The following is a 144,179-nucleotide window of genomic DNA, read 5'->3' as shown; positions in this document are numbered from 1 at the left end:
ACCATTGGGGTGCCAGAGCAGCGAACAGTTTTGACTGGGCTGAGCGGGAACTGTGCTTCCTCAGAGGTAGGGAGGCGAGCAGGCCAGAGGTGGATGAACGCAGTGCCCTTGTTTGGGTGTAGGGCCTGATCAGAGCCTGAAGGTACGGAGGTGCTGTTCCCCTCACAGCTCCGTAGGCAAGCACCATGGACTTGTAGCGGATGCGAGCTTCAACTGGAAGCCAGTGGAGAGAGCGGAGGAGCGGGGTGACGTGAGAGAACTTGGGAAGGTTGAACACCAGACGGGCTGCGGCGTTCTGGATGAGTTGTAGGGGTTTAATGGCACAGGCAGGGAGCCCAGCCAACAGCGAGTTGCAGTAATCCAGACGGGAGATGACAAGTGCCTGGACTAGGACCTGCGCCGCTTCCTGTGTGAGGCAGGGTCGTACTCTGCGAATGTTGTAGAGCATGAACCTACAGGATCGGGTCACCGCCTTGATGTTAGTGGAGAACGACAGGGTGTTGTCCAGGGTCACGCCAAGGTTCTTAGCACTCTGGGAGGAGGACACAAGGGAGTTGTCAACCGTGATGGTGAGATCATGGAACGGGCAGTCCTTCCCCGGGAGGAAGAGCAGCTCCGTCTTGCCGAGGTTCAGCTTGAGGTGGTGATCCGTCATCCACACTGATATGTCTGCCAGACATGCAGAGATGCGATTCGCCACCTGGTTATCAGAAGGGGGAAAGGAGAAGATTAATTGTGTGTCGTCTGCGTAGCAATGATAGGAGAGACCATGTGAGGATATGACCGAGCCAAGTGACTTGGTGTATAGTGAGAATTGGAGAGGGCCTAGAACAGAGCCCTGGGGGACACCAGTGGTGAGAGCACGTGGTGCGGAGACAGATTCTCGCCACGCCACCTGGTAGGAGCGACCTGTCAGGTAGGACGCAATCCAAGCGTGGGCCGCGCCGGAGATGCCCAGCTCGGAGAGGGTGGAGAGGAGGATCTGATGGTTCACAGTATCAAAGGCAGCTGATAGGTCTAGCAGGATGAGAGCAGAGGAGAGAGAGTTAGCTTTAGCACTGCGGAGAGCCTCCGTGACACAGAGAAGAGCAGTCTCAGTTGAATGCCCAGTCTTGACACCTGACTGATTAGGATCAAGAAGGTCATTCTGAGAGCGATAGCAGGAGAGCTGGCCAAGGACGGCACGTTCAAGAGTTTTGGAGAGAAAAGAAAGAAGGGATACTGGTCTGTAGTTGTTGACATCGGAGGGATCGAGTGTAGGTTTTTTCAGAAGGGGTGCAACTCTCGCTCTCTTGAAGACGGAAGGGACGTGGCCAGCGTTCAAGGATGAGTTGATGAGTGAGGTGAGGTAGGGGAGAAGGTCTCCGGAAATGGTCTGGAGAAGAGAGGAGGGGATAGGGTCAAGTGGGCAGGTTGTTGGGCGGCCGGCCGTCACGAGACGTGAGATTTCATCTGGAGAGAGAGGGGAGAAAGAGGTCAAAGCACAGGGTAGGGCAGTGTGAGCAGGACCAGCGGTGTCGTTTGGCTTAGCAAACGAGGATCGGATGTCATCAACCTTCTTTTCAAAATGGTTGACGAAGTCATCCGCAGAGAGGGAGGAGGGGGGAGGGGGAGGAGGATTCAGGAGGGAGGAGAGGTAGCAAAGAGCTAGGTCATGGGAAGGTCATGGGAGCATATCAAATTGGGTGTCAAATGAAAAGCTAAGAGTCAATATTTTTCAACCATTTTCCATCCCAAAAAATGTGAATAAGCAAAGGCTTTGATTTCTGGTCAAACAGATAGAAAAGGGGTTTTAGACAACATCTACCAGAAAAAGTCTTAAAATGTATTAGAAATACATCAAAACACTTACTGTATATATAGTTTTGGAGAAATTATTTGCAGTGGTGGAAAAAGTACTCAATTGTCATTCTTGAGTAAAATAAAGATACCTTAATATGATGCAAGGTGATGCAAGATGGCGCCGACAAACACGGCAGCTCTGCATCTAGCTCTTAAGCAACTTCGTAGTATTTCGTTTTTTTTTGTGTGTTATTTCTTACATTATTAGCCCAGAACATTTGTGTTACTACAAACTTTTGAATATCAGAGTGACGGTAACTCACCAGCTTTACGACCAGGAATACGACTTTCCTGAATTGGATCCTTTGTTCATACCCATCAGGGCAATTGAACTTATTCCAGGGGCTGCTCCAAGACATCACCGGTGGAGAAGAGGTATTCCGAATATACTTCTAGTCCGACTCAGGAGGCATGCACACCATCCACCGCTTCCGAGTATATTACTATCTAATGTTCAGTCTCTGGAGTAGACGAGCTCAGGGTGAGAATCTCCTTCCAGAGAGACATCAGGGACTATAACATACATGTTTCACAGAATCATGGCTCTCTCGGGATATACTGTCCCCGTCCATACAGCCAGCTGGGTTCTCAGTGTATCCCACAGACAGGAATAAAGAACTCTCCCGGAAGAAGGGCAGGGGTGTATGCTTCATGATTAACTACTCATGTTGTGATTGTGATAACATACAGTAACTCAAGTCCTTTTGTTCATCCGACCAAGAATACCTCACAATCAAATGCCGACCGTATTACCTCCCAAGAGAATTCTCTTCGGTTATAGTCACAGCCGTGTATATTATCCCTCAAGCCGATCCCACGACGACTACACTGGACATTATGCAAACTGGAAACCACATATCCTGAGGCCGCATTTATTTTGTTCAGGCTGTATCCAAGCTGTACAACAACTGGCCATGATTGGGAGTCACTGTCCCGAATCCACTCCTGCGTTGTCTTGGCTGTGTGCTTAGGGTCGTTTTCCTGTTGGAAGGTGAACCATCGCCCCAGTCTGAGTTCCTGAGCGCTCTGGATCAGGTTTCATCAAGGATCTCTCTGTACTTCACTCCATTCATCTTTGTCTTTATCCCAACTAGTCTCCCAGTCCCTGCCGCTGAAAAACATCCCACAGCATGATGCTGCCACCACCATGCTGCCACCACCATTCAGGCCAAAGAGTTCTATCTTGGTTTCATCACACCAGAGAATCTTGTTTCTCATGGTCTGAGAGTCTTTAGGTGGCTTTGTGCAAACTCCAAGCAGGCTGTAGTGTGCTGTTTACTGAAGAGTGGCTTCCGTCTGGTCACTCTACCATAAAGGCCTGATTAGTGGAGTGCTGCAGAGATGGCTGTCCTTCTGGAAGGTTCCCTCATCACCACAGAGGAACTCTAGAGCTTTGACAGAGTGACCATCGGATTCTTGGTCACCTCCCTGACCAAGGCCCTTCTCCCCCGAATGCTCAGTTTGGTCAGGTGGCCAGCTCTAGGAAGAGTTTTAGTGGTTCCAAACGTCTTCCATTTAAGAATGATGCAGGCCACTATAAGGGCACAAGGCGAGACCCAGATGCAGACATGGGAGGCAGATGGTTTGAGTCTTTGATATTTATTAATAATCCAAAAGGTGTAGGCAAGAGAATGGTCGTGGACAGGCAAAAGGTCAAAACCAGTTCAGAGTCCAGGAGGTACAGGGTGGCAGGCAGGCTCGAGGTCAGGGCAGGCAGAATGGTCAGGCAGGCAGGTACATAGTCCATAAAACAGGCACGGGTCAAAACCGGGAGGACTAGCAAAAGAGAATAGAAAAGGCAGGAGCACGGGAAAAACACACTGGTTGACTTGGAACATACACGACGAACTGACACAGACAGACAGAAAACACAGGTTTAAATACCCAGGGGATAATGGGGAAGATGGGTGACACCTAGAGTGGTTGGAGACAAGCACAAGGACGGGTGAAACAGATCAGGGTGTGACAGACCTCTGTGTTCTTGGGGACCTTCAATACAGAAATGCAGAAATGTTTTGGTACCCTTCCCCAGTTCGGTGCCTTGACACAATCCTGTCTCGGCGCTCTACGGACAATTCCTTCAACCTCATGGCTTGGTTTGTGCTCTGACATGCACTGTCAACTGTGGGACCTTATATAGACAGGTGTGTGCCTTTCCAAATCATGTCCAATCAATATAATTTACCACAGGTGGACTCCAATGAAGTTGTGGAAACATCAAGGATGATCAATGGAAACAGGATGCACCTGAGCTCATTTTCGAGTCTCATAGCAAAGGGTCTGAAAACGTATGTAAATTAGCTATCTGTTTTTTATTTTTAATAAATTTGCAAAGAATTAAAAAAATCTGTTTTCGCTGTGTCATTATGGAGTATTGTGTGTAGATTGCTGAGTATATATTTTTTTCATCCATTTTAGAATAAGACTAACATAACAAAATGTGGAAAAATTCAAGGGGTCTGAATGCTTTTCGAAGCACTGTACATAGACATGTAATCACGAGCCACTTTAATAATGGAACACTAGTCACTTTAATAATGTTTACATACTGCTTTACTCATCTCATATGTATATACTGTATTCTGTACTGTATTTTAGTCAATGCGGCTTCCGACATTGCTCGTCTTAGTATTTATATATTTCTTAATTCCATTTTTTTACTTTTATATTTGTATGTATTGCTGTGAATTGTTAGATATTACTGCACTGTTGGGGCTATGTACACAAGCATTTCACTACACCCGCAATAACATCTGCTAAATATGTCTGTGACAAATAAAATTTGATTTGAATAGAAAAGGACTCAAGTAAAAGTGAACGTAACCCAGTAAAATACTACTTGAGAAAACGTTTTTAAAAGTATCTAGTTTTAAATGTACTTAAGTATAGTGGTGGAGAAAGTACTCAATTGTCATACTTGAGTAAAAGTAAATGTTAGAAATAAAATTCCTTATTTTATCAGACAGCACGATTCTTTTTATTATGTTTTATTATTTTTGGGGACAACCAGGGGTGCACTCAAACACTCAGACATCATTTACAAATGGGGTATTTGTGTTTATTGAGTCCGCCAGATCAACAGTAGGGATGACAACACGTTATATTGATGGGTGTGTGAATTGGACCATATTGTTGTCCTGTCTGAGCATTTGAAATGTAAAGAGTACTTTTGGGTGTCAGGGAAAATGTATGGAGTAAAAAGTACATATTTTCTTTAGGAATGTAGTGAATTAAAAGTAAAAGTTGTAAAAAATATAAATAGTGAAGTAAAGTACAGATACACAAAACACTACTACACTCGGAGGCGTCCGCATGGTCCTAAAGCACACCGTTGCCTCATTTTTTAAAATCACATTCCAATGATTAAACTGGGGGGGACAAAAAAATGCTATTTCAGAATGTGGAGGGGACATGTCCCCCCCATCCCCAGTGACAGTTGCACCCCTGCTTTCTGTCATCTGGTGGTCAAGGCAAGACTGTGAAAACAGTCTGGACAGCCCCTCACTCTCCTTCTCTCTCTCTGCCACTCTCTCTCGCTCTCTCTCCAATTAATGTCACCTCTCCTGGCTCTTACTGACACCAACCATGACACCTACCACCTGCCTTCTTTCCATTTACTGTAACAAGCATCGTCATCCACTGAGCACCGACCAACAAAAGACATCCATAGATGTTGATAAGTACTTGAAATTTGGTCACTCCAAGCACAATAGAGTAGCGCACAGAACAGCAAGGTACAATACACTACAGTACAGTAGAATTCAGTAAAGTACATTAGAGCACACTAGAGTACAGTATAATGCACTGTATTGTACTTTACTGTACTGCATGTACTGTACTGAACTCTACTGTACTGTGTGCTACTGTGCTGTACTGTGATGTCCAAACTGGTGAAATATAGATGTCTATGATTGTTTCAGATTTGGTCTGGTACCGAACAACCAAATGTGGTCTTGTTTTAGGGCGGAGGTCATTACAATAAGAGCTAGTGTGTAGAATAATACCCAAATATGCAAAAGAGGGATATTACATATTTCTACCTTTGTGTACCTATTCAGGATACACCACTATGAAGAGAATGATATTCATATCCATTACTCTACATTTCTGTATAGTACAGATCAGGGACCCGCGATTATATTCCGTTACCATAATTCCATTACCGTATGTAAATCCACTTAATTTACTGTAGTTCAATAATCAAAATAAATGTTTTCAAACTCAATGTGTCATGTCTTAGCTGACACCCCGTTCTTTCACCCCATACTGTATATTTGAATCTTAATTTGTAGCAGATAGTTAACAGTATTTGGAAAACATGGTCGCATAAAAACCAGAGGCAGATTTAACCATTATTCTGTTACCACATTTTGCATTTGCACAGTTCTTCCAGTAAATGTGTTTGTGAACATGCCTGTATAAATTAATCAAAGAAGTCCTTGTGCATTGAGTTGTATGTTGCTAAACTTTGAAATTAATGTTTTTTGTTTGGCATACATTTTAAAGTGAGAAATCTGAGTCAAATTGTGATCCCTTACTGTGGAATTGGCCAGAGGCAAAGCACACACGCTTCACTTCATAACACAGGCATCTTCTAATGGAGGACTGTTTTACTCCATAACTAATGGAGAACTGCTTCACTTCATAACTAATGGAGGACTGCTTCACTTCATAACACAGGCTCCACTTCATAACACAGGCTTCTTCTAATGGTGGACTGCTTCACTTCATAACTAATGGAGAACTGCTTCACTTCATAACTAATGGAGTACTGCTTCACTTCATAACTAATGGAGAACTGCTTCAATTCATAACTAATGGAGGACCGCTTTACTTCATAACACATTCTTCTTCTAATGGAGGACTGCTTTACTCCATAACTAATGAACTGCTTCATTTCATAAAACAGGCTTCTTCTAATGGAGAACTGCTTCACTTCATAATACATGCTTCTTCTAATGGATAACTACTTCACTTCATAAAACAGGCTTCTTCTAATGGATAACTGCTTCACTTCATAACACAGGCTTCTTCTAATGGTGGACTGCTTCACTTCATATCTAAATGGAGGACTGCTTGACTTCATAACTATAGGAGAACTGCTTCACTTCATAACACAGGCTTCTTCTAATGGAGGACTGCATATGCCATTCAGTCGTGAGAGCATCTGCTCAGCATAACCTAGCATGAACTATTATAATGCTGTCATAATGCTGTAATGCTGCAGCTTGAAGGGAGAATGCTGCCCTAACAATCCCATAATCTGAACACCTGATAATACAGCAGACTTTATTCATTCATGGAATACCAAATAGACACCCACTCTATAGAGCGACAGACATGCTTTTTGCTTATACAATTATTTAAAAAATAATTGTATTTGTGCCTTTTCCTTAGTGAAGGATCAGAAGTGCACCAGCACATCCACCCATTGGTTTCCAGCTGTTCACCATTGATCCCTCTTTGCTTTCTGACGCACTGGCCCGGAATGTGATGTTACTTTATTATTGAGGCAGAAGAGACAAGCTGGGTCCCTGCCCTGAGGGCACCTCTCTCTCTCCCTGACTGGGACAGGACCACAGTATGTGAAAACAGCTGGTTCAGGCAGGCAGGTTAGCTCAGTCAGTCGCTTATGGTAAATCCTGCTAGAGCGTGGAACTGACAGACTCTGGAGAGAGAAGTGAAGGAGCAGAGCAGGTGAAAAGGATCGGTATGGAGAGACGGAAGGAGAGGAGAGGAAAACGAGGGCTGTGTCAAGGCCTGTCATTAGCTATGGACCCAGATATGGACCCAGATGACAATGAACTTGGAGTCTTCACGGTCATTCAGTGAGTTGAGATTTCCAGTCCTAATAAATGTGCAGTTCTGTATTGTACTTTGATGCATCCTCAATGACCAACTCTATGACGATTTCACTGTGTTATCTCCATATTCTCTGACTAGATTAATGATGTTTGATTACACAAAAAAAAACTGCAACATTTTCAACTTTTAACATCTGTGTTAGTGATGAATTAATGCACAATTGTTTAGGATTAGATTAATGATTGTGGATTCATTTAATTATATTGTAAGTCTACAAATGACAACATTTCTCAAACCAACTGAGAACAAGATTTATATTGTGTACCATGTGATTCCCCTCTTTATTTGATTGGATTAGTCTCTAAGGCAGGGGTTCCCAAACTCGGTCCTGTGAGGTTCCCCCTGAGATTTTTTGCCATAGCATTACACAGCTCAAATCCTCAAAGCTTGATGATGAGTTGGTTATTTCAATCAGCTGTGCACCCAGGGTGGGCCCCAGGACCGAGTTTGGGAACCCCTGCTCTAGAGGATGTTGAGTATGTATGCTGGGTGGGTGTCGGTGACGTCAAAGTAATTGGCCATGTGATGATTGTACTTTCCATTGATGTTATGTAAATGGTTGCATTGACAGATGGAACCTCCTAAGTCCAAACATGCTTTACACAACGGGTGATTCTAATCCTGAATGCTGATTTGTTAAAACCGCATTACCACTGGCTAAATCTATGACGTTAAAATGCCTGTTTACTCTGTTCCATCTGACTGCTCAATCCACTGTCTCATCAGCCCAGCCAGGCAATTTAGGAACTTGATCTCCGCTATAGAAAGCATCTAGACATTATCTTACATTTCTTTTAGACTAACATTTAGTTTTCAACAGTGAAGATTTGTATAAACCTTGCTGACTGTCTCTCCGACATTTGCAACATTGTTTCAATATTCAGCTGTCCCATAGTAATGGACGTGTCAGGACGAGACAGAGGCAGGTAGCGTTTCTCAGCCAGTCGACATCATGAATCACTTGGCATCCTTTTTATGGATTTAAACAAAGAAATGTCAATTGTGTTCTGAGCAAGGCACTTAAATGTTAGCTTTCTTACATGGCACATATTGCACTTTTACTTTCTTCTCCAACACTTTGTTTTTGCATTATTTAAACCAAATGGAACATGTTTCATTATTTATTTGAGGCTAAATAGATTTTATTGCTGTATCATATTAAGTTAAAATAAGTGTTCATTCAGTATTGTTGTAATTGTCATTGTCGACTGGCTGAGACTTTTTTAGGTCAGATTTTTTAGGACTTTTTTAGGTCAGATTTCACCTGACCTCAGGTGAAATCGCACTCATTAGCTCATTGTTATGGATGTGTCTAAATAAAACAGTTTAAGCAAAAGCAAATGCAGCTACTGTTGTTATTCTGGCTGCACTGTTTGGCGGGACTGTAAGTTAACCATAGTTGACTAGCTAGCAAGCAACGGATAAGAATGTTGCCAGCCAGTATAGCAATGGAACATTTAGAACGAACGACTGGGTCGAGTCCATAGATACAGAACAAAAAGACTGAACGACTGGGTCGCATCTCTGGCAACCGGACCGATAGAACGAACGACCAGCCGGCTTGGGTAGCAACCCTAGAATTGTGTCGGGACTATATCTTATCGAAGGATGAAATGGTGTGAATACATTCCTCAAAATAATATTTTTAATGACAACATGTCAATCATTATTTGAATGTTGGTAACCTGTTGTACAGTCGTGGCCAAAAGCTTTGAGAATGACACAAAGATACATTTTGACAAAGTCTGCTGCCACAGTTTGTATGATGGCAATTTGCATATACTCCAGAATGTTATGAAGTGTAACGGTCATCGTACGTAGTGGACCAAGGCGCAGCGGGTTGAGTGCTCATCTTAACTTTATTTGAACACGTAACAAACAAAACAAGAAAACGATCGAACGCACAGTATTGCAAGCTACACACACAGCAGTGCAAAAACAACTTCCCACAAAAGACAGGTGAAAACAGGGCTACCTAAGTATGACTCCCAATCAGCAACAACGATGTACAGCTGTTCCTGATTGAGAGCCATACCAGGCCAACAAAGAAATACACAACATAGAAAAACCATAGAAATACAAAACATAGAATAATCCCCAAAAACCCCGGAACACATAAAAAAAACACCCCTCTTACATAAAGACATAACCCAACAAACCCCGAACCACATAAAACAAACACCCCCTACCACGTCCTGACCAAACTTCAATAACAAATAACCCCTTTACTGGTCAGGACGTGACATGAAGAGTGATCAGATGAATTGCAATTAATTGCAAAGTCCCTCTTTGCCATGCAAATGAACTGAATCCCCCAAAAACATTTCCACTGCATTTCAGCCCTGCCCCAAAAGGACCAGCTGTGAATCATCAGTGATTCTCTCATTAACACAGGTGTGGGTGTTGACAAGGACAAGGCTGGAGATTACTCTGTCATGCTGATTGAGTTCGAATAACAGACTGGAAGCTTCAAAAGGAGGATGGTGCTTGGAATCATTGTTCTTCCTCTGTCAACCATGGTTACCTGCAAGGAAACACGTGCCGTCATCATTGCTTTGCACAAAAAGGGCTTCACAGGCAAGGATATTGCTGCCAGTAAGATTGCACCTAAATCAACCATTTATCGGATCATCAAGAACTTCCAGGAGAGGGGTTCAATTGTTGTGAAGAAGGCTTCAGGGCGCCCAAGAAAATCCAGCAAGCGCCAGGACCGTCTCCTAAAGTTGATTCAGCTGCGGGATCGGGGCACCACCAGTACAGAGCTTGCTCAGGAATGGCAGCAGGCAGGTGTGAGTGCATCTGCACGCACAGTGAGGCGAAGACTTTTGGAGGATGGCCTGGTGTCAAGAAGGGCAACAAAGAAGCCACTTCTCTCCAGGAAAAACATCAGTGACAGACTGATATTCTGCAAAAGGTACAGGGATTGGACTGCTGAGGACTGGGGTAAAGTCATTTTCTCTGATGAATCCCCTTTCCGATTGTTTGGGGCATCCGGAAAAAAGCTTGTCCGGAGAAGACAAGGTGAGCGTTACCATCAGCCCTGTGTCATGCCAACAGTAAAGCATCTTGAGACCATTCATGTGTGGGGTTGCTTCTCAGCCAAGGGAGTGGGCTCACTCACAATTTTGCCTAAGAACACAGATATGAATAAAGAATGGTACCAACACATCCTCCGAGAGCAACTTCTCCCAACCATCCAGGAACAGTTTGGTGATGAACAATGCTTTTTCCAGCATGGATATTTTGAGCAACTTGCCATAAGGCAAAGGTGATAACTAAGGGGCGCGGGGAACAAAACATGGATATTTTGGGTCCATGGCCAGGAAACTCCCCAGACCTTAATCCCATTGAGAGCTTGTGGTCAATCCTCAAGAGGCAGGTGGACAAACAAAAACCCACAAATTCTGACAAACTCCAAGCATTGATTATGCAGGAATGGGCTGCCATCAGTCAGGATGTGGCCCAGAAGTTAATTGACAGCATGCCAGGGCGGATTGCAGAGGTCTTGAAAAAGAAGGGTCAACACTGCAAATATTGACTCTGTATCAACTTCATGTAATTGTCAATAAAAGCCTTTGACACTTATGAAATTGAGATAATGAGTGGACTGGACATGCCGAGAGATGAGTTTGGATTGGTCTGCCAGATAGCACGCTTCTGTCTATTTGAGCTAGTCAGTTTGTGTAGGTAATCCTGTCTAACGCGGCTTTTTCTTTAAATGTATTGAGTAGTAAAACTTAACAGAAGACTATTAGTTCCTAATTTTTTATATCACTGTGCTCTTGTATGACTCTTCATGAGGCAAAATAACTAGCTTGCAAAATTATTAAACATTGTGACAATGATTTGACAGTTTGCAATTGTGAGAAAAAAACGAACCAAAAAAACAGTTGGCTATGTCCTGCACAAATTCTGTGAAAGGACGTTGGTTACCAGTGCAGTGACTTGATCAGCTGTGTAGCCAACTGTTGTAGCTAGCTAGCTTACTTACATACAGTGCACTCAGAAAGTCTTCAGACCCCTTTACTTTTTCCACATATTGTTACGTTACAGCCTTATTCTAAAATGGATGAAATTATTGGCAACCCATCGCTTATACATCCAGAGCTTTGACAGGAGCACCCAGAGCCTTGCTAGGAGCATCTAGAGCATCCAGAGCCTTGACAGGAGCTTCTAGAGCATCCAGAGCCTTGCCAGGAGCATCTAGAGCATCCAGAGCCTTGACAGGAACAGCCAGAGCCTAGACAGGTGCTTCTAGAGCATCCAGAGCCTTGACAGGAGCATCCAGAGCCTCGACAGGAACAGCCAGAGCCTTGACAGGCGCTTCTAGAGCATCCAGAGCCTTGACAGGAGCATCCAGAGCCTTGCCAGGAGCATCCAGACCATCCAGAGCCTTGCCAGGAGCATCTAGAGCATCCAGAGCCTTGACAGGAGCATCTAGAGCATCCAGAGCCTTGACAGGAACATCCAGAGCCTTGACAGGAACATCCAGAGCCTTGACAGGAGCACCCAGAGCCTTGACAGGAGCACACAGAGCCTTGACAGGAGCACACAGAGCATCCAGAGCCTTGACAGGAGCATCCAGAGTCTTGACAGGAGCACCCAGAGCCTTGACAGGAGCACACAGAGCCTTGACAGGAGCACACAGAGCCTTGACAGGAGCACACAGAGCATCCAGAGCCTTGACAGGAGCACCCAGAGCCTTGCCAGGAGCATCTAGAGAATCCAGAGCCTTGACAGGAGCATCCAGACCATCCAGAGCCTTGACAGGAGCATCCAGAGCTTCCAGAGCCTTGACAGGAGCATCCAGACCATCCAGAGCCTTGACAGGAGCATCCAGAGCTTCCAGAGCCTTGACAGGAGCATCCAGAGCTTCCAGAGCCTTGACAGGAACATCCAGAGCCTTGACAGGAGCACCCAGAGCCTTGACAGGAGCACACAGAGCCTTGACAGGAGCACACAGAGCCTTGACAGGAGCACACAGAGCCTTGACAGGAGCACACAGAGCATCCAGAGCCTTGACAGGAGCACCCAGAGCCTTGACAGGAGCACACAGAGCCTTGACAGGAGCACACAGAGCATCCAGAGCCTTGCCAGGAGCATCTAGAGAATCCAGAGCCTTGACAGGAGCACCCAGAGCCTTGACAGGAGCATCCAGACCATCCAGAGCCTTGACAGGAGCATCAATTATTAATTTGTTTAGCAAATGCATAAACAATAAATTATCTTATTTAAATTCATAAATTCATTATTCAAATTGCAACCCTTTGCAATGAGACTCAAAATTGAGCTCAGGTAGAGCTTGTTTCCATTGATCACCCTTGAGATGTTTCTACAACTTGATTGGAGTCCACCTGTGGTAAATTCAATTGAATAGACATGATTTGGAAAGGCACAAACCTGTCTATATGATGTCCCACAGTTGACAGTGCATCTCATAGCAAAAACCAAGCCATGAGGTTGAAGGAATTGACAGGATTGTATCGAGGCACAGATCTGGGGAAGGGTACCAAAACATTTCTGCAGCATTGAAGGTCCCCAAGAACACAGTGGCCTCCATCATTCTTAAGTTTGAAATCAACAAGACTCTTCCGAGAGCTGGCCACCCGGCTAAACTGAGCAATCGGAGGCCTTGGTCAGGGAGGTGACCAAGAACATGATGGTCACTCTGAAAGAGGTCCAGAGTTCCTCTGTGGAGATTGGAGAACCTTCCAGAGGGACAACCATCTCTGCAGCACTCCACCTTTATGGTGGAGTGCTCAGTTGGTAGAGTATGGTGTGTGCAACGCCAGGGTTGTGGGTTCGATTCCCACGGGGGGGCAGTACAAAAAAATGCATGAAATGAAATGTATGCATTCATTACTGTAAGTCGCTCTGGATAAGAGCGTCTGCTAAATGACTAAAATGTAATGTAGATTGGCCAGACGGACGCTACTCCTCAGTAAAAGGCACTTGACATTCCGCTTGGAGTTTGCCAAAAGGCACCTAAAAACTCTCAGACCATCAGAAACAAGATTCTCTGGTTTGATGAAACCAAGATTGAACTCTTGCCCTGAATGCCAAGCGTCACGTCTGGAGGAAACCGAGCACCATCCCCACGGTGAAGCATGGTGGTGGCAGCATCATGCTATGGGGATGTTTTTCAGCGGCAGGGACTGGGAGTCTAGTCAGGAGAGGTAAAGATGAACGGAGCAAAGTACAGAGAGATCCTTGATGAAAACCTGATCCAGAGTGCTCAGGACCTCAGACTGTGTTCACCTTCCAACAGGACAACTACCCCAAACACACAGCCAAGGGTGCTTTAACAAAGTACTGAGTGAAGGTTCTGAATACTTATGTAATATTTAAGTTTTAGATTTTTTATAAATTTGCTAAAATTTCTAAAAAACAGTGTTAGCTTTGTCTTTATGAGATATTGTGTGTAGATTTATGATGGGGGAAAAACGATTTAGGATAAGGCTGTAACATAACAGAGTGTGGAAATAGTCATGGGGTCTGAATACTTTCCGAATGCACTGTAGATGACATAACATTTTTGCATTAGCCTGTTTAAATTACGCTGAAGTTGTAGACATGCAGCTCCGCAATTAAGAGGAACCGACTGTTATGAGAAATCACTGCGTAGATTTTTATTTTTTATTTAACCTTTATTTAACTAGGCAAGTTAGTTAAAAACAAATTCTTATTTACAATGATGACCTACCCTGGCCAAACCTAGACGACTCTGGGCAAATTGGGAGTCCCATAGGGCGGCGCACAATCACGGCCGGATGTGATACAGCCTGGATTCAAACCAGGGACTGTAGTGACGTCACATGCACTGAGATGCAGTGCCTAGGACCGCTGCGCTGTAGACCACTGTAGATCAGCATGTTTCTCCACGATCGTATCGTCGGGAGGCTACTGCAATTACTCATGGCAGAACAACAGCTGCATCATTAAAACTCATAATTAGCATAAATTAGCAGTGTTGTTTGAGTCAAAGATGATTTCAGTGACTGGCACAGCTAATGTTAGCAAACCAACGTTGATGTTGGACAAATTAATTGTAGCTTTTGTGCCCATAGTCAAACTTCAGAAAAACTGCTAATTTAAGCACAATAATTCTTAGCTAGATGTAAAACGGGGCGACTAAGACTTCCTCACCCAAAAAACATGAACATTACTGACATACAGTACCAGTAAAATGTTTGGACAGGCCTACTCATTCAAGGGTTTTTAAAATATATATATTTCCTACATTGTAGAATAATAGTGAAGACATCAAAACTATGAAATAACACATATGGAATCATGTAGTAACCAAAATGTTTTTGAACAAATCAAAATATATTTTATATTAGAGATTCTTCAGAGTATCCACCATTTGCCTTGATGACAGCTTTGCACACTCTTGGCATTCTCTCAACCAGCTTCATGAGGTAGTCACCTGCAACGCATTTTCAATTAACAGGTGTGCCTTGTTAAAAGTTAATTTGTGTAATTTCTCTTCCTTCTTAATGTGTTTGAGTCAATCAGTTGTGATGTGACAAGGTAGGATGGTATACAGAAGACAGTCCTATTTGGTAAAAGACCAAGTCCATATTATGGCAAGAACAGCTCAAATAAGCAAAGAGAAACGACAGTCCATCATTACTTTAAGACATGGAGGTCAGTCAATCTGGAAAATGTCAAGAACTTCATCAAGTGCAGTTGCAAAAACCATTAAGCGCTATGATGAAACTGGCTCTCATGAGGACCGCTACAAGAAAGGAAGACCCAGAGTTACCTCTGCTGCAGAGGATAAATTCATTAGAGTTACCAGCCTCAGAAATTGCAGCCCAAATAAATGCTTCAGAGTTCAAGTAACAGACACATCTCAACATCAACTGTTCAGAGGCTGCAAAGAAACCACTACTAAAAGACACCAATAAGAAGAAGAGACTTGAGTTGGCCAAGAAACACGAGCAATGGACATTAGACTGGTGGAAATCTGTCCTTTGGTCTGATGAGTCCAAATTTGAGATTTTTGTTTCCAACTGCTGTGTCTTTGTGAGACGCAGAGCAGGTGAATGGATGATCTCTGCAGTGTGGTTCACACGTGAAGCAAGGAGGAAGAGATGTGATGGTGTGGGGGTGCTTTGCTGCTGACACTGTCAGTGATTTATTTAGAATTCATGGCACACTTAACAAGCATGGCTACCACAGCATTCTGCAGCGAAACGCCATTCCATCTGGTTTGCACTTAGTGGGACCTTCATTTGTTTTCAACGGGATGATGACCCAACACACCGCCAGGCTGTGCAAGGGCTATTTTACCAATAATTAAAGTGATGGAGTGCTGCATCAGATGACCTGGCCTCCACAATCACCTGACCTCAACCCAATTGAAATAGTTTGGGATGTGTTGGACCGCAGACTGAAGGAAAAGCAGCCAACAAGTGCTCAACATGTGGGAACTCCTTCAAGACTGTAGGAAAAGCCTTCCAGGGTGAAGCTGTTTGACAGAATGCCAAGAGTGTGCAAAGCTGTCATCAAGGCAAAGGGTGGTTACTTTGAAGAATCTCAAATATAAAATATTTTTTTATTTGTTTTTTGGTTACTACATGATTCAATATGTGTTATTTAATAGTTTTGATGTCTTCACTATTATTCTACAATGTAAAAAATAAAGAAAAACCCCTGAATGAGTAGGAGTGTCCAAACTTTTGACTGGTACTGTATGTATTGTTTTAGCTTAGATTAATCCAGACAGTTTTGAGGCAGAAATTGGGTTCAACCTACGACATCACCTAGGTAATATTTTCAAATGTTTATGGCAGCCCGTTACTTTTGATCTATCCCATGACCCTTTGCGAGATATGATGTAAGACAATGTTACACAGCTACACAGTCATATTGCTAGCTGAAGTATCTGTTTATAAAAAAAATCATAAAAACGCAACATGTAAAATGTTTGGTCCAAGCACTAATAAAAGATCCCAGAAATGTTCCTTACGAACAAAAAAGCATTTTTGGGTGTGCGGGAATTAACAGCCGAATACTGAATGACGATGTTCCCCCTTCCCAGACCCCTGAGCCTGCGTAGGGATTTGATACTATACTGTACAAAAATGTAAACATAACATGTAAAGTGTTGGTCCCATGTTGCATGAGCTGAAATAAAAGATCCCATACGTACAAAAAGCTTATGTCTCTCAAATTTTGTAAACAAATGTGTGCACATCCCTGTTAATGAGCATTTCTCCTATGCCAAGATAGTCCATCTACCTGACAGGTGTGGTATATCAAATGGCTGATTAAACAGCATGATCATTACACAGGTGCACCTTGTGCTGGGAACAATAAAAGGCCACTTAAATGTTCAGTTTTGACACAACACAATGCAACTGATGTCTCAAGTTTTGAGGGAGTGTGCAATTGGCATGCTGGTTGCAGGAACGTCCACCAGAGCTGTTGCCAGATCATTTCACATTCATTTCTCTACCATAAACTACCTCCAACTTCGTTTTAGAGAATTTGTCATCACGTCCAACTGGTCTCACAACCGCAGACCACGTGTAATCATGCCAGCCCAGGACCTCCACATCTTGCTTTTTCACCTGCGGGATCGTTTGAGACCAGCCAACCGGACAGCTGATGAAACTGTAGGTGTGCACAAACAAAACATTTCGGCACAAACTGTCAGAAAAGGTCTCAAAGAATATCATCTGCGTGCTCGTCATCCTCACCAGGGTCTTAACCTGACTGCAGTTCGGCGTTGTAACCGACTTCAGTGGGCAAATGCTCACCTTTGATGGCCACTTACACACTGGAGAAGTGTGCTCTTCACGGATAAATCCCAGTTTCAAGTATACCAGTTAGATGTGTGTACGGCATCCTGTGGGCAAGCGGTTTGCTGATGTCAACGTTGTGAACAGAGTGCCCAATGTTGGCGGTAGGGTTATGGTATGGGCATGTATAAGATACAGACAACGAACAGAATTGCATTTTATCAATGGCAATTTGAATGCACAGAGATACCGTGACGAGATCCTGAGGCCTATTGTCGTTCCATTGATCCACCTCCATCACCTCATGTTTCAGCACGACAATGCACAGGCCCATGTCGCAAGGATCTGTACACAATTCCTGGAAGTTGAAAATGACCCAGTTATTCTATGGCCTGCATACTCACCAGACATGTCACCCATTGAGCATGTTTGGGATGCTCTGGACCCACGTTTACGACAGCATGTTCTAGTTCGCGACATTATCCAGCAACTTCATACAGCCATTGAAGAGGAATGGGACAACATTCCACAGGCCACAATCAACAGCCGGATCAACTCTATGCGAAGGAGATGTCGAACTGAATGAGGCAAATGGTGGTCACACCAGATACCGACTGGTTTTCTGATCCATGGAAACGTTTCAAGCAGAGATTCAATATCTACCTAGTTGCCAGTGGAGTAGGAGATGATGACAAATGTAAAGATTAAATTGTGTTGCATGTTATTGGAGAAGATGCATTGGATATTTACAATAGCTTCCAGGCAGACAAGGCAAACTTGTCATTGACTGAGCTCATGTCCAAATTTTAGGAGTACTTTGTATCAAGCCAGAACATCACGTTTGAGAGACACAAGGTTTTCACTCATGATCTGAAACAGGGAGTCAGTTTGACCAGTACTTGGCTGAGTTGAACACATTGAGCAAAACATGTGAATTTGAAAATCTGAAATACTCACTAGTGAAAACCAGGATAGTCTATGGCATACTTGATAATGGACTCAAGGAGAGATTGCTATGTGAGCAAGATTTAACTTTGTATAAAGCAGTGAATATATGTAGAGCAGCTAAAACAACCAGAGCACACTCTAAAGAGCTGTGGAGGGATGAGACAGCAGTAAAAAGACAGAGGAGCAGCGCACAAAATGTTTTATGAAACAGAAACAAGCAACATTTTAAAAATCGAACCACTACAAAGTTTCGCTGCACATGATAAATCGTGTAACAACTGTTGGAAAAAATTATTATTTCTCAAAATGCGGCAAAACTGAGACTACAAAGAAAAAGGTTCACACACTCGAAAAGGACAATTAATTATTTGTTCATTCTGTGGATATTTGCAATGCAGTAAAAGCTATATTCTGCCATTGACTGTGAATGAAACTACAATACCATTCAAGCTCATTGTTGGAGCTCAGGTAAACCTGTTGTCGCTAGATGACTACAAAACACTGAAAGTGAAGAGCAAAACACACCCTGTGAATAACATGGTTACTAGTTATACTGGGGAGAACGTACCAGGCACAGGAAACGGCATAGTAACTGTACAGCACAAGGGAAAACAGTTCAAAACACTGCCTCTGATCGTGGAAAAGACTGTACAGCCTATCCTAGGAATCAGTGCATGTGAAAAGCTCAATCTGGTGGAAAGAGTGTTTGTAGTGACATGACAGAACAAAAAAATAACCACTACTGACCGACTACAAGGATTTGTTCGAGAACACAAAATATGTACTGATGACAAAGTTACTTCATTTGGAGGAACTCAGACGCCTGGAAAAAGTTGGACGTCATCACAAAAATGGATGAACCCACAGATTGGATAAACTCACTGGTAATTGTGGTGAAAAAGAGCGGCATTCTCAGAATATGTCTAGACCTTAGAGATTTCAACAAAGCTAGAGCATTTCAAGTTGCCAACCAGAGAAGTTGGCAACCAGCAAAGTGGTCCATTAAGCTTGACGCCTCATCAAGATTCTGGCAAATGAAGATAGATGACACAAGCTCAAGGCTATGCACCTTCAATACACCTGAGGGCAGGTACAGATTTCTTCATCTACCATAAGGGATTCTCTCAGCGCCAGAGGTCTGCAACAAAACAATCCACATGATCTTCGGGCACATTCCAGTAGAGCCCATGATGGACGACATCATCGTCCGGGGTTCCACAAAAGAAGGACACGACGCAAGAGTGAGACAAGTGCTGGAGCTGACACGGAAAGTTAACCTGAAACTAAAAAAAGGCAAATGCGAGTTTGCCGTGGTATAGTTTAATGGCACAATCATTATTTTAATAAACAATTTTTTGGGGGGCTTGGGCTCATATTTTGGCCTATGTGTATGCACAAGCTCCAGTAGTATGGGTGTTCTGAATGAATAATCACCTTTGAAACAGCTTTCCATTTAGTTAAGTTAGGCTTTGAAACAACATCCACAACAACCATGTTTTCCACTCACTCACAGTGAGGTGAGTTTTAAAAGCAAGATACTGTTTTGATGATCAGTGTGTGATGTGATTTTCGATTAGATGTGCATTGATGTCAGAGTGGTTAGAGGGACAATAGAGTGCTGAGTTCCAGGCCATTAGCGACCTGATGGTCGTTAGCGAGTTAGGCACTGCCAACGCATGTCCAGAGTGCATAAGAGGAGATTACCGTGACTCAACAGTTATGTGGAATTTTACTGCGGCCCTGACATATGACTTCCGGTGTGGCGGCAATACGGCAACAGCCTTAACCAGAAAGATCTGAGGAAAACATCAGCCATCAACAACAAGGAGCGCCTGCAAAACAAGGACAACGTGAGACGCATGATCACCTACCATGCAAAGTTCATAACTCAACTGTCACCACTCATATGTCTTCTGGAACAGAAAAGCAAATGGGAATGGTACCATGAGCAAACAAACTGCTTCACAAACCTGAAAAAGACAATCACAGAAGAGCTATTGCTCAGGTTCTATAATCCAGATTAAAGCACTACTGCTCCTGTCAAGGCTCTAGATGCTCCTGTCAAGGCTCTGGATTCCCTGGATGATCCTGTCAAGGTTCTGGATGCTCTAGATGCTCCTGTCAAGGCTCTGGATGCTCCTGTCAAGGCTCTGGATGCTCTAGGTGCTCCTGTCAAGGCTCTGGATGCTCCTGCCAAGGCTCTGGATGTATAAGCGATGGGTTGCCAGGTATCAACATGCTGTTGCAGAAGAACTGCTTCCAGGCCAAACTGTGACGCGTCTGCGGAAATCCTTGACAGGAGCATCTAGAGCATCCAGAACCTTGACAGGAGCATCCAGAGCATCCAGAACCTTGACAGGAGCAGAAACAAGGTACGCAGAAACAGAGAAAGAACTCCTAGCAAGCACCTACCTGTGTGAAAGGTTTTATCAATACGTCTACGGACAAGCCTTCGAAGTATAAACCGACCACAAATAAAGCGTAAATAAATGTGAAATAAAAAACTTTAAAAAATTGGTGTCAATCATGTCCAAGGGACTGAATGATTGTCCAATAAAAATCCAGAGAATGTTGATCAGACCGCAAAAGTATGATGTGAAGATGATCTACACCCCGGGAAAGTTCCTGTTCACCACCGACACTCTTTCTCAAGCAGTCGACAAGAAAGAGAGCGCTGGCACACAGAAAACCGCTGACATCCAGGCCTAAGTCAACATGATCGTAGCGTCACTTCCTGTGTCTGCCGAGAGAATGGAGCATATCAGAAGAGAGACAGCAGCCGACAAAACAATGACATAGTTGAAAGAAACAATACTGAATGGATAGCCTGCACAGAAAAACAACTGTCCAAGGAGAAAACAGGATTATTGGATGTGTCATGATTCCGCTTGTCCTTCCTGTAGCAGGTGAGCTTGCGTAAGAGGTCCTTTTTAGCGAGAAAAAAAGTAAAGAAAAAGTCAACCTTGACAGGAGCATCCAGAGCCTTGAGTGGGGTGGGAATAGTGGGAAATACCATCGTATATATCACAATGTTTTGTGGGTATTTAATCACGATTGGACAAACGTTGACATCGCCCAACCCTACATTTTTGTTACCGACTACTAATCAACCTACCCCTGAAGTAGCAACACTGCCAACTACCTCCAAGCTGTATTCACCTACCTGAAAACTGTTTCGCAAGACATGGGGTTGCACTCCAACAATTGACAGCAGTTCTCTATTTCTGAATTCCAATTTTTCACCAACGACTGGGGATTCACAACACCTCTAGCCCCAATTACCCAAGGTCCAATGGCTTAGAATAAGAGAGTTCAGTTATAACAGTCAAAAGCACACGATGGAAAGAAGGATTTCCTAAAAAGTCTGATGATCTGTCCATAGCACAACGCTGCAGAGCGGATTTTCACCTGCACAAATGTTGATGGGATGTAGAACCAACCTACCCATTCATGACGACTTGCTAACACCCAGAGGTGATTGCAAAGTCAAACACGCAAAGGAAAAACAGGAAGAGAAACAAAAAGAGCGACAAGACAAAAGCGCAAGACACTTGCCTGAACTGAATCCTGGAGATTAGGGCCTGGACGATACCAGTGTCGCAATATTTTTTCCATTGCAAAAAATGAAAACACGAAGCAGACCAAACTCTTTGGTCCTTTAAACACCTGCTGTATATAAAATAGGCAATGAAACAAAACACGAAGCGGATTTAACTTCTTTAGGACAACAGCCCTAACTTTGTAAACAAATATTATTATGTTTGTCATACAGAGTCGCATGTATTTATTTTCTAAACTATAGAGTAACGAGTATCGTGATACTGGAATCTTCCCGGCCCTACAGCAAGGACACATGCAGAGACAAGTTGCCCCTCGATCCTACGAGATTCAATGGGAGCATGGGTCACAACATCTCAGATGAAACCCAGTAGATCTAAAGCTTCAGCCATTCACTCAAATGACTGAGAAGCGTCCAGATTACAACCCTGAAGTGGGAAATGCTTCCAGTAATGAACAAAACACTTAGAACACTGTCCAACTGCTTCAGTAAGCACTCTAGCATGAGAATTGATACGTGACATGTTTAGTTACAGAGAAAAGTGGTTTTCTTTTAAACGAAGGAAGATACTGTATGTTGTCATGTGTTAATAACATTAAGATTACATTACCCTTGAGGCAATGCGCCACCCACACTGGGTTGTTGGGGGTATTCCTTGCATGACTACACACAATGATATTGCTAGCTGAAGTATCTGTTTATTAAAATGTGTTAGACCTATGCCCCGGTTTGTCATTAAACATGAAACATACATAGTACCATGTACGAATACTATTTTCCTTCACAGTCTGATGCAATATCGGTTTCAAATGAAACATTTTGATATCTTGAATGGAATTATATAAGTGTGAGTATGTGCTGTTCTTAAATCACTGTTATACGCTAAATTCCCAATGTGATTATTCCATAGCCTCCTGCTTATAGGTCTTATTTTAGCTTTCTTAGCGAGCAACTTGAGCCAAACTCTGGACTTGCAGAATTTAGCTTATCACGGGTGGAGTTTTAATATCCCAGTGTCGTCAAAGACTGAAATCAGCTCTTTTTAAAACGAGCTCAGGGAGAGAGGAAGCTAGGTTAGGGATCAAAGTGGAAGCTTTGATTGGTTCAAGGCCTGGGTCACACTCTCCCTAGAAGTCCTCCTGTCTGACCTTAATATCCTCTGCCACTCTGCTGGCCTCTGGGCCAGGCAGTGACCCAAATGGACAAACAGCCCAGAATACGCTGAGTCTCTCCTTCTCCCCCACAGCCATGGGACACAGTGTGTGCAGATCAAGCAGGCTGTCAGACATGGTCGACTCACTGATCTGATCTGGGTGTACTAGATGCACTGGCTGTTTGGGCCTTACGAAAAAAGATTGTAGTTAGAGTACAGTAAAACTGCAGTATGCTGCAAATACTGCGTCCAAAATATCACATTTTTCTTTACTGCAGTAATTGTGCAGTGTAACTGCAGTTAGAGAGCAGTATAACTGCACAATTTTGTAAGGGGGACCTGAATATGATCTGCTCCATATATTCCTAAAATGGTTATGCCTCTATATTTCACACTGTTGTGTCTGTGATCCTGTTAAAATGCTGTGCTTTCCTTGTTTTATTGACCAACCGTCTGCAGAATGAGATATTTCCTTACTGGTTACTGATGAGCTTGAGGGTCAAGGTCTCAAATCAAATCATCATTTTATTTGTCACATGAGCCGAATACAACTGGTGTAGACTTTACTGGGAAATGCTTGCTTAAGAGTTTTTCCCAACAATGCAGAATTTAAAAATAATAATACAATAAAATAGTAACACAAGGGGGGATTTTTTGTCGTTGATATTATACAGCTTTAATTTGAGGCTATGTTCACCCATACCAGGTGTACTGTTTAGAAATGACAGCATACCAGGTGAACTGTTTAGAAATGACAGCATACCAGGTGAACTGTTTAGAAATGACAGCATACCAGGTGTACTGTTTAGAAATGGCAGCATACCAGGTGTACTGTTTAGAAATGACAGCATACCAGGTGTACTGTTTAGAAATGACAGCATACCAGGTGAACTGTTTAGAAATGACAGCATACCAGGTGTACTGTTTAGAAATGACAGCATACCAGGTGAACTGTTTAGAAATGACAGCATACCAGGTGAACTGTTTAGAAATGACAGCAATTTTGTACATAGCCCCCTCATTTTAGAAGACCAAAATTATTAGGGCAAATTAATTTATGTGTATTAAAGTAGTCAAAAGTTTAGTATTTGGTCCCATGCTTATAACATGCTGAATGGATTTGCTGTTTGTTCGAGAGCCGATGCTCCGGTACTGTTTACTGGATAGTAGCAGAGTGAACAGTCTTTAACTTCGGTGGCTGGAGGCAAGTGCATTCGGAAAGTATTCAGACTTCTTCCCCTTTTCCACATTTTGTTAAGTTACAGTCTTATTCTAAAATGGATTAAATAAAGAAAAAATCTCATCAATATACACACAATATGCCATAATGACAAAGCGAACACAGGTTATGTAATCGCTGCCAAAGGGTCTGAATACTCATGTAAACGTGATATTTAAGTTGTAACTTTTTTTTTACATTTGCTAAAATGTAATGTTTTGTCATTATGGGGTATTGTGTGTAGATTGATGAGGGAAAACAACGATAGGGGGTCTGAAAACTTTCTGAATGCACTGTAGATGACCTTAATGGTAGGCAACTTGGTCCTAGTGATGTACTGGGCTGTCCGCACCACCCTTTGTTGTGCTTTGCGGTCAAGGGCGGTGCATTTGCCATACCAAGCAGTGATGCAGCCAGTCAAGATGCTCTCGATGGTGCAGCTGTAGAACTTTTTGAGGATCCGAGGGCCCATGCTAAATCTTTCCAGCCTCCCGAGGGGGAACAGGCACTGCCATGCCCTCTTCACAGCTGTGTGTGTGTGTGTGTGTGTGTGTGTGTGTGTGTGTGTGTGTGTGTGTGTGTGTGTGTGTGTGTGTGTGTGTGTGTGTGTGTGTGTGTGTGTGTGTGTGTGTGTGTGGTCCATGTTAAGTCCTTAGTGATGTAGGTAATGGTGTTTTCTGATCAAGTACATTTCTGCCGTACATTAACGACAGCAGCCAAGTCATGAGTTGGACCAAACATTATTTATTGCACGCCTCACCACTAGCAAAGGCACTCTGAGTCACTCTCCAGACACTAACAATCTGTGGCATTTTAATATGGAATGGTTGCTATGTGTCTGCAGGGGAACTGTTGCAAATCATTGTTTTAAATGCCTTGGCCCAAGCATCCAATATTATATTTAACATTGCAGTATGGGATAATATTATTGAAGAGATTAATATTCTGTCAGGCCTACATATAGTCGTAATTATTCCTCCAACCCAACTGGGTTGGCTATAGGAGAAACTCATGGGCATTATTAGGGGTATTGTGGCCTCTTGGTCTGCTTTAATGTCAATAGCTATAATTGACATACACTGAGTGTACAACACATTAGGAACACTTTCCTAATATTGACTTTTTAACCACCCCCTTCTGCCCTCAGAACAGCCTCAATTCGTCGGGCATGGACTCTACAAGGTGTCGAAAGTGTTCCACAGTTGTGTCCTTTGGGTGGTGGACCATTCTTGATATACACAGGAAACTGTAGAACATGAAAAACCCAGCAGTTTTGCAGTTCTTGACACACTCAAACCGGTGCACCTTACACCTACTACCATACCCCATTTAAAGGCACTTCAATATTTTGTCTTGACCATTCACCTTCTGAATGGCACACATACATAATCCATTTGTCTCAAGGCTTTAAAATCCATATTTATCTATCCTGTCTCCTTCCCTTGGATTTAACAAGTGACATCAATAAGGGATCATAGCTTTCACCCGGTCCGTCTATGTTGTGGAAAGAGCAGGTGTTCCTAATGTTTTGTATACTCAGTGGTATAGCCAATCTCCCCTGTGTCAGATGAGAATGTAATTATTTGGTAAAGGTTAAGGAAAGACCGTAGTAGTGGCTGGTGCCTTCATCTACATAGCTGGTTTAATACAAGACATTATAAATAGACTAGGATTTATTTGAGCTACTTCTTAGAAATGTAAAATGCATTGTGTGTATGATGGCACATTTGAGAGACAGAGACAGAGTCTGAATAGATAGCCTTCATTAACAAGTAGAAGAGGCCATTTTATCAGGATGACAGAGGCAACATGAAGTAGTATTAAACCCCATGGATCAAATGATATAAAGGGATTCTAGGTGCTATTTGACACAAGGGCCAGGTCTGTAGTGTAGACTGTAATTAATGAGGGGTGATTCTTCCTCAATTGGAAAATAGACATTCGGTGATCCATCATTTGCATGTGAGACTGCACAGTGGGCTGACTCTGGGTACTTTGAGTCTGTTCCAAGGTTGCATAGGCTACATTCCAATATGTTTCCTTTGCTAATATCCTCACATCCATCAACATGATCAATTCCATAGACCATATTGAAAATGTTTTTTGTTTTTTTAAGCAATAGCTTTACATAGAATATAGGAACCTTTACATGGAGTATAGGAACCTTTACATGGAAAATAGGAATCTTTACATGGAATATAGGAACCTTTACATGGAGTATAGGAACCTTTACATGGAAAATAGGAATCTTTACATGGAAAATAGGAACCTTTACATGGAATATAGGAACCTTTACTTGGAATATAGAGTACCAGTCAAAAGTTTGGACACACATATTCATTCAAGGGTTTTTCTTTATTTTTACTATTTTCTACATTGTAGAATAATAGTGAAGACATCAAAACTATGAAATAACACATATGGATAACACGTCACTGATTTATTTAGAATTCAAGGCACACTTAACCAGCATGGCTACCACAGCATTCTGCAGCAAAACGCCAACCCATAATTTGTTTTTCAACAGAACAATGACCCAAAACACACCTCCAAGCTGTCTAAGGGCCATGACTCTCCTGATGGAGTGCAGCATCAGATTACCTGGCCTCCACAATCACCCGACCTCAACCCAATTGAGATGGTTTGGGATGAGTTGGACCGCAGAGTTGGAAAAGCATTCCAGGTGAAGCTGGTTGAGAAAATTCCAAGAGTGTGCAAAGCTGTCATCAAGGCAAATGGTGGCTACTTTGAAGAATCTCAAACATAAAATATATTTTGATTTGTTTAACACTTCTTTGGTTTCTACATGATGTGTTATTTCATAGTTTTGATATCTTCACTATTATTCTACAATGTAGAAAATAGTAAAAATAAATAAAAACCTTTGAATGAGTAGGTGTGTCATAACTTTTGACTGGTATTGTAGGGAACATGGAAAAGATTCAAACACAAAATGTGAAAAACGACTCCATTGCTTGAAGCATGCAGTTGACACGCTGCTGACTCGTTTAATGGCTAGGAAATACAGGAGCACCATTGATTAATCACACGTCCTCATTTTATTATCCTCTACCTAATAGGTTAGCTGCCCTGAACAGCACCAGGTAATGCTATGTAACAGGACTGAGGTCTGTACAAAACAAAATACTATTTCAGTGGGTTTACAATGTAGGAATCATGACCCGAGTGGTTAGACTGAAATCAAATCAAACTTTATTTTTCACATGCGTCGAATACAACAAGTGTAGACTTTACCGTGAAATGCTTACTTACAAGCCAACAGTACAGTTAAAGAAGAAGAAAATATTTACCAAGTAAGCTAAAATAAAATGTAATAATAAAACACATAGGGATAACACAATAGTGATCTGTTTAGAATTCAAGGCACAGTTAACCTGCATGGTTGGTTAAATACGGCAGTCAGTGTGTGTCCTCTCATATGGCCATGTCAATGTGTTTGGAGATTGTGGTTTTGTGAGCGGCTGTGGAGGGTGGAGGCCTTGGCTCTCCAGCCACTGAGGAAGGACAGGCTATCTTTCCCTTCTAGTCCCTCTGCTCCTCTATGGCCTCGGTGCTCATTTATTGTTTAGTTCATCACTCTCTCTCTCTTTCACCTCCTCTCTCCCTGCTGAGCAACACCCACACTGCTGCTGTGGATTCTCCTTCATTATCTCCTTTCATTCTGAAAACACGACACATGATGTCAGGAATTGATGAGCATGTCCTTTCTAGAGGACAGGAGGAATTGATGAGACTGTCCTTTCTAGAGGACAGGAGGAATTGATGAGACTGTCCTTTCTAGAGGAGAGGAATTGATGAGACTGTCCTTTCTAGAGAAGAGGAATTGATGAGACTGTCCTTTCTAGAGAAGAGGAATTGATGAGACTGTCCTTTCTAGAGGAGAGGAATTGATGAGACTGTCCTTTCTAGAGAAGAGGAATTGATGAGACTGTCCTTTCTAGAGAAGAGGAGCAATGCATGGGAGCCGGTTGCATCCATCAGCAGTGATTTGTGTCCCTACAACCCCAGCTTCCACCCTACAACCCCAGCTTCCACCCTGCAACCCCAGCTTCCACCCTGCAACCCCAGCTTCCACCCTGCAACCCCAGCTTCCACCCTACAACCCCAGCTTCCACCCTACAACCCCAGCTTCCACCCTACAACCCCAGCTTCCACCCTACAACCCCAGCTTCCACCCTACAACCCCAGCTTCCACCCTACAACCCCAGCTTCCACCCTACAACCCCAGCTTCCACCCTACAACCCCAGCTTCCACCCTACAACCCCAGCTTCCACCCTGCAACCCCAGCTTCCACCCTACAACCCCAGCTTCCACCTACACCCCAGCTTCCACCCTGCAACCCCAGCTTCCACCCTGCAACCCCAGCTTCCACCCTACAACCCCAGCTTCCACCCTACAACCCCAGCTTCCACCCTACAACCCCAGCTTCCACCCTACAACCCCAGCTTCCACCCTGCAACCCCAGCTTCCACCCTACAACCCCAGCTTCCACCCTACAACCCCAGCTTCCACCCTACAACCCCAGCTTCCACCCTACAACCCCAGCTTCCACCCTGCAACCCCAGCTTCCACCCTACAACCCCAGCTTCCACCCTACAACCCCAGCTTCCACCCTACAACCCCAGCTTCCACCCTGCAACCCCAGCTTCCACCCTGCAACCCCAGCTTCCACCCTACAACCCCAGCTTCCACCCTGCAACCCCAGCTTCCACCCTGCAACCCCAGCTTCCACCCTACAACCCCAGCTTCCACCCTGCAACCCCAGCTTCCACCCTGCATCCCATCTCTCTCTCTCTTCCTCTCTCTCTCCCTGCCCGCCCCTCACTCTATCTCTCTGCCTCTCTCTCTTTCTGTGTGTGTGCCTCTCCCTCGCTCTCCCTCTCGCCGTGTCTCTTCAAAGCGGTTGTTACTGCGCGGCCCCTGCACATCATTCCACTGCGATGGAAATTAAATGAAGGTGGCTTAACGAACGGATCCAGGCATGCTTTGAAGGATGTAGCCGAGGGAAGCGCCACTGCCAGATCCTTTTCCACAGGCTGTGGATTTGTGCCGCTGATGCGAGGACACAGCAATCACTCAGCCATGCAGAAGCCCTGACAAGAGGACTAATCTCTCCACCTGACTTGTGGAAGCTCCAGATTTTTTTCTCCCTGTATTATTTATCCCCACTGCTAAAGACAGTGGCACAATGGAGCCAGCTACCTGAAGTAGATGATCAATTTGTAGCCTTGGACGGACAGACCACAGTCTGCTGCACACATGGATGTGTTTAGCTTTGTGAAGATGCCAAAGCTGTCAGGGTGAGTCTAATGGATGCTGTTTAATTCGCCTGTCTGCTTCCATGCCACTTGTGTAATAAGCGGTGGTGGATCCTTTACCCACAGGCATGATTCACATAGAAAACAGGGGATTTAAAAAGCACAATTTAGAATGGAATCTGGTGTAATGTTTGTAGAAACTGCACATACTGTTAAAATTATTATTATAATGACTTAGTCTGAGTGCTGTCACATGCGATTCATGTGAGATGTAGAGAGAGAGAGGAAAAAGAGGGATGGAAAGGGGGGGGGAGGGGGAGAAAGCAACAGAGACTGAAGTGAAGTGTTCCATGTGTCTGAACTTAATGAGGTGCTTTGATCAGATTGTGAATATATGGTCAATTTTCAATCTGCCACTACACATTCATACTCAGTTGCAATATGTAATGGAGTATTTTATGGTGGGGTTTAAAGCATATGCACATACCCATGAATTATTGGTTGGCAGTGACATTTACTGTAACCCTAAAATCACATTTTGATGAATTATATAGTTGCATTTTTCAACGTAATATTAGATATTTATACAGTAGTGTTTAAGGTTTTATTTCTGAGTAAATCAACCATGTAAAATCATGACAAAGATATTGTAATTTGTTATGAGTACACTTTGAGTGTATATTTGTAACTTATTGTGTCTACAGATTGAACTGGGTAAAACGTTTGCAAATGATGCGACATGAGGCAGACATTTTGCCGTGTTATGTTAATCTTAAGCAAATAGTGAGCATCTAGAAGACAACTCCATATGAAGTGTGTTGAGCCTCCATGAATCAGGGTGAGTTGCCAAAACATAATGTATCTGATTACTCTAAGGTTGTCAACACATTACCTGCACATACAAGTCATTTTACGAGCCTCTGAGGTTCGACTACAGTGCACTACTATGCACTTATAAATAGGCTACAGCATAAAACGAGAGGTAACTGGAATATGTGTCTGTCAGTCTGTATGTATGTGTCATAACAATTTTGAGTAAGATTCATACATTTTACAGACCGACAGTCACATTTTGCGCCTGTTGGGATTTCTGCATTTTCTTGATCTGAATCTAGGTAATCTTCCTGAGGGATTTGCTTCCATCAGCAACACTGCATGTCTATGGCTGGGATATAATCAGTTTATCATCTAACTTCATATCACATTTCACATTCAAGCCATTCCCTGTTAAAACAAAGACATGCTCCTCAATGAAACACAAGTAGGTAAATTCACTGAAAAATTGACTATTGAATGACAAATGAAAGCAAATTAGAAACATTTATGGCATTGATTTTCTGTATATTCCCTATCTTTGTACTAGGGATGATTAATTGATGAGTTAATCCAAAACGCTATATTCACAAATTTTTCACATTTGTGTTGTTTTGTCAGAAATGATTGGTTATGAGAACCTTTATGTGTGTATAAAATATTACTTTTCTCAGATTTTTTTATTCATACATTTTAGATGTGTATGAAAAATGTATTTTATATTTTTTACATTTATATATCCATTGTTTAACTGGAATGGAATTTTTGTATCCTGTGTAATTCAAATCAAATTTTATTAGTCACATGCACCGAATACAACAAGTGTAGACCTTACAGTGAAACGCTTACTTACGAGCCCCTAACCGACAATGCAGTTTCAAAAAATACGGATAAGAACAATAGATAAAAGTAACAAGTAATTAAAGAGGAGCAGTAAAAAAATAACAATTATATACAAGGGGGGTGCCGGTACAGAGTCAATGTGCGGGGGCACCGGTTAGTTGAGGTAGTATGTACATGTAGGTAGATTTAATTAAAGTGACTATGCATAGATGACAACAGAGAGTGGCAGTGTTGTGGAGAGGGGGGGGGAGGGGGCAATGTGAATAGTCTGGGTAGCCATTTTACTAGATTTTCAGGAGTCTTATGGCTTGGGGGTAGAAGCTGTTTAGATGCCTCCTGAACCTAGACTTGGCACTCCGGTACCACTTGCCTTGTGGTAGCAGAGAGAACAGTCTATGACTAGGGTGGCTGGAGACTGACAATTTTCAGGGCCTTCCTCTGACACCGCCTGGTATAGAGGTCCTGGATGGCAGGAAGCTTGGCCCCAATGATGTACTGGGCCGTCCACACTACCCTCTGTAGTGCCTTGAGTACGGAGGCCGAGCAGTTGCCATACCAGGCAGTATTTGACTATGATATGTGGTTGTCTCACCTAGCTATCTTAAGATCAATGCACTTTTGACACTTACTGTAAGTGGCACTGCATAAGAACGTCTGCTAAATGATGAAAATGTCAAATGTACTGTAAATGTTTTACATACAGATCTCATTTTACTGTATTAAATTATTTTGTATACATACATTTAAATATCTAAATATTGATGTCACAGATGTATCATTTGTACATTACACACTTATTGACTGTGTAAAACCGAAAAGTGATAGATTTTAAACAAATACATGTCTGTCATTGAACAACCCCATGCACACCAATCTTTTTCATAATTTATTTAAACAATAAAAGCTAAATTGCATCTCACCTGTCAGCTGGTGTAACTGAGTCAGGTTTGTAGGCCTCCTTGCTCTCACACGCTTTTTCAGTTCTGCTCACAAATTTTCTATGGGATTGAGGTCAGGGCTTTGTGATGGCCACTCCAATATCTTGACTTTGTTGTTCTTAAGCCATTTTGCCATAACTTTGGAAGTCTGCTTTGGGTCATTGTCCATTTGGAAGACCAATTTGCGACCAAGCTTTACTTCCTGATCGATGTCTTGAGATGTTCCTTCAATATATCCACATAATTTTCCTGCCTCATGATGCCATCTATGTTGTGAAGTGCACCAGTCCCTCCTGCAGCAAAGCACCCCCACAACATGATGCTGCCACCCCCGTGCTTCACGGTTGGGATGGTGTTCTTCGGCTTGCAAGCATCCCCGTTTTCCCCCAAACATAATGATGGTCATTATGGGGAAACAGTTCTATTTTTGTTTCATCAGACCAGAGGACATTTCTCCAAAAAGTACGATCTTTGTCCCCATGTGCAGTTGCAAACCGTAGTCTGGCTTTTTTATGGCGGTTTTGGAGCTGTGGCTTCTTGCTGAGCGGCCTTTTAGGTTATGTCGATATAGGACTCGTTTTACTGTGGATATAGATACTTTTCTACCTGTTTCCTCCAGCATCTTCACAAGTTCCTTTGCTGTTGTTCTGGGATTGATTTGCACTTTCGCACCAAAGTCCGTTCATCTCTAGGAGACAGAATGTGTCTCCTTCCTGAGCGGTATGATGGCTGCGTGGTCCCATGGTGTTTATACTTACGTACTAATGCTTGTACAGATGAACGTGGTACCTTCAGGCATTTGGAAATTGCTCCCAAGGATGAACCAGACTTGTGGAGGTCTACCATTTTTTTCTGAGGTCTTGGCTGATTTCTTCTGATTTCCCACGATGTCAAGCAAAGAGGCACTGAGTTTGAAGGCAGGCCTTGAAATACATCCACAGGTACACCTCCAATTGACTCAAATTATGTCAAATAGCCCATCAGAAGCTTCTAAAGCTATGACATCATTTTCTGGAATTTTCCAAGCTCTCTAAAGGCACAGTCAACTTAGTGTATGTAAACGTCTGACTCACTGGAATTGGGATACAGTGAATTATAAGTGAAATAATCTGTCTGTAAACAATTGTTGGAAAAATTACCTGTGTCATACACACAGTAGATGTCCTAACCGACTTGCCAAAACTATAGTTTGTTAACAAAAAATTTGTGGAGTGGTTGAAAAACGAGTTGTAATCACTCCAACCTAAGTGTATGTAAACTTCCGACTTCAACTGTTTTGGAATGAAACTCTTCAATTATTATCTCAAGTATTACATGTATTTTTTTAAGTGGAACTGACAGCGTTTTAACTACTTTGCAGATATGAAACAGACAGACACTCATAATATCAGTAGAAAATGCTTCAAATCCAACTTTATAAGAGGTTTTAAAAATATGGTCGAAAGGCCATGATGTAGAGTTAAGGCATTGTTTGCAGAATGGATGTATGCAGACTACCAATACATTTCTTGGTAGTCCAAAAACAACGCTATCATGTTGTAAATCACAGTTGCCTGGTACATTGTTCGCTGCCTCCACCTATTTGGGATGCACTGTTTCAGTTTCAATCACTCAATATTTTGAACAAAGAAAATGGACAACTGTAACTAAGGTTGGAAATGTCAATAAAATCAAATTAGCAAGAGGCAATGATCACACGTCAGTCATAACGTGGCTAATAGGCTAGCGCACGTGTCAAGGCCCACGGGCCAAATAGGACACATAAGCGAGTATAAATGAGTCAACAGTTGAGTCATCTAGTAATTACAGCCTGATGTGCTCGCGTTGGTGGATGAACCTTTTACTGTAGTGGGCTAAATCAGGGTCACACAGAGTGTACACCTCACACACACGGTTTTTAACAAGAAGACACCTGTACCATGTCAGATATAGAGTAGAAATGTATTACATGTTGAGTTTGCATCCCAATATTACACTTTCATATACATCACAGAAGACTGAAGTATAACAAAACCGTTTGAAAAACCGTTTGACCTAGAAACATTCCACCCATGAGGCCACTAGGTCATTTGACTGCAAGAAAGGGCTAAATTTCAATTGCACTGCTTTCGTGTGTCCGGTTCAATAACGAGCAGTGGTGGGAATGTGTACTTTTTGATTAGGGTCACAGCATATTAGGTACATCTGCAAGCATTGCAGCTAAAGCTGGATTTATCTCTTTTAATACGTTAAAACGCAATATAAAGCACCATATGTACATACAGTGCATTTGGAAAGTATTCAGACCCCTTAACTTTTTCCACATTTTGTTTCAAAACAGCCTTATTCTCAATTTGAATTTATTGTTTTTTGCCCTCATCAATCTACACACAATAACCCGTAACGACAAAGCAAAAACAGGTTTTTAGTCATTTTTGCAAATGTATTAAAAATGAAAACATAACATTTACATAAGTATTCAGACCCTTTCATCAGTACTTTGTTGGATCACCTTAGGCAGTGATTATAGCCTCGAGTCCGTTTAGGTATAACACTACAAGCTTGGCACACCTGTATTTGGGGAGTTTTTCCTATTCCTCTATGTAGATCATCTCAAGCTCTGTCAGGTTGGATGGGGAGCGTCACTGCACTGCTATTTTCAGGTCTCTTCAGAGATGTTCGATTGGGTTCAAGTCCAGGCTCCGGCTGGGCCACTCAAGGACATTCAGAGACTTGTCCCGAAGCCACTCCTGCGTTGTCTTGGCTGTGTGCTTAGGGTAGTTGTCCTGTTGGAAGGTGAACCTTCGCCCAAGGCTGAGGTCCTGAGCACTCTGGAGCAGGTTTTCATCAAGGATCTCTCTGTACTTTGCTCCGTTCATCTTTCCCTCGATCCTGGCTAGTCTTTTGGTCCATGCCGCTGAAAAACATCCCCACAGCATGATGCTGACAATGCCATGCTTCACCGTAGGGCTGGTGCAAGGTTTCCTCCAGACGTGACACTTGGCATTCAGGCCAAAGAGTTCAATCTTGGTTTCATCACACCAGAAAATCTTGTTTCTCATGGTCTGAGAGTCTTTAGGTGCCTTTTGGCAAACTACACAGTGGGCTGTCATGTGCCTTTTACTGAGGAGTGGCTTCCGTCTGACCACTCTGCCATAAAGGCCTGATTGGTGGAGTGCTGCAGAGATGGTTGTCCCATCTGGAAGGTTCTCCCATCTTCACAGAACTCTAGAGCTCTGTCAGAGTGACCATCGGGTTCTTGGTCACCTCCCTGAACAAGGCCCTTCTCCCCCGATTCGTCAGTTTGGTCGGGCGGCCAGCTCTTGGAAGAGTCTTGGTGGTTCCAAACTTCTTCCAATTAAGAACGATGGAGGCAACTGTGTTCTAGGGGACCTTCAATGCTGCAGAATGTTTTTGGTACCCTTTCCCAGATCTGTGGCTCGACACGTCTGTCTTGGAGCTCTACGGACAATGGCTGGGTTTTTGCTTTGACATGCACTGTCAACTGTGGGACCTTATATAGACAGGTGTGTGCCTTTTCAAATCATGTTCAATCAATTGAATTTACCACAGGGGGACTCCAATCAAGAAACATCTCAAGGATGATCAATGGAAACAGGATGGACCTGAGCTAAATTGAGTCTCATAGCAAAGGATCTGAATACTTATGTAAATAAGGAGTTTCCATTTTTTTATTTATAATATATTTGCAAAAATGTCTAAAAGCCTGTTTTTCCCTTTGTCATTATGGTTTATTGTGTGTAGATTGCTGAGTAAAAAAAAACAAATCAATTTTAAAATAAGGCTGTAATGTAACAAAATGTGGAAAAAGTCAAGGGGTCTGAATACTTTCCGAAGGCACTGTAAGTGGACATTATAAAGAGACATATTTTTTCTAATAAATCAATGACCTGCGAATTCGTTATGTTTTTAAAATATAGCCCATGCGCTGATTGAGTTACAACTTAAGTATGCCGAGAGCACTAGCCTCTGCCATATGGACACATTGATACACTGTGATCCATTGGTGGCTAAAGAAATGACAGCAGAGAACTCAGACATAGCCTATAGGCTATGTCTGAGTTATAAGCAGTAGGCTTATAACTTCCATCATCAACTAAGTAAAATACATAGCCCTCAAGCTGACAAATAAAAACAGTCGAAAATATCCTGCTCGCTCGAGGCAAGCAACACTGTAGTATGCATGAGAGCACCAGCTGTTCCAGACGACTGTGGGATCACGCTCTCCGTAGCCGATGTGAGCGAGACCATTAAAACAGGTCATTCACAAGGCCAGACGGATTACCAGGGCGTGTACTCAGAGCACTTGCCGACTGGCAAGTGTCTTCACTGGCATTTTCAACCTATCCCTGACCGAGTCTGTAATACCCACATTTCAAGCAGACTCCCATAGTCCCTGTGCCTAAGAACACTAAGGTAAACTGCCTAAATGACTACCGCCCCATAGCACTCACGTCAGTAGCCATTAAGTGCTTTGAAAGGCTGGTCATGGCTCACATCAACCCCATCATCCCGAAAACCCACTCCAATTTGCATACCGCCCCAACAGAGCCACAGATGACGCAATCTCAATCGCACTCCATACTGCCATTTCCCACCTGGACAAAAGGAACACCTATGTGAGAATGCTGTTCATTGACTACAGCTCAGCGTTCAACATCATAGTGCCCACAAAGCTCATCACTAAGCTAAGGACCATGGAACTAATCACCTCTCTCTGCAACAGGATCCTGGATTTACTAACACCCCCAGGTGGTAAGGGTAGGCAACAACACATCTGTCACACTGATCCTCAGGCTGTCTCACCGTCAACGATGAGACAGCCTATAGGGAGGAGGTCAAAGACCTATCAGTGTGGTGCCAGGCCAACAACCTCTCCCTCAATGTGAGCAAGACTAAGGAGCTGATCGTGGACTTCAGGAAAAGGAGGGACGAACATACCCCCATTTACATCGACGTGGCTGAAGTAGAACGGGTCGAGACTTTCAAGTTCCTTAGTGTCCACATCACCAACAAACTATCATGGTCCAAACACATCAAGACAGTCGTGAAGAGGGCACGGGTCCCCAGATCCTCAAAAATTTCAACAGCTGCACCCTCGAGAGCATTCTGACCGGTTGCATCACCGCATGGTATGGCAACTGCTCGGTATTTGACCGTAAAGCGCTACTAAGGGCAGTGCATACGGCCCAGTGCATCACTGGGACCAAGCTTCCTGCCATCCAGGACCTATATACCAGGCGGTGTCAGAGGAAGTCCCAAAAATGGGGCCCATGATAAATCAAAGGCTTCAGTCACCCAAGTGCTAGACTGTTCTCCCTGCTACCCTGCACGGCAAGCAGTACCGGAGCCCCAAGTCATGGTCCAAAAGGCTCCTTAACAGCTTCTACCTCAAGCTATAAGACCGCTGAACAATTAATCAAATGGCCACCCAGACTATTTACACAACTGCTACTCGCTGTTTATCTATGCGTAGTCACTTTACCCCTACCTACAAATTACCACGACTAACCTGTACTCCGCACATTTACTCGGTACAGGGGCCCCTGTATATAGCCTCGTTATTGGCATGTAGTTCTACTGTTACTTTTTATTTTATTTAGTATTTTCTTAACTCTATTTCTTGAACTGCACTGTTGATTAGGGGCTTGTAAGTAAGCATTTCACAGTATGGTCTACATATGTTGTATTCGGCGTATGTGACAAATACAATTTGATTTGATGAAAATTCTGGTTCTTTTGATCACATTGATCTGTCTTCTCTGCCTGTCTGCCTCCCTTTCTAAATGTCTTGACTTGAGCTATTGCTAGTGAAGTTCAACATTGTATCAAATCATCACAGGGTCCCGCCCAAAGCTGTCACCGTTAGCAACATTGTATCAACTAGCCTATTCTGAGCCCTAAATTTTTCCTGCACCAGCAATCTCGGGACAGAAAGCTGTTTTTTAAAGACATTTCCACTGAACATATGGGATCATCAGATCATTATATTTTGCTCTTTCACACCGAGGCTTGGTGATTATCGAGGCCGGGAGTGTTGGAAAGATTTTTCAAATAATGAGGAACTATCATTTGCAATGGATGTTAAAAAAAACAACACTTTGTTGACTTGTGTGAAGCGAAGAAATAATGAGGTCTGTATGTGGGACACACCACATCTTCGCCTCATCCCCCTCCCCTTCATCTTGATGCAACATTTTAAATGATACTCAAGACACATGATCTTCACACACAGCTTTATTTAGACATGTTTTACTAACAGACGCAACTCAATCAGCTAATGTCACACGCACTATCCAAACCGCAGTCTTTTCTTTGTCTTTTTCGTCTTCATCTTCTATGATATCAAGGCGGTCCGCAAATAACTGTTTAAGTGCATGGCGCCACCTACTGTGCTGGAATGTACGATCAATCATGATTTTCCTAAATTCTGTACTAACTTGAAAATATAAAAAAACAAATGAATCCCTACCAACTTCTACCACACCCTCCCCAACACAATTAAGCTTTATCTACATCATGCAGAAACAGTCCACCCTTAGGATTGTTCAGCATGTCAACAACCATTTCAACAGTAACATATGTTACCCCCAATATCTCTTTTGCCATCACCACATTAACCTTCAACCTGGCATTTCTGCTTTCCACAACTCGAGTCGTATGATAACCTTACCAATAAAAGCTATGAAGTCAACTTTATTCATTATCAAAGTGTCCTTTGACACCACACATTTATGAGCACAATATTTCTGAAAATGCCTTGAAACCATGCCAGGACCAGCAGAAACACCAGCCCCGATATTATGTCCATTTAGTACAAGAGCAGCCATGGAAGCTCCATCAGTCTGACATTAGGTCTAGTTAGTACAGGAGCAGCCATGGAAGCTACATCAGTCTGACATTAGGTCAAGTGAGTACAGGAGCAGCCATGGAAGCTCCATCAGTCTGACATTATGTCTAGTTAGTAAAGGAGCAGCCATGGAAGCTCCATCAGTCTGACATTATGTCTAGTTAGTACAGGAGCAGCCATGGAAGCTCCATCAGTCTGACATTATGTCTAGTTAGTACAGGAGCAGCCATGGAAGCTCCATCAGTCTGACATTATGTCTAGTTAGTACAGGATCAGCCATGGAAGCTCCATCAGTCTGACATTAGGTCTAGTTAGAACAGGAGCAGCCATGGAAGCTCCATCAGTCTGACATTATGTCTAGTTAGTAAAGGAGCAGCCATGGAAGCTCCATCAGTCTGACATTATTTTCATTTAGTACAGGAGCAGCCATGGAAGCTCCATCAGTCTGACATTATGTCCATTTAGTACAGGAGCAGCCATGGAAGCTCCATCAGTCTGACATTAGGTCTAGTTAGTACAGGAGCAGCTATGGAAGCTCCATCAGTCTGACATTATGTCTAGTTAGTACAGGAGCAGCCATGAAAGCTCCATCAGTCTGACATTATGTCTAGTTAGTACAGGAGCAGCTATGGAAGCTCCATCAGTCTGACATTATGTCTAGTTAGTACAGGAGCATCCATGGAAGCTCCATCAGTCTGACATTATGTCTAGTTAGTACAGGAGCAGCCATGGAAGCTCCATCAGTCTGACTTAGGTCTAGTTAGTACAGGAGCATCCATGGAAGCTCCATCAGTCTGACATTAGGTCTAGTTAGTACAGGAGCAGCCATGGAAGCTCCATCAGTCTGACATTAGGTCTAGTTAGTACAGGAGCAGCCATGGAAGCTCCATCAGTCTGACATTAGGTCTAGTTAGTACAGGAGCAGCCATGGAAGCTCCATCAGTCTGACATTATGTCCATTTAGTAGAGTAGCAGCCATGGAAACTCCATCAGTCTAACATTACGTCCATTTAGTACAGGAGCAGCCATGGAAGCTCCATCAGTCTGACATTAGGTCTAGTTAGTACAGGAGCAGCTATGGAAGCTCCATCAGTCTGACATTAGGTCTAGTTAGTACAGGAGCAGCCATGGAAGCTCCATCAGTCTGACATTAGGTCTAGTTAGTACAGGAGCAGCCATGGAAGCTCCATCAGTCTGACATTAGGTATAGTTAGTACAGGAGCAGCCATGGAAGCTCCATCAGTCTGACATTAGGTCTAGTTAGTACAGGAGCAGCCATGGAAGCTACATCAGTCTGACATTATGTCTAGTTAGTAAAGGAGCAGCCATGGAAGCTCCATCAGTCTGACATTATGTCTGGTTAGTACAGGAGCAGCCATGGAAGCTCCATCAGTCTGACATTATGTCAAGTTAGTACAGGATCAGCCATGGAAGCTGATTCAGTCTGACATTAGGTCTAGTTAGAACAGGAGCAGCCATGGAAGCTCCATCAGTCTGACAATAGGTCTAGTTAGTACAGGAGCAGCCATGGAAGCTCCATCAGTCTGACATTATGTCCATTTAGTACAGGAGCAGCCATGGAAGCTCCATCAGTCTGACATTAGGTCTAGTTAGTACAGGAGCAGCTATGGAAGCTCCATCAGTCTGACATTATGTCTAGTTAGTACAGGAGCAGCCATGGAAGCTCCATCAGTCTGACATTATGTCTAGTTAGTACAGGAGCAGCTATGGAAGCTCCATCAGTCTGACATTATGTCTAGTTAGTACAGGAGCAGCCATGGAAGCTCCATCAGTCTGACATTATGTCTAGTTAGTACAGGAGCAGCCATGGAAGCTCCATCAGTCTGACATTATGTCTAGTTAGTACAGGAGTAGCTATGGAAGCTCCATCAGTCTGACATTATGTCTAGTTAGTACAGGAGCAGCCATGGAAGCTCCATCAGTCTGACATTATGTCTAGTTAGTACAGGAGCAGCCATGGAAGCTCCATCAGTCTGACATTAGGTCTAGTTAGTACAGGAGCATCCATGGAAGCTCCATCAGTCTGACATTAGGTCTAGTTAGTACAGGAGCAGCCATGGAAGCTCCATCAGTCTGACATTAGGTGTAGTTAGTACAGGAGCAGCCATGGAAGCTCCATCAGTCTGACATTAGGTCTAGTTAGTACAGGAGCAGCCATGGAAGCTCCATCAGTCTGACATTATGTCCATTTAGTACAGGAGCAGCCATGGAAACTCCATCAGTCTAACATTATGTCAATTTAGTACAGGAGCAGCCATGGAAGCTCCATCAGTCTGACATTAGGTCTAGTTAGTACAAGAGCAGCTATGGAAGCTCCATCAGTCTGACATTAGGTCTAGTTAGTACAGGAGCAGCCATGGAAGCTCCATCAGTCTGACATTAGGTCTAGTTAGTAAAGGAGCAGCCATGGAAGCTCCATCAGTCTGACATTAGGTCTAGTTAGTACAGGAGCAGCCATGGAAGCTCCATCAGTCTGACATTAGGTCTAGTTAGTGCAGGAGCAGCCATGGAAGCTCCATCAGTCTGACATTATGTCTAGTTAGTACAGGAGCAGCCATGGAAGCTACATCAGTCTGACATTAGGTCAAGTGAGTACAGGAGCAGCCATGGAAGCTCCATCAGTCTGACATTATGTCTAGTTAGTAAAGGAGCAGCCATGGAAGCTCCATCAGTCTGACATTATGTCTAGTTAGTACAGGAGCAGCCATGAAAGCTCCATCAGTCTGACATTATGTCTAGTTAGTACAGGAGCAGCCATGGAAGCTCCATCAGTCTGACATTATGTCTAGTTAGTACAGGAGCAGCTATGGAAGCTCCATCAGTCTGACATTATGTCTAGTTAGTACAGGAGCAGCCATGGAAGCTCCATCAGTCTGACATTAGGTCTAGTTAGTACAGGAGCAGCCATGGAAGCTCCATCAGTCTGACATTAGGTCTAGTTAGTACAGGAGCAGCCATGGAAGCTCCATCAGTCTGACATTAGGTCTAGTTAGTACAGGAGCAGCCATGGAAGCTCCATCAGTCTGACATTAGGTCTAGTTAGTACAGGAGCAGCCATGGAAGCTCCATCAGTCTGACATTATGTCCATTTAGTACAGGAGCAGCCATGGAAACTCCATCAGTCTAACATTATGTCCATTTAGTACAGGAGCAGCCATGGAAGCTCCATCAGTCTGACATTAGGTCTAGTTAGTACAGGAGCAGCCATGGAAGCTCCATCAGTCTGACATTAGGTCTAGTAAGTACAGGAGCAGCCATGGAAGCTCCATCAGTCTGACATTAGGTCTAGTTAGTACAGGAGCAGCCATGGAAGCTCCATCAGTCTGACATTAGGTCTAGTTAGTACAGGAGCAGCCATGGAAGCTCCATCAGTCTGACATTAGGTCTAGTTAGTACAGGAGCAGCCATGGAAGCTCCATCAGTCTGACATTAGGTCTAGTTAGTACAGGAGCAGCCATGGAAGCTCCATCAGTCTGACATTAGGTCTAGTTAGTACAGGAGCAGCCATGGAAGCTCCATCAGTCTGACATTAGGTCTAGTTAGTACAGGAGCAGCCATGGAAGCTCCATCAGTCTGACATTATGTCTAGTTAGTACAGGAGCAGCCATGGAAGCTCCATCAGTCTGACATTATGTCTAGTTAGTACAGGAGCAGCCATGGAAGCTCCATCAGTCTGACATTATGTCTAGTTAGTACAGGAGCAGCCATGGAAGCTCCATCAGTCTGACATTATGTCTAGTTAGTACAGGAGCAGCCATGGAAGCTCCATCAGTCTGACATTAGGTCTAGTTAGTACAGGAGCAGCCATGGAAGCTCCATCAGTCTGACATTAGGTCTAGTTAGTACAGGAGCAGCCATGGAAGCTCCATCAGTTTGACATTATGTCTAGTTAGTACAGGAGCAGCCATGGAAGATCCATCAGTCTGACATTATGTCCATTTAGTACAGGAGCAGCCATGGAAGCTCCATCAGTCTGACATTAGGTCTAGTTAGTACAGGAGCAGCCATGGAAGCTCCATCAGTCTGACATTAGGTCTAGTTAGTACAAGAGCAGCCATGGAAGCTCCATCAGTCTGACATTAGGTCTAGTTAGTACAGGAGCAGCCATGGAAGCTCCATCAGTCTGACATTATGTCTAGTTAGTACAGGAGCAGCCATGGAAGCTCCATCAGTCTGTCATTATGTCTAGTTAGTACAGGAGTAGCCATGGAAGCTCCATCAGTCTGACATTATGTCCATTTAGTACAGGAGCAGCCTTGGAAGCTCCATCAGTCTGACATTAGGTCTAGTTAGTACAGAAGCAGCCATGGAAGCTCCATCAGTCTGACATTAGGTCTAGTTAGTACAAGAGCAGCCATGGAAGCTCCATCAGTCTGACATTAGGTCTAGTTAGTACAGGAGCAGCCATGGAAGCTCCATCAGTCTGACATTATGTCTAGTTAGTACAGGAGCAGCCATGGAAGCTCCATCAGTCTGTCATTATGTCTAGTTAGTACAGGAGTAGCCATGGAAGCTCCATCAGTCTGACATTATGTCCATTTAGTACAGGAGCAGCCTTGGAAGCTCCATCAGTCTGACATTAGGTCTAGTTAGTACAGAAGCAGCCATGGAAGCTCCATCAGTCTGACATTAGGTCTAGTTAGTACAGAAGCAGCCATGGAAGCTCCATCAGTCTGACATTAGGTCTAGTTAGTACAGAAGCAGCCATGGAAGCTTGGCCCCAGTGATGTACTGGGCCGTTCGCACTACCCTTTGTAGCGCCTTGCGGTCAGAGGCCGAGCAGTTGCCATACCAGGCGGTGATGCAACCAGTCAGGATGCTCTCAATGGTACATGCCAAATCTTTTCAGTCTCCTGAATAGGTTTTGTCGTGCCCTCTTCACGACTGTCTTGGTGTGCTTGGACCATGTTAGTTTGTTGGTGATGTGGACAACAAGGAACTTGAAGCTCTCAACTTGCTCCACTGCAGCCCCGTCGATGAGAATGGGGCCGTGCTCAGTCCTCTTTTTCCTGTAGTTGTCACGGGTGTCATTGTGTGTAGACCAAAACGCAGCGGGAAAATGTATCATTTTCTTTTAATTTGGTGAAGAAGGAAACACAAACAACGTACAAAAAATCTACGAACTGGACAGTCTCGTCAGGCACACAGCTAAACAAGAAACAATCCCCCACAAAATCCCATGACAAACACATTCCTATTTATAGGACCTTCAATCAGAGGCAACGATAGACAGCTGCCTCCAACTGAAGGCCCCAACACCAATTAGCTAAACATAGAAATACAAATGACTAGACTGAACATAGAAATAAACTAACATAGAACAATAACCAAAACCCTGGACTAATAAATCAAATACCCCTCTACATACACAACCACCCCGAACCATATAAACCAAATACCCCCTCTACATGAACACATACACAAACACACCCTGAACCACATAAAACAAATACCCCCTGCCACGTCCTGACCAAACTATAAGAACAAATAACCCCTTTACTGGTCAGGACGTGACAGTAGTCCACAATCATCTCCTTTGTCTTGAGCACGTTGAGGGAGAGGTTGTTGTCCTGGCACCACACGGCCAGGTCTCTGACCTCCTCCCTATAGGCTGTCTCGTTGTTGTTGGTGATCAGGCCTACCACTGTTGTGTCATCGGCAAACTTAATGATGGTGTTGGAGTCGTGCCTGGCCGGGCAGTCATAATTGAACAGGGAGTACAGGGGAAGACTGAGCACGAACCCCTGAGGGGCCCCTGTGTTGAGGATCAGCGTGGCGAATGTGTTGTTACCTACCCTTACCACCTGGGGGCGGCCCGTCAGGAAGTTCAGGATCCAGTTGCAGAGGCAAGTGTTTAGTCCCAGGGTCCTTAGCTTATTGATGAGATTTAAGGGCACTATGGTCTTGAACGCTGAGCTGTAGTCAATGAATAGCATTCTCACATAGGCTAAGGTTAAATCTAGACTTGGTTTCCTCTATCATAATCGCTCCTCTTTCACCCCAGCTGCCAAACTAACCCTGATTCAGATGACCATCCTACCCATGCTAGATTACGGAGACATAATTTATAGATCGGCAGGTAAGGGTGCTCTCAAGCGGCTAAATGTTCTTTACCATTCGGCCATCAGATTTGCCACCAATGCTCCTTATAGGACACATCACTGCACTCTATACTCCTCTGTAAACTGGTCATCTCTGTATACCAGTCGCAAGACCCATTGGTTGATGCTTATTTATAAAATTCTCTTAGGCCTCACTCCCCCCTATCTGAGATATCTAATGCAGACCTCATTCTCCACATACAACACCCGTTCTGCCAGTGATATTCTGTTAAAGGTCCCCAAAGCGAACACATCCCTCGGTCGCAAAGGGTGGCAACTTTGAAGAATCCTGAATATAAAATATATTTTGATTTGTTTAACACTTTTTTTGTTACTACATGATTCCATATGTGTTATTTCATAGTTTTGATGTCTTCATTATTATTCTACAAGGTAGAAAATAGTAAAAATAAAGAAAAACTGAGTAGGTGTCCAAACTTTTGACTGGTACTGTACAGTCGTGGCCAAAAGTTTTGAGAATGACACAAATATTAATTTCCACAAAGATTGCTGCTTCAGTGCCTTCAGATATTTTTGTCAGATGTTACTATGGAATACTGAAGTATAACTACAAGCAGTTCATAAGTGTCAAAGGCTTTTATTCACAATTACATGAAGTTGATGCAGAGTCAATATTTGCAGTGTTGAGCCTTCTTTTTCAAGACCTCTGCAATCTGCCCTGGCATGCTGTCAATTAACTTCTGGGCCACATCCTGACTGATGGCAGCCCATTCTTGCATAATCAATGCTTGGAGTTTGTCAGAATTTGTGGGTTTTTGTTTGTCCACCTGCCTCTTGAGGATTGACCACAAGTTCTCAATGGGATTAAGGTCTGGGGAGTGTCCTGGCCATGGACCCAAAATAACGATGTTTTGTTCCCCGAGCCACTTAGTTATCACTTTTGCCTTATGGCAAGGTGCTCCATCATGCTGGAAAGGGCATTTTTCGTCACCAAACTGTTCCTGGATGGTTGGGAGAAGTTGCTCTCGGAGGATGTGTTGGTACCATTTTTTATTGATGTCTGTGTTCTTAGGCAAAATTGTGAGTGAGCCCACTCCCTTGGCTGAGAAGCAACCCCACCACATGAATGGTCTCAGGATGCTTTACTGTTGGCATTACACAGGACTGATGGTAGCGCTCACCTTGTCTTCTCCGGACAAGCTTTTTTCCGGATGCCCCAAATAATCGGAAAGGGTATACGTCAGAGAAAATGACTTTACCCCAGTCCTCAGCAGTCCAATCCCTGTACCTTTTGCAGAATATCAGTCTGTCCCTGATGTTTTTCCTGGAGAGAAGTGGCTCTTTGCTGCCCTTCATGACACCAGGCCATCCTCCAAAAGTATTCGCCTTACTGTGCGTCCAGATGCACTCACACCTGCCTGCTGCCATTCCTGAGCAAGCTCTGTACTGGTGGTGCCCCGATCCCGCAGTTGAATCAACGTTAGGAGATGGTCCTGGCGCTGGCTGGATTTTCTTGGGCGCCCTGAAGCCTTCTTCACAACAATTGAACCGCTCTCCTTGAAGGTCTTGATGATCTGATAAATGGTTGATTAATGTGCAATCTTACTGGCAGCAATATCCTTGCCTGTGAAGCCCTTTTTGTGCAAAGCAATGATGACGGCACGTGTTTCCTTGCAGGTAACCATGATTGACAGAGGAAGAACAATGATTCCAAGCAACACCCTCCTTTTGAAGCTTCCAGTCTGTTATTCAAACTCAATCAGCATGACAGAGTGATCTCCAGCCTTGTCCGTTAACGAGAGAATCACTGACATGATGTCAGATGGTCCTTTTGTGGCAGGGCTGAAATGCAGTGGAATTTTGGGGGGGGGATTCAGTTCATTTGCATGGCAAAGAGGGACTTTGCTATTAATTGCAATTCATCTGATCACTCTTCATAACATTCTGGAGTATATGCAAATTGTCATCATACAAACTGAGGCAGCAGACTTTGTGAAAATGTATATTTGTGTCATTCTCAAAACTATTTGGCCATGACTGTAGATAAAAGAAAATGGATAATTTGTGTGAAACATGCTGTATACTTTGATAAAGGTCATAAGCCCATTGGTGACATGGGTGGTTTGGGTGGCATGTGCATGCTAAGGGTTATTAGGTCTCGTCTTGGAGGGGTAATCTATGTCCCTCGTCAATAAAACAGTGGGGGAGATGTGTGTTTGTGGTGTCTTTTATGCATTACCATCTAGAAACTCTGTCTGTCTGCCTGCCTGGCTGCCTGCCTGCCTGCCTGCCTGCCTGCCTGTCTGCCTGTGTTTAACTGATGTCCAATTATATAGTAGCATCTTCCCACTACCAGTTGCAACGGCATAGTGGATTTTATTAGTTGTATAGTACAGTGACTGGTGCAATGAGAGTTATTGATTGGTTTGATGGGGGATGTTCTAATATAATTGGTGCAGAGCCCAGTGGGTTCCTGGAACTAGTGCATGAAAGAAAACAAGGTAGGCAGTCAGTACGACACTTTAGGAACTGGTGCCTGCAGGAGGAAGAACATCTCTATTCGATGATGTTCTGGCTAGGCCTGAATAACAGGCAGACAGCAGTGGAGGCTGCTGATTAGAGGACGGCTCATAATAATGGCTAGAACAGAGTGAACGGAATGGCATCAAAAACCTGAAAACCAATGCGTTTGATGTTGTTGATACCTTTACACCTATTCCGTTCCAGCCATTACCAGGTGCCAGTCCTCCCCAATTAAGGTGCCACCAACCTCCTGTAGGTAGACAGTGTTCAGACTCAGAGCCAGAAGGATTTCAACCACACACACACAACAATAATACTAAGTAAGATATTGGCGGATGGGTTCATTAGTCTTGAGACCACGTAAACAATGTAGGCTCAAGGCAATTTGTACTATTCTGAGAGTAAATCTACGACACTCTGTTTAGTATGATTTGTTACATTATGAACTGAACTGCGTTTGTACCAGGTCATACGGATTAGAAGACGTATATTATCATAAGTCTTACCCAGTCGTACAATAGCATAAAGATTGGATGATGCAACTTATCATACCTGCTGGAGGACGTATAGTATTGCACGTCTTTATCTGAGACCAGGTTACGCAATAACACCAAAGGAGAATAATAGGGAGGATTTACGTTGGCGATTAGGGGAACTAAAACGACCAAGGTTAGGTGAATTTACGTAGCAGGTTAGGTGAACTGGGTTAAGTTTAGAATAAGGGTTATCTAAAATGCTACAGTTGTCCCTGACAAGACTCAAACATGCAACCTTTGGATTGCCAGACTGTCGCGTATTATGCCTACCCATCCTCCCCAACCGATATCCCTACTTTTAGTTTCTGTCTAAAGTAACTAGACCATTAGTAGGTATTATAAGTCTGGGAGGTGCTCAGAAATACATAAAGTATGTTTCATATGGCTGTAAGTAAATTGTTCTATAAAGAAATGGTAGAGAGAGAGAGAGAGCTGCCTGCCATAGTGTAGTAACTGCCCATGGCAACAATATCAGCACTTACAAAGACAAATAAGGGCATTTAATATTCAGCTCTTTTGAAATAATGTTAAAATATGTAATAGATGGTGTTGCCCAGGGGCAGAATCCAAACGCAAAGCGCTAGATACCAACACCGACCTTCCTTACTGTGTGAAAGACAACTGTGAAATATACATACCACTCTTGTGTCTAGATTTGGCTTCATTTGCTGTGTTAATTATTCTCTCCCCCTGCTGATCACGTGTGATGTAGGTAGTTTACACCATTTTGTTACCATTAAAGATGCCAAACAAAACTGTGAGAGATGTAGCCTTGTTTGGCACACAAAACGGACCTTATGCTCACCACGACAGAAAGTGGTTATACATGTCGGCTGCATGTCAAGCATTCAAGTGTAGCGTTCATACTTTAAGCTTGAAATGAGACAAGGTTTTCATTGGTTTCAGTGAAATGCATTTGTGACTGAATGGAGATAGAGAAACTATCTGTATTTACTGTCAATGGCCATCTGTAGGGTCAAACAGAGGGGATACATTACTTTTACACCGTGTCTCAAATACAGTTAGGATGCAGCTAGGGAATCTGAACTTTCAGGTCAACTCCCCCTGGCTCTCTCTCTCTGTCTCCTCCTCCAGATCAACTCGCCCTGGCTCTCTCTCTCTCTGTCTCCTCCTCCAGATCAACTCCCCCTGGCTCTCTCTCTCTGTCTCCTCCTTCAAATCAACTCCCCCTGGCTCTCTCTCTCTGTCTCCTCCTCCAGATCAACTCCCCCTGGCTCTCTCTCTCTCTGTCTCTTCCTCCAGATCAACTCCCCCTGGCTCTCTCTCTCTCTGTCTCTTCCTCCAGATCAACTCCCCCTGGCTCTCTCTCTGTGTCTCCTCCTTCAAATCAACTCCTCCTGGCTCTCTTGCTCTCTCTGTGTCCTCCTCCAGATCAACTCCCCTGGCTCTCTCTCTCTGTCTCCTCCTCCAGATCAACGCCCCCTGGCTCTCTATCGGTCTCCTCCTCCCTGGGGACGCTCATCTCAGCTGCTGTTTGTCCACAGATTAGATATCCAAACACATGTACATTACTTCCCCCTCACAACCTACTGACATGTTCAATTTACAGTGAGATTAGTGTGTAGCACTGGGCGGAGTTTCAGGAGTAGTCCCCATGCTTCCGTGAGAGTGTACCCTGTCACCCTAGTGTTTCAAACAGAGCCCATCTCGTTTCTTTGGAATCTGATGTGGACAGCAGGGATAACATGCAGCAGCAGTTGCTGCCAGTCAGTTCAGTGTGCTGTTTCAGCACTGATTGACAGGACAGCTCCCAGAGGTCAACATTACTTGTGTTTTCTGGAGGGAGGATTTTAATGCTTGCAATGCATTTAAGAAAATTGGTATGTGTGTGTGTGTGTGTGTGTGTGTGTGTGTGTGTGTGTGTGTGTGTGTGTGTGTGTGTGTGTGTGTTAGGCTTGGGCGGTATACCATATATTGCGCATACAAGGGTATTTTCAATTACTGACGATATGATTTTCAATACTGTTCCCTGTTTCTCCCCCAAAAAATCTCACAAAAATTCTATTGATTCACATTAAGTAAGCCTTTCACGGTAAGGTCTACTACACCTGTTGTATTCGGCACATGTGCCAAATAAAAATGTTATTTGAGTATGTTTTTTTTTTACAAATAGCACGAAGCAAACAGAAGTTTTGTGACATGTTGTCCACTGCTGAGCAGCACAAGAGAGGTGATCAAGTTACACTTGAAATTCACTTGGCCAGCTCAATGTATAATAACTAAACTCAGCAACAAAAAAGAAACATCCTCTCACTGTCAACTGCGTTTATTTTCAGCAAACTTAACATGTGTAAATATTTGTATGAACATAACAAGATTCAACAACTGAGACATAAACCGAACAAGTTCCACAGACATGTGACTAACAGAAACTGAATAATGTGTACCTGAACAAAGGAGGGCTCAAAATAACAGTCAGCATCTGTTGTGGCCACCAGCTGCGTTAAGTACTGCAGTGCATCTCCTCCTCATGGACTGCACCAGATTTGCCAGTTCTTGCAGTGAGATGTTACCCCACTCTTCCACCAAGGCACCTGCAAGTTCCTGGACATTTCTGGGGCCAATGGCCCTAGCCCTCACCCTCCGATCCAACAGGTCCCAGACATGCTCAATGGGATTGAGATCCGGGCTCTTCGCTGGCCATGGTAGAACACTAACATTCCTGTCTTGCAGGAAATCACACATAGAACGTGCAGTATGGCTGGTGGCATTGGCATGCTGGAGGGTCGTGTCTGGATGAGCCTGCAGGAAGGGTACCACATGAGAGAGGAGGATGTCTTCCCTGTAACGCACAGCGTTGAAATTGCCTGCAATGACAACAAGCTCAGTCCGATGATGCTGTGACACATCGCCCCAGACCATGACGGACCCTCCACCTCCAAATCGATCCCACTCCAGAATACAGTCCTCGGTGTAACGCTTATTCCATCGATAATAAACGAGAATCCGACCATCACCCCTGGTGAGACAAAACTGCGACTCGTCAGTGAAGAGCACTTTTTGCCAGCCCTGTCTGGTCCAGCGAAGGTGGGTTTGTGCCCATAAGTGACATTGTTGCCGGTGATGTTTGGTGAGGACCTGCCTTACAACAGGCCTACAATCCCTCAGTCCAGCCTCTCTCAGCCTATTGTGGACAGTCTGAGCACTGATGGAGGGATAGTGCGTTCCTGGTGTAACTCGGGCAGTTGTTGTTGCCATCCTGTACCTGTCCCGCAGGTGTGATGTTCGGATGTACCGATCCTGTGCAGGTGTTGTTACACATGGTCTGCCACTGCGAGGACGATCAGCTGTCCGTCCTGTCTCCCTGTAGCGCTGTCTTAGGCCTCTCACAGTATGGACATTGCAATTTATTGCCATGGCCACATCTGCAGTACTCATGCCTCCTTGCAGCATGCCTAAGGCACGTTCACACAGATGAGCAAGGACCCTGGGCATCTTTCTTTTGGTGTTTTTCAGAGTCTATAGAAAGGCCTCTTTAGTGTCCTAAGTTTTCATAACAGTGACCTTAATTTCCTACTGTTAGCTGTTAGTGTCTTAACGACCGTTCCACAGATGCAAGTTCATTAATTGTTTATGGTTCATTGAACAACCATCAGAAACAGTGTTTAAACCCTTTACAATGAAGATCTGTGAAGTTATTTGGATTTTTACGAATTATCTTTGAAAAACAGGGTCCTGAGTTTATAAGATAACTATCTAAGAAGTGCCAAATACATTTTTTCCAGCTCAAGGCCCAAGCTAGGAATTTGGTTAGCTAATTTTCTATTTAAATATCTGGGCATTTGGATTGGCAAGGATTTAACGTTTCAAAAACATAATGATGAGCCAGTTAAAAAGTGAAGATTTAAAGTGGGCAGATTGTACAGTCAACTTCCCTGCCATTTCTTGACTATGGTGACACCATTTACCTGAATGCAGCAGCCATTAAACAGTCTTAAACCTTTAGATCATGTCAAATCAAATTTATTTGTCACGTGCGCCGAATGCAACAGGTGTAGTAGACCTTACAGTGAAATGCTTACTTACAAGCCTTAACCAACAGCGCAATTTTTAAGTAAAAAATTGGTATTAGGTAAACAATAAATAATTAAAGAAAGAAATAAAAAACAGTAAAATAACAGTAGTGAGGCGTGGTACCGGTCCAGAGTCAATGTGCGGGGGCACCGGTTAGTCGGTCTAATTGAGGTAATATGTACATGTAGGTATTGTTAAAGTGACTATGCATAGATGATATACAGAAAGTAGCAGCAGCGTAAAAGAGGGGTTGGCGGGGGGTGGCGGGAAACAATGCGAATTGTCCGGGTGGCCATTTGATTACCTGTTCAGGAGTCTTGGGGGTAAAAGCTGTTGAGAATAATTTTGGTCCAGACTTGGCGCTCTGGTACCGCTTGCCATGCGGTAGCTGAGAGAACAGTCTATGACTGGGGTGGCTGGGTCTTTAACAATTTTTAGGGCCTTCCTCTGACACCCCCTGGTCTAGAAGTCCTGGATGGCAGGCATCTTAGCCCCAGTGATGTACTGGGCCATACGCATTACCCTCTGTAGTGCCTTGCAGTCGGAGGCCGAGCAGTTGCCGTACCAGGCAGTAATGCAACCAGTCAGGATGCTCTCGATGTTGCAGCTGTAGAACCTTTTGAGGATCTGAGGACCCATGCCAAATCTGTTCAGTCTCCTTAGGGGGAATAGGTTTAATCGTGCCCTCTTCACGACTGTCTTGGTGTGTTTGGACCATTCTAGTTTGTTGGTGATGTGGACACCAAGGAACTTGAAACTCTCAACCTGCTCCACTGCAGCCCCATCGATTAGAATGGGGGCGTGCTCGGTCCTCCTTTTCCTGTAGTCCACAATCATCTCCTTTGTCTTGAGCACGTTGAGGGAAAGGTTGTTTTCCTGGCACCACACGGCCAGGTCTCTGACCTTCTCCCTATAGGCTGTCACGTCGTTGTCGGTGATCAGGCATACCACTGTTGTGTCGTCTGCAAACTTAACCTGTTAGGGCTAGGGGGCAGTATTTACACGGCCGGATAAAAAACGTACCCGATTTAATCTGGTTACTACTCCTGCCCAGTAACTAGAATATGCATATAATTATTGGCTTTGGATAGAAAACACCCTAAAGTTTCTAAAACTGTTTGAATGGTGTCTATGAGTATAACAGAACTCATATGGCAGGCAAAAACCTGAGACGATTCTGACCAGGAAGTGCCCTCTCTGACAAGATCTTGTTCTTCTTGTCTCTGTTTATTGAAGACTGAGGATCTTTGCTGTAACGTGACACTTCCTACGGCTCCCATAGGCTCTCAGAGCCCGGGAAAAAGCTGAATGATATCGAGGCAGCCCCAGGCTGAAACACATTTGCGCTTTTGGCAAGTGGCCGATCAGAGGATAATGGGCTTAGGCGTGTGCACGAGTCGACCCCGTGCTTTATTTTCTTTCGTCAATTTACCTAAACGCAGATTCCGGTCGGAATATTACCGCTTTTTTACGACAAAAATAGCATAAAAATTGATTTTAAACAGCGGTTGACATGCTTCGAAGTACGGTAATGGAATATTTAGCATTTTTTTGTCATGAAATGCGCCGTGCTCGTAACCCTTATTTACCCTTTCGGATAGTGTCTTGAACGCACGAACAAAACGCCGCTGTTTGGATATAACTATGGATTATTTGGGACCAAACCAACATTTGTTATTGAAGTAGAAGTCCTGGGAGTGCATTCTGACTTGAACACCAAAGGTAATCAAACTTTTCTAATAGTAAATCGGAGTTTGGTGAAGGCTAAACTTGCTGGGTGTCTAAATAGCTAGCCCTGTGATGCCGGGCTATCTACTTAGAATATTGCAAAATGTGCTTTCACCAAAAAGCTATTTTAAAATCGGACATATCGAGTGCATAGAGGAGTTCTGTATGTATAATTCTTAAAATAATTGTTATGCTTTTTGTGAACGTTTATCGTGAGTAATTTAGTAAATTGTTAGTAAATTCGCCGGAAGTTTGCGGGGGGTATGCTAGTTCTGTAATTAGAAGAATTATGGTCAGATTTGCCAAATGGAGGGTGAGGGAGAGCTTTGTACGAGTCTCTGTGTGTGGAGTAAAGGTGATCTCAATTTCTTTTCCCTCTGGTTGTGCATTTAACATGCTGATAGAAATTAGGTAAAACTGATTTAAGTTTCCCTGCATTAAAGTCCCCTGCCACTAGGAGTGCCTCCTGGGTGAGCAGTTTCCTGTTTGTTTATTTCCTTATACAGCCAACTGAATGCGGTCTTAGTGCCAGCATCCGTCTGTGGTGGTGTAGATGGTAGATGCCGTCTACCATAGCGCCCTTCGCTTTATCACAGGTGACAGTTTTAATACTCATCACTGCATCCTGTATTTGTAGTTTGGCTGGTCCTCATTAAAGTCCTGTAGATCACTTCACTATTCCTTTTCTGTTTTAAAAAGCTCTAGTACACAAGCTTCCGACCTACCTAACTTCGTTGTTGAAGTATACAAATGTGAGTTACCAAAAACGTTCACAGGGTTGGTTAACTCTTGAGGTTCCTCGGATCTCCACCGAATGAGGTAAATCAGCTTTCAGTTTTTCTGCACCTCACTGCTGGAACAATTTACAAAACATTACAATAGAATGTTCTGGTGTCGCTCTGGCAATTTAAAGTATTGATTGAGGACCTAGTAGCTGAGGAATGTAACTGTTTTTGTTAAATGTTGTGTTGTGCTGTATTTTTATTTAATTTCACATTGTATTGGTTGTAGTTCTGTTTCATATTGTATTTGATTGTTGTGTTACATTCATCAGGGTGCCTTTGTGAATGAGACCCTGGTCTCAATGTGTTTCCCCTGAATACAAAAAAAATATTTAAAATAATTGGTGGCTAGCTTGCAAGATCAAAATTAAGGTTTCAAACTCAATGACAACAGAGGTTATTTACTAGTGCAATTAAGGGTTGGGAGGTAGCCTAATGGTTAGAGCATTGGGCCAGGTTGCTGGATTGAATCTCTGAGATGAGAAGGTAAAAATCTGTCGTTCTACCCCTGAGCAAGGCAGTTAACCCACTGTTCCCCGGGACAGCAGAGACAATCAATCCCCTTCTGGATACAGTGTGCCTTTTGATATGGTTGTATAACTTTATGAGCTGGGTTGTCAGTCCTTGCATTTAGTTTATGTACGGTAATCAAATCAAACATTATTTGTCACATGCGCTGAAAAGAGCGTGTATTTATAATCCACTGAAAAGTGATAGCGCCTCTGACCATTGGATCCTTAGGGTCGATTGTTGTTTTGATGTGGGTCTGATGTGGGTTTGATGTGGGTTTGAACTTGGAAAATAAGCTATGCACAGAAATCAGACACCTTTAGAGGTAAAGATGCTACTTCCTTCTCCTCTCCCACACATAGATATAGACATGTAGCAGATGTGAAATTAAATCCCTTTAATAAAGTAGGCGAGGTCGTGATCTTTGTGTTTCAACTTGGATTATAATGTGGAGCCTGAAGTCCACAGACCTTCGTTGCCATGGCAACTCCCAGGAGTTTTATTGGTTATTACTCAACAGCTGTTGATAATAACCAATGTTTCCTGAAGGCTGACTGCTGGTGGAAAATTGCTACTCTTGAGGAGGAGGGTTTACAATTCTTGATCTTATTATTTTGGAGGGGTTAAGGACTTTCTGTTTCTGTTTTTTTGTTGTTGTTGTAATCTACAACATTGAAGGTAATGTTGATATTTATAAAATATTGATAATGTATTATAACTGATTCGTTGATTATGAAACATGTTCAGTACCATACTAACAAAATACATACAGTATCCTCTTACTGTATATCCATCCTTTCTGTTTCTCAGAGAAATAGCATTAGATGAGGGATCCCCGTCCATGTATAACCACCGCCATTGTTGAGCATCAGAAACAAACCTAACGTCCAGAAACGTACTTCTTCTGACTCCTTTGCTAACCTGGTCATGAACTGATCAGCTCAGCCTGGGCCCGGATAGAACCGTTATCATTTATTCAAGTTTACCTCATTTATTCAAGTTTACCTCATTTATTCAAGTTTACCTCATTTTCACTGTCCAACCACTGGAGCGAACTTCCTCACCACCTCTGCTGGCTATAACACACAGGCTCAATGTTATCATGTAACCCGGGACTAAAGACAAAAGAAATCAAAGATCAAAATATCAATTACTGTGACATTACGGGAGAGAAAGATCGAGGATGGATTTTATACAGCTTTCCGTCCATTCAGAATGGTATTTTGAAGGCACATCTTTTGAATCTGTGAGTGGAATCACGCTCCATGTATAAATAACAAAGGCTCCCGGAGGATTGCCATTACTGCCATTGGAGAGCCTCTATCTGCATTTTTGTCAGAAATAGGTTTTTGACATAGTCTTGTTCAATGTTCTCTACCTACTGTATATAGTACTCTAAATACCCTCAATTCATGTTGTAATGTAAAAAAACATGTTTTTTTTGTAGGATAGGCATACCACAAAATCCTCAGTGCTGAGGAAGAATGTACAGTATTTACTAAATAAACCAAATACCATAATACGATATGCGGTACAATTCTAACGAGCAACAAATGTCGAAAAAGATAATGCAATTACATGTACAACTTACCTCTAACCTGTACCCCTGCACACTGACTCGGTACCGGTACCCCCTGTATATAATCTCGTTATTGTTATGTTATTGTGTTACTTTTATAATTTTTTTTACTTTAGTTTATTTGGTCAATATTTTCTTAACTCTTCTTGAACTGCACTGTTGGTTAAGGGCTTGTAAGTAAGCATTTCACTTGTTTGATTTGATACTGATTTGATTTGACCTCTGATCGGATGCAGTCCCATACATATTAACTCAGCTGTGTAGAAAGTATGGTCTGAATACACAGCCAGGGGAACCTGCTGCGTTCTGTTAATGCACTGTGGCTCCAATAAATCCATAGCATGTGGAAACGCTAATACCTCTCAAACAAACCATTTTATTGGAGGAAATCAGATCGCATGGCCCTGTTTGGAGCCCAGCCTATCCTACTGCTGTGCTGTTCTATAGGTTACAGAGTAGGCTACAGATGTTATTTCCAACAGACACCCCTATAATTTAATACACAAAACATACAGACATTAAGCCGGGTTGATAACTGGGGAGAAATAAAGAGTGAAAGAAAGAAAGGCTTTGAATAATGAATGTGAAGAGAGGCCTGTTAAACGGCAAAGAAGCCTTTGAAGTGACATAACTTACTGCCACAGTGTTCATATCATCACCCATCATAGTTCAAATATGGAGAGACAAACAGAAAGAAAGGGAGGGAGGGAGACAGAGAGATAGAAAGAGTGATGTCTAGGGTCCGCTCACCAACCAAGAATTCACAAAATGGGACAAACACCAAATTGAGAATCTGCATGCAGAATTCTGAAACAAATATCTTCTGTGTACAACATAAACACCAAACAATGCATGCAGAGCAGAATTAGGCCGATACCCGCTAATTATCAAAATCCAGAAAAGAGCCGCTAAATTCTACAACCACCTAAAAGGAAGTGATTTCCAAACCTTCCTTAACAAAGCCATCACCTACAGAGAGATGAACCTGGAGAAGAGTCCTCTAAGCAAGCTGGTCTTGGGGCTCTGTTCACAAACACAAACAGACCCCACAGAGCCCCAGGACAGCAAAACAATTAGCCCCCACCAAATCATGAGAAAACAAAAAGATAATTACTTGACACATTGGAAAGAATTCACAAAAAAACTGAGAAAACTAGAATGCTATTTGGCCCTAAACAGAGAGTACACAGTGGCAGTGACTGATCCAAATTTAAGGAAAGCGTTGGTATTGAGAAAGGCCGCCATAGGCATACCTGGCTCTCAAGAGAAGACAGGCTATGTGCACACTGCCCACAAAATGAGGTGCACTTCCTAACCTCCTGACAAATGTATGAACATATTAGAGAGACATATTTCCCTCAGATTACACAGATCCACACAGAGAGAGAGAAAGAGAGAGAAAGAGAGAGTGAGAGAGCGAGAGAGAGAGAGCGAGAGAGAGAGAGCGAGAGCGAGAGAGTCAGAGAGAGAGTCAGAGAGAGAGAGAGAGAGAGAGAGAGAGAGAGAGAGAGAGAGAGAGAGAGAGAATATATTCCTTATTATTATGTGAATACCGACTGGGACTATTCTGAGTTCCCACCACCCTGTTAGATGTGACACAAGAGGAGATAGTTTTACTTGAACAATTAAGACACAGAAAGTGTTTTGTTTAATGACTTGATTTAAGTGTCTTGGCAAGGTGAGGATTAGAGTCTTTGGTGACTTTGCTATTTAGATTTGGACTGTTGGGTTTTCATAATCTTCAATTGGTAGACAAAATACAGGACAGATTCTGAAGGAAAGACACTTTCTTCTTGGCTCATTCAGTACTTCTATTCATTATTATATTATTATTCTACCATTGGCAATTAAGACATGGGTTTCTGTTTGCTCCCTGATAAACTATTCCTGCCATTGCCATTATCACATAATTTCCTAGGGCTCCCTGTTTTCTAATAAATCTCCTGAAATCTCAAAATAAAACCAATTTCATGCCTCTGACAGCACAAGAGTGAGATGTTTTTTATGTGTCTCGATTACATTATTAATGTGATTCACATTCAGTGACTGAACGCTTGTTAAGGAACATTGTCGGTGACATTCAAACTAGACATCCACTTGTTATGAGTTGGGATTAGGGTTGCAAAGGGAGGGTATTTTACAGGAAACATTCTAAGTTTACCGGTAAACTACCAGAATTGTTTATATTTCAAGGATTTTATAATTTATGTAATCTATCACAAGATATATAGTGGTCCTTTTGGGTTCTTCAGATTACCACAGGTGTCTAATTATCTCTGGCCTTCTGTGTGGCCTTTTAACATGTAAAATACATGAAATAATTTAAGATGGTTTTAAAATAGAATAACAAATCTGTTAAATATTCTACGAAATATATACCATCAACTTAGTGAATACTATTGGTGTTTAATATGAGGGTTTCAGCATTAAATATCATTAAAATATATATATACACTCTTAGATGCATTTTACTATGTCTATTTATTTGTAGTAAATGTTTTGCCATCAAGCTGATGGCAGTTGTAAAAAAAGTTGCCGAGTAAATAGAAAATAATGCCATTGTTGATTAGATGTTTTTTTCATTAATTAAGCTATTTTCTCTTGAACCATATGGTCTATCTACTAGAACCTAATGGACAATACGGACACAGTTATAAACAATGAATACTATACCGTATATGAATAAAAAAAAATTCAACGTTATTCAAGTCAACTTTTAGAAAAAATATTTTTGGTTTTCAAGTAGAACCCTTCTGGGTTCCATGTAGAATACTTTCCACAGGGGGCTCAACATGGAACCCAAAATGGTTCTACTTAGAACTAAAAACGGTTGTACCTAGAACCAAAAAGGGTTCTCCTATGGGGACAGCTGAAAACCCCTTTTGGAACCTTTTGTTCTAAGAGTGTATAAATTGCCAAAGTTATGATAAATTGCGGTAACTTTCTAAATTACCGGTAGCCTTGCAACCATAGCTGGGATGGATCTAGGATGGCCTCATTTTAAACTACCCAAATGCGGGACCACGGGATGATTTTGTGGGACATTGTAGCACCTGCTGCAACATACCCTTCCCCCTTCCGCTGCACAGCTAATTGAAGCGCACCTAACCTACTATTTTGCCTAATTTGGGATTGAGGGAAGTAGCAGACATGTTTTTAATGAGTAACTAATGAGCATGGAGAACCTCACAAGTTGTGACATTGGCCTATGTCTCGTCTTGTGCTGCGCAGAATATCAGATCTCAACAACCATTGGAGATGTTTATGATATAAATGTTGTCATAAGCGCAACGTGACTGCAAAAGAGACAGGTGGGAATGTCTGACTGAAAAATGGGACAAATCAACCTTTTTTTGTAAATTAGTGGTGTTTTAATTTGTTGCTAAAATGCAGGACATCGTTGTTCTGGTTGCGGGACAAAATGAGGGGACTGTTTCATGTTGTGCTCTACCGTTTATTTCGTTGTATCGCAAATCACACTCTTTACGGCAATATTTTTCGTCAATTGGATGACGCTTTGCGTTCACGTGTGGAAGGAAATTAGCAACACTAACGAACATGGAAGGGAGTGGACGTGACATAGAGCACGGAGACTGTACCTAAAAGAAAAGCTACTTCGGTCGCATGGACGTGGTTTGGGTATGAAAAGTCTGACACGGACCAGAAAACCGTCCACTGCAAAATATGCCGCAGGCCGGTCCCGACAACAGGCTCAAACACCACTAACCTCTTTTACCACCTACGCAAGAATCATGTGGAACAGTACAGAGTGTGTCTACGGATGAAACCCCAAAAAGTAGTCGAGTGCTCAAAACAACCCCCGACTCAGACATTGCAAGAGGCTTTTGCCCACGACACACCATATGGCAAAGAATCACGAAGACTGAAGGAGATAACAGCTGCCATTACAACTTACATCTGTAAAGACATGGCCCCGTTTTACACGGTCGAGAAATGGGGGTTTCGTGAGTTGGTGCTAACACTCGACCCAAGGTACCAAATGCAAATTGATGTGACACGTATTAATGCCAAAATAACATGCAAAACAGGCAAGCCCCCCAAAATAATATATATATATTGTAAAAAAAAAACATATTTTAGAAAACCATTTAGAAGTCTTGTAAAACTGATATTTGAAAATAATAGAAACCTTAACCTGACAACAAATTAGATATTGGCAAAACAAACTAATAGTTAAAACTAAGTAAATATAAATAAACATATCTAGCAATGGCACAATGAAGTTACAGTCAATTGTGTGGCGACAACGGTTTCTCATATACTGCTCATATACACTGCTCAAAAAAATAAAGGGAACACTTAAACAACACAATGTAACTCCAAGTCAATCACACTTCTGTGAAATCAAACTGTCCACTTAGGAAGCAACACTGATTGACAATACATTTCACCTTCTGTTGTGCAAATGGTATAGACAACAGGTGGAAATTATAGGCAATTAGCAAGACACCCCCAATAAAGGAGTGGTTCTGCAGGTCGTGACCAAAGACCACTTCTCAGTTCCTATGCTTCCTGGCTGATGTTTTGGTCACTTTTGAATGCTGGCGGTGCTTTCACTCTAGTGGTAGCATGAGACGGAGTCTACAACCCACACAAGTGGCTCAGGTAGTGCAGCTCATCCAGGATGGCACATCAATGCGAGCTGTGGCAAGAAGGTTTGCTGTGTCTGTCAGCATAGTGTCCAGAGCATGGAGGCGCTACCAGGAGACAGGCCAGTACATCAGGAGACGTGGAGGAGGCCGTAGGAGGGCAACAACCCAGCAGCAGGACCGCTACCTCCACCTTTGTGTAAGGAGGAGCAGGAGAAGCACTGCCAGAGCCCTGCAAAATGACCTCCAGCAGGCCACAAATGTGCATGTGTCTGCTCAAATGGTCAGAAACAGACTCCATGAGGGTGGTATGAGGGCCCGACGTCCACAGGTGGGGGTTGTGCTTACAGCCCAACACCGTGCAGGATGTTTGGCATTTGCCAGAGAACACCAAGATTGGCAAATTCGCCACTGGCGCCCTGTGCTCTTCACAGATGAAAGCAGGTTCACACTGACAGACGTGACAGAGTCTGGAGACGCCGTGGAGAACGTTCTGCTGCCTGCAACATCCTCCAGCATGACCGGTTTGGCGGTGGGTCAGTCATGGTGTGGGGTGGCATTTCTTTGGGGGGCCGCACAGCCCTCCATGTGCTCGCCAGAGGTAGCCTGACTGCCAATAGGTACCGAGATGAGATCCTCAGACCCCTTGTGAGACCATATGCTGGTGCGGTTGGCCCTGGGTTCCTCCTAATGCAAGACAATGCTAGACCTCATGTGGCTGGAGTGTGTCAGCAGTTCCTGCAAGAGGAAGGCATTGATGCTATGGACTGGCCCGCCCGTTCCCCCGACCTGAATCCAATTGAGCACATCTGGGACATCATGTCTCGCTCCATCCAACAACGCCACGTTGCACCACAGACTGTCCAGGAGTTGGCGGATGCTTTAGTCCAGGTCTGGGAGGAGATCCCTCAGGAGACCATCCGCCACCTCATCAGGAGCATGCCCAGGTGTTGTAGGGATATCATACAGGCACGTGGAGGCCACACACACTACTGAGCCTCATTTTGACTTGTTTTAAGGACATTACATCAAAGTTGCATCAGCCTGTAGTGTGGTTTTCCACTTTAATTTTGAGTGTGACTCCAAATCCAGACCTCCATGGGTTGATAAATTGGATTTCCATTAATTATTTTTGTGTGATTTTGTTGTCAGCACATTCAACTATGTAAAGAAAAAAGTATTTAATAAGATTATTTCATTCATTCAGATCTAGGATGTGTTATTTTAGTGTTCCCTTTATTTTTTTGAGCAGTATATATAAATATATATTTTTTGCAACTATAGTTTAAGTGTTTTCTATTTACCTTTTTAGATTTTACATATTCATATTTTATATTTTGTTACATGCTTAATTGAAAATTTGCACAGGTTCTAAATAAAATAAATAATCAAATATGAGTAAGTACCTTTTTTATTTGTTGAGTATAATTCAACATGTAATAACAAATAGGTCTTTACATGTGGTGATTTTATATAAACTATTTATCAATTGAATTTACAGAAAATGTGCTATATCGTGATATGTATCGTTATTGGGATATGAAATGACCTATATCGTGATATGAGATTTTGGCCATATGCCAGCCCTACTGGGACATGTAGTCACTCGAGATGGACTGCCTCAGACTATGCCGTGATGACTCATGCAGTGTAAAATGGAGTTAGATGTGATAAGATTTAATTTGACAGACTGCTAGGATTGTATACTGAACAAAAATATAAACCCAACATATAAAGTGTTGGTCCCATGTTTCATGAGCTGAAATAAAAGATCCCAGAAATGTTCCGTATGCACAAAAAGCTTATTTCTCTCAAATTTTGGGCACAAACTTGTTTACATCCCTTTTAGTGAGCATTTCTCCTTTGCCAAAATAATCTATCCACCTGTCAGGTGTGGCATATCAAGAAACTGATTAAACAGCATGATTATTACACAGGTGCACCTTGTGCTGGAGACAATAAAAAGACCACTCTAAAATGTGCAGTTTTGTCACAGCACAATTCCACAAATGTCTCAAGTTTTGAAGGAGCTTGCAATTGGTATTCTGACTGCAGTAATGTCCACCAGAGCTGTTGCCAGATCATTTTATATTATTTTCTCTACTATAAGCCACCTCCAACATTGTTTTAAAGAATTTGGCAGTATGTCCACCCAGCCTCACAACCCTACACCACGTGTAACCACACCAGCCCAGTACCTCCACATCCAGCTTCTTCACCTGTGGGATCGTCTGAGACCAGCCACCTGAACAGCTGATGAAACTGAGGAGTATTTCTGTCTGTAATAAAACCATTTTGTGTGGAAAAACTCATTCTGATTTGCTGGGCCTGGTTCCCTAGTGGGTGGGCCTATGCCCACCCACTGATTTCCTTATATGTAACTCAGTAAAATCTTGAAAAAAATTGTTGCATGTTGCGTTTATATTTTTGTTCAGTATATATGAAGAATATACCTACTATGTGCTGTTCTAATGCAGTTTATCTATCTGCACAAATTTGAATTTTCTGTCAATTTGTACACTATACACTATTGGGAAAAAAAGGTGCTCTCTAGAATCTAGAAGGGAACTACCCACTTTGGTTCAACCCTTTCAACAGAGGGTTGTCCATGAAACCAGGAAGGGTTCTACCTATGCCCTATGGGGCCAGCCGAATAACCCTTTTTGGAACCCTTTTTTTCTAAGAGAGTATGGGGGAATAGGGTATCATTTAAGATGCAGCCTACACTCCCAGTCGGTATTAGAAAGAACGTTGAGGCCCAGCCCGCCTGTGGAAAAGCAACCTGTTGTTACTCCATTGGCTCACAGCAAAAAAACATCACCCTTTTCAAACGCAATTTTCTTGTTGACTGCAATTATAAAACTACATTTAAGAAAAGTACAACATGTCTAAAGAGTAACGTAAACGTAACGTAAGAAAAACGTAATGTAGGGCTTCCCTCACGCCCTTCTTCATGACTGCTTGCAGCCATGTGAGTGCTAGCTAGCTAGCGACCATAACAATAAGGTAGCCAAGACCAACAACACAAACAAACAAACTCTAAAGCTACAAGTAGTGAGTTGAGTTACAAACAGACTATACTAAACAAGTTACATTTCTCACCTGTGATGAAATGTTTTCCACACACTTAGCTACGTATGTGTAGCATTCTTGAACACCGGGTCTCCAACGCCGAATAGCCTGAAGCCACAGGGCTCTTCTCGCAGGCTCTATTTCCCTACGTGGGAGCATTGTGAAACGTAGGTTGGGTATTTTCACCTGGTACATTGAACAGACCAGAATCTTTTCAGTATGTTTTGTGTTTTCTGTATAATAAAAATCGATAACAAAGTCGTCTTTTTTACAATCAGGGGTCAATTTGAAATAATTTTTTCCCAATTTGTGGGTGTAGTCGAGGGGAATTCTTTATTATTACGTGAATATTGACTCGCCGTACAGGAATTTGACATTACTCTAAAAGGCTCTGCATGGTCAATCCGACATCTGCAGTGGCCGTACAGCATTCACTGCGATGCGGCCTCCACAGAAGTCAAGGCCTTCATACTTGCGCTTCGCGGAACAGAACAGAGCTGTTGTCAAGGAAGTGAGTTTGTGTTTTATACATGAACTCCCACACCTAACAACAGTCAACCAATCATGTCAAAGCAGAGCTACAAAATTTGGGAGGGGCAAGGCGATGACATTACTGTAAGTATGATATGGCTGACCTCCTCTTCCTCTACAGCCATAGGACCAAGTCATCAGGCTGGCTGCCACCTGGCACCTGCAGCAGTGCACATGGACCCCCCAATGGATGGGACATGGCCACCAATAGAGATGGGCGAGACTTCTACATCAAGTAAGTAAGCTGAGAGGCGAGGGGAGGAGACGAGAGGAGACGAGAGGAGACGAGAGGAGATGAGTGGAGTGGAAAAGGGAGAGGAGAGGAAAATAAAAGAGGAGAGGAAAAGTGGAGAGGAGGAGAGGAGATGAAAAGAGGAGAGGAGGAGAGGAGATGAAAAGAGGAGAGGAGGAGAGGAGATGAAAAGAGGAGAGGAGGAGAGGAGATGAAAAGAGGAGAGGAGGAGAGGAGATGAAAAGAGGAGAGGAGGAGAGGAGATGAAAAGAGGAAAGGAGAGGAAAAGAGGAGAGGAAAAGAGGAGAGGAAAAGAGGAGAGGAGAGGAAAAGAGGAGAGGAAAAGAGGAGAGGAGAGGAAAAGAGGAGAGGAGAGGAAAAGGGAAGAGGAAAAGAGGAGAGGAGGAGAGGAAAGAAAAAGAGGAGAGGAAAAGAGGAGAGGAGAGGAAAAGAGGAGAGGAAAAGAGGAGAGGAGAGGAAAAGAGGAGAGGAAAAGAGGAGAGGAGAGGAAAAGAGGAGAGGAAAAGAGGAGAGGAGAGGAAAAGAGGAGAGGAAAAGAGGAGAGGAAAAGAGGAGAGGAGAGGAAAAGAGGAAAGGAAAAGGGAAGAGGAAAAGAGGAGAGGAAAAGAGGAAAGAAAAAGAGGAGAGGAGAGGAAAAGAGGAGAGGAAAAGAGGAGAGGAGAGGAAAAGAGGAGAGGAAAAGAGGAGAGGAGAGGAAAAGAGGAGAGGAGAGGAAAAGAGGAGAGGAAAAGAGGAGAGGAAAAGAGGAGAGGAGAGGAAAAGAGGAGAGGAAAAGAGGAGAGGAAAAGAGGAGAGGAGAGGAAAAGAGGAGAGGAAAAGAGGAGAGGAGAGGAAAAGAGGAGAGGAAAAGAGGAGAGGAGAGGAAAAGAGGAGAGGAAAAGAGGAGAGAACAGGAGAGGGAAAAAGGAGAGGCTCTCTCTCAGTCCCAGATGTTTTGGAGGCTTTGGTAACCTGTGATTATTCTAGCCACGTCATTGCTAGTGCCTCCACTCTCTCTCTCTCTCTCTCCCTCCATCCTTCAGAATACTGATTCTCCATTTCCTTCTATTTCTGCACACAGACACATGCCCTGCCCTTCCCGCACACACTCTATCTCTCACACACAGACACACTCTCTCACACACGCACACACACACCCACACACACAGACACATGCCCTGCCCTTCCCGCACACACTCTATCTCTCACACACAGACACACTCTCTCACACACGCACACACACACCCACACACACAGACACATGCCCTGCCCGCACACACTCTCTCTCTCACACACAGACACATGCCATGTCGCACACACTCTCTCTCTCACACACACGCACACATACACACACAGACACTTGCCTTGCCCGCACACACTCTCTCTCTCACACACACACACTCACAGACAAACACACACTCACAGACACGCTCCAGCCTCCTTACTGTAGCTTGCTTTCGGAGCAGAGAAGTAAAGCCTAATTGTTTTCCGGCTCCTGAAAAATTCACCCGCAAAGGGACTTACTTAAATCTCTATGAGACTGCAGGTAGCTGTGGAGATGCCAGGGTGACGTAGCTGTGGAGATGCCAGGGTGACGTAGCTGTGGAGATGCCAGGGTGACGTAGCTGTGGAGATGCCAGGGTGATGTAGCTGTGGAGATGCCAGGGTGACGTAGCTGTGGAGATGCCAGAGTGACGTAGCTGTGGAGATGCCAGGGTGATGTAGCTGTGGAGATGCCAGGGTAACGTAGCTGTGGAGATGCCAGGGTGACGTAGCTGTGGAGATGCCAGGGTGTAATAGCTGTGGAGATGCCAGGGTGTAATAGCTGTGGAGATGCCAGAGTGTAGTAGCTGTGGAGATGCCAGGGTGATGTAGCTGTGGAGATGCCAGGGTGACGTAGCTGTGGAGATGCCAGGGTGACGTAGCTGTGGAGATGCCAGGGTGATGTAGCTGTGGAGATGCCAGGGTGACGTAGCTGTGGAGATGCCAGGGTGATGTAGCTGTGGAGATGCCAGGGTGACGTAGCTGTGGAGATGCCAGGGTGACGTAGCTGTGGAGATGCCAGGGTGATGTAGCTGTGGAGATGCCAGGGTGATGTAGCTGTGGAGATGCCAGGGTGACGTAGCTGTGGAGATGCCATGGAACGGTGTTATCAGCATCATCAATATTTTGCCAGTTCAGGATTTCTGAGGAGGACTACAGGTATAATCTCTCTGACTGTGGTGTCGCTGTAGTGTAATGTACTGTAGAGTGCTGTACTGTACTGTAGTGTACTGTAGTGTACTGTTCTGTAGTGTAGTGTAGTGTTATGTACTGTAGTGTGGTGTAGTGTACTGTAGTGTAGTGTAGTGTACTGTACTGTAGTGTAGTGTAGTGTAGTGTAGTGTAGTGTAGTGTAGTGTAGTGTAGTGTAGTGCTATGTACTGTACTGTACTATAGTGTACTGTAGTGTAGTGTTATGTACTGTACTGTAATGTAATGTAGTGTAATATAGTGTAATGTAGTGTACTGTACTGTAGTGTAATGTAGTGTATTGTACTGTAATGTGGTGTACTGTAGTGTACTGTTGTGTAGTGTACTGTGTTGGGACTACAAAGCACAGCGTAATAAGTGAGGGCTGCTTCTTCATCTCTTATGCTGTTTCTGTAGGAGGATGTATTTTCTTCTGCTCTCCTCTCCCAGCAGTGATGTTCAAGCAGTATAAATATGACAGCCTGCATCGACAAGATTCCCAGACCCACCCTGGCATTCTTACTTCCCTATCTCTTCATAACATGCTGCATTCTAATTTAGATCCAGTATGTACTCATAGAATATATATATATATATATATATATATATATAGTGTATTACACTAAAGTACACTACACTACAGTACACAGTACACTACACTACAGTACACTACACTACACTACCGTACATAACACTACACTACACTACAGTACACTACAGTACAGTACATAACACTACACTACAGTACACTACAGTACAGTACATAACACTACAGTACACTACAGTACACTACAGTACAGTACATAACACTACACTACAGTACACTACACTACACTACTGTGTATATATATATATATATATATATATATATATATAACCCTGCTGTAATACAGTAGAAAAGGTGTACACATCATTTCCCTCGTGAATACATGTTGCTGCCATATAAGGGAAATATGTTATAATTATGATGCTTTGCATTGAGATAGGCACAGTAGGAAATAGTCTGGGGAACTATTGACACATGGGCTGGAGCTTGAACGGCGTGACGGCAGAGAGGTTACATAACAGCAGTGCTCCAGAGGAGGACAGAGCGTATTGGATGCAGAGAGTCTGTCTGTACAAGGCACATCACTGAGGCTCGTTTGGCTCTAACCTACTGTAGTCTTGCTTTGGCTCTAATCTTGCTTTCACTGTAACCTAGCCTTGCTTTGGCTCTAACCTAGCCTTGCTTTGACTGTAACCTAGCCTTTCTTTGGCTCTAACCTAGCATTGTTTTGGCTCTAACCTTGCTTTGACTGTAACCTAGCCTTGCTTTGGCTCTAACCTTGCTTTGGCTCTAACCTAGCCTTGCTTTGACTGTAAACTAGCCTTTATTTGGCTCTAACCTAGCCTTGCTTTGACTCTAACCTTGCTTTGACTCTAACCTAGCATTGCTTTGGCTCTAACCTTGCTTTGGCTCTAACCTTGCTTTGACTCTAACCTTGCTTTGACTCTAACCTAACCTTGCTTTGACTCTAACCTAGCCTTGCTTTGGCTCTAACCTAGCCTTGCTTTGACTGTAACCTAGCCTTTCTTTGGCTATAACCTAGCATTGTTTTGGCTCTAACCTTGCTTTGACTCTAACCTAGCCTTGCTTTGGCTCTAACCTTGCTTTGGCTCTAACCTAGCCTTGCTTTGGCTCTAACCTAGCCTTGCTTTGGCTCTAACCTTGCTTTGGCTCTAATCTTGCTTTGACTCTAATCTAGCCTTGCTTTGGCTCTAACCTAGCCTTGCTTTGACTGTAAACTAGCCTTTCTTTGGCTCTAACCTAGCCTTGCTTTGGCTCTAACCTAGCCTTGCTTTGGCTCTAACCTAGCCTTGCTTTGATTTGGCTCTAACCTAGCCTTGCTTTGACTCTAACCTTGCTTTGACTCTAACCTAGACTTGCTTTGGCTCTAACCTTGCTTTGGCTCTAACCTTGCTTTGACTCTAACCTTGCTTTGACTCGAACCTAACCTTGCTTTGACTCTAACCTAGCCTTGCTTTGGCTCTAACCTAGCCTTGCTTTGACTGTAAACTAGCCTTTCTTTGGCACTAACCTAGCCTTGATTTGACTGTAACCTTGCCTTGCTTTGACTCTAACCTAGCCTTGCTTTGGCTCTAACCTTGCTTTGGCTCTAACCTTGCTTTGACTCTAACCTAGCCTTGTTTGACTCTAACCTAGCCTTGTTTGACTCTAACCTCGCCTTGCTTTGACTCTAACCTAGCCTTGCTTTGGTGCTAACCTAGCCTTACTTTGACTCTAACCTAGCCTAGCGTTAACTGTAACCTAGCCTTGCTTTGACTCAACCTAGCCTTGCTTTGGCTCTAACCTAACCTTGCTTTGACTCTAACCTAACCTTGCTTTGACTCTAACCTAGCCTTGTTTGACTCTAACCTAGCCTTGCTTTGACTCTAACCTAGCCTTGCGTTGACTCTAACCTAGCCTTGTTTAACTCTAACCTAGCCTTGCTTTGGCTCTAACCTACCCTTGCTTTGGCTCTAACCTTGCCTTGCTTTAACTGTAACCTAGCCTTGCTTTGGTGCTAACCTAGCCTTGCTTTGACTCTAACCTAGCCTTGCTTTGAATCTAACCTAGCCTTGCTTTGACTCTAACCTAGCCTTGCTTTGGTGCTAACCTAGCCTTGTTTGACTCTAACCTAGCCTTGCTTTGACTCTAACCTAGCCTTGCTTTAACTGTAACCTAGCCTTGCTTTGGTGCTAACCTAGCATTGCTTTGACTCTAACCTAGCCTTGCTTTGACTCTAACCTAGCCTTGCTTTGACTGTAAAAAATAGTTGTCATTTCGTAGCAGATTAGGAGAATTTAAGCAGCAGGTTAGGAAAATGTGGTTAAGGTTAGGAAAATAGTTAGGTTAGTTAAAATGCAACAAAAAAAAATACTTTTGACGTTCATTTGACAAAAGCTGGATCCCTTTTAGCCAGGACCCCTTTTCCGCATTCAAGACAAGGTCATTTTTATTGATCTGTTGTCAGTAGAATAGGTGACCATCATATTAAAAAAGATTCTGCTAATATCATATAACGTGTAGTAGAATTACATGAAATGTTCATGAAATACAACATTTTTCCTGTATAAAGGAATGAAATGTCTCTGATATAGTCTATAAGCCTCTGCCACCATGCATTTATTAACTGCCTAAATTATCATTATCCAATCTACTCATCACATTAGGAATTGTAGGCTTACATTCATCTACAAATGCGATGATAGAGGCATGCAATTCTTTGTTATAAATGTGCATTGTTATGGTGAAAAAGAATTGCTTCCCCAAAACTTACCCGACACATGCTAATAATTAGACCACAAGCTATCTAGCTAGCTAATTTTGTAAACAGTGATGTTGTTAACACCTGGTTAGCTTAAAACCTCTTAGTGCACAAATACTGTTATCGGGATCAAAATCAAAATCAAAATCGACAACATCCGGTGACGCTGCAGCGCGCCAAATTCAAATTGCAAAATCGTAATATTAAACATTCATGAACATACAAGTGTCCTACATCATTTAAAAGCTTAACTTCTTCTTAATCCAGCCACTTTGTCAGATTTCAAAAACGCTTTAAAGTCCTTCTTTATATCCCAGAAAAGTCAGTTTAGTTGGCGTGTTTGATTCAGTAATCCACCCGTTCCACTAGTTCAACATGCATACAAAGTGAACCCAAAACTTACCAATAAACTTCGTCCAAACAAGTCAAACAACGTTTCTAATCAATCCGCAGGTACCCTAATATGTAAATAAATGATACAATTTAAGACGGAGAATAGTGTGTTCATTACCGGAGACAAATAACGAAGTGCGCGCCCTCATCCACGTGCGCCACAAGACTACAATCCAAATGAGAGCCACTTTGAAAAACTACAAATTCTAGCTAATTCCTCTTTTGGCCGCCTTTCCTTCCAGTTCTCTGCTGCCAATGACTGGAACGAATTGCAAAAATCACTGAAGCTGGAGACTTATATCTCCCTCACTAACTTTAAGCATCAGCTGTCAGAGCAGCTTACCGATCATTGCACCTGTACACAGCCCATCTGTTAAAACCTCTTTGGGCTAGGTGGGACGCTAGCGCCCCACCTCGACAACATCCGGTGAAATTGCAGAGCGCAAAATTTAAAATACAAAAATCTGAATATTAAACATTCATGAAAACACAAGTGTCTTACAGTGTTTAAAAGCTTACCTTCTTGTTAATCCGCTTTGTCAGATTTCAAAAATAAGGAAGTGCGCTCCCTCATCTACGCGCACCACAAGACTACAGTCTAAAATGAGAGCCACCTTGAAAAACTACAACTACTAACTCATTTTTCAAAAAACAAGCCTGAAACCCTTTCTAAAGACTGTTGACATCTAGTGGAAGCCATAGGAACTGCAATCTGGGAGGAATTCCTTTGAATATCCCATAGACAAGCATTTGCATGGGTGGTGACCTCAACAATAAAAAAAATTACGGATGGATTCTCCTCGGGTTTCTGCCTGCCATATCAGTTCTGTTATACTCACAAACATTATTTTTAACAGTTTTAGAAACTTCAGAGTGTTTTCTATCCAATGCTACCAATTATACGCATATCCTAGCTTCTGGGCCTGAGTAACAGGCAGTTTACTTTGGGCACGTCAGTCATCCGAATTTATGAACACTGCCTTAAGAAGTTTTTAACAGCTAACCTAAACTCAAATTCAATCAGACTTGACTTTCCAGTGATGAAATGATCATAGTAGACCCTGTACTGACAGCTCAGGTTCAGGTCTTGACGGGCAAAAAGGTTTCTTTGCTTTTCTGACAGTTCTTTAGTTTTATCTCATTGGTATCACCAATGGTGTTTTCATGATTGCGGGGAATCTGTAAACATATTTTTCCCATTGTCTTTCCTGCCTTGTTAGAGCAGCCAAATACTCCACAGAAAATGACTGTGGTGATAAATCAACTCGTTTTAGGCACTGTTATCATGCAGTTTGGAGTAGCCACTCGGCTGTTGTTGTTGGAAGAATTCATGCGGTGGTCTTCCAACATGGCCACAATTAGGAGTCGTACGTCAACTGCAATATGTTGTGGTTGTCATGTCAATGCTGAAACTCGAGACGGTGGATGGTGGTTGGAAGAGCGCGCTTGTTTGAAATAGAAAACCTTTACGGTAGTTATTGATAAAGCAGAACATCAAGATGAAGCAGCTGCTTTATAAGTGGGATGCACTGTTGAGTGCTACATTCCCGAGGGGTTCATGCTGATTGTACGGAGATTGTGAGAGCCGGTTAAATGGCGTCCCTTGGGAAGGCAAGAACAAGATGTATGTCAGGAGAAGTGCAGAATTTTCATAAGGAGACTTATACTTGGAATACGGAGGAGGAATGGAAAAGAGAAACAGAGAAGGTCTAAGCGGGAGGAAGAAGGTGAGCTTGAGTCGGTTAAAAATGGCAGAAAAAAGGGAGATGGTTTGTTAAAGAAGGGATTAAAAGCAGTAGTGGTAAATGTCAAAGTTGACCAACTGAAGGGGAAGATTCCCGGTGTTTGTGATAATTGTTGTTTGGTGCGACACAGACTGGGTGGTATGAGTGGCAAAACAGAACAGTCATTGTCTGTTCTTTTGAGTTTTGATGTTGAGTCTTTTCCCAACAAAGTGATGTTAGTGTAACAGTATAGCTTCCGTCCCTCTCCTCGCCCCTACCTGGGCCCGAACCAGGGACCCTCTGCACACATCAACAACTGACACCCACGAAGCATCGTTACCCATCGCGCCACAAACGCCACAGCCCTTGCAGAGCAAGGGGAACAACTACTTCAAGGTCTCAGAGCGAGTGACGTCACCGATTGAAACGATATTAGCGCGCACCACCGCTAACTAGCTAGGCCTTTCACATAGGTTACACTCACCCCTTTTTGACCTCCTCCTTTTCCGCAGCAACAAGTGATCCGGGTCAACAGCATCAATGTAACAGTATTGCTTCTGTCCCTCTCCTCGCCCCTACCTGGGCTCGAACCAGGGACCCTCTGCACACATCAACAACAGCCACCCTCGAAGTGTCATTTCCCATCGCCCCACAAAACCCACGGTTTTTGTGCCGAATACATTACGTTGTTACAGGTGTCAAGCTTATGGGCATGTGGCAGCAGTGTGTAGGAGGGAGATTCCTGGGTGTGAGAAGTGTGCAGAAGGGCATGAGATAAAGGAATGTGTAGCTTTGGAGAAAGAAGCGGTATGTGTTACTTGTAGGGGTGCCCATGAGACTGGGGATCAGAAATGTCCCGTGCGAGAAAGGCAGGTTAAGGCTTCCAGGGTTAGTGTAGTGCAGAAGTTGTCATATGCTGAGGCAGTGAAGAAAGTAGAGGAAGATGGGTCAAGGGGGATGGATCCTGAGAGGAGTGGTGTGAGTAGTAGATCTGTATCGGTACAGAGATATCAACCAACAAGTGATATATGTTTCAGTAAGATTGGATTTTGAGCATTTATAGCAATGGTTATCAACTGTACTGCAGGGATGGAACGTAAGTCGCAGAAAATTAAGGTGGTGGTGGCAGCTGCAGAGAGTTATTTGGGTGTGCGAGACTTGTCGTCAAAAGACTTACAGGGTATGTTGAGTGGTGGTGTCCCATCCTTTCAGGTTGTTGACCTGAGGTAGGACTAAATAGATTTAAATAGTGGAGTAGGGTGGTGTTCTTTTTTATTATTATTATTATTATTATTATTTATTTATTGTAGGCGTAGTGTTAGATGGTAGGGCATTTGGTTATTTATACATTTTTTCAGTCTAGTTGTACACCAGTCTAGTAAGTGGCGGTAATGCAACATTTATTGTATGCCAACCGCCATTAAACCTCATCGAAGATGAAGAAGTGCTGAAACTCACACTACAAATTCGAAGTCAATTTGTATCAGTGGCACCTTGTTGAATTTGAATTTTATCGAATACAATATGTTACAATCGTAACCCAAACCAAGCGAAACAACCATATAACATGCCTCACAAAGTGGTTAAAATGTCAGAAGACGTCTGAGTGTCTGTTGCCATAGGCCTCCATGTAAATGCTGAGAAAGACCCTGTCTGCAACCTCCCTGCTCTCGCTCAGTGCCCTGAAAGATTAATTGTGGGTATTCAGTGGCGAGTGGAACATGTGTCAGAAATGACTGTGAATTACACACTGGCTCCTCAGCCAGCCCATGAGTCTAATTACCCAGCACAGTGGGCACCATGGAGAGAGCTGCTACTGCTGCTGCTGCTACCACCTTGTATGCTACAGTCCTGCTCCTGGAGAGGGGAATTGGAGAAGGGAAAGCTGGAGCTAAATACAGAAAGATGCAAAGCTACAAAACAGCACACAAACTGTTTTCTTAACTGCTTATGTGGTATAGAAAAATGTACCTGTCAATGTAAAGGCTGCTATCATTTGCGTACTGGACATGATCTACAAATGCACGTATTCAACAGTGGTGGAAAAAGTACCCACATTTCATACTTGAGTAAAAGTGAAGATACTTGAGTAAAAGTAAAAAATAATTTGGTTTAAAATATACTTAACTATCAAAAGTAAAATAAAAAGTACAAGTCATTTCAAATTCCTTATATTAAACAAACAAGATGGCATCATTTAGCCAGGGGCATACTCCAACATTCAGACATTATTTACAAACGAAGCCTGTGTGTTTAGTGAGTCCACCAGATCAGAGGCAGTAGGGATGTTCTGTTGAAAAGTGCGTGAATTTGACCATTTTCCTGTCCTGCTAAAGCATTCAAAATGTAACAAGTACATTTGGGTGTCAAGGTAAATGTATCGAGTAAAATGTACAATATTTTCTAAAAGAATGTTGTAAAAGTAAAAGTTTTCAAACATATAAATAGTAAAGTAAAGTACAGATACCCCCCAAAATGACTTAACTGTACTTTAAAGTATTTTTCGTTAAGTACTTTACACCACTGGTATTCAACTCAGTTAGCATGATAGTCAAATTGAATAGCAGTGTATTTACATAGATTAGGGAATATCAACTAATTCAATTCAACGTTGACTAGTTGAAATGAGGGGGGGAAATCAGGGTTTGAGGTAGATTGAATAACAGTCAGTGAGTGACAGGTTGGCCAACCACAGTGGTGCCACAGGTCAAACATGATCCCAGTATGTCTCTGTTTGAACCTCAGGACCATTTACTGAACCCTCCCTGGCCCTTCACTAACCATCCCCATAATGCACCACCTCACACAGGCCAATTGTCTCATAGGCTAATGGCCACAGCGTCTATTTCGGGTTTCCAGTGTTCCTGAATAATCACGTGCATGTAAGACGCTGCCATATACTGTTTTACTGCTGAATCTTGAAAGGGCATCGAGTACATTTTCTGTGTCAGTATGTGTGTGGGTTTTGTTTGAGATTTTCTTATTAAGAGTGGCAGTGAGCGTTGGCTGCAGGAAGATACAATGTCAGCTTGATTGTCATCGCCCACGTGTTCTATTTCGAGGCATGGCAGTAGTTTGTAATTTCTGACTAAATGCTTCTTTTCAGCGTTGAACGTTTAAGGATCTTAATAGACTGGTTCATATCGAAGAGACATTTAATGCTGTACTCCTACTGTATTTTTTTGATTTATGGAAAAATCTGGCCAAAGTTACAGCAGTATTTCATAGAATGGAATCTTGGTGCATTTAGATTTTTACATACTTTGTTACTTAGATTTTGTACACATTTTTGGCCCATTTTCATTTTGGTTATACTGAATCACACATCTGTTTTAAATAGGAAATGTATGGTAAAAAACAAACAGATTTGTGTCTTTCAGCTGGTGTGTCAGTCTTTTAGTGACATTGTTAGGGTTGAAAAAGCTACTGGTAATTTACCAAAGTTACAGGAATCTCACAGTAATTTTGGTAATTAACAGAAATTCTAGGACATTCTATCGTACCTTTGGTAATTTATACACTCTTAGAAAAAAAGGGTTCCAAAAGGGTTCTTTGGCTGACCCCATTGTAGAACCCTTTTTGGTTCTAGGTACAACCCTTTTTGGTTCCATATAGAGGACTCTGTGGAAAGGGTTCTTTATGGAACCCAAAAGGGTTCAACCTGGAACCAAAAAGGGTTCCTCAAAGGGTTCTCATTTGAGGACAGCTGAAGAACCCTTTTAGGTTCTAGATAGCATATTTTTTTTTAAGAGTATACTTGAATAGCTTAAACATTTTTTGTATTCATATATAGTAATTATGTATTTTATCTGTGTCCATATTGTCCATACGTTTCTAGTAGCTAGACCATGTGGTTTAATAATTAATGAATTATTAAAACATCTAATCAACAATGGAATTATTTTCAATTACCTCTGCAACAAGTCCAACTATTGACTTTTTTCATAACTTCCACCAGTTTGACGCCAAAACATTGACAACAAATAAGTATTGACAGTAAAATAAATATACAAGTTTGTAATTTTTTTTTTAAGGATATTTGAATGCTGAAACCCTGATTTTAAACACCAATGATATTCACTAAGCTGATGGTTTATATTTAGGATAACGCTTTACAGCTTTGTCATTCAATATTTATTTAAAAATAATTGTAAATCTTGTTTAATTATTTCATATATTTTACATGTGAAAAGGCCACACATGAGATAATTACAGACCACTGTGATAATCTGACATCCTGAAAAGGGTCACTAAATGTCTCGTGATAGATTACATAAAATCCTTGAAAGACACCAAAATTCTGGTAGTTTACTGGTAAACTTTGAAAGTTTCCTGTAATTTACTCCCCCGTCCCTTTTCAATCCTCGACTCTATAGTTGATTCATAGAAAAAAGCCTCTGGACACTTCCACTCAGATGCACATTTCTTTAATGTAGCTGAGCTTTTGGTCAGTGGATCTTCATCAGAGTGATACTATTCTTACCTGTTCTATGGTTGTCCTTCCCCTTTCTCCTCTCCCAGCCACGTGTCCCAAAGCAGCTCCTTGGAGGAGGTTCGTCTGGACGGGGACAAGTTTGTACCTCCGGCCCCCCGTAAGGTGGAGATGAAACGAGATCCAGTCCTGGGCTTTGGCTTTGTGGCAGGCAGTGAAAAACCAGTGGTGGTTCGGTCAGTCACACCAGGTAACACACCAGCCCACCTGTAAACCAATCAGCATTAATGAACCACATCTAACCAATAATGTCACATATAGCCATTAGCAACAGGAAGTACGATTTAGTACTATCCAATGGTGACCAGATGACAAAAGATGGTGACCAGATGACAAAAGATGGCGACCAATGGGTGATGATGACATCCAATGAATGTCCATGTTCATGTTATATTAATTGACCATTCACATTAGGGTACTTCATAAATTAGCCAAACGTAAGCCTAAAGGCCAGAGTACAATGAATTCAGAAAACAAAGATGAATTACTAGCTAGAAACGTTGTAATGTATACCACTGGGGTTCCCTGTGTCTTCGTAGGAGGTCCCTCTGAGGGCAGACTGACCCCCGGAGACGAGATCATCATGATTAATGATGAGCTGGTCAGCTCCGCCCCCAGGGAGATGGTCATCGACCTCGTCAGGTACAGGATCTCAACGTTTCTAATAGCATACCCTGCTGAGTTTAGATAGGATTTATGTTTGTACTGTAGGCCAGTTCTTTCCTGGAACATTGTGATATCAAGCTGTGTGTGCTTTGCCTAGCTGAGTCATTTTCATCACTCGTGAGTCCTTAGCTGGGACAGTAGACAGTAAATGTCTATATGAATGCATTAATGCCTGAAAAGAAACAGCATTCTACTTTTAGGATAATTCCCTCTGTATAGTTCCAATTTGAATACCAATAATAATGTGTAGGTGAATGTAGTGGGTACAGCATTTAGCCCACTGCTGCACCATGCAGGTCCAAACGTATAGCAGTGGGAATTATTTCCATGCGTCTTATTAGATTGATGTGTTTGACTCAGGTGAGTGAGTGAGTGAGGTGAGTGAGTGAGTGAGTGAGTGGCTGAGTGAGTGGCTGAGTGAGTGAGTGGCTGAGTGAGTGAGTGGCTGAGTGAGTGAGTGGCTGAGTGAGTGAGTGGCTGAGTGGCTGAGTGAGTGAGTGGCTGAGTGGCCAGTCCTCTCATGACCTACATGTTGTGGACTGTGGAGTGTGTCTGTACAGCAGATTAGTGCAGTGAAAAATGAGACTAAGGAGCCCAGTGCATCACGGCTCCCCTGGCCTTGCAGTGTGTTGTGCTCTGTCTCAGCAGTAAACTACTGTACCAAAACAGGATTAACGGCCAGGCATGAGGCATCGCTGGAACAGATTGCTGTAACGCTTTATTTGGATACCATCGCTACATGCTCTACAGACTATCTACAAACTATCAGTTAGATTTCAACTAACTATCTAGTAACCCTAAACATAACACTTACACTAACCCTAAACTTAAACCTTACCCCTTAACCTAAACTTAACCCTTACCCTAACCATAAACTTAACCCTTACCCTAACCCTAAACTTAACCCTTACCCCTTACCCTAAACTTAAGCCTTACCCCTTACCCTAAACTTAACCCTTACCCTAACCATAAACTTAACGTTAACCTAACCCTAAACTTAACCCATACCCTACCCTAAACTTAACCCTTACCCTAACCCTAAACTTAAGCCTTACCCCTTACCCTAAACTTAACCCTTACCTTAACCCTAAACTTAACCCTTACCCTTACCCTACCCTAAACTTAACCCTTACGCTAATTGTAAACTTAACCCTTACCCTAACCCTAAACTTAACCCTTACCCTAACCCTAAACTTAACCCTTACCCCTAACCCTAAACGTAACACTTACCCTAACCCTAAACTTAACCCTTACCCCTAACGCTAAACTTAACCCTTATCCTAACCCCAAACTTAACCCTAATCCTAAACTTAACCCTTACCCCTAACCATAAACTTAACCCTTACTCTGACCCTAAACGTAACCCTTACACTAAATCTAAACTTAACCCTAACCCTAAACTTAACCATTACCCTAACCATAAACTTAACCCTTACCCTAACCCTAAACTTAACCCTTACCCCTTACCCTAAACTTAAGCCTTACCCCTTACCCTAAACTTAACCCTTACCCTAACCATAAACTTAACGTTAACCTAACCCTAAACTTAACCCATACCCTACCCTAAACTTAACCCTTACCCTAACCCTAAACTTAAGCCTTACCCCTTACCCTAAACTTAACCCTTACCCTAACCATAAACTTAACGTTAACCTAACCCTAAACTTAACCCTTACCTTAACCCTAAACTTAACCCTTACCCTAACCCTAAACTAACCCTTACCTTAACCCTAAACTTAACCCATACCCTACCCTAAACTTAACCCTTACGCTAATTGTAAACTTAACCCTTACCCTAACCCTAAACTTAACCCTTACCCTAACCCTAAACTTAACCCTTACCCCTAACCCTAAACTTAACCCTTACCCTAACCCTAAACTTAACCCTTACCCTAACCCTAAACTTAAACCTTACCCTGAGCCTAAACTTAACCCTTACACTAATTGTAAACTTAACCCTTACCCTAAACCTAAACTTAACCCTAACCATAAACTTAACCCTTACCCTAACCCTAAACTTAACCCTTACCCTAACCCTAAACTTAACCCTTACCCCTGACCCTAAACTTAACCCTTACCCCTAACCCTAAATGTAACACTTACCCTAACCCTAAACTTAACCCTTACCCCTAACGCTAAACTTAACCCTTACCCTAACACCAAACTTAACCCTAACCCTAAACTTAACCCTTACCCCTAACCCTAAACTTAACCCTTACCCTGACCCTAAACGTAACCCTTACACTAAACCTAAACTTAACCCTAACCCTAAACTTAACCCTTACCCTAACCCTAAACTTAACCCTTACCCCTAAACTTAACCCTTACCCTAACCCTAAACGTAATCCTAACCCTAAACTTAACCCTTACCTTAACCCTAAACTTAACCCTTACCCTTACCCCTAACCCTAAACTTGACCCTAACCCTAACCCTAAACTTAACCCTTACCCATAACCCAAAACGTAACACTTACGCTAACCCTAAACTTAACCCTTACCCTAACCCTAAACTTAAATCAAATTCAAATCAAATGTATTTATATAGCCCTTCTTATGTCAGCTGATATCTCAAAGTGCTGTACAGAAACCCAGCCTAAAACCCCAAACAGCAAGCAATGCAGGTGTAGAAGCACGGTGGCTAGGAAAAACTCCCTAGAAAGGCCAAAACCTAGGAAGAAACCTAGAGAGGAACCAGGCTATGAGGGGTGGCCACTCCTCTTCTGGCTGTGCCGGGTGAAGATTATAATAGAACATGGCCAAGATGTTCAAATGTTCATAAATGATCAGCATGGTCAAATATTAATAATCACAGTTGTCGAGGGTGCAACAAGTCAGCACCTCAAGAGTAAATGTCAGTTGGCTTTTCATAGCCGATCATTGAGAGTATCTCTACCGCTCTTGCTGCCTCTAGAGAGTTGAAAACAGCAGGTCTGGGACAGGTAGCACGTCCAGTGAACAGGTCAGGGTTCCATAGCCTCAGGCAGAACAGTTGAAACTGGAGCAGCAGCACGGCCAGGTGGACTGGGGACAGCAAGGAGTCATCATGTCAGGTGGTCCTGAGGCATGGTCCTAGGGCTCAGGTCCTCCGAGAGAGAGAGAGAAAGAAAGAGAGAAAGAGAGAATTAGAGAGAGCATACTTAAATTCACACAGAACACCGGATAAGACAGGAGAAATACTCCAGATATAACAGACTGACCCTAGCCCCCCGACACATAAACTACTGCAGCATAAATACTGGAGGCTGAGACAGGAGGGGTCAGGAGACACTGTCCGACGATACCCCCGGACAGGGCCAAACAGGAAAGATATAACCCCACCCACTTTGCCAAAGCACAGCCCCCACACCACTAGAGGGATAGCCTCAACTACCAACTTACCATCCTGAGACAAGGCCGAGTATAGCCCACAAAGATCTCCGCCACGGCACAACCCAAAGGGGGGCGCCAACCCAGACAGGAAGACCACGTCAGTGACTCAACCCACTCAAGTGATGCACCTCTCCTAGGGACGGCATGGAAGAACACCAATAAGCCAGTGTAATAGGGTTAGAGGCAGAGAATCCCAGTGGAGAGAGGTGAACCGACCAGGCAGAGACAGCAAGGGCGGTTCGTTGCTACAGAGCCTTTCCATTCACCTTCACACTCCTGGGCCAGACTACACTCAATCACAGGACCCACTGAAGAGATGAGTCTTTAGTAAAGACTTAAAGGTTGAGACCGAGTCTGCATCTCTCACATGGGTAGGCAGACCATTCCATAAAAATGGAGCTCTATAGGAGAAAGCCCTGCCTACAGGTGTTTGCTTAGAAATTCTAGGGACAACTAGGAGGCCTGTGTCTTGTGACCGTAGCGTACGTGTAGGTATGTACGGCAGGACCAAATCGGAAAGATAGGTAGGAGCAAGCCCATGTAATGCTTTGTAGGATAGCAGTAAAACCTTGAAATCAGCCCTTGCCTTAACAGGAAGCCAGTGTAGGGAGGCTAGCACTGGAGTAATATGACCACATTTTTTGGTTCTAGTCAGGATTCTAGCAGCCGTATTTAGCACTAACTGAAGTTTATTTAGTGCTTTATCCGGGTAGCCGGAAAGTAGAGTATTTCAGTATTCCAACCTAGAAGTAACAAAAGCATGGATTAATTTTTCTGCATCATTTGTGGACAGAAAGTTTCTGATTTTTGCAATGTTACCCTTACCCCTAACCCTAAACTTAACCCTTACCCTGATCCTAAACTTAACCCTTACACTAAACCTAAACTTAATCCTAACCCTAAACTTAACCCTTACCCCTAGCCCTAAATTGAACCCTTACCCCTGACCCTAAACTTAACCCTGACCCTAAACTTAACCCTTACCCTAAACTTAACCCTTACCCCTAACCCTAAACTTAACCCTTACCCCTAACCCTAAGCTTAACCCTTACCCTAACCCTAAACTTAACCCGTACCCTAACCCTAAACTTAACTCTTACCCTGACCCTAAACTTAACCCTTACACTAATTGTAAACTTAACCCTTACCCTAAACCTAAACTTAACCTTTACACTAAACCTAAACTTAACCCTAACCCTAAACTTAACCCTTACCCTAACCCTAAACTTGACCCTTACCCTAACCTTATTTGGATACCATCTCTACATGCTCTACAGACTATCTACAATCTATCAGTTAGATTTCAACGAACTATCTAGTAACCCTAAACATAACACTTACACTAACCCTAAACTTAACCCTTACCCTAACCCTAAACTTGACCCTTACCCTAACCATAAACTTAACCCTTACCCCTAACCCTAAACTTAACCCTTACCCTAAACTTAACCCTTACCCTAACCCTAAACTTAACCCTTACCCCTAACCCTGAACTTAACCCTTACCCCTAAACTTAACCCTTATCCTAACTCTAAACTTAACCCTTACCCCTAACCCTAAACTTAACACTTACCCTAACCCTAAACTTAACCCTTACCCCTAACCCTAAACTTAACCCTTACCCTAACCCTAAACTTAACCCTTACCCCTAACCCTGAACTTAACCCTTACCCCTAAACTTAACACTTACCCTAACCCTAAACTTAACCCTTACCCCTAACCCTAAACTTAACCCTTACCCTAACCCTAACTGTAACCTTAGCAAGCAGTTATCAACCGATACACTACATGATCAAAGTATGTGGACTCCTGCTCGTATTACATCTCATTCCAAAATCATTGGCATTAGTATGGAGTTGGGAAGGCTTTCCACTAGATAACACTAACCCTAACACATAGGATTTGTGCTAATCCTATGACGTTACCACATTAAAAGTGACTGAGCTCTTGATTATAGGCCATTCTACTGAAAATGTTTGTCTATGGAGATTGCATAGCTGTGTGCTCGTTTTTATACACCTGTCAGCAACGGGTGTGGCTGAAATAGCCGAATCCACTAATTTGAAGGGGTGTCCAGATACTTTTGTATGTATAGTGTAGTTTGTTGATAGTAGAGCATCTACTGATGGACTATCTAGACTATCCAAATAAAGTGTGACCCAGATTGCTCATCTTGTTATTACATCTTTGTGGGCTTATTTCTAACAGTCATAATCTGCCCACTGTAGGCAAAACAATGCATGACTCAGAGTGGATTAATCGACTTCCGCTGAATTTGACATATTTACCTTTTCAATCTATAATGATGTTTTTGGTTTGTTTGTGTTGTGTTCCCAGGAGCTGCAAAGAATCCATTGTTTTGACAGTGGTTCTACCGTACCCAGTAAGTCTTCCTCCCATCTTCAAACGTTCCATTGAAAAGATTCAGAGCAAACTCCTGGGGAAAAGATTTCAATAGACTGTTTGTCTGCGATGCTGATTGGTTTGTTGACTCTGTGAATCCGAGACAATCCGAGACATGAAACGTGGCCACATGTCTGTGCTTGCTTTGTAACAGGCAGGATACTGCTGAGTGTTCCCCTGGTTAACGCACAGGGACTGCAGTCCAAACACTGAATACTGAACATGGTCCAAGTCCTCTCATGGTAGCTTCAATACCAAGCATGAGAACCCAAGTTAACCTGAACCTGCCATGTCAACAGTTGTTAGTACTAGGGAGGACCATATGGTGACGGATACAATGCCACAGTAACCGCTATTGCGAACGTCAGTGATATCATTTATAGAATTGTTCAATGAGATGGATTTGTGCTGTCATCACCAAAATAGATAATGATTTTAATATAATTCTGTCTATTGTGCTGTGTGTTCAAACTAGCAGAAATCATACTGTGTTGTAACCTGGCTTTCGGAAGCAGATTTCAGAAGTAACTGTAGAGAAAACAATAGTGGTTTATATATTACAAAAGTAGCAATTACATCCAGAAAGGCTGCACAGAACTTGTCAAACTTATTAAATTGAATATTTCACAAACAGCTCTGAAAATTATATAATCTGAGCATTACTGTACATTCTTCTAATTATGTTTCCCTGTACGAAGACTGTCTCTATAGCCTGATAAGTGTTATTATACTGGAAATCACTTCTACTTGAGAAGGAGCTCATCATACAGTGGCTTGCGAAAGTATTCACCCATTCACCCACCCAGAAATAAGACAAAAAAACAGAACTTGAGCATGCATAACTATTCACCCGCTCAAAGTCAATACTTTGTAGAGACACCTTTTGCAGCAATTACAGCTGCAATTTTCTTGGGGTATGTCTCTATAAGCTTGGCACATCTAGCCACTGGTATTTTTGCCCATTCGTCAAGGCAAAACTGCTCCAGGTCCTTCAAGTTGGATGGGTTCGGCTGGTGTACAGCAATCTTTAAGTCATACCACAGATTCTCAATTAGATTGAGGTCTGGGTTTGACTAGGCCATTCCAATACCTTTAAATGTTTCCCCTTAAACCACTCAAGTGTTGCTTTAGCAGTATGCTTAGGGTCCTTGTCCTGCTGGAAGGTGAACCTCTGTCCCAGTCTCAAATCTCTGGAAGACTGAAACAGTTTCCCTCAAGAATTTCCCTGTATTTAGCGCCATCCATCATTCCTTCAATTCTGACCAGTTTCCCAGTCCCTGCCATTGAAAAACATCCCCACAGCATGATGCTGCCACCACCATGCTTCACTGTGGGGATGATGTTCTCGGGGTGATGGGAGGTGTTGGGTTTGCGCCAGACATGGTGTTTTCCTTGATGGCCAAAAAGCTCCATTTTAGTTGACCAGAGTACCTTCATCTGACCAGAGTACCTTCTTACATTTACATTTACATTTAAGTCATTTAGCAGACGCTCTTATCCAGAGCGACTTACTTCCATATGTTTGGGGAGTCTCACACATGCCTTTTGGCAAACAACAAACATTTTTGCTTATTTGTTTCTGGCCACTAAAGTGGTCCTATGGACAGATACTCCAAACTCTGCCGTGGAGCTTTTCAGATCCTTCAGGGTTATCTTTGGTGTCTTTGCTGCCTCTCTGATTAATGCCCTCCTTGCCTGGTCTGTGAGTTTTGGTGGCAGGTTTGTTGTGGTGCCATATTCTTTCCATTTTTTAATAATGGATTTAATGGTGCTCCGTGGGATGTTCAAAGTTTCTGATATTTTTTTATAACCCAACCTTGATTTGTACTTCTCCACAACTTTGCCCCTGACCTGTTTGGAGAGCTGCTTGGTCTTCATAGAACCGCTTGCTTGGTGCTGCAGACTCTGGGGCCTTTCAGAACAAGTGTATATATACTGAGATCAGGTGACAGATCATGTGACACTTAGATTGCAAACAGTTGGACTTTATTTAACTAATTATATGACTTCTGAAGGTAATTGGTTGCACCAGATCTTATTAAGGGGCTTCAGAGCAAAGGGGGTGAATACATATGCACACACCACTTTTCCATTTGTTATTTTTTTAAATTATTTTAAACAAGTTAATTTTTTTCATTTCACTTCACAAATTTGGACTATTTTGTGTATGTCCATTACATGAAATCCAAATAAAAATCAATTTAAATTACAAGATGTAATGCAACAAAATAGGAAAAACGCAGACGGGGTGAATACTTTTGCAAGGCACTGTAAAAGCACCTTCAGTTCGCTTGAAAGGGAGAAGGGGGAGAGAGACAGAGTGAAGGGAGAGAGAGAGAGACAGAGTGAAGGGAGAGAGAGAGAGAGAGAGAGAGAGAGACAGAGTGAAGGTAGAGAGAGAGAGACAGAGTGAAGGGAGAGAGAGCGAGACAGAGTGAAGGGAGAGAGAGAGAGAGGCAGAGTGAAGGGAGAGAGAGAGGGACAGGGAGAGAGAGGGAGAGAGAGAAAGAGAGAGATAAGGGAGAGAGAAAGAGAGAGAGTGAAGGTAGAGAGAGAGACAGAGTGAAGGGAGAGAGAGAGGGACAGAGTGAAGGGAGAGAGAGAGGGACAGAGTGAAGGGAGAGAAAGAGGGACAAGGAGAGAGAGGGAGAGAGAGAAAGAGAGAGATAAGAGAGAGAGAAAGAGAGAGTGCTGTGTGTTCCAACTCTAGCAGAATTCATGCTGTGTTGTAACCTGGCATTGGGAAGCAAATGTCACATTTTTCATATTACAAAAGTAACAATTACATTCAGAAAGGCTGCACAGAACTTGGAAAACGTATTAAATTGAATCATTTCAAAAACAGCTATGAAAATTATATAATTTGAGCATTCATTTCTTCTAATTATATTTCTCTGTATGAAGTCTCTGTAGCATGGTAAGTGTTAATATACTGAAAACTACCTCAACATAAAAGCACCTTCCGTTCACATGAGAGAGAGAGGGAGAAGCAGAGAGAAAGCGGGGGAGAGAGAGAGAGAGAAATGGCTGAATTTGCTGTTACTTCCCCGAAGGGGAAGACCTGTTGCCAACTGTTTATTTAATTCTGTTTCTCCCACCGACCCCCACCCCTAGTCACCCAAATCTGCGTTCATCAGTGCAGCCAAAAAGGCCAAGTTAAAGTCTAATCCAGTGAAAGTCCGCTTCGCAGAGGAGGTCATCATTAACGGTCAAGTCCCGGTAAGACCTACAGCACTGTACTGAAACAATCCATCCCTCTCTGTCTCATGTGATTGTATACCAGTGTTCTCCAAAAGCTAAAAGCATGCACCAACGATAATGACTTTGAATCTTCTAGTATTGCAAAATACGTTACACAGTTAAACTGTATTGGACATAGTCGTGTTCTTCTTCACATTGCCATTACTGATAGTTATTTCCATTATCTTCCCCCACTTCACAGTGTAGCCCACTGATCAGCATGGAAGCTATAGTAATCATCTCCATTTCACAGTGTAGCCCACTGATCAGCATGGAAGCTATAGTAATCATCTCCATTTCACAGTGTAGCCCACTGATCAATATGGAAGCTATAGTAATCATCCCCATTTCACAGTGTAGCCCACTGATCAGCATGGAAGCTATAGTAATCATCCCCATTTCACAGTGTAGCCCACTGATCAGCATGGAAGCTATAGTAATCATCTCCATCTCACAGTGTAGCCCACTGATCAGCATGGAAGCTATAGTAATCATCTCCATCTCACAGTGTAGCCCACTGATCAATATGGAAGCTATAGTAATCATCCCCATTTCACAGTGTAGCCCACTGATCAGCATGGAAGCTATAGTAATCATCTCCATCTCACAGTGTAGCCCACTGATCAATATGGAAGCTATAGTAATCATCCCCATTTCACAGTGTAGCCCACTGATCAGCATGGAAGCTATAGTAATCATCCCCATTTCACAGTGTAGCCCACTGATCAGCATGGAAGCTATAGTAATCATCTCCATTTCACAGTGTAGCCCACTGATCAATATGGAAGCTATAGTAATCATCCCCATTTCACAGTGTAGCCCACTGATCAGCATGGAAGCTATAGTAATCATCCCCATTTCACAGTGTAGCCCACTGATCAATATGGAAGCTATAGTAATCATCTCCATCTCACAGTGTAGGCCACTGATCAGCATGGAAGCTATAGTAATCATCTCCATCTCACAGTGTAGGCCACTGATCAGCATGGAAGCTATAGTAATCATCCCCATTTCACAGTGTAGCCCACTGATCAATATGGAAGCTATAGTAATCATCCCCATTTCACAGTGTAGCTCACTGATCAATATGGAAGCTATAGTAATCATCCCCATTTCACAGTGTAGCCCACTGATCAATATAGAAGCTATAGTAATCATCCCCATTTCACAGTGTAGCCCACTGATCAATATGGAAGCTATAGTAATCATCCCCATTTCACAGTGTAGCCCACTGATCAGCATGGAAGCTATAGTAATCATCTCCATTTCACAGTGTAGCCCACTGATCAATATGGAAGCTATAGTAATCATCCCCATTTCACAGTGTAGCCCACTGATCAATATGGAAGCTATAGTAATCATCCCCATTTCACAGTGTAGCCCACTGATCAGCATGGAAGCTATAGTAATCATCCCCATTTCACAGTGTAGCCCACTGATCAATATAGAAGCTATAGTAATCATCCCCATTTCACAGTGTAGCCCACTGATCAATATGGAAGCTATAGTAATCATCCCCATTTCACAGTGTAGCCCACTGATCAATATAGAAGCTATAGTAATCATCCCCATTTCACAGTGTAGCCCACTGATCAATATGGAAGCTATAGTAATCATCCCCATTTCACAGTGTAGCCCACTGATCAGCATGGAAGCTATAGTAATCATCTCCACTTCACAGTGTAGCCCACTGATCAATATGGAAGCTATAGTAATCATCTCCATTTCACAGTGTAGCCCACTGATCAGCATGGAAGCTATAGTAATCATCCCCATTTCACAGTGTAGCCCACTGATCAGCATGGAAGCTATAGTAATCATCCCCATTTCACAGTGTAGCCCACTGATCAGCATGGAAGCTATAGTAATCATCTCCATCTCACAGTGTAGCCCACTGATCAATATGGAAGCTATAGTAATCATCCCCATTTCACAGTGTAGCCCACTGATCAGCATGGAAGCTATAGTAATCATCCCCATTTCACAGTGTAGCCCACTGATCAGCATGGAAGCTATAGTAATCATCTCCATTTCACAGTGTAGCCCACTGATCAATATGGAAGCTATAGTAATCATCCCCATTTCACAGTGTAGCCCACTGATCAGCATGGAAGCTATAGTAATCATCCCCATTTCACAGTGTAGCCCACTGATCAATATGGAAGCTATAGTAATCATCTCCATCTCACAGTGTAGGCCACTGATCAGCATGGAAGCTATAGTAATCATCTCCATCTCACAGTGTAGGCCACTGATCAGCATGGAAGCTATAGTAATCATCCCCATTTCACAGTGTAGCCCACTGATCAATATGGAAGCTATAGTAATCATCCCCATTTCACAGTGTAGCTCACTGATCAATATGGAAGCTATAGTAATCATCCCCATTTCACAGTGTAGCCCACTGATCAATATAGAAGCTATAGTAATCATCCCCATTTCACAGTGTAGCCCACTGATCAGCATGGAAGCTATAGTAATCATCTCCATTTCACAGTGTAGCCCACTGATCAATATGGAAGCTATAGTAATCATCCCCATTTCACAGTGTAGCCCACTGATCAATATGGAAGCTATAGTAATCATCCCCATTTCACAGTGTAGCCCACTGATCAGCATGGAAGCTATAGTAATCATCCCCATTTCACAGTGTAGCCCACTGATCAATATAGAAGCTATAGTAATCATCCCCATTTCACAGTGTAGCCCACTGATCAATATGGAAGCTATAGTAATCATCCCCATTTCACAGTGTAGCCCACTGATCAATATAGAAGCTATAGTAATCATCCCCATTTCACAGTGTAGCCCACTGATCAATATGGAAGCTATAGTAATCATCCCCATTTCACAGTGTAGCCCACTGATCAGCATGGAAGCTATAGTAATCATCTCCACTTCACAGTGTAGCCCACTGATCAATATGGAAGCTATAGTAATCATCTCCATTTCACAGTGTAGCCCACTGATCAGCATGGAAGCTATAGTAATCATCTCCATCTCACAGTGTAGCCCACTGATCAATATGGAAGCTATAGTAATCATCCCCATTTCACAGTGTAGCCCACTGATCAGCATGGAAGCTATAGTAATCATCTCCATCTCACAGTGTAGCCCACTGATCAATATGGAAGCTATAGTAATCATCCCCATTTCACAGTGTAGCCCACTGATCAGCATGGAAGCTATAGTAATCATCCCCATTTCACAGTGTAGCCCACTGATCAATATGGAAGCTATAGTAATCATCCCCATTTCACAGTGTAGCCCACTGATCAATATGGAAGCTATAGTAATCATCTCCATTTCACAGTGTAGCCCACTGATCAATATGGAAGCTATAGTAATCATCCCCATTTGACAGTGTAGCCCACTGATCAGCATGGAAGCTATAGTAATCATCTCCATCTCACAGTGTAGCCCACTGATCAATATGGAAGCTATAGTAATCATCTCCATCTCACAGTGTAGCCCACTGATCAGCATGGAAGCTATAGTAATCATCTCCATTTCACAGTGTAGCCCACTGATCAGCATGGAAGCTATAGTAATCATCTCCATCTCACAGTGTAGGCCACTGATCAGCATGGAAGCTATAGTAATCATCTCCATTTCACAGTGTAGCCCACTGATCAGCATGGAAGCTATAGTAATCATCCCCATTTCACAGTGTAGCCCACTGATCAATATGGAAGCTATAGTAATCATCCCCATTTCACAGTGTAGCTCACTGATCAATATGGAAGCTATAGTAATCATCCCCATTTCACAGTGTAGCCCACTGATCAATATAGAAGCTATAGTAATCATCCCCATTTCACAGTGTAGCCCACTGATCAATATGGAAGCTATAGTAATCATCCCCATTTCACAGTGTAGCCCACTGATCAGCATGGAAGCTATAGTAATCATCTCCATTTCACAGTGTAGCCCACTGATCAATATGGAAGCTATAGTAATCATCCCCATTTCACAGTGTAGCCCACTGATCAATATGGAAGCTATAGTAATCATCCCCATTTCACAGTGTAGCCCACTGATCAGCATGGAAGCTATAGTAATCATCCCCATTTCACAGTGTAGCCCACTGATCAATATAGAAGCTATAGTAATCATCCCCATTTCACAGTGTAGCCCACTGATCAATATGGAAGCTATAGTAATCATCCCCATTTCACAGTGTAGCCCACTGATCAATATAGAAGCTATAGTAATCATCCCCATTTCACAGTGTAGCCCACTGATCAATATGGAAGCTATAGTAATCATCCCCATTTCACAGTGTAGCCCACTGATCAGCATGGAAGCTATAGTAATCATCTCCACTTCACAGTGTAGCCCACTGATCAATATGGAAGCTATAGTAATCATCTCCATTTCACAGTGTAGCCCACTGATCAGCATGGAAGCTATAGTAATCATCTCCATCTCACAGTGTAGCCCACTGATCAATATGGAAGCTATAGTAATCATCCCCATTTCACAGTGTAGCCCACTGATCAGCATGGAAGCTATAGTAATCATCTCCATCTCACAGTGTAGCCCACTGATCAATATGGAAGCTATAGTAATCATCCCCATTTCACAGTGTAGCCCACTGATCAGCATGGAAGCTATAGTAATCATCCCCATTTCACAGTGTAGCCCACTGATCAATATGGAAGCTATAGTAATCATCCCCATTTCACAGTGTAGCCCACTGATCAATATGGAAGCTATAGTAATCATCTCCATTTCACAGTGTAGCCCACTGATCAATATGGAAGCTATAGTAATCATCCCCATTTGACAGTGTAGCCCACTGATCAGCATGGAAGCTATAGTAATCATCTCCATCTCACAGTGTAGCCCACTGATCAATATGGAAGCTATAGTAATCATCTCCATCTCACAGTGTAGCCCACTGATCAGCATGGAAGCTATAGTAATCATCTCCATTTCACAGTGTAGCCCACTGATCAGCATGGAAGCTATAGTAATCATCTCCATTTCACAGTGTAGCCCACTGATCAATATGGAAGCTATAGTAATCATCCCCATTTCACAGTGTAGCCCACTGATCAGCATGGAAGCTATAGTAATCATCTCCATTTCACAGTGTAGCCCACTGATCAATATGGAAGCTATAGTAATCATCTCCATTTCACAGTGTAGCCCACTGATCAGCATGGAAGCTATAGTAATCATCCCCATTTCACAGTGTAGCCCACTGATCAATATGGAAGCTATAGTAATCATCTCCATTTCACAGTGTAGCCCACTGATCAATATGGAAGCTATAGTAATCATCTCCATTTCACAGTGTAGCCTACTGATCAATATGGAAGCTTTAGTAATCATCTCCATTTCACAGTGTAGCCCACTGATCAATATGGAAGCTATAGTAATCATCTCCATTTCACAGTGTAGCCCACTGATCAATATGGAAGCTATAGTAATCATCTCCATTTCACAGTGTAGCCCACTGATCAGCATGGAAGCTATAGTAATCATCCCCATTTCACAGTGTAGCCTACTGATCAATATGGAAGCTTTAGTAATCATCCTCATTTCACAGTGTAGCCCACTGATCAGCATGGAAGCTTTAGTAATCATCTCCATTTCACAGTGTAGCCCACTGATCAATATGGAAGCTATAGTAATCATCTCCATTTCACAGTGTAGCCTACTGATCAATATGGAAGCTTTAGTAATCATCTCCATTTCACAGTGTAGCCCACTGATCAATATGGAAGCTATAGTAATCATCTCCATTTCACAGTGTAGCCCACTGATCAGCATGGAAGCTATAGTAATCATCTCCATTTCACAGTGTAGCCCACTGATCAATATGGAAGCTATAGTAATCATCCCCATTTTCTTCTTATTTCCAGGAATCTGTGAAGGACAACTCTCTACTCTTCATGACAAATGTTCTGAAGGTGTACCTGGAGAACGGACAGACCAAATCCTTTAAGTTTGACAGGAACACATCCATTAAGGTATAGTACGCTGTGGCATTCACTAAGACATTGTAATGGGGACAGTGTTTCATAAAAAAACAAAACATTTTTCTATTTAACCTTACATCATTCATAGGCCACTTCTAGAAGAGTTAATTCCTTTGAACACAGCAGCATATCATGTTATCTTTACTTCATTAGGATTCAGCAGGTGTCCAAATGTGCATTACACAAAGCAGTCCCATGAAGGCACGTGAGCTGTAACTTAATTTAACTGTGAAGCATGGAGAAGTAGGCATAAACAAAACATCTCCAAAGTGTACGGTTTTAATCTGTGTGATATTATGTAACGTCGGCTGACACAATGTCAAGGTCTGCGCTGTACAATTATGATTATGGGATGTGAAAAAATCCTCCATTTTGAATAGGTTTTTACTGAGACTCAAACTCCATTTGTTTTTCCATTATCTTACTAGGATATGCAGTATTCTTTTGCTTAAGAATACATATATATTTAGCTAGGGTATATATAATGCAATGTGTGCTTTACACAGCGTTTCTCCTCTCGTCACACCTCCCACTGTCACTTGGTGGTCCGTGCACGTGCCTGACACATACAGTAACATATGAATAATGAATGTGTCTTCTGTCTGTGTGAAAGGACGTCATCTTGACCCTGCAAGAGAAGCTCTTCATTAAGAGTATTGAACACTTCTCACTGATGCTGGAGCACAGACACGAGGGTTCGGCCAGCAGACTCATGCTCCTCCACGAGCAGGAGATGTTAACTCAGGTGGGTTGGCTTCGTGCTCGGGTAGACCACAGATTGACAATGTTAGGCCCTAATACAGTGTAATCAAATATGACCCGCCTTTTTTCTCATAGTCAGTGTGAAATGGATGTTGGCGGGCATGTGATTGAATGATTGTAGGGTAACGGTGAACATTATGCAAATTAAAATAAGTATAATGTGGCTGAGATTGTTTTTCACCTTTTGCTCATTTTAAATATGTGAATACAGTCACAAAAAAGACAGGTCAGTATTATATATTCAATATAAAATTGAAAAACTGTAATAAATCAATGATTATCATTCTGGTCTTAAATAAAAATGTTATAACAAATGTGAGTTATACATTTTTTTTTGTTTCTGCAAGCATACAATTGAGGATATAGATTTTAAGCCTATTTTATAGGTTTGTAGTGAGTTTTTAAAATAAATGTCAGCATTTAAATCGCAGTATCTTTAATCCATTATTCATTAATCATGACATCGCATCGCTAAATGTCACTTCCTTGTCCTGGACTGGTGCCTTAGGCAACACAGAGACCAGGGGCGCACAAGATGAAATGCTTCTTCCGCATCAGCTTTGTCCCAAAGGACCCCATTGACCTCCTCAGGAGAGATGCAGTGGCGTTTGAATACCTCTATGTTCAGGTGAGTCACAGCACATGGAAGACAACACTGCCTGATTGAAAAGTATCAGGTTTGTTGTGTTATCAAAATGTATATTTTTCTATGATATTCATTGATATGTATTTGGTAAGATTCCTTGTAGAAACATTAGCTCAGAGAAATGTAAATGATCTGCTGTTGACTTGGAGCCCACCACAACCAGAGTTACTAGGGGAGCCAAATGTAACTTCATACCATAGTTACTGTGTACTAGTACTGCCTGGTTCAAGGTCAGGAACAATAGTCTAACCAGTGTAACATCCTCTCCTCTCCCCTTTGCTTTTCTCTCCTCTCCTCTCTTCCTCCTCTTCTCCTCTCCGCCTCTTCTCCCCTTTAAGAGCTGTAATGACGTGGTGCTGGAGAGATTTGGGTCAGAGCTGAAATACGACACGGCCCTGCGTCTGGCTGCCCTGCAGATGTACATCCTCACCATTAACACCAAACAATCGCAAAAAGTCTCCCTCAAGTACATTGAGTGAGTAGCTTCCCACCACCAGGGCAACACAGAACAGATCCAATTTCTAGTCTGATTCCTTAAAGTTCAAACATGGCACTGCATTTCCTTACATGTTCAATCCAGTAACACATTGTTATGTGAGCTTTTGACACCCTCACAACATTAGACTCTCAACACTTACTCAGTGACTTGAGAATTATCTGGAAATAAAAAAATCATTATCTGGCTTGGGTGTCTTCATGAAGGAATTACATCCATGTCAGATACACTAATGATTGCCCCATTGATTTGTGCGTCATAAATACCACAGGTATTTAATATGGATATTGATTATAATCGACTAGCTGTTGGCTAATCAATGCACCCCCTCTTTATAAAGTGATTGATTTTTGCTGAACGAATGCATTCTGCTGTTGTACATTAAACCTGTGTTACCATGGTTTCTTGCTCTACAGGAAGGAGTGGGGTTTGGCACTGTTCCTCCCTCCTGCAGTACTATCCAGTATGAAAGAGAAGAACATCAAGAAAGCCCTAACACACATTCTCAAAACCAACCAGAATCTGGTACCTCCTGGAAAAAAGGTAGAGTACCTTTATTATCTCTCTTCTGTTTCCTCTCTCTCTCTCTCCTCTTCTCTCTCTCTCTCTTTTTCTCTCTCCTGTTTCCTCTTCTCTCTCTCTCTCTCTCTCTCTGCTGTCCCCTCTTCTCTGTTTCTCTTTCTCCTGTCTCTTCTCCCTCTCTCTCTCATGTCTCTCTCCCTCTCTCTCTCTTCTGTCTCCTCTTCTCCCTCTCTTTCCTGTCTCCTCTTCTCCCCCTCTCCTCCAGATCACTCTTAGTGCAGCACATTGGAAAAGAGCACCACCTAGTGGAATACTCAACCTGATTTCTCATGCTCTCATACATTTCCCACTGTTAGATAATGTAATGCGTCACTGTGACCAATCACAGCGCCACCTTCTTTGTAAAATAAATCCTCTGTGCACATTCATACAACGACAGTAGCCTAAATTGCTCATGTTCTCTTTCAGCTGTCAGCATTGCAGGCCAAGGTCCACTATCTGAAGTATCTCAGTGACCTGAGACTGTATGGAGGGCGGGTGTTTAAATCTATACTGCTGGTAAATAACTACCTCTTATTTTCTGAACTTTTGAGTAACGACACATCAAATATCAGAATATCATATCTCATAATAAGTTATTAATGGAGTCTGTGTATCCAGAGATGGGCTGCCATCTGCATTTCGGGCAAATGCCAGATGAGCTGGTCAATCTTTAGCAGTGGGCCTGTCTAACTTGGATTTTTTGCACAAAATGATTATTATATGGCTAATATGGGGGCCATAAGTGAAAAAAATGGGCCGGTGCGGGGGCCTCAAGGAAAAAAATGGGCCTCAAGGAAAAAAATGGGCTGGTGTGGGGGCTTCAAAGAACAAATTGGGACTGTGTGTGGTCCTCAAGGAAAAGATTTGGCCTGTATGGGGCACTCAAGGGAAAAAATGGTCCGGTGTGTTAGAAATGCCAGGGCAGATATGTGGTCCCAGTCCGCCCCCTTGTGTATTGTCTTTCAATGGTTCCCCTTCTGCTTTATGCCCACAGCAAGGAGAGAAGCACACAGAGGTGACTCTACTAGTGGGTCCCAGGTATGGCATCAGTCACGTGATCAACACCAAGACTAACCTGGTGGCGCTGCTGGCTGACTTCAGCCACGTCAACCGCATCGAGATGTACACAGAGGACGAGAAGAACGTCAGGGTAGAGCTACATGTTCTGGATGTGAAGGTGAAGTCTTCTAAATGAACTCATTCTGAGTGTGCTATTTCTCTCCATTAATCCTATCACACTTCACTTTTTTATCAGTTGATTATTGACTCCAATATAAAACTTTTTAGGAAATATTCTATAAAAAATATGTAACATTTTTCATTTTGTTAAGACACTCCAGGAAAGGATTGTGGATCAATAGAAAGATTAAAAAACTATCTATAGGCCGTCATTGTAGGCCGTCATTGTAAATAAGAATTTGTTCTTAACTGACTTGCCTAGTTAAATAAAGGTTAAATATATACAGTGGGGGGGAAAAGTATTTGATCCCCTGTTGATTTTGTACGTTTCCCCACTTACAAAGAAATGATCAGTCTATAATTTTAATGGTAGGTTTATTTGAACAGTGAGAGTCAGAATAACAACAAAAAAATCCAGAAAAACGCATGTCAAAAATGTTATAAAATGATTTGCATTTTAATGAGGGAATTCATCCCTGTTTTCTGGTCTGAGTCTGCTCTTGGGTTCCCCTGTGCTGCTCCACCTAACACCCTTTGCTATGAGACTTGAAATTGAGCTCAGGTGCATCCTGTTTCCATTGATCATCCTTGAGATGTTTCTACAACTTGATTGGAGTCCACCTGTGGTAAATTCAATTGATTGGACATGATTTGGAAAGGCACACACCTGTCCATATAAGATCCCACAGTTGACAGTGCATGTCAGAGCAAAAACCAAGCCATGAGGTTGAAGGAATTGTTTTTTAGAGCTCCGAGACAGGATTGTGTCGAGGCACAGATTTGGGGAAGGGTACCAAAATATTTCTGCAGCATTGAAGGTCCCCAAGAACAGTGGCCTCCATCATTCATAATTGGAAGAAGTTTGGAACCACCAAGATTATTCTTAGAGCTGGTCGTCTGGCCAAACTGATCAATCGGGGTAGAAGGGCCTTGGTCAGGGAGGTGACCAAGAACACGATGGTCACTCTGACAGAGCTCCAGAGTTCCTCTGTGGAGATGGGAGAACCTTCCAGAAGGACCATCTCCACAGCACAACCATCTCCACAGCACTCCATCAATCAGGCCTTTATGGTAGAGTGGCCAGACGAAAGCCACTCCTCAGTAAAAGGCACATGACAGCCCGCTTGGAGTTTGCCAAAAGGAACATAAAGGACTCTCAGACCATGAGAAACAAGATTCTCTGGTGTGATGAAACCAAGATTGAACTCTTTGGTCTGAATGCCAAGTGTCACATCTGGAGGAAACCTGGCACCATCATTACGGTGAAGCATGATGGTGGCAGCATCATGCTGTGGGGATGTTTTTCAGCGGCAGGGAGTCTAGTCAGGATCAAGGGAAAGATGAACAGAGCAAGGTACAGAGAGATCCTCAGGATCTCAGAATGGGGCGAAGGTTCACCTTCCAACAGGACAACGACCCTAAGCACACAGCCAAGAAAATGCAGGACTGGCTTCGGGACAGGTCTCTGAATGTCCTTGAGTAGCCCAGCCAGAGCCCGGACTTGAACCCGATCGAACATCTCTGGAGAGACCTGAAAATAGCTATGCACCAGCGCTCCCTATCCAAGCTGACAGAGCTTGAGAGGATCTAGAAAGAAGAATGGGAGAAACTCCCCAAATACAGGTGTGCCAAGCTTGTAGCATAATACCCAAGAAGAGTTGAGGCTGTAATCACTGCCAAAGGTGCTTCAACAAAGTACTGAGTAAAGGGTCTGAATACTTATGTAAATGTCAGTTTTCTTTTTTTATTAGCCAAAATTTCTACAAATCCGTTTTTGCTTCGTCATTGTGGGGTATTGTGATGTCATTGTGGGGTATTGTGATGTCATTATGGGGTATTGTGTGTAGATTGATGAAGAAATAAAAACTATTTCCTTAATTAATTTTAGAATAAGCCTGTAACGTAACGAAATGTGGAAAAAGTCAAGCGGTCTGACAACTTTCTGAATGCACTGTATCTAAGGATAGCCACTCAACATGGTGTGAATAAAGATGCTTCTGAAGCTGTGAAAAATGAGTTGGCACGTGGGAAGAGTCTGACTTTCATAAAATTACAGTTAAAGAGGAGTATAATGAATTTAGACTACCAAACGCCAAATGCCTATTTAGACCCAATCACCATCTGTTCATGGTAAGTTACTACATATAGTCCAGTTTGTAACATTCTCTATGAACTGGACTTAAAACCCCTTTTTAAGGGACCTGCGCGGTTCTGGTACCGGTTCCGTCCGACATGCACGTTTAGAAATCAATCTGTGGATACCGCAGATCAAAATTGCCCTGGTTCCCACGGACACAGTAGTATTTTTCTGAGCCGGTGTGACATACTATTGGATGTGAAATCTGAAAGCACTTGAAGCTGGCGCCGCAGACAAAGCAAATAACTGCAATGGTTACATCGTAGCACATTCAGAGATCGGTTTATAGCCATTAATCTAAATAATTCATAGGTTTTAAACAAAAAACACTTTGTTTTTCATAGACGGACATGAAATGAAAGGCGAGTTCCCAACGAGTTCAGAAAACCAAGCTAGATCTGTGTGTGACATTCACAGGGGTGGGGGCAGATGTTTTGATCAAGAGAGACCTTTGGAAAATATGCACGTTTTCTCTAACACTAAACATACTAATATGTAATTTACAGTTATAAGGAAGGTGAAATCTTATAGTTAGTCATTTTATCATTTGATTATGATATATTTTGAAAGCATATAAGTCATTTCTAGCCTTATACATAGTCTCTTTGAATAGGAAATATGTAATATCAAATATTTCATATTTTTATCATATTTGTACTGTGTACTTGCGCTTCTGTCTTAAAAAGTAACTACATCTCAGGAATGTATTTTAACCAGAAAGGTGAGATTTTAACCTTTCTTTGAGTATGCAGCATTACTAGTTATTGTTTATGGCCCTATCAATAATTACATTTTTGAAATGAAGTGTCATAACTTGTAGTGAGCTTTGAAATTATGGATTTATGTCCATTTTAATCTGGTTAAAATTCATGAAATTTTTATGACGGATGTATGATAAACAAAATAAAATATACATCTACATCAAGTTTTAGAAATGTTATATTTACTTTTTAAAGTACTAACACCAAAGTACCTGTCACGTTCTGACCAGTAAAGGGGTTATTTGTTGTATTAGTTTGGTCAGGACGTGGCAGGGGGTGTTTGTTTAGAGTGTTTCGGGGTTTGTTGGGCTATGTGTTTTGTATACGTGTTTTGTTTGTTTTTCCTTCTTTTCACAATTAAAGAAGATGAGTATACATTTTCCCGCTGCACCTTGGTCCACTCATTACGACACCCGTTACAATACCCTAAAATCTCAGAAATGCTAATTTGATGCAACAACAAAAGAAATCAGCCTCTGGTACTTCGCCTTAATAAGCAAAAACATGATATTCTGTAATAATATTGAACAAGGAAATGAATGCTCAGTGAGAACCAGTAGAATAACACTAAGCCTTGTCTTAATTCAGCTCTTGACATTACTTCATTTTAGTCTATTTCCAGTTAGTGTGTGTTCATTGTTGTCCTCTTATCTTCCAGCCCATCACTCTGCTAATGGAGTCCACTGATGCGATGAATCTGGCCTGTCTGACTGCTGGATACTACAGATTACTGGTGGACTCTCGCCGTTCCATCTTCAACGTGGTCAAAACAGGGAATGTAGACAACACCGGTGAGTCTCTGGACTCTATACAGTTCTAAGTCGATACAATATAACTGCTATTGCAGAAACCTGATTATCAACCCCTGGTTTGGTTCCTATCCTCAGGCCATGACTCCAGAGTAAAGCAGGTCTACCAGGCCATAGAGTGGACATACAGCGCTTCCTTTAGGGGTTGTGAGGAGCACCAGCACCACAACAACCAGCGCTGCACCAGAGAGCCCTCCACCAATAGAGACTCAGACTACATGGACTCTGGCTATATCACTGAGATCCAGCAGCCGCCCCAGTACTGCATGCAAATGGCAGAGAGAGTGGATGCCAGAGGGGGGACCAGTGGTCCAACACACCCCCAACCCTACCTCTGTGTCCACAGGCCCAAACCCCAGGACTCCCCCCGCAGCGTCAAGGTCTCCTTCACCTTCGGGGATCCTCCGTTAGACAGTGTGGACCCCCAGAACCTGGGCTACCAGAGGCTGATGGAGGAAGGCCCAGAGGTTCTACACGACCCCATGTATGAGAGACTAGATGAGGACTACAACAGCAGGGATCCCATGGGGATGGCCGGGGAGGGATATCCGTACGCAGACAAAATCTTCGGCAACACCGAGTGCAGTGAGGAGCCGCTGCTGCACGACATCTGCTATGCGGACACCACAGACGTGGACGAGGACGAGGAGGACATCAGCTGCGAGGAGGACATGGGACTGATGGGGGATCTGGACAAGGCTACGTTCCTCACGCTCTCTGGGTCCAGCGATGACATCATCGACCTGACCTCCCTGCCCCCGCCATGGGAGGGTAAGGACGAGAAACATAACGAAGATGTGTTGCTTCACTCCCTCAACCTGGCCATCGCAGCTCCGCCCCCAGGCTTCAGGGACCGCTCTGATGAGGACGAGCAGCACGGGGGGGCCCGGGTGCCTGTCAAGAAGGGCCAGGGGACCCGTGATAATATCCAAGTGTCCCTCATAGACTCAGTCACCACACAGGTGGAGGAGGGCCATGAGGGGGCCCTGGACGAAGCTGTTGTGTCCACATTACAGGCCCTGGAGGCCCTGGCAGCTTCTGAGGAGCAGAGCCCAAAACCACAGTCAGAAAATAGCACAGGTTCTTCTTCTTACACTACTGTAACGTTTATTCATTAACACCACGCAAATTATCCAAACATTAACCTTTTTCATTTGTTGTTGTTGATTCTTCAATAAAAAAAACCATTTTGTTCTGTGTTTCCATTTTGTGTGTGCATTGTATCATTCATTTTGAACGTGAAACATTTGCTGCGTGACACTCATTTTGTCTCCAGAGCTTTTTTTGTGTATCATTTTGTTTGTTTTATAATTTATGAAGAGTGCACAAATGCATTTCAACTCACAGCTTTCATTCTTTTGTACCAATGAAATGTATACTATTTTATAATATCTTTCAGGTGCCTCAGGTGAAGTTGTTAATAAAATGTCTGTCTCTCTGTGGCACACAGGTATAGAAATATCAAGGGCATTTAGCCCAGAGTCCTCGTCAGACTCTGGCAACGAGACTAACTCCTCTGAGATGACAGAGAGCTCAGAGCTGGTCGCTGCCCAGAAACTCTCTGAAGCCCACCTGAGATTGTATGTGGCCACCACTGAGGGCTACCACACTCTGACTGAGGAGAAAACAGAGTTTCCTGTAACACGGTATGAGGATGGGACGGCCCTGGCCATACAGCACGACCCTCAGGAGACCCAGGGGGAGGAGGAGGAGGAGAAGAAGAAAGAGGAAGGGGCCAAGTCCTCAGGTGTGTCATCCACCCAGATCCTATACTCAGAAAGGGGGGAGATGGAGCCAGAGACCATGGAGACCAAGTCCCCCAGCGACTACTTCAGCAAACTGCACATGGGCTCTTTGATGAGCAAGCAGCCAGGGAAGCACAGTGACCCTGAGGGCAGGAGTCAGGGAGATACCAGTGACTCAAGAGAAAAACAAAACAGCAAAGTCCACTCAAATAGAGGGGAGCCACCCAAATATAATGCTATTGTAAGGGAATCTCCATACATGAACCAATTCGAGTTGGGGCGAACGCCATATCCGTATCGAGAGAACCCCCCAAGATATCACCGGCCACCTGAAAACAAAGTGGCCAACAATCTTTCCCCAGACTGTGTGAATGACTCACAAGCCTCCCTCTCTAACAGGGTGACAATTATTAAGGGAGACAAGCAGGACTGGGATGAAAGGAGCCAGCAGTTAGACACCGATTCACACTCCCATGCCAAAGACCCCCACAGTACCCAGGAAGCCAATTTACCCAGCAGCGACCGGCAGCAGCAGCAGTCGAGGATCCCCTCAGCCGAGCAGGATGTCACACGGCTATATGAGTACCACCTTAGTAAGCACATGCCATCGTTACAGAGCAGCGAGGGTGTCCACTCCCTCCAGAGCTCACAGTGTTCCTCCATAGACGCTGGCTGCAGTACAGGAAGCAGCAGATGTGTCACGCCCATGGACTCCCCCCTCTGCACTGGAGAAAACATGCATCTACTGTCAGAGTGTTCCCTCAAGGGAATGGGCCATATGAGTTGGGAGGAGAAGGCCTATGGCACCCAAGGCCAGGCCACACAGCAAGGCAAGGCTAGACATCAGACCATGGACCCCACCCTGCTGAGGAAGATCCACGCGGCCACCAGTGCCGAGCCTGGGTTCGGTACCGTACGAGCAGATGACTGTCACCGGATGCCCAAGATCAAAGAAACCACAGGTACAACTAAATATGTGTTTTCCTATGACGTCTGTGTGCTTACAGGTCTCTATTCCAGTGTTATTCCAACCTCATAGTGTGGAAATATGTATAAAACAATTTTTAAGTGGCTTTGGGAAACAATTCCAGGAGGGAAGTGTGGCTGTTGATAAATGATTCACTAGTGGGGATTAGGATACACGTCAGAGTGACAGGGTATAGTTATCCCTTCAGACAGAAAGACAGTAGAATGTCAATAGTATTTATACAATAATACAGTGCATGCATGTGTAGCACAGGAGGCTGGTGAGGGGAGGACGGCTCATAATAATGGCCGGAAAGGAGCGAATGGAATGGCATCAAACACATGGAAACCATGTGTTTAATATATTTGATACCATTCCACTGATTCCGCTCCAGTCATAAACATGAGCCCGTCCTCCCCAATTAAGGTGCCACCAACCTCCTGTGATGTGTAGAGGATTGTTATAAGATGTAATAATATTGCTGTGCGTGAGGCCTTCTCCGCCCATTATGCAACACTTGCTGCAGGGAGAGTTGGTCAAAGTGCTGAAATGCAACGTTATTCTATTTTACACCATTCTCTAGAAATCAAGCTATGTTATGAAAGCATAATTAGAGAAAAAATCTTAGTAAAAAGTCCTCTGATGAAAACAGGAAAGGTTGATGAGAGATCAAAGCAACGCACCATGTTGTCAGGGAGATGCTCAATGATTCTCTTTGTATTTCTGCCCCCCTAGTGTAGCTTGTACACAGCTGGAGACGGCTGCTGAGAAAGACTCCTCCTCAGCTCTCTCTGAGGTCAACACCACCACCACCACCACCTCACCACCATCATTCACCAGTAGCAGCAGCACATCCAGAGTCCAGTGTTCCCAGTGTGCCAAATCAGCAGGGGTGCCACAGCCCTGAGTCCCTCCCACACTGCACCCAGGCATTCCTCTCAAGCTTACACCCATGTGACCGTATCACAAGCAGCCTCAGGAGTCGGATGCTGAGGAGGAGCTGGAGCAGCATCACGCCGGGCTCTGGGAGCCTCGAAGCGCTGCTGGAAAAAACAAAAGCCACTCTGAACGGGAGGAGCGCCCAGAGAGTCCAGTCACCCGACGACCCCATCAAGCCACAGAGGGGAGATTTGCTTTTTCCAAGACACTTTCCAAGAGCTTGTCTCAGGGCTCAGTATGGTCTGTTAGATCAGTTAGATCTCAGTCCTCTAGCAGGAGGCTTTTCAAAGGCGCCTTCATCATGCTGCTAGCATCACGGGATGCCAAGCAGCTCCGAGCCATGCCACTACCCAGACTGCACCGCATGAGGTGGTGGATGTGCCTGGAGGAGGTGCCACGGGCCCTTCACTCAATACTTCCCCAAGAGGAAGACCAACATGGTTGGGGACGATGTAGATGAAGGTGGAGAAAACCCCATCTCACAGTTCCCTGGAGGTCAAAGGACCCAATCACTCCCTACGAACCCCAGTGTTGAGGTAGAGAACACAATCTCTCTATACACCTCTGGAGCTGAACCCTCCACTGTGGCTGAACAGCTCAATATGGCCAGTGTTGTGACTGTGAGTGACATGAGTCTGGGAACAATGTTGGCCCATGTGAACTCACTGAAGGGAAGACTTACAGCCTCCCCAAGGGGGTCCCAGACACACACAGAGATGCCCTGGTGCGCTCCAGTGTAGGTCAGGGAGGGGCCCAGAGAGAGGTCCAGAGGTCAGAGGTCAGATAGCCCGACCTGTGGAGATTCATGGAGGCCCTAGAGCGAGGAAGCACCTGTGGTCACATGGCCCTGGTGCACCCTGCTCACCCTGACTCAGTTTCCACATGCTCTGCTGCATAACAAAGGCCTGCATGTCACTGGTGGAGGGCTTTAGCCATGAGAGCCGGCAGCGCGAGCTGGTCGCCAAGGTGGGCGAGCAGGTCGCCAAGGTGGACGAGCTGGTAGCCAAGGTGGACGAGCTGGTAGCCAAGGTGATGAGCTGGTAGCGAAGGTGACGAGCTGGTAGCCAAGGTGACGAGCTGGAGGTGATGAGCTGGTAGCCAAGGTGACGAGCTGGTAGCTAAGGTGGACAAGCTGGTAACCAAAGTGGACGAGCTGGTAACCAAGGTGGACGAGCTGGTAACCAAGGTGGATGAGCTGGTAACCAAGGTGGGCGAGCTGGTAACCAAGGTGGACGAGCTGGTAGCCAAGGTGACAAACTGGTAGCCAAGGTGACAAACTGGTAGCAAAGGTGACGAGCTGGTAGCCAAGTTGACGAGCTAGTAGCCAAGGTGACGAGCTGGTAGCCAAGGTGACAAGCTGGTAGCCAGGGTGACGAGGTCGTCATGAATTATGTCCGATTGCGACTGCTGAAACGGCTTCGGGAAGTTCCCCCGATGACACATCACTCTACCACCATGTCTGCTATTGTCAATACACTGAGTTGCTCAATTACAACACTCCTTTACAAGTAAACAGAACAACACAGTTGTCTTTCTGAATAGCGATTTCAAAGCCATACATAAGAGACATGGGTTTATTCGACTCAAACCAATGTGAACTGCTGTGACATACCTTGCCTTTTCTGAATCATGATGACACTTTTAAAAGAGATTATATTCAGGCCTCTGACAAGAAAATAATTCACCTTAGGCTATATACACTGATATTACTTGATAAGTATACTTTTACAAATTGATAATTATAATTCACTTTTGGGGCGTAATGTGTAGATGGACCTCTATTGGATCTGTATTATATTTGTATTCATTGTATTGAAATATTATTTTACACATGATACATATTATATGACAAAGAGCTCTAGACAAATCAATGTGGAAGACAAATTATATTATGTGATACAGTCCATTGTGACCTCAATCTTTTTCATTTGTTGAATCCAACGTAGTTTATGAATCTTTGCACATGATCACTGAGTAATTTCCTGTTATTTAGGTAGTCAGCACTGTAACATATTAAAGGTTTAAAACGCTGCAACCTGATTACGGTCTCCTTTATTCTTCTGATAACAAATGGCATACAATGTAAAGGTCCATTTTAATTTCCAATGATCAATTTCAAAGTATTTCACAAATATTACTTTCTTGTTCTCTAAAGCCAAGCCCCTTTCTGCATCAGTGAAGGGAGCTTACTTCATCTTTCTCATAATTTATACCAAAAACTCTCCTGGACCATGTTTGGTTGAATAACAATGTTTAATTATTTACTGTTTGGAAGCTGGAGAGTGGGTATTTTAACCTTGCCAGGCACTGACAGCGTTGTTTTTCACTGCAGCCACTAGCTAATGTCCCAGTTGTACCAGCATGCATGCCCAACTGATGGAAAGTTTTGTGATGTGTTTCTCTAAACCTAGGTTTCACTTTCATTTACAGAAAAAATGAACCTGAAACTGTGGTAACACAATAGAGAAATGTGTCAGCACATGTCTCCAGTAAACACGTTTCCTCCTTTTATACAGTGCCTATAGTCAAAGTCTACACACCCTTCGCAAAGTTTTCACATTTTACTACCTTAAAATTAAATCTAAATGTGAAACGAAATGTATTGAAATTCTTCCAAATAGAGACCTAAGGCAGGTTTTCCTTTAACTTTTTACCTGGGCTTTGCTCTTTTCATATTTCCTTTGATCCTGACAAACTCCCCAGTCCCTGCCAGTGGCAAGCATACCCATAACATGATGCTGCCACCAAATACTTAGTGTTTTACAACATTTCATTCACCACATTACTAACCTGTATGACAAAGTGAAAAGAAGGAAGCCTGTGTTAAATCCACATTCTGTTTGCAACAAGGCCCTTAAGTAATTCTGCAAGACCACATGGCAAAGAAATGTAATTTTTAGCCTAAATTAAAAACTTGAATACAACACATCACAAAGTGAAACCCTCTGTATTTGGTAGCAGCATCATGGTATGGGTATGCTTGTCACCGGCAGGGACTGGAGAATTTGTCAGGATCAAAAGAAATATGGAATGCGCTTCCACCAAGTATAAACTCTGGGGTGTGAAGACATATGCAATCAAGACATCTTTGTTTGAATATAATATTTATTTCGCTTTGAAAATGTGGAGTAGGTTGTGTAGATCGTTTGGGGGGAAAATCCACTTGAATCCGTTTTTAGATTTAATATTAAGGCCGAACATTTTGAAGACTGCAAAGCTATCATAAATAAGACAAACTGTATGCATATTCCTATCAATAAATGTTAAAAATCAAGGATGAGCACATGCTTGAAAGAAACTCCATTCACACACAATTAATCAGTACTGCTGCAAACTGCTTAAATTATTAATATATATATATATATATGTAAATTAAGCTATTGAATATATAGTATTGGATTTATAAACCAAGAAAGCCTACATACAGAAAATGCTGATCAAGTGCTTCAATTAAGCCTGCACCAGAAACATTGATTGATTGCTTCAATTAAGCCTGCACCAGACAACATTGATTGATTTAACAATTTAGATTTTAAGAACTTGACCTTAGGCAACAGTTGTACTGTATGCCTATTGATAGATAGGTGTCTAGCATCTGCCTAAAGGGAAGTGGAAACTATTAAAGACACTTTCACTCGCACATCTGTTGTCCTTCGTTCCATCAGCCTGTGTTTTCATGTTTTCACATGAAAATTTTATCGTTCTTAGTACTCCTTTCATTTTACAGTAAGAGAGAACTGAACCGTGAGAACTTATCGACACAAACATTGATCTGAACAATGCTGTCTCACATGACGGTAAGAATACCTTTAATATGATAATACATTTAATATGATAATACATTTAATATGATAATACATTTAATATGATAATACATTTCATATGATAATACCTTTCATATGATAATACATTTAATATGATAATACATTTAATATGATAATACATGTAATATGACAATACCTTTAATATGATAATACATTTAATATGATCATATATTTAATATGATAATACATTTAATATGATAAAACATTTCATATGATAATACATTTAATATGATACTGCAGTTCATGAATATAGGGTGTAGCAATGCACATCCATTGTGCAAGGAGAAAAAAAAGATCGATGAAATTGAGGAAACTGGGGATTAAGCTCTGTCTAACCTCTAAGCTAACACGATGGTCATACCATGGATCCTTTTGATATTTGATTTGGGATTTTAAGACCCCTTTAGGTATAAATTCAATAAAATATTGAATTTGGCCTTTGCTACTACAGAGACGCATTGAATCACACATCTAAAAGTAAATAATCAATAAAGGTCTGAAGAGTCTGTCCTATATCTAGGAGATATAAGAAAACTCAGGAAATATTTTAGTTTTTTTGGACACATGTTTAACCCCTTATTTTTGTTGGCACAAAACAACCTCCATACTTCCATTCATTTGTATGGGTTACCTTCAGACGAGTTGTAGAGCAAAACAGAAAACACTGAACGGTTTGGCCTTCCAACTATTATGACCACTCTATGGAAAGGATAGAGTGGTCATAGTTGTTTTGAAGGCCAAACCGTTTGGACACTACATACATTTTTTTTGTGCGAAGACTGACTTTCAGGACATCTCATGGTCTGACAAACATCGCTGTAGCTTGGACACCTTCCACCGCAGATGCAGACGACCAACATAGGTAGATGTGGCGGATTGAGACAAAAATATCGGATTTCTCTGAAATTAAACTGACAGATTTTGATGGGGATTTGTTTTAATCATGTTACTTAGATTGATGCATGTGTGGGCCAATAGACTCTTAATTAACCATAATTATAAAGGACTCAATAGAGGTGAAGGAAAAAGGAAACCGCACACTGCTCTTGATAGTACCACTGATCTTTAATAAGCTTTACGTATCGGCCTCACAGCCTTCGTCATAAAAAGCTCTGACGAAGGCTGTGAGGCCGATACGTAAGCTTATTAAAGATGAGTGATACTTTCAAGAGCAGTGTGCGGTTTCCTTATTCCTTCACCTTGTTCAACTGTTACCATGCACCTGCAAAAAAAGATTGCTCAGATGTGCGAGTGCCTTTTGAATTTTGACTCAATAGAGATAAAAGGACATTTTTATATGTTGTTTATGTTATGTCTATGCAGAACAACATAGAAAAGGTCAATAGAATCAGAATAAGAAATAGTAGAAAATAAAAAATGCCTTCACAACCTTTTCATCAATTAACCAACGTCTGCAACGTCTGCAGACCTCCCTGTGGCTCAGTTGGTAGAGCATGGTGTTTGCAATGGTGTTTGCAACGCCAGGGTTGTGGGTTCGATTCCCACAGGGGGCCAGTACGGGAAAAATAAAACATGTATGAAATTAATTGAAATGTATGCATTCACTACTGTAAGTCGCTCTGGATAAGAGCGTCTGCTAAATGCCTAAAATGTAAATGTAAAATGCAATAGCTTAGTTGAGCTGAGCCACTGGTTTCTATATTTGTATATTTTATTGAGCAGTTAATTTACTAAAATATTTTAAGACTCTCTTGTGTCCTGTGGTTTAAGAGAGGCGACATGCAAATAAAACTCGTTATCATTATCCCTCTAGTAATAACATTGTCCTGTTCCCCCAGAGGTCAGTGTGTTATCATTATCCCTCTAATAAAAACACTGTCCTGTTCCCCCAGAGGTCAGAGTGTGTTATCATTACCCCTCTAGTAATAACACTGTCCTGTTCCCCCAGAGGTCAGAGTGTGCTATCATTTTCCCTCTAGTAATAACACTGTCCTGTTCCCCCAGAGGTCAGAGTGTGTTATCATTACCCCTCTAGTAATAACACTGTCCTGTTCCCCCAGAGGTCAGTGTGTTATCATTATCCCTCTAGTAATAACACTGTCCTGTTCCCCCAGAGGTCAGAGTGTGCTATCATTATCCCTCTAGTAATAACACTGTCCTGTTCCCCCAGAGGTCAGAGTGTGTTATCATTATCCCTCTAGTAATAACACTGTCCTGTTCCCCCAGAGGTCAGAGTGTGTTATCATTATCCCTCTAGTAATAACACTGTCCTGTTCCCCCAGAGGTCAGAGTGTGTTATCATTATCCCTCTAGTAATAACACTGTCCTGTTCCCCCAGAGGTCAGAGTGTGTTATCATTACCCCTCTAGTAATAACACTGTCCTGTTCCCCCAGAGGTCAGAATGTGCATCTTTCCATGTGTGTGGGGTGATACTGCTGGGCCTGTGGTGCTCCTCTGTGCTGGCAGCTGGAAGCTGGTACCCCAAAACCTTACCCTGTGACGTCACCCTGGACAGCAACGACACCATGGTCAACGTAGATTGCACTGAGAGAGGACTTCTGGAGGTCCCAAAGGACATCCCCAGAAACACCACCAACCTGACCCTCACCATCAACCACATCCCTCACATTAACTCAACGTCCTTCCAGGGCCTGGAGAACCTCACCGAGATCGACATGCGCTGTAACTGCGTGCCCATCAAGATCGGCCCCAAGGACCGCATGTGCACTGAGAGTGTGACTATCAAGACGAACACCTTCAAAGACCTGAGGAATCTGAAGGCTCTATATTTGGATGGGAATCAGCTTTCCAGCATCCCAAAGGGTCTCCCTCCGAACCTCATTCTGCTCAGTCTAGAGGTGAATAAAATATATACCATTCTGAAAAGGAACCTCTCTGACATCACTAACGTACAGATTCTTTACCTGGGTCAAAATTGTTACTATCGTAACCCATGTAATGTTTCCTATCAAATTGAGGAGGGAGCATTTCTACAGCTTGGTAACATGACTCTCCTTTCCCTCAAGTCAAATAACCTGTCCTACATTCCCCCAAGATTACCGACAAGTCTCAGAGAGTTGTATCTCTATAATAACAAGATTGAAATGGTTACTGACAAAGATTTTCATAACCTAACCCAATTGGAGATACTTGACCTGAGCGGAAACTGTCCGCGCTGTTACAATGCACCATTTCCTTGTATTCCGTGTCCTAACAATTCACTTCAGATAGACACAAGCACCTTTAAAACATTGACCAAACTGAGGATACTACGCCTGCATAGTAACTCCCTCACTTATGTGCTTAGAGAGTGGTTTCAGAACTGTAAAGAGCTGCGAGTACTTGATCTCTCAACCAACTTTTTAGCTCGAGAGATAGCAATTACTTACTTCCCACGAGCTCTACCCAACCTGGAAGAATTGGACCTGTCTTTTAACTACGAGCTGCAGAGGTATCCAGCTACACTGCACCTTAGTCCCTCCTTTTCCTCCCTGAAATCCTTGAAAGTACTCCGCATCAGGGCCTTCGTCTTCCAGCAACTCACCCTGGAAGACATCAGCCCACTGATTCATCTAAAGAACCTGGAGGTCATTGACTTGGGCACCAACTTCATCAAAATAACCAACCTCAGCATTCTAATGGAACTGAAAAGCTTCAAAATAATCAATTTATCTGACAACAAAATATCGTCCCCCTCTGAAAGTGGTCAGTCTGTTGCCTTTTCAGGAGGAGAAGCCATACATGGCTCCCCAATGTCAGATGGTGGGCATAACCGCAATGGAGAAGTGAGAGAGATTCATTATTTTAGATACGATGAGTACGCTCGCAGCTGCAAATACAAGGACAAGGAGGATGGGACGCTGAATTCATTCGTCAATACCCAGTGCAGCAAGTTTGGAAAAACCCTGGATATCAGCAGGAATAATATATTTTTCCTTCACTCCAGATTCTTGAACCTTGCTGACCTTAGATGCCTAAATCTCTCTGGAAATGCCATGAGCCAAAGTCTAAATGGTTCTGAGTTTACTTTCCTCACTAAATTACAGTATCTTGACTTCTCATTCAATCGTCTGGACCTTCTCTATTCCTCAGCATTTCAGGAACTGGAAAATTTAGTTATCTTAGACATAAGCAACAACAACCATTACTTTGAATCCGAGGGTTTGACCCACATGCTTAATTTCACAAAAAATCTGACCAAGCTGAAGATATTACTAATGAACTATAATAAGATTTCCACCTCCACCAACACAGAGCTGGAGAGTCTCTCTCTGGAGAAGTTAGAGTTCAAAGGTAACCGTTTAGATATGCTTTGGAGAGATGGTGATACAAGATACATTGACTACTTCAAAAAACTGCTAAATCTGAGGGTCCTAGACATCTCTCACAACAACCTCAACTTCATCCCTCAGCAAGTTTTCCAAGGCCTGCCAGACAAACTCACTAATCTATACATCAACAACAACAGACTGAAGATATTTAGTTGGGAGAAGCTGATAATTCTTCAGTACTTAGAGGTCCTAGATCTCAGTAGTAATAGCATATCAACAGTTCCCCCAGAGCTCTCCAACTGCACCAAATCTCTCAAGACACTCCTCTTACGCAAAAATCAAATATCCAAACTCTCTGCGTATTTCCTCAAGGACGCCTTTAGTTTGAAGTATCTGGATCTCAGCTTCAATCATATTCAAAACATTGAGCAGACCAGCATCCCTGATGATGTTGTCGATCAAATGGACACGTTAGTCCTGAACAACAACAAGTTCATGTGCAACTGTAACGCCCTCATGTTTGTGATGTGGCTGAACCGCACCATGGTGAACATCCCCAGACTGGCCACCGCTGTGGTCTGTGCTGCTCCAGGAGCCCAGAGGGGTCATCCGGTCATCTCCCTGGACCTAGAACTGCAGGCCTGCCAGCATAACTACCTATCCATCATCCTCTACATCCTCCTCACATCCCTGGTGCTCAGCTTCGTCACCCTCCCCATCTCCAGCCACCTCTTCCTCTGGGACGTGTGGTACCTCTACCACTTCCTCCTGGCCAAGTTCAAAGGCTACAGACGCCTGTCGTCGCCGAGCGCTGCCTACGACGCCTTCGTGGTGTACGACAAGAAGGACCCGGAGGTATCTGAGTGGGTGCTGAAGGAGCTGCTTGTTCAGCTGGAAGAGCATGGGGACCACCCCTTACAGCTGTGTCTGGAGGAACGAGACTGGATCCCTGGCTGCCCCCTGATTGACAATCTCTCTCAGAGCATTCACCAGAGCAAGAGGACCGTGTTCATACTGACGAACAAGTACATCAAGAGCGGGGACTTCAAGACCGCATTCTACATGGCCCATCAGAGGCTTATGGATGAGAGAGATGATGTGATTGTCTTGATTTTCCTGGAAAAAGTCCCCAGTCACTCAAAGTACCTGAGACTCAGGAAGAGGTTGTATAGGCGGTCAGTGATTGAGTGGCCAACAAATCCTCAAGCGCAGCAATACTTTTGGTTTAGCCTAAGGAGTGTACTGGTAACAGACAGTCAAAAACAATACAGTAATCTCTTCAAGGAGACTCTTTGAAAAAGGCCAAACACAATGATTTTTCGCCATGTTAAGAATGCATAGCATTGCCCTTTTTTGTGATTGTGTAATGATTGTGTAATGTCAAAAAAGAGGGAAGCAAACCAGTGGAGAACTTCCTCAATTAATCTATGAAGTTTCTGTTAGATTTAGCTCAGATGGCGGGATGGGAATCTGTGGCTATGGTGCCAGCCAGTCAGAGGCACTCAAAAACAATACAGTAATCTCTTCAGGAAGATTCTATGAAATTTTACACTTAGAATACACCTTACCCACTGGGCACACACTGGTTGAATCAACGTTGTTTCCACATCATTTCAATGAAATGACATGGAAACAAGATGGAATAGACGTTGAATTGACATCTGTGCCCAGTGGGTAGTGTAGACTTTTTATGTGGTGATTGTTGTAAATGTGACAATTATCTTAAAGACGGTTTTAAGGTTTACAGTAAATGTAATGTATCTGGTGAGAATGTGGTTTTAAGGTTTACAGTAAATGTAATGTATCTGGTGAGAATGTTTAGATATGAATTTTCATCTCTAATACTGACTGATTATGTTTGTTTGCAATGCTTATAAATATACTGTCTCAATCTGCTGTGGAGAGTAAGGTAACAATAAATTAATAAAATAATAATGATTCACAAAATGTTTAACTGATTCTGCCTTTAATCTCTTGATGCATGCCATATGAAACAGTATAAAATAAATTAATTACAGAAAGTGGGAAGAAAATCATAAGAGAACTTCCCTAATAACAATAACACCCCAACACTGACTACCCAGAATCCACCTGACTGAGGCAACCAACCAGCTTGTTGAACACATTTGACTAACTATAGCTGCTAGGGGAATTTAAGTTTCACTTCAGTGTGTGTTTGAGTAGAGAGGAATTGAGTCATTACACAAGGGACTACATCGATGGAAACAAAAAGAAAATGAACAGTCCTCTGCAGTTTTATTAAACTTTTTTGCTAATTGGTAACTAAACTACCAGGCACTACTTATTTGAAAGGCTTTCAAAATCTCACAAGGAATCAACAGTAAACAATATGGTAAGTTTGATTCATTTCAGTTATTATTAATATATGTAGGGTATGTCTATTTAGCGTATTTAGGGTATTTGCTTTTCTCAAGCTGCAAAATTGATAATGAAACATGAGAAAATACATGACTTTTTAAAGGGGAAGTAGTGTTATTTCACAATCGCTACATTCACAAATGCCATTTCTATCTAGGCAAACATATTGTAGATAACTAGTATGCGGAAATAAGTAGTATGTCCTCCATCACAAAGCTATTGCTATTGAGCTATTGTCCATAAAATGTGTGCTTGTAGGCCAGACCTTGATCTTTACTCTCAGTTCCATTACATTACACATAAGAGTCATTGGGTGAAGGCGTCTTCTGTGGGGGGGGTTGTTAAGCGCGCCGACACTCAGTCTGACCATTAACACGCATGGCTTGCAGTACGTTTTTGGAAGCGTAAGGACCTTATCTTTGATATCAGCGAGAAATAATATCCCACATGGCCAAATCTTCACATTACAGCACGTGTTTACAGAAGACAGATGGAAGAGAGAGGGACCACCTGTGCTAATTAGCTATCTAGTACGCTCTGAACACCTGTGCTAATTAGCTATCATGCATGCTCTGAACACCTGTGCTAATTACCTATCTAGCATGCTCTGATCACCTGTGCTAATTAGCTATCTAGCACACTCTGAACACCTGTGCTAATTAGCTATCTAGCACGCTCTGAACATCTGTGCTAATTAGCTATCTAGCATGCTCTGAAAACCTGTGCTAATTAGCTATCTAGCATGCTCTGAACACCTGTGCTAATTAGCTATCTAGCATGCTCTGAACACCTGTGCTAATTGGCTATCTAGCATGCTCTGATCACCTGTGCTAATTAGCTATCTAGCATGCTCTGAACACCTGTGGCAATGGGCTATCTAGCATGCTCCAAATGGAGGTGTACCTGTGGATGTATTTCAAGGCCTACCTTCAAACTCAGTGCCTCTTTGCTTGACATCATGGGAAAATCAAAATAAATCAGCCAAGACCTCAGAAAAAAATGGTAGACATCCACAGGTCTGGTTCATCCTTGGGAGCAATTTCCAAACGCCTGAAGGTACCACATTCATCTGTACAAACAATAGTACGCAAGTATGAACACCATGGGACCACCCAGCTGTCACACCACTCAGGAAGGAGACGCGTTCTGTCTCCTAGAGATGAATGTACCTTGGTGTGAAAGTAGAAATCAATCCCAGTACAACAGCAAAGGACCTTGTGAAGATGCTGGAGGAAACAGGTACAAAAGTATCTATATCCACACTAAAACGAGTCCTATATCGACATAACCTGAAAGGCTGCTCAGCAAGAAAGAAGCCGCTGCTCCAAAACCGTGAAAAAAAAGACAGACTACGGTTTGCAACTGCACATGGGGACAAAGAAGGTACTTTTTGGAAAAATTCCTCTGGTCTGATGAAGCAATAATAGAACTGTTTGGCCCTAACCACCATCGTTATGTTTGGAGGAAAAAGGGGGAGGCTTGCAAGCCAAAGAAAACCATCCCAATCATGAAGCACAGGGGTGGCAGCATCATGTTGTGTGGGTGCTTTGCTGCAGAAGGGACTGGTGCACTTCACAAAATAGATGGCATCATGAGAAAGGAAAATGATGTGGATATATTGAAGACATCAGTCAGGAAGTTAAACCTTGGTCGCAAATGAGTCTTCCAAATGGACAATGACCCCCAAGCCTACTTCCAAAGTTGTGGCAAAATGGCTTAAGGACAACAAAGTTAAGGTATTGGAGTGGCCATCACAAAGCCCTGACCTCAATAGTATAGAAGATTTGTGGGCAGAACTGAAAAAGTGTGTGTGAGCAAGGAGGCCTACAAACCTGACTCAGTTACACCAGCTCTGTCAGGTGGAATGGGCCAAAATTCACCCAAATTATTGTGGGAAGCTTGTAGAAGGCTACCCGAAACGTTTGACCCAAGTTAAACAATTTAAAGGCAATGCTACCAAATACTAATTGAGTGTATGTAAACTTCTGACCCAATGGGAATGTGATGAAAGAAATAAAAGCTGAAATAAATCATTCTCTCTACTATTATTCTGACATTTCACATTCTTAAAATAAAGTGGTGATCCTAACTAACCTAAGACAGGGAATTTTTACTAGGATTAAATGTCAGGAATTGTTAACTGAGTTTAAATGTATTTGGCTAAGGTGTATGTAAACTTCCGACTTCAACTGTATCTAGAACTGTATCGCAATTGATAATTGATTCACGTTTAGATGGAGTATATGGCTGTTTTTTCTACCAGAGCCAGTCTACCTCTGAAAATAACATCCCTTATAAGGTCCTTGGATTTCAAGGAGTAATGGTAGGCTCCTTAAGAGTACATCTTGGGCTACTTACATCTTGGGCTACTTACATCTTGGGCTACTTACATCTTGCTGGGCTACTTACATCTTGGGCTACTTGTAGGGCTACTCCACACAGAGGAGGCTGACGGACGTTCCATTTATTCCATTTCAGCCATTACAATGAGCCCGTCCTTCTATAGCTCCTCCAACCAGCGTCCTCTGACTCCACGTTAGTTAGACATCTCATCATGAATCATTAGTCTTTCATCAATCTGTCATTATATTTCCATCCTCACACGTTTGTACTTTATATTTACAGGCTGCTACCACCTGCTGGTCACAGTTGGCATCATTGTTCCTGTGTCACTTCCTGGTCATAAATGAATGTACTTTATGGATGCCATGGGACTTTCCATGTGACATTAAGGTGGTCAATACTACCAAAACCACTAATGACATCATCTTCAATTGTGAGGAGCGTCGACTGAGAAACGTACCTGATGGCATCACCAGGAATGTGACTGTGCTGGACCTATCAGAAAACAACATCCAGAATGTAAAGTTTCATGCATTTTCTAATCTGGAGAACCTGACCATTCTCAATCTCAACTGGGTCAACAAAAACCATATAAGTCACATTGCCGAAGGTGCCTTCAAAAATCTAACAAACCTGCAGGACCTAAGGCTTAATGGAAATGGCCTCATTGAAATTCCACAAAACCTCCCACCCAGCGTGGAAATACTCATGCTGGACAATAACAAAATCAATTTCTTGAATATGAGCAACCTCTCTGGTATAACACATGTGAAGGAGCTCTTCTTATCCAAAAACTGCTTCTACTGGAATCCTTGTGAGAACAATTTTACTATAGGAAACGGCACATTCTCAGCGTTGATGAACTTAGAAGTTTTGACGTTGTCCTTTAATAATTTAACTCATGTTCCAAAAGACCTTCCAAGCTCTTTAAAAACATTATGGCTTGAATCTAACAAGATACAGTATATTTATAAGGATGATTTCCATGGACTAACCCATCTAAAAACCCTTGAATTACAGGGAAACTGTCCACGATGCTCCAATGCTCCATATCCGTGTGTCCCCTGTCCCAATATTTTCCTAGATATTCATCCTCAGGCATTTCATGGCCTTACAGAGTTACAGACACTGCACCTAGCAGGGAACTCACTCCGTTTCATCAAGAACTCCTGGTTTGAGAGTTTAAACAATCTTAAACAACTGTTCCTCTCTTATAATTTCTTGTCTAAGGCTATGACTGAAGGAAATTTTTTTAGCTATCTACCAAAGCTAGAAGTTATGGATTTTTCATTCAATTATGATTTGTTAGCCTACCCTGACACCCTACTGCTTTCAAGACAGTTTTCTAAATTGGTGTCACTTAGAACATTACATATAGCAGGTTATGTGTTTAAAGAAATCCAGTCAGATACTCTCAGTCCTCTCCATCATCTAAAAAATCTGTCAGCGTTAAACATGGGAATTAATTTCATTGTTCGCTCTAATTCTACCATATTCAGAAAATTCTCACACTTGAAACTAATATACCTTGCAGAAAATAGGCTGTATCCAGTTTCAGTGAGCGATTCACCAGGCCGTGTCTTAGGAAGCAATTCAAAGCCGGCGCTGCACAAGTCACCTCTCACTAGTCACTATTCACATTCAAAGGATTTTTCCTTTGAGTTAAAACACGGCCTTGTGAAGCAAGAGTGCTTTGACTCTGGTCGAGTGCTGGTCCTGAGTTCAAATAATATCTTCTTCATTTCTCCAAGGCAGTTTGAGGGCTATGGTGACATCGCATGTCTGAACCTATCAAGAAATGGATTTTCTGCAGCACTGAATGGGACAGAGTTCACGACGTTACCAGCCCTAACATATCTGGACCTTTCCTTTAACAAGATTGACCTGGCCTATAACAATGCATTTAAGGAATTACACAAACTACAAGTATTAGACCTAAGCTACAACAGCCACTATTTTGAAGTGTCAGGTGTGACACATAATTTAAATTTTTTGACAAATCTACCGGCTTTGAAAGTACTGAATATGTCAAACAATAAAATTTTTACATTAACAACTAAGCAGATGACAAGCGCATCTTTGAAAGAGCTTCAATTTCAACACAATTTGTTGGCCACATTATGGAAAGAGAGGGACGGATCATACAACAGACTTTTTAAAAACCTGGTGAATTTAACCTATCTGGATATATCATTCAACAGCATTGAGAAGATTCCATCAACAGTCTATGAAAACTTACCGTATACCCTTCAGAAACTATGCATTAGTCATAATTTACTCACCCATTTTGATTGGGATAAACTGGCTAGTTTCCAACAACTGAATATTCTGGATCTAAGCTATAATTCTTTATATCACATGTCAGCAAATCTCTCAAACTTCACAAATGCACTTCAGATGCTTGACTTGAGCTACAATCAGATTGCTCAACTCTCTGATGGATTTCTTAAGGGTGCTCAAATCCTTCAGATACTTGACCTCAGCCACAACCAACTGACTATCATCAACGAGACCACCTTCCTATCGAGCCCTGAAAACTACATGAAAACCTTGTCCTTGCAAGGTAATCCATTCCAGTGTACCTGTGAATTATTGGAGTTCATCCTGTGGATTAAGGGTAACAAAGACATAGAGATCCCCAGACTGGCCACTGAGTTGATCTGCAACATGCCAGCCAAAACGAGAGGCCAACCAGTGATACTGTTTGACATTAAAGAATGCCTCTGTGTCAACAAAGCCTTCCAGATTTACTCCCTCTACACTTCCTTGATCATGCTCACCATGGTCATCACCATGGCAGCTCATATGTTTTATTGGGATGCTTCCTATATGCTATACTATCTGAGGGCGAAGCTGAAGGGATACCATTCCTTTAGGTCCGCAACAACAGACAATCTCTATGATGCCTTTGTTACCTACGACACCAGAGACCTGTTGGTGTCAGACTGGGTGCTGAACCACCTGCGGGTGCAGCTGGAGGAGAGGCAGGAGAGACACCTGCCTCTTTGTCTGGAGGAGCGAGACTGGATCCCAGGGGTCCCCCTGATAGACAACCTCTCCCACAGCATCCGACAGAGCCGCAAGACTGTTTTTGTGCTGACCGAGGCATATGTCAGGACCGGGACCTTCAGGATGGCTGTGTACCTGGCCCACCAGAGGCTGCTGGATGAAAACATGGACGTGATCGTGCTGGTTCTCCTGGAGCCTGTACTGCAGCATTCTCACTTCCTCCGTCTGCGGCGGCGTCTGTGTGGGAAGAGTGTTCTGGAATGGACCCGGACTGCAGCCGCAGAGCCCTGGTTCTGGCAGTGCCTGAGGAACGCTGTCAGTTTAGACAACCAGGTGATGTACAACCAGATGTACTCCAGGTACTTCACCAATAAATAGAGCACAGGCCAGACCAGAGACTCAAGAGGGCGGTAGCTTTCTCACACAAATAGACTGAGCAGTTAAACACATCTGCATATCTCTTTTTACAAGCTCTTATTATATCATTTTGTTTGACTCTGCACTGAACAATAATGGATGATTCTGTACATTTGAAATCAACAATACGTAAATAAATGTTATATTCATTGCTTTAATGCCAAACACTATGGCCACCAGTTATTACACTTGTTGTTCAGTTTTTCAGTTTGATAATATCTATGGTTAGTGGGTGGTTCTAAACTGTATTTTCAAAGGTTTTTGCTAATATGTTCAAACCTCATGCCATTTATAAGTAGATATCTGATTAAAAAAATATATAATTTTATTGGAGCAGTCAGTCTGTGGACATCTGTCTCAGATGGGGTGGGGTGGGGGGGGGGGGGGTCTGGGGCTGTGGTGTCAGCTGGTCAGTGGCACTTATGGTATGTGACAATAAAAACATAATTTTAATTTTTTAATTTTTTATTTAACTAGCCTACAGTGATTGAATTGAAATTGTTAAAGCTCATTCCTTTATTCTATGAATTATCATTTTTTTTAAATCACAAATTCAAAACATTGTATAGGGAATCTCTTTGAACTACGCGGACAGTCACAGCACCAGTGTGCCTTATGATCATGGAAAATGCATTATCTAAAATGTAATCAATGATGTAGGGATCAACTAGTAGTCCTAATGTTTCTAATGCAAACCAATGAAGTCAGGGTTACTATCTGATGTAATACTGTGTTAATCCACAGGATGTCATTATTAACACAATCACGAAGAGTTACCGGTGACAGTGGACTGGTTTGGGTTGGCAGCAATGCTCTGAAATGGTGCCCTAAATCATATCAGATACAAATTCGTTGTCCAATACGATAAACAAATAAAACCATAACTATTACTTACGCTCTCTCTCGCTTGTAAAGATGACGTAATATATATTTCCCCCAACCAAGTTGTGCAAGAGAGTGAAGGGACGTGACGTCATGCGGGACATTAGCATATTGCGGAGTATAATAGACTTTGATTGACCAGCCCGCCTTCACTTGTGCTCTGCGCCATCTGGATCGACATTCATCTGTATCCAATACACCTCCGGTGAGTGCGCAAACAAATTATTTATTGTCATAAGGCCTACCATAGCATGTTTAACCAACGAGGGTAACTTTACAGACATGTAGTTAGTATTGTAGCGATCTAGTCAGGTCATTACAGTATGTTCTGTCGTGTAAGCTAGGAATGGTCCAACCGCTGCAATAGCCTTAAGCATTAAAGCTTCATCAATATATTGCTCACTTATTGTATTTCTAGATGTTGGTGAAGTCCTATTCAATAGTGCGTCATTGTTTGTTCTCTCACTTGAAGTGGGTACCCTAGTAAGTGTTTCTTTTAGTGAAACGTATCAAGTGTAGATTTTTAACGTAGGCTACAATGTTGCCTACAAATATTATCATGTCTTGATTTAGGATGTGCTACAATGTCAATATGATAAAGCGAATGTGCAAATGCTGACCTGATGGTCGACGCCACTAGTTAGCCTCAACCTGTTTAGCGATGCTGCCAAGCAGGGCGGTGGTTTTAGACTTCTTCTCCTGCAGACAGCTCTCACAGAATGGCACAATGCTGTTCTCCAGATCTGTCGCCAATGAGAACACGTGCTTGTAGAATAAACTGCATAAATGATGCCATTTTACGTTGCTTTTGTAAATCTAGAAAAGCAATGGACTAGGTTGTATGTACTCGATAGAGATGTGGGCTGCTTGCCCTGCCCTACAGGGGGAGAATGAAAGCATTTCTTACCCCCCCAACACATGTGCTGTAGGGGATTGTGCTCTTTGTCTGCTTTTTGGTTTGACTGTGGGCCTATTAGGAGTAACTATCATGGAAGCTGTGTTAAATTGTGTGCAAGGCCCATGGTTTCATAGACAGTTTTTGGTCATATTTGCCAATGTGGAATAAATTCTTGCTGTTTCATTTGCATTGAAACCTAAATGTCTAATTGTTCGGTGTCATCTGCTCTTTGACCAGATCCTCTGCAAAGATGTCTGACAAGCCAGATCTTGCGGAAGTCTCCAACTTTGACAAGACCAAGTTGAAGAAGACTGAAACGCAGGAGAAAAACCCCTTGCCCACCAAAGAAAGTATGTTAGGTTTATTCTGTCAAATGCTGATGATCCTTTGTGAAATTGGTGTTGTCTTGCTGTTAAGTTGACACTGTGTGGAAACATTAAGAACTAACATGTTATCCCCTTCCTTGCAGCCATTGAACAGGAGAAGCAAGCAACAGCATGAAGCCCAAGCCTCCACTATGCACTGTACATTCCACGAGCATTGCCTTTTTTCTTTCTCACTTGTTTTAGCCGTATAACTGTGTAACCAAAACCTAAGTTGCATTGTAATTGGACAAAAGCAGAAGCCTGTACAGCCTCCCTACAACCCCTCCCTTTTACATAGTCTGACAGGAAACAACTACTGACTGGCAGTCTGACTAGGAGGATCTGTCGCTCGTCTCATCCTGCCTCACTCCAGTGCTCTGTCACCTGTCCCTGCCCTGTCCCTGCAGCCAGCCACGTGTGGTTGTGAAGGGAAGAGCAAGGGTGTGATGGATCAGTCCAACCAGGGACCCACACTTCTGACATCCTGTGTAGTTCAGCTTCTGGCCACCTGTGAAATGCTTTCAAATCAAGCAGTGTTTTGTTTTTGTGTTACTTGTTAAATTGTTTTGTATAAGTTCAATTCTTGGAATGCACAAGTTTGTTTTGATATGCAATTAAAAAAAAAAAAGTAACTGTTTGGTATTGTAATTTTCATTTTGAATATGCTTACATTTGTTTCAAGTGTCACATTGTACACCTTGCTCTAAATTAATGTTCGTTACTACTCTGCAAGTGTCTACCAATTTGTGGTATCCTTTTGGACTACTGGAATTGCGTTGTATACTGCGGAATGGCTGTGCAATCACTGTTAATCAGAATCCAAGCAGTGTGTTTCTATCTGCTGGGCGTGTGGTTGCAGGTTAGTCATTTAGCATGCTTATCCTGAGCACTTTCCAGTTAGCCTAAAACTGGCTAGGTGACGCAACCTATTTCAGTTAAGCGCAAAGGTGCTGCTGGATGGGAAAGACTAGTAGTTTTTTTTTTTTTTTTTTTATGCCGGTGATGTGGCTTCACTGACGCACTAGCTTTGGCGCACTAAGTGGATGAGCCCTTGGCACAGTGGACACAACTGACCTAGAAAAGCACCATTGGCACTCATCACTATAACTGGCTTAATGGCCTGCCTGCCCCAGCAAAACAATGAACCCTTGGTCTGGACTTGTGGTAGGAAAGCCACATTCTTAAAGGACTTATTACTTAGTTGGGCTGGACTAAGGACATATTACAATGGCTGTTCCTAGTATAGTAATTGCTTAGTTGTACTGATGTTTTCAATGGGGTGGGGGGTGACCATATTGCAATGATGCCTTGTCTAAATACAACATTCCCTTCTCATCCAACAGGCAATCAGCATTTTGGCAATATGTTCTCAAGTTTAGCCACCAATGGAGATGGCTTGCATACTCAATAGAGGTTTTACTAGTCTAACTCATCCCCGTCCGTAATTTGATACAGCTATCGGCAGGTGTATAGTCAGGTTAATTAAGTGGATTGCTGTTAAACTGGTTTAGTCTGACAATCCCACTGAAAGTGGATATCTCCAGCCGAGTGTCTTTTGATTTCCCCATTCTTCCTGGACACCATGGTCTCGTACCAGATTCATTTGGTCAGGTGCTTATGCTGCGTTCAGAACAACTGGGAACTCTGAAATTCTACTTCAGTCTGTTCAAGACAACTGGGACTCCTGGGGGGAAAAACACCGACTGTCAAATCTTTTGAATGATCATCCAAGTCACAACCCCCCCCCCCCCCCGCCTCTTGACGGCACCAATAGCATGGGACCCAAAGGCACTTTGGGGCAACAACCACCTGAGCCACTGCCTGTTCACCCCGCTACCATCCAGAAGGCGAGGTCAGTACAGGTGCATCAAAGCTGGGACCGAGAGACTGAAAAACAGCTATCTCAAGGCCATCAGACTGTTAAACAGCCATTAACATTGAGTGGCGCCAACATGCTGACTCAAATCTCTAGCCACTTTAATAATTAAAAATTGGATGTAATGTATCACTAGTCACTTTAAACAATTCCACTTTATATGTTTAAATACCCTACATTACTCATCTCATATGTATATACTGTACTCTATACCATTACTGCATCTTACCTATGCTGTTCGGCCATTGCTCATCCATATATTTATATGTACATATTCTTATTCATTCCTTTACACTTGTGTGTGTATAAGGTAATTGTGAAATTTGTTAGATTACTTGTTAGATATTACTGCATGGTCGGAACTAGAAGCACAAGCATTTCGCTACACTCGCATTAACATCTGCTAACCATGTGTATGTGACAAATACATTTGATTTGATGACACAACTCCCAATGAGAAATTAAATGTACTGTAGAAACGTAATCATGCACAACAAAGGCTGTGTTTACACAGGCAGCCTAATTCTGATCTTTTGCCCAAATATTTTGCCCATATGATTGGTGAAAAGACCAATTTGTGGCTAAAGATATCAATTTGTCTGCCTGTGTAATGTGGGAATTTTGACTCATCAACTCGGGCAGATTACAGCCTCTGCTAATGATGTCCCAAAGACACTGTCTACCCACATCAAGCTGTACTGATGTTATTTTATTTTTATTTCACCTTTATTTAACCAGGTAGGCTAGTTGAGAACAAGTCCTTTATTTAACCAGGTAGGCTAGTTGAGAACAAGTCCTTTATTTAACCAGGTAGGCTAGTTGAGAACAAGTCCTTTATTTAACCAGGTAGGCTAGTTGAGAACAAGTTCTCATTTGCAACTGCGACCTGGCCAAGATAAAGCAAAGCAGTTTGACACATACAACAACACAGAGTTACACATGGAATAAACAAACATACAGTCAATAATACAGAACAAAAAGTCTATATACAGTATGTGCAAATGAGGTAGGATAAGGGAGGTAAGGCAATAAATAGGCCATGGTGGCGAAGTAATTACAATATAGCAATTAAACACTGGAATGGTAGATGTGCAGAAGATGAATGTGCAAGTAGAGATACTGGGGTGCAAAGGAGCAAGATAAATAAATACAGTATGGGGATGAGGTAGTTGGATGGGCTATATACAGATGGGCTATGTACAGGTGCAGTGATCTGTGAGCAGCTCTGACAGTTGGTGCTTAAAGTTAGAGAGGGAGATATGAGTCTCCAGCTTCAGTGATTTTTGCAGTTTGTTCCAGTCATTGGCAGCAGAGAACTGGAAGGAAAGGCGGCCAAAGGAAGAATTGGCTTTGGGGGTGACTAGTGAGATATACATGCTGGAGTGCTTGCTACGAGTGGGTGCTGCTATGGTGACCAGTGAGCTGAGATAAGGCGGGGCTTTACCTAGCAGATACTTGTAGATGACCTGGAGCCAGTGGGTTTGGTGACGAGTATGACGCGAGGACCAGCCAACAAGAGTGTACAGGTCGCAGTGGTCGGTAGTTTATGGGGCTTTGGTGACAAAACGGATGGCACTGTGATAGACTTCATCAAATTTGTTGAGTAGAGTGTTGGAGGCTATTTTGTAAATGACATCGCCAAAGTCGAGGATCGGTAGGATAGTCAGTTTTACGAGGGTATGTTTGGCAGCATGAGTGAAGGATGCTTTGTTGTGAAATAGGAAGCCGATTTTAGATTTAATCTTGGAATGGAGATGCTTAATGTGAGTCTGGAAGGAGAGTTTACAGTCTAACCAGACACCTATGTCCCCAAAGACAGTGTCTGTCTCTCCTCATCAAGCTGTAATGATGTCCCCAAAGACAGTGTCTGTCTCCCCTCATCAAGCTGTAATGATGTCCCCAAAGACAGTGTCTGTCTCCTCTCATCAAGCTGTAATGATGTTCCCAAAGACAGTGTCTGTCTCCTCTCATCAAGCTGTAATGATGTTCCCAAAGACAGTGTCCGTCTCCTCTCATCAAGCTGTAATGATGACCCAAAGACAGTGTCTGTCTCCCCTCATCAAGCTGTAATGATGTCCCCAAAGACAGTGTCTGTCTCCCCTCATCAAGCTGTAATGATGTCCCCAAAGACAGTGTCTGTCTCTCCTCATCAAGCTGTAATGATGTCACTAAAGACAGTGTCTGTCTACCCTCATCAAGCTGTAATGATGTCCCCAAAGACAGTGTCTGTCTCCCCTCATCAAGCTGTAATGATGTCCCCAAAGACAGTGTCTGTCTCCCCTCATCAAGCTGTAATGATGTCCCCAAAGACAGTGTCTGTCTCCCCTCATCAAGCTGTAATGATTTCCCCAAAGACAGTGTCTGTCTCCCCTCATCATGATGTTATCTCATGAAACCTCTCCCACCATGACTAAGGCCAGAATAAGCACATCGTTCTCTGACCCAGGCTTTATGGCAGAGGAGTCCATATCTTCTTTGGGATCAGTCAGGAACATCCTGAGGCTGCAATGTCCCACCCCCTCACCACAGCCTCTCAGCACAGAATAGTATAGCATAACACAGCACAGTAAAACCCAGCCCACTATAGAACCTCAGCACAGTCTGATCCAGCCCACTATAGAACCTCAGCACAGTCTGATCCAGCCCAGTAGAGTTATAGCCTCAACACAGTCTGATCCAGCCCACTATAGTTATAGCCTCAACACAGTCTGATCCAGCCCACTATAGAACCTCAGCACAGTCTGATCCAGCCCAGTAGAGTTATAGCCTCAACACAGTCTGATCCAGCCCAGTATAGTTATAGCCTCAACACAGTCTGATCCAGCCCAGTATAGTTATAGCCTCAACACAGTCTGATCCAGCCCACTATAGAACCTCAGCACAGTCTGATCCAGCCCAGTAGAGTTATAGCCTCAACACAGTCTGATCCAGCCCACTATAGTTATAGCCTCAACACAGTCTGATCCAGCCCAGTATAGAACCTTTGCACAGTCTGATCCAGCCCAGTATAGTTATAGCCTCAACACAGTCTGATCCAGCCCACTATAGTTATAGCCTCAACACAGTCTGATCCAGCCCAGTAGTTATAGCCTCAACACAGTCTGATCCAGCCCAGTATAGTTATAGCCTCAACACAGTCTGATCCAGCCCAGTATAGTTATAGCCTCAACACAGTCTGATCCAGCCCAGTATAGAACCTCTGCACAGTCTGATCCAGCCCAGTATAGTTATAGCCTCAACACAGTCTGATCCAGCCCAGTAGAGTTATAGCCTCAACACAGTCTGATCCAGCCCAGTATAGTTATAGCCTCAACACAGTCTGATCCAGCCCAGTAGAGTTATAGCCTCAACACAGTCTGATCCAGCCCAGTATAGTTATAGTCTCAACACAGTCTGATCCAGCCCAGTATAGTTATAGCCTCAACACAGTCTGATCCAGCCCAGTATAGTTATAGCCTCCACCTAGTCCGAACCGGCCCTGCCCAGCCCTGCCTAGTGTCGATCCCAGATCAGCCTATCACAGCCCTGCACAGGACGTCTTCCGTCTTCCTAGCTGCACTGGGACATTGTTCAGTCAGTCAAGAAAAACAGGAGCAGGAGACCCCCCCCCCTTCCCAGTCTGCCTCCAGCTCTGCTGCAGCTATCTCAGACAGTCATCTGACATAGGCACAATGAGAGGCTCCCCCTCCGCTGTCATCTCATCCTCCAACTCTCCAAACACTCCCTTGGACAAGACTACTAGCATGTCTGAGTGTGGAGGAGGGAGTACTGTCTCCCCACGCAAGCTATTACACCCACCCACACACATACCCACACATACACACACACCCACACATACCCACCCACACATACACACACACACACCCACACACATACCCACCCACCCACACATACACCCACACCCACACATACACACACCCACACACATACCCACCCACACATACACACACACCCACACATACACACACCCACACACACACACACATACACCCACCCACACATACACACACCCACACACATACCCACCCACACATACACACACACCCACACATACACATACCCACCCACACATACACACACACCCACACATACACCCACCCACACATACACACACACACACACACACATACCCACCCACACATACACCCACCCACACATACACCCACACACATACACACCCACACACATACCCACCCACCCACACATACACACACACCCACACACATACACACCCACACACATACCCACCCACCCACACATACACACACACCCACACATACACCCACCCACACATACACACACCCACACACATACCCACCCACACATACACACACCCACACACATACCCACCCACCCACACATACACACACCCACACACATACCCACCCACACATACACCCACCCACACATACACCCACACACATACACACACACCCACACACATACCCACCCACACATACACACACCCACACATACACACACACCCACACACATACCCACCCACACATACACACACACCCACACATACACCCACACACACATACACACCCACCCACATACCCACACACACTCACCCACCCACACACCCACAAACAGAGATTCTGGTGTAAGGTAAGAGACATGAGTAGCCTGATAAAATACAGCAGCAGGAAAGATGCTGACTTCTGCACTGTGGTCAAATACAGTGATCATGCATTCGACTGCCTGTTGTATTACTTATTTAGGAGCTGGAGCAATCTAGACGGTTACACACTCCATTGAGCAGGCTTTCACTATAGGTATTCCTATGGGAGCAAATGTTATGACACAGGCAGGCAGAGAGTGTCGTTTTCTGTGTCTACTGTGGCTTTGTGACGACCTGCTCTGTAATGAGGGGTGACAGGTACACAGTTGACAGCTACCTGAACCTAATCCAAGGTGACAAGCACTGGCAGGCAGCAACTAGGTCACGTGCTAACACAGGTGCGGCCTCTGTGCTGTAAAGGGAAATACAAACAAGTTTGAACTCTCCTCTTTGTGCCGGAATTGATTCAGGTTTCTTACAGTTAAGCTGTATGCTCGTGTCAAATCCAGTTGGAGAATCTGGATAAGTATCATCATCTAGTCTGCTGATTCTGTCAACAGTGACATCATCTAGTCTGCTGATTCTGTCAACAGTGACATCATCTAGTCTGCTGATTCTGTCAACAGTGACATCATCTAGTCTGCTGATTCTGTCAACAGTGACATCATCTAGTCTGCTGATTCTGTCAACAGTGACATCATCTAGTCTGCTGATTCTGTCAACAGTGACATCATCTAGTCTGCTGATTCTGTCAACAGTGACATCATCTTCCTCCGTGGATATTCATCTGACCCTATCAATGCGTCTATCTCGTATTGATTAAGTATACGTTGGGCGACTGTGACACAAATACACAGAAACGTCACTATGTTGATGTCTTTTTTGGCAACAGATTACAGTCCGACGTCAGATTATGACTGACCGTTACATAATGGAAAGCCCAGTGTTTTTGCTGGGTTTAAGAGTTTAACTCTTGTTCTCGGTGCTCTGATTTTTCAATGCCTGTGTTTGGAGGAGTCGGAGTGGGTGTGTCCTTCTCCTCAGGCACAAGACAGATGATAATTGCCCCCATGGCAGATATACTGTGACGCACCTAGTCTCTGTGAATGGAGGACTCTGCCACGGCCTGGCCCCTGGCCATCTGCTAGCTGAAGGGGTGAGTGCAGCATTAGTGGACTTGTTTAGTGGCTGAGAAGAAATTAGGTCCTTTGGGTCCTACCCTCTCTGGGCTGCATCTTCTCTCTCTCGCTCTCTCTCTCTCTCGTTCTCTCTCTCGTTCTCTCTTTCTCTCTCTCTCATTCTCTCTCTCGTTCTCTCTTTCTCTCTCTCTCGATCTCTCTCCCTCTCGTTCTCTCTCTCACTCTTTCTTTCACTCTTTCTCTCTCTCTCTCTCTCTCTCTCTCTCTCTCTCTCTCACTCTTTCTCTCACTCTTTCTCTCACTCTTTCTCTCTCTCTCTCAATTTCAATTTAAGGGGTTTTATTGGCACGAGAAACAGGTAGCCTAGTGGTTAGAGCGTTGGACTAGTAACGAAAGGTTGCAAGATCGAATCCCCAAGCTGACAAGGTAAAAATCTGTTGGTCTGCCCCTGAACAAGGCTGTTCCTTGTCCACTGTTCCTAGGTCGTCATTGAAAATAAGAAGTTGTTCTTAACTGACTTGTCTAGTTAAATAAAGTTATATATATATATATATATGTTTACAATGCCAAAGCAAGTGAAATAGATAATAAATAAAAGTGAAATAAACAATACAAAATTAACAGTAAACATTACACTCACAAAAGTTCAAAAAAAAGAAAGACATTTCAAATGTCATATTATGTCTATATACTGTGTTGTAATGATGTACAAATAGTTAAAGTACAAAAGGGAAAATAAATAAACATAAATATGGGTTGTAATTACAATGGTTCAATGGTTTGTTCTTCACTGGGTGCCCTTTTCTACGGGCAACAGGTCACAAATCTTGCTGCTGTGATGGCACACTGTGGTATTTCACCCAGTAGATAAGGGAGTTTATCAAAATTGGATTTGTTTTCAAAATCTTTGTGGTCTGTGTCATCTGAGTGAAATATGTGTCTCTAATATGGTCATACATTTGGCAGGAGGTTAGGAAGTGCAGCTCAGTTTCCACCTCATTTTCTGGGCAGTGTGCACATAGCCTGTCTTCTCTTGAGAGCAGGGTCTGCCTATGGCAGCCTTTCTCAATAGCATCGCTTCCCTTCATTTTGGGTCAGTCACAGTGGTCAGGTATTCACGTTTTTTTTGTAAATTCTTTCCAATGTGTCAAGTAATTATCTTTTTGTTTTCTCTTGATTTGGTTGCGTCTAATTGTGTTGCTGTCCTGGGGATCTGTGGGGTCTGTTGTGTTTGTGAACAGAGCCCCAGGACCAGCTTGCTTAGGGGGCTTTTCTCCAGGTTCATCTCTCTGTAGGTGATGGCTTTGTTAAGGAAGGTTTGGGAATCACTTCCTTTTAGGTGGTTGTAGAATTTAATGGCTCTTTTCTGGATTTTGATAATTAGCGGGTATCGGCCTAATTCTGCTCTGAATGCATTAATTGATGTTTTACGTTGTACACAGAGGATATTTTTGTAGAATTCTGCATACAGAGTCTCAATTTGGTGTTTGTCCCATTTTGTGATTTCTTGGTTGGTCAGCGGACCCCAGACCTCACAACCATAGAGGGCAGTGGGTTCTATAACTGATTCAAGTATTTTTAGCCAGATCCTAATTGGTATGTCAAATTGTATGTTCCTTTCGATGGCATAGAAGGCCCTTCTTGCCTTGGCTCTCAGATCGTTCACAGCTTTGTGGAAGTTACCTATGGCGCTGATGTTTAGGCCGAGGTATGAATACAGTGCCTTGCAAAAGTATTCATCTCAATTAGCGTTTTTCCTATTTTGTTGCATTACAACCTGTAATTTAAATTTATTTTTATTTGGATTTCATGTAATGGACATACACAAAATAGGCCAAATTGATGAAGTGAAAAAATATATATATTGTTTCAAAAATTAAAAAAAATAAATAAATGGAAAAGTGGTTCGTGCATACAGTATGTACTCACCCACTTTGCTGTGAAGCCCCTAAATAAGATGTGGTGCAACCAATTACCTTCAGAAGTCACATAATTAGTTAAGTAAAGTCCACCTGTGTGCAATCTAAGTGTTACATGATCTGTCACATGATCTCAGTATATATACACTTGTTCTGAAAGGCCCCAGAGTCTGCAACACCACTAAGCAAGCTGCACCACCAAGCAAGCGGCACCGTGAAGACCAAGGAGCTCTCCAAAGAGGTCAGGGGCAAAGTTGTGGAGAAGTACAGATCAGGGTTGGGTTAAAAAAATATATCAGAAACTTTGAATATCCCACGGAGCACCATTAAATTCATTATTAAAAAATGGAAAGAATATGGCACCACAACAAACCTGCCAAGAGAGGGCCGCCCACCAAAACTCACGGACCAGGCAAGAAGGGCATTTATCAGAGAGGCAACAAAGAGACCAAAGATAACCCTGAAAGAGCTGCAAAGCTCCACAGCGGAGATTGGATTATCTGTCCATAGGACCACTTTAAGCCGTACACTTTATGGAGCTGGGCTTTGCGGAAGAGTGGCCAGAAAAAAGGCATTGCTTAAAGAAAAAAATAAGCAAACACTTTTGGTGTTTGCCAAAAAGCATGTGGGAGACTCCTCAAACATATGGAAGAAGGTACTCTGGTCAGATGAGACAAAAATGTAGCTTGTTGGCCATCAAGGAAAACGCTATGGAAAACGCTAAAACGCTAACACCTCTCATCACCCCGAGAACACCATCTCCACAGTGAAGCATGGTGGTGGCAGCATCATGCTGTCGGGATTTTTTTCATCAGCAGGGACTGGGAAACTGGTCAGAATTAAAGGAATGATGGATGGTGCTAAATACAAGGACACTTGAGGGAAACCTATTTCAGTCTTCCAGAGATTTGAGACTGGGACAGAGGTTCACCTTCCAACAGGACAATGACCCTAAGCATACTGCTAAAGCAACACTTGAGTGGTTTAAGGGGAAACATTTAAATGTCTTGGAATGGCCTAGTCAAAGTACAGACTTCAATCCAATTGAGAATCTGTGGTATGACTTAAAGATTGCTGTACACCAGCCGAACCCATTCTAACTTGAAGGAACTGGAGCAGTTTTGCCTTGAAGAATGAGAAAAAAAACAGTGGCTAGATGTGCCAAGCTTATAGAGACATACCCCAAGAGACTTGCAGCTGTAATTGCTGCAAAAGGTGGCTTTACAAAGTATTGACATTGAGGGGGTGAATAGTTATGCACGCTCAAGTTTTCAGTTTTTTTGTCTTATTTCTTATTTGTTTCACAAACAAAAAATATTTTGCATCTTCAAAGTGGTAAGCATGTTGTGTAATTCAAACGATACATATCCCCAAAAAATAAATGTTAATTCCAGGTTGTAAGGAAACAAAATTGGAAAAATGCCAAGGGGGAAGAATACTTTCGCAAGCCACTGTAGCTCTGTTCAAGTAGAGTGTGATTTTGCTGTGATCTGATAGGGGTGTCAGTGGACTGACCGTGAACGCTCTAGGATACTCTGGGTTGAGGTCAGTGATAAAGTAGACAACAGTACTACTGCCAAGAGATGAGCTATAGGTGTACCTACCATAGGAGTCCCCTCGAAGCCTACCATTGACTATGTACACCAGCGTCTGACAGAGCTGCAGGAGTTGTGACCCATTTTTGTTGGTAATGTTGTCTAGGGGGGCATATGGGGGAGGGAATGCTTTCCCCTCCAGGTAGGTGTTTGTCCATGCCACAGACTAGTACATGTCCTTGAGGCTAGAAATTGTTGATCTCCCCCTCTTGGATGGAGAAGCTGTCATCGTTAAAGTATGTGGATTCTATTGGGGGATAAAGGTAGCACACATGAGGACATTTTTTCTCTGTTGAGATCATTTCCATATTCACTTCTAGCCAGATGTAAAATGTTTTGACTAATTTAATAGAGTGGGTTGGGTCTGTTCTATACCAAATTAGCATTACCCCCTGAGTCTCTTCCCTGTTTCACACCCGGTAGTTTGGTGAATGGGACTACTAGCTCTCTGTAACCTAGAGGTCAACCAATGGGTCCGTCTTCTTTATAGCATGTTTCTTGTAGGATAACAATGTCTGTGTTTCCATTTTCTTTGGTGAAGTCTGGGTTCCAGCTCTTTAGGCCAAAGGCAGATGACCTCAGACCTTGTATATTCCAGGATGAGATTGTAAAAACTTTGTGTTCCATAGTGTCTAGTGTTGTTTTAGGCCCGGACCATCACAGTAGGTGTGATCAGAGCATGTTCAGCATTATATACGTACCTCTTAGGTCTCATCTACAGAACTGGGCTCATTCTGATTCCCAGGCTTAAGTAGGATTACTATCCAAAGTCATTTTCAATTTACAACGTGTTGTTTATTTACCATTTAAGGGAATTTGCCGTTTAAGAAAACACATTAACAAAGGTGACATCAAGAGATGTTGTTTTTGGAATAGTAATCCTACTTAAAGTCTTGGGATGTAACATACAGATTTTTGCATTTTAGCCTTTATTTTATTTATTTATTTATTTCACCTTTATTTAACCAGGTAGGCAAGTTGAGAACAAGTTCTCATTTACAATTGCGACCTGGCCAAGATAAAGCAAAGCAGTTCGACAACATACAACAACACAGAGTTACACATGGAGTAAACAACATACAGTCAATAATACAGTAGAAAAAAAATAAAATAAATAAGACTATATACAATGTGAGCAAATGATGTGAGATAAGGGAGGTAAAAGCAAAAAAATGCCATGGTGGCAAAGTAAATAAAGTATAGCAAGAAAAACACTGGAATGGTAGATTTGTAGTTTGAAGAAAGTTCAAAGTTCAAATATAAATAATATGGTGCAAATTAGCAAAATAAATAAAGTAAATAAATACAGTAGGGGAAGAGGTAGTAGTTTGGGCTAAATTATAGATGGGCTATGTACAGGTGCAGTGATCTGTGAGCCGCTCTGACAGCTGGTGCTTAAAGCTAGTGAGGGAGATAAGTGTTTCCAAGTTCAGAGATTTTTGTAGTTCGTTCCAGTCGTTGGCAGCGGAGAACTGGAAGGAGAGACGACCAAAGGAGGAGTTGGCTTTAGGGGTGACCAGAGAGATATACCTGCTGGAGCGCGTGCTACAGGTGGGTGCTGCTATGGTGACCAGTGAGCGGAGATAAGGGGGGACTTTACCTAGCAGGGTCTTGTAGATGACCTGGAGCCAATGTGTTTGGCGACGATTATGAAGTGAAGGCCAGCCAACGAGAGCATACAGATCGCAGTGGTGGGTTGTATATGGGGCTTTGGTGACAAAACGGATTTAACTAGGCAAGTCAGTTAAGAACAAATTCTTATTTACAATGACAGCCTACCAGGGAACAGTGGGTTAACTGTCTTGTTCAGGGGCAGAACAACAGATTTTTATCTTGTCAGCTCAGGGATTCAACCCAGCAACCTTTTGGTTACTGGCCCAACGCTCTAACCACTAGGCTACCTGTAGGATTGAAAGACCCCTCAGTACACAATACAATACTATGGGTTATATTCTTTAACTGAGCTGCAAAACCGTTACATATCTGTCAACCTCTCCTCACCCTCCCTCTCTACATACCTTCCAGTCACACAGAATGCCATCAGTGTCCAAACACAATGTGGAAAGACACAAGGGCCAAATGACGAAGGAACACAGCAGCCCATGTCACATATCCCGGTGAATGAGGGGCTACCACGTCAGCTACGGACGCTGCCACCCTTTTGTGCCCCTCATTAACACTAATAAATTGACTAACTGCTCACTTTATCAAAACACTTTCCAAAGACAGAGAATCAAATAGCCCATGTCAATACTGGCCATGGCAATGTTGTGATTTTACTCATACAGTATGTGCCATTTTAATTACATATTCTACAATAACTTTTAGCTTTAACTACTGCACCTGAGTAGTATTTATGTAAAGATGATTCAGAGTGAAGATTAAGATTAAGATTAAGAGTGAAGGATGATTTTATCTTGGTATCCAGGTATGGAGGGAATAGATGAGCCCATGTAGTTAAACGGTTGCTGCTTTTCAGTAAGAAATCTGCCCCAGAGTGCTCCTTCAGCCAACCCCAACAGTTAATAAACTGTTAGAATGTGCCCAATGGTGTCCAATGTCCATCCATTGAACAGCATCCACAAAAGGCTAATCCGTTGTAGTGTTGAACTAATAGGATTTTAAACTGGCAGGGTAACGTAATATCCCTCCTCTGTCCTCCGGGCTCCTTCCCTCCCTCATCCTCTGATGTTTTCATGGACTTCTCTGGACCGTGATGTCATCGCCATTATGGTGTCTGCACACAGACACACACACACACACACACAGAGAGGTGATTGTGATGAACGTGGCCCACAGTGAGGGCCCAGAAGGCCATCTGCCAGTGTTGTGATGGGAAGGCAGTTGCCTCTCTGCCTGCTGGATCGGCTGTGGGCTGCAGCTCAGCTCTCTCTCTGGGAGAACACAGATGTCTTTGAGTCCCTGGGTGCCTCAGCCTGATCCTCATGACGGCTGGAGTGTAAATCTAATCAAGGGCTTTGAGACTCAGGCCACATACTAGATGCTGCCGTTACTGTACTATTCTGTATTCTGTGTTCCGGGTTCTGTGTTCCGGGTTCCGTATTCTCTATCCAGTAATGTAGGCATACGACCGTCTCAATTCTCATCTTCACAGAATAATAATTATTTGACACTTCATAGCAGAGCCTTTTAATTTAAAATGAATGGCTCTGCTTCATACTTGACAACATTCTTATTCTGAAAGTTTAGCATTAAAATAGTACAGAATGATTAAAAATCCACCACAAACTCTGTCAGCCATGAAATACTATACCCCCGCAAACCATAAATAAATGAAATAGTACAATTAATTCACGTAAGGACATGCAAATGCTTTCACTGCCAGCACCAGCAAGTCATTTTCTGAACAGGAAACACCACTGGGTGAATGAGGGCTAGCTGGTTCCTACAGGAAGTTGCAACAGCCACCAGAATAGCTGCAGCTAGCAGCCTCTGTAGTGCTGAACACATCTCTGTCTCTGTGTTCAGCCTCAAAGCTGAATGGCCAGGTCCCTCTTTCTCTCTCTGTTTCCATGGTAGCAGACAGGTGCTTACGGCTCATAACACCCCCTGCCTCTTACAGAGACCGGTGCTGTTCGCAATTCTAAATCAATGAGCTTTGGTTGTAAGGATACAAAGAAACAATTATGTCTTAAAGGAATCAGGAGAAAGCTGTTGAACCTTTTTTTCTGTAAAAAGAAATGGCTGATTCATCCATGGCTGACAAAATAAGATAATCATAATTCCGTCCACATTTCTCTATTGATGTACCTTTCACTACTCAGAAAACGTGTTACAGGTCAGACACATACAAAATCATCTATCATATTTATTCAAAAATATTTGTCATATCACTGGTGGGCTTGAGAAATTGTTGTTCTATTTCTGGCACAGCTCTTGTGTACACTGTTGCATGTTGGTAACAATGTGAGGGCATTTTGCTCTATGGCCCATTTTCAGTAGCTCAGTTGTCAGGAAGTTAGTTCCTCATTACTGATTAAAGTTCCTATTTAAGACTTGCAGTCAGTCAGCAGACAGGCACTCTGCTATTGGTCTTCTCACAGCAGTCCTTCTTTACAGAAATGTCCCAAATAAACCAAACAGATTATCAAGTGTGATCATACAGTGCTATATGCTTCAGGGAGACAATCAGTATTTATTAACAACTCTATCATCATATGACATGCTGTCCACTTAATTCATCATATTGTAGGATCATCTATGGTTGTTTAAATAATCTGTCATTATAAATCGAATAACAATCATATAAAGTAAGTTATTATGATTTGAATAGCAGATAATTTGTGAGGTCTTATGAACATAAATGGTCTCTGGTCTCTGCATGAGCTGGCTGACACTTGCTCAGTTAGAAAAGTCTCCTTTTTATTTTCAGACAAGCAGGTGACGAATCTTAAACAAGCTTACATTCTGAGAATGGTAGGAACTGGAGCATTAAAACAAGGGGGACTTCCTCTTTTTTTTTTTTTAAACAGTAGTGGACTATTTTGACAATACTTTCCCAAGTGGCCTGTGTGAACATTTCTATGAGAAACAGTGACATACTATGAATGACCTAAAATGATCAATCTCATGTGGGTCTTTCACAGTCGGGCCAAGCCATGCTGTACTGTGTATTAGGCTAATAGTAGGTCTACTATTGAAACAGAGGCTGTCAACTGAGTCAGAACAGATGTTTTTAATACCAAAACAAATAGGATGTTCTAAGTTCACAACAATAACTACATCAGGGCACCACTTTGAGGTCTGGGAAAAATCAAATACATTTTTGGTGTAGTTTTGAGTGTAGTCACTCTTTAACTCAAGTGTGCAGGCACCTAGCACTGTTGTTTGGTTAGCAGTGTTTCTGTAGTACAGGCACCTAGCGCTGTTGTTTGGTTAGCAGTGTTTCTGTAGTACAGGCACCTAGCACTGTTGTTTGGTTAGCAGTGTTTCTGTAGTACAGGCACCTAGCGCTGTTGTTTGGTTAGCAGTGTTTCTGTAGTACAGGCACCTAGCACTGATGTTTGGTTAGCAGTGTTTCTGTAGTACAGGCACCTAGCACTGTTGTTTGGTTAGCAGTGTTTCTGTAGTACAGGCACCTAGCGCTGTTGTTTGGTTAGCAGTGTTTCTGTAGTACAGGCACCTAGCACTGATGTTTGGTTAGCAGTGTTTCTGTAGTACAGGCACCTAGCACTGTTGTTTGGTTAGCAGTGTTTCTGTAGTACAGGCACCTAGCACTGTTGTTTGGTTAGCAGTGTTTCTGTAGCAAATCACCTAGCACTGTTGTTTGGTTAGCAGTGTTTCTGTAGTACAGGCACCTAGCACTGTTGTTTGGTTAGCAGTGTTTCTGTAGTACAGGCACCTAGCACTGTTGTTTGGTTAGCAGTGTTTCTGTAGTACAGGCACCTAGCACTGATGTTTGGTTAGCAGTGTTTCTGTAGTACAGGCACCTAGCACTGTTGTTTGGTTAGCAGTGTTTCTGTAGTACAGGCACCTAGCACTGATGTTTGGTTAGCAGTGTTTCTGTAGTACAGGCACCTAGCACTGTTGTTTGGTTAGCAGTGTTTCTGTAGTACAGGCACCTAGCACTGTTGTTTGGTTAGCAGTGTTTCTGTAGTACAGGCACCTAGCACTGTTGTTTGGTTAGCAGTGTTTCTGTAGTACAGGCACCTAGCACTGCTGTTTGGTTAGTAGTGTTTCTGTAGCATCTGAGATGGAGTTTGCAAAACAAATGGCCACTGGACTGATGCAAATAATCATGATATCATTCTGCTAGGTAAGCATAGGCTACTTTGTCGCTAGTTAACATTTAATTGAGAAGGTTTTTGGGAAAGCCTTTCCATCTATCAGAAGCCAGTTAGGCCTATCAGTAGCATCGCTATATCCTGTTCCTTAATTGTTTGAAACGTGGACATTTACTTCATATTATGATGCATGTCTTATCTTGCTTCAAAGTAGCCTATTGCCAAAATCCCACCGATAATGTGAAGAAATAATAGTTGATCACTGGCTCCCGAGTGGCACAGTGGTCTAAGGCACTGCATCGCAGTGCTAGGGGCATCACTACAGACACCCTGGTTCGAATCCAGGCTGTATCATAACTGGCGGTGATTGGGAGTCCCAAAGGGTGGTGCTCAATTAGCCCAGCGTCGTCCGGGTTTGGCCGGTGTAGGCCGTCATTGTAAATAAGAATGTGTAACTGACTTGCCTAGTTAAATAAAGGTACAATAAAAAAAAAATGCAAATAAATGTAGCTAAACATTTCCATTTCGTTCCATGAGCCTTATTAAATTATACGGCATATACCTCCACTACATTGATACACATTGTGGGGAGTAAGAGGTGGGTATACGCAATGCCCTCTGGGAAATACGTGGGAATATGGTGTATATCCTCCACTGTCCCTGAAGAATGTTGAGGTGAAAGTGACAACATACCGATCCAGGTAGGCAGACAGGTCACATCTCTGCAGGCATAACACACATCTGGTATGGACGGCATTTAGAAACTGGAGGCTGTTAACGGACAACAATTGTGCTGAAGTTGTGGTTACTTTGGCTTTGTATTATAAAATACAAAAATCTGTTATGTTCGTCACTAAAGTGACTAGAAATCATAACGCTCTCGAATTCCAAAATTCCGCCATTAAAGAATACATTGTCATTATACACATTGCTAGAATGTGTACGGCAGCGTGCAATGGAAACATCCCCTGACTATGAGAGAAAAACTACTTACAATACCCATCTAACCTTTGAGAAAATGCCATTGTTGAAATGCCTTATTCTTCTCGTCTGAACATACACCCGCATTGTACATGTCTAAAGACATTCATCCATTGATGAGTAATTATGATGGTTATGAAAGTAAAATTAGCAGAGAGGTTTACTGTTGGTTTCAGTAGTTGTATATAGGCAGATAGCTGTATCTACACGCATGGGAAACCCACAGAGCCCATGTTTGTTTATGTTCCAGTGTGGGTTTCCATCTGGGCTGTATTTCATGGGAAAAGCAGGTTTCTCAAGGACACTGTCTCAACAACACAAAGCTATTCTTGACTCCATTTAGCCTACCATAATTTGATAATGATCAACATTAGTTGATTAATACTTGTTGAAATGAGTGGTATTCACAGTACAGTCATTGCACTGTAGTCATTGAAAGTGGGGTCACGGTTAAGTTAAATAAAGGTTAAATATATATATTTCTTTAAATTGGATAATTAGGGCAACACCTCTAGTTGTACTAGTTAGACTGGCCTCACCCCTGATTAACCCAATCAATGGGCAGGGGTGGAAAGAGTCCTGAAATTTTACTCAAGTCAAATCAAATAAGAACTTTTATTGGTCGTGAACACATATTTTTGTAGATGTTATCGTAGGTGCAGCGAAATGCTGATGTTTCTAACTCCAACAGTGCCAATACAAAACAAATACACATAAATACCCAAAATCTAAATAAAGAAATGAAGAAACATCAGAACGAGCAATGTCAGAGTCCGGAATGTACATTTCTATGTATATAATGGTGTGTACAGACATTATCGACATTATATGAATAGAAAAAGGTGTATACAGCAGTAGTTGTATAGGATGATCCTTGACTAGATACAGTATATACATATGAAGTGGACAGCAGTAGTTATATAGGATGAACCATGACTAGATACAGTATATACATATGAAGTGGACAGCAGTAGTTATATAGGATGAACCATGACTAGAATACAGTATATGCATATGAAGTGGGTAAAACAGTAATGTAAACATTATTAAAGTGACCAGTGTTCAATGACTACGTACATATGGCAGAGGTCCTTGATGATCTTCTTGGGCCTTCCTGTGAACACTGGGTGCTGTAGGTGTCCTGGATATTCCTATTCCTGTCCTGAAAGACGGTCATAGAAAACACATCCTATTAGGATTACTGTTATTTTATAGATTTTTCTTAAAACTAGTTCAGTCCTCACGTGATTAGTAATGCAAGGGAAATGTGTGTTTTTTGTCGGTGATTAACATTCTAGCTATACATTCTAATGTACTGTATGCGCAAAATATTTCTATCTGGCTCAGTGCACTGGTTAATTGATTAGAGGGTTTTTAGATGAAATAAACAATTCACTTCTACCAGTGAAAAGCCCTTGCCCAGGTGAAGTGAATAACTAGCTGCATGAGATGAGAGCACTCAGCACGAGAGGGTGCTTCTGAATCAGGTTCCAGCCCATCTGGATCCAAACGCTGACTCGTACTACTGCTGTGAAACCGTCAGCACCGTGTCAAGGGTCGTACAACACGAAAGGGCCAGGACAATCCACATATTCATTGACCGGCTGACAACATAGAGTATGTCATAGAGACTATAATAAAATGATAGTGCTATGTACTCTGATTTATGTTCGACCTACAAATATATTCAAGAGTACTACATTCATTTGTATTAGATTACTTTTTGACCCTTGTTATAAAAACTGTACTGAAAGTGTCAATCTGGATCAGTGTAATCTTTGAATCACATGATTCAGTCTAATGCCACATTGTTTACTACCAATATCTTTGTGTGCAGAATTTGATACTCAGGTGTTGCACAGCTAAGGAATCCTCAACACAGTTATTTAATAATTTGATAGCCAGTTATTATGTTTTGTTTGGCTTGGTAATAACAGGGCCATGAGGATGGCATAAAGGCAGAGAGACCTCCCCAAGCTATTTGTTAATTCTCTGTAGGCTGCAGGGGAATATAAAGAATAGACTATTACAGGCCAACAGAGCTTCCTCTCACAGGAAGCTACTCCCACAATCCTTTTCCCCAAAGGTACAGAATGAGCAGAGAAGTCAAACCGTTCCCAACAACTGCCTCCAGCTGACCAGAGAATACACTACACACTAACATTCTGGAGGGGACCTTGACCAGAAAACCACTTTCATATCTTTGATCAAATATTCAACAATGCATTTACATGTAATCTAATAAGGTTTACTAAAGCATACACAATCACTGGGGCTACTGGAATTACGCATATTTTGAATAATATTTTACAATGTCAAGTCAACGTGTAAAAAAACTCCATATATTCCATACTATGGTCCAAAAGTTGGTATTTCCAGACGGTGATGTGATCACATAGCTATCTCACTGTGGACTGACGCCCATGCCCATATTAGGACGTGGGACAAAAAAAACAGACCTTTTTTTCTGTAGAGGAATTTGTCTGTTTCTCTATTGGTCTGTCCACACACAAAGGTAGCCTGTTTCTGAATGGTTCGAGTGACAAACACTGATCCTGTGCACCCAATCAGAAGGAGGAGGTGTGAAAACACTGGAAAATGACTTCTTAAGGATGGGAGAGCAGTACAGTTTATGATTCCATGTTGTTATGATTCCAGTTAGTGCTAAATACGGCTGCTAGAATCCTGACTAGAACCAAAAAATTTGATCATATTACTCCAGTGCTAGCTTCCCTACACTGGCTTCCTGTTAAGGCAAGGGCTGATTTCAAGGTTTTACTGCTAACCTACAAAGCATTACATGGGCTTGCTCCTACCTATCTTTCCGATTTGGTCCTGCCGTACATACCTACACGTACGCTACGGTCACAAGACGCAGGCCTCCTAATTGTCCCTAGAATTTCTAAGCAAACGGCTGGAGGTAGGGCTTTCTCCTATAGAGCTCCATTTTTATGGAATGGTCTGCCTACCCATGTGAGAGACGCAGACTCAGTCTCAACCTTTAAGTCTTTACTGAAGACTTATCTCTTCAGTAGGTCCTATGATTAAGTATAGTCTGGCCCAGGAGTGTGAAGGTGAACGGAAAGGCTGGAGCAACGAACCGCCCTTGCTGTCTCTGCCTTGTCGGTTCCCCTCTTCCCACTGGGATTCTCTGCCTCTAACCCTTTTACAGGGGCTGAGTCACTGACTTACTGGTGTTCTTCCATGCCGTCCATGGGAGGGGTGCGTCACTTGAGTAGGTTGAGCCACTGACGTGGTCTTCCTGTCTGGGTTGGCGCCCCCCCTTGGGTTGTGCCGTGGTGGACATCTTTGTGGGCTATACTCGGCCTTGTCTTCGGACGGTAAGTTGGTGGTTGTAGATATCCCTCTAGTGGTGTGGGGGCTGTGCTTTGGCAAAGTGGGTGGGGTTATATCCTGCCTGTTTGGCCCTGTCCGGGGGTATCATCGGATGGGGCCACAGTGTCTTCTGATCCCTCCTGTCTCAGCCTCCAGTATTTATGCTGCAGTAGTTTATGTGTCGGGGGGCTAGGGTCAGTCTGTTACATCTGGAGTATTCTCTTGTCTTATCCGGTGTCCTGTGTGAATGTAAATATGCTCTCTCTAATTCTCTCTTTCTTTCTTTCTTTCTCTCGGAGGACCTGAGCCCTAGGACTACCTGGCATGATGACTCCTTGCTGTCCCCAGTCCACCTGGCCATGCTGCTGCTCCAGTTTCAACTGTTCTGCCTGCGGCTACGGAACCCTGACCTGTTCACCGGACGTGCTTGTTGCACCCTCGACAATTACTATGATTATTATTATTTGACCATGCTGGTCATTTACGAACATTTTAACATCTTGACCATGTTCTGTTATAATATCCACCCGGCACAGCCAGAAGAGGACTGGCCACCCCTCATAGCCTGGT

The 144,179-nt window shown here is 42.9% G+C and overlaps 4 protein-coding genes and 1 long non-coding RNA gene across 6 annotated transcripts; 4 read left to right on the top strand and 1 right to left on the bottom strand.

Annotated features, from left to right (window-relative positions):
- Positions 1 to 29,263: 29,263 nt before the first annotated feature.
- Positions 29,264 to 106,136, top strand: LOC115161348 (FERM and PDZ domain-containing protein 4-like). 2 transcript variants are annotated; one of them, XM_029712265.1, is made up of 17 exons: positions 29,264 to 29,660; positions 65,173 to 65,286; positions 77,462 to 77,622; positions 77,972 to 78,074; positions 83,805 to 83,850; positions 86,985 to 87,089; positions 92,984 to 93,091; positions 93,741 to 93,845; positions 94,371 to 94,490; positions 94,847 to 94,983; positions 95,421 to 95,547; positions 95,995 to 96,084; positions 96,563 to 96,745; positions 100,304 to 100,436; positions 100,533 to 101,534; positions 101,905 to 103,161; positions 103,902 to 106,136. In XM_029712265.1, exons 1-17 carry the CDS (start codon positions 29,620 to 29,622, stop codon positions 103,904 to 103,906), a joined length of 3,837 nt encoding a protein of 1,278 aa, XP_029568125.1. In that variant the 5' UTR covers positions 29,264 to 29,619; the 3' UTR covers positions 103,907 to 106,136. The 2 variants fall into 2 exon arrangements, with proteins under 2 accessions (XP_029568125.1, XP_029568124.1); XM_029712264.1 differs by having other exon boundaries at positions 93,714 to 93,845.
- A 1,498-nt stretch (positions 106,137 to 107,634) lies between these two features.
- LOC115161349 (toll-like receptor 7) lies at positions 107,635 to 114,113 on the top strand. Its single transcript, XM_029712267.1, has 2 exons — positions 107,635 to 107,902; positions 110,285 to 114,113. Exons 1-2 carry the CDS (start codon positions 107,885 to 107,887, stop codon positions 113,456 to 113,458), a joined length of 3,192 nt encoding a protein of 1,063 aa, XP_029568127.1. The 5' UTR covers positions 107,635 to 107,884; the 3' UTR covers positions 113,459 to 114,113.
- A 110-nt stretch (positions 114,114 to 114,223) lies between these two features.
- LOC115161350 (toll-like receptor 8) lies at positions 114,224 to 120,636 on the top strand. Its single transcript, XM_029712268.1, has 2 exons — positions 114,224 to 114,515; positions 117,167 to 120,636. Exons 1-2 carry the CDS (start codon positions 114,513 to 114,515, stop codon positions 120,269 to 120,271), a joined length of 3,108 nt encoding a protein of 1,035 aa, XP_029568128.1. The 5' UTR covers positions 114,224 to 114,512; the 3' UTR covers positions 120,272 to 120,636.
- Positions 120,637 to 121,292: 656 nt separating this feature from the next.
- On the top strand, positions 121,293 to 123,092 carry tmsb4x (thymosin beta 4 X-linked). Its single transcript, XM_029712263.1, has 3 exons — positions 121,293 to 121,397; positions 122,328 to 122,440; positions 122,560 to 123,092. The coding sequence occupies exons 2-3, from the start codon at positions 122,341 to 122,343 to the stop codon at positions 122,589 to 122,591; spliced, it is 132 nt and encodes a 43-aa protein (XP_029568123.1). The 5' UTR covers positions 121,293 to 121,397; positions 122,328 to 122,340; the 3' UTR covers positions 122,592 to 123,092.
- Positions 123,093 to 135,801: 12,709 nt separating this feature from the next.
- On the bottom strand, positions 135,802 to 141,765 carry LOC115161346 (uncharacterized). Its single transcript, XR_003869248.1, has 3 exons — positions 141,351 to 141,765; positions 139,986 to 140,063; positions 135,802 to 136,285 (listed from the first exon to the last, which is right to left on the bottom strand). It is a non-coding gene; the product is annotated as an uncharacterized LOC115161346 (long non-coding RNA).
- Between the last annotated feature and the right edge of the window lie 2,414 nt (positions 141,766 to 144,179).

The sequence above is a fragment of the Salmo trutta genome, chromosome 24, assembly GCF_901001165.1.
Source record: "Salmo trutta chromosome 24, fSalTru1.1, whole genome shotgun sequence".
NCBI lineage: Eukaryota > Metazoa > Chordata > Actinopteri > Salmoniformes > Salmonidae > Salmo > Salmo trutta.
This window is presented reverse-complemented; position numbering and strand designations above follow the sequence as displayed.

Excerpts from the sequence above, each read along its gene's own strand:
- LOC115161348 (XM_029712264.1), top strand. The coding sequence starts at position 29,620 with ATGGATGTGTTTAGCTTTGTGAAGATGCCAAAGCTGTCAGG. Across the intron at positions 83,851-86,984 it reads CAGTGGTTCTACCGTACCCA|TCACCCAAATCTGCGTTCAT; the intron begins GTAAGTCTTCCT and ends CCCCACCCCTAG. Across the intron at positions 87,090-92,983 it reads TCATTAACGGTCAAGTCCCG|GAATCTGTGAAGGACAACTC; the intron begins GTAAGACCTACA and ends TCTTATTTCCAG.
- tmsb4x (XM_029712263.1), top strand. The coding sequence starts at position 122,341 with ATGTCTGACAAGCCAGATCTTGCGGAAGTCTCCAACTTTGACAAGACC. Across the intron at positions 122,441-122,559 it reads CCCCTTGCCCACCAAAGAAA|CCATTGAACAGGAGAAGCAA; the intron begins GTATGTTAGGTT and ends CCTTCCTTGCAG.